The sequence below is a fragment of the Hesperophylax consimilis genome, chromosome 2 (genome assembly GCF_061612785.1).
Source record: "Hesperophylax consimilis isolate HC1 chromosome 2, BYU_Hcon_1.0, whole genome shotgun sequence".
NCBI classification, from domain to species: domain Eukaryota; kingdom Metazoa; phylum Arthropoda; class Insecta; order Trichoptera; family Limnephilidae; genus Hesperophylax; species Hesperophylax consimilis.
This window is the reverse complement of record NC_142837.1, coordinates 17,416,003-17,560,181: the sequence shown is the minus strand read 5'-3', so window position 1 is coordinate 17,560,181 and position 144,179 is coordinate 17,416,003. Positions and strand designations below refer to the sequence as shown.

General features: G+C 36.3%; 3 protein-coding genes across 3 annotated transcripts in view; 2 read left to right on the top strand and 1 right to left on the bottom strand.

The window, feature by feature from the left end:
- Positions 1–11,204, top strand: part of LOC149425757 (collagen and calcium-binding EGF domain-containing protein 1-like) — a 12,387-nt gene extending 1,183 nt beyond the window's left edge. The window contains exons 2-8 of the mRNA XM_089644744.1: positions 1,102–1,227; positions 3,954–4,102; positions 5,400–5,533; positions 5,904–6,117; positions 7,528–7,637; positions 8,438–8,607; positions 9,912–11,204. Of these exons, the coding sequence (XP_089500870.1) occupies positions 1,102–1,227; positions 3,954–4,102; positions 5,400–5,533; positions 5,904–6,117; positions 7,528–7,637; positions 8,438–8,607; positions 9,912–10,317 (1,309 nt within the window). The 3' untranslated portion in view covers positions 10,318–11,204. The remainder of the gene's footprint in view (positions 1–1,101; positions 1,228–3,953; positions 4,103–5,399; positions 5,534–5,903; positions 6,118–7,527; positions 7,638–8,437; positions 8,608–9,911) is intronic.
- A 3,272-nt stretch (positions 11,205–14,476) lies between these two features.
- Positions 14,477–23,283, bottom strand: epsilonCOP (coatomer subunit epsilon). The gene is made up of 6 exons (XM_089644734.1): positions 23,113–23,283; positions 22,735–22,929; positions 22,350–22,441; positions 19,230–19,395; positions 15,565–15,786; positions 14,477–14,985 (listed from the first exon to the last, which is right to left on the bottom strand). Exons 1-6 carry the CDS (start codon positions 23,212–23,214, stop codon positions 14,839–14,841), a joined length of 924 nt encoding a protein of 307 aa, XP_089500860.1. The 5' UTR covers positions 23,215–23,283; the 3' UTR covers positions 14,477–14,838.
- Positions 23,284–38,928: 15,645 nt separating this feature from the next.
- Positions 38,929–133,444, top strand: LOC149425755 (RNA-binding protein MEX3A). Its single transcript, XM_089641611.1, has 2 exons — positions 38,929–39,587; positions 125,567–133,444. The coding sequence occupies exons 1-2, from the start codon at positions 39,335–39,337 to the stop codon at positions 126,466–126,468; spliced, it is 1,155 nt and encodes a 384-aa protein (XP_089497737.1). The 5' UTR covers positions 38,929–39,334; the 3' UTR covers positions 126,469–133,444.
- The last annotated feature ends 10,735 nt before the right edge of the window (positions 133,445–144,179 follow it).

Sequence of the window (144,179 nt, the reverse complement as noted above, 5' to 3'; positions counted from 1 at the left end):
TCCTTTGGCCACTTGCAAAGTTAAGTTTGTCAAGCTTAGCTGATATATAAATATTTACTTAGAGGGGCGTCACCAGCTTCCAAGATAGGGGGGAAGCTTAAATTTAAAGAAAACAGTATCAGTAGGTATTCGATACTTGTAAAATATATAAATATATATACCTGTAGTATGTATCCTAACCGTCTGGAGCCATTGAGACTATTGGGGTAAGTTGTAAGGCTGAAGATCGAACCTCCAGATTACTAGTCAAAAGCCTTACCCCTCACCCAAAGAGGCCGTCTAGATTATTACACTTCCTGCCATGAGACAGCAATCACAAAAACTCTAAAACACGTGGAAGAGACATTAAAAATGTTAATATTATTGCATTTTTGGTTTAAAAGATTAGTTTTTTTTCACACATTCGCTTGTCAAGATAGGAATAATGAAAAAAGTGTGAGATCCTCTCAGTACAGCACTAGTCAGAAATTGCTAATTATAATGGAAAGTTAGTTATAGCGCTAGTTATAAAGAAGCGAATCTAGCTTGTCCACAATGGAATGCTGATACCTACCCTGGTGTACGGAATGAGGCATGGAAGTGGCAGAGGAAGGAATGAAAGTAGACTTGACTGCCGTAGAAATGAAATCCCTGAGGGTATTTTGCAGAGATCCACTTGATCGTGCCGTGTCTTCCTCAGACTTCCCGTACTTCTTCTACCATCAACTTCCGCGTCATATTTATATTTTCCTTATAGTCCTATCTTAGTTTAACCGCATTACATGCCCAAACCATTTAAAAGTAATCGTTGGTAATCTTAACCATTTCGGGTACACCGGTATTACATTCTTTCTGGATCTCCAAATTTTTAACACGGTCATACAAAGATTTACCACACATACGCCTTAGAGAGCTCATTTCTACTACATTCAGCCAAATACCCAATAATATTAATAATACCTCCAACTTTTGACATTTTCCATACATTCTGATGGCAGGATGCTACACTAATGCCTCCTAGCGGTGTGAGTTGTGCGCCTTTCATACATTTTAATTGATTTTATGTGAAATATATTCTTTATTTTACAGTATAAATATATGGGTATTGTCTATTTTTTATAGTTCCGAGATCCTGAAATGCCCAACAGATAACTTGATTACCTCAAGACACAAATGTAAGGTGGCTGCCGACTGGGTGGACTGCACCAGGAAATTTTGCTGCCCGAACTATGTCTACATCTCTGGAAGGTAATTACATCTTATGCTGCGTATACATGTATAAAGTGAAGAGTGTACCAAGCCACAAATTGTGGAAAAGGAACCAAACAACCGTAAATGGAGCGAAACGCCCCTTGCGGTTACTTTCGCATAATTCATGGCTCGGCTGGTGCTTCAGTTCACATTAAAGAATTAGAGCAAAAAATATTTAAAATTTAAAACAATACATTCATGTAGAGCAAAAAACATCGATATAATATACTTATATATTTCAATATTTTTACTCTCAGAATTAATAAATCGTTCTTTAGGAATGATTTTAAATGTGTTATGTTCATATCATCGACTCTAAGCACGGGCCATTTCGCAGTGCCACAAAACGTGCTTATCTGATTGGTTGTTGTCACCACATGCACATTTGGAAGACAGACATGGGAAGACAGGGGCAGGCTGTGCAGTCTTCCCCTGAATTCTCCATGACCAAAGCCCCTTACATTCTGGCTTAAATCAACACCCAGGTTGTCAGCTGGCCTTCCTCTTACTAATTCTTTCTTGGTCAGCACCTCCCTTATTTCCAACTCAACGGGCAAAATGCCGGCAAGAACAGGTAAAGCGTCCGAAGCCCGAGTTCTTTATGCGCCAGAGAGTGCCAGCAAGGGAGATCGCTGGCTCAGCTTGAGTGCAGAGTAAATCAACATGTTATCAAGACGATGTTCCCACACAGAGGCTGCGTACAAGACTTGCGCTACGTATAGCCCCCTATACAGTAGACGAAGTGCCGGAGAACGCAATCCCCACTCAGGAGTTGAGAGTCTTCTCAATTTCAGAAACAGAGCCTGTGCCTTGCTGGACACCCTCCTAACATGCGCCAGAAAAGATGATGAGCGATCCAACATAACATTGTTTAAGTCTCCCATTATAATGGTATGATTTCTTCCTCTATCAAGATAACGTTTCATTAGTAGAGTAGTGATCTTTTGGGGAGTGAAGTTCTGCTGGTTTCTCTTTCCCCACTCTCTCAGACCATCTTCAGCTTTGCATTCCACTTCCCTTCTTCTATTCTCCGAGACCAGAAGAAATTTATCATCAGAGTAATCGACCGAGATACATGCCTTAAGCAAGGGCAACCTGGAGGAATCGTCGGAGAGTATATTCCAAAATTCTGGGCCAAGGACCGAGCTTTGTGGGCAACCCATATCTACTTTCCGATTTATGGTGATGTCACTAAATGAGAGTATAATGCTCCTGTAGTTTTGATAGTCTGAGACAATCTTGAAAAGCTTTGCAGGATAGTTCCGGTTTTTTACTTTTAACAACATCATCAGCCACCACGCATGACCGAAGGCATCAGTCCAAAAAGACTCCTTTAACACAATTCTTTGGACAGACCCTCACCCATTCAAGCCCAAACTGGATGTCGCCCTCTGTGGATTTTTCCCGGGACAAAGTCAAATTGACGGTTGGTGGGCGTAGACAGGGTTTGGTGTTTTCCCCAGGACTGGAAACAGTTCTTGGCTTGTCGTTACCCTCGGGTATAATCCGGAGCACTCCTCTCTTTCATTCTGTGGGGAAAACCCCTCTTCGCAAGCACACGTCCATGACTTGGAAAAGTTCCTGCAATTCTGCTTTACTTATTGGTCTAATATAAATGTCCTGGCAGAGGTTTCTAGGTGAAGCCGTGAAAGATTTCTAATCTGTTTGTGGTGATCGCTTTCCACAATAACTGAATCTAGAGGAACTCACTTCACCAGAAGTGTTTCTAGAGTGGAGTTCACGTCAGCACTGTCAACATTCCTTCCATTGTTTTCAATGGCGATGCTAGATAAAAACCAGAGCCTTTTCCCGTTTTCTCAACAGCGCAGTGGATTTCCCACGGGTTGGCATTACCCACTTCTTTGACCCAATTATGCCACATGTTCATGGAGTTCCCATCCCTCTTTCCAAAAAGTGAGACCTGGTACATTGTTCGGAGGTGGTCCTCCTTTCAAAGGTTCGTTTTACCTGCAATCGGCATTGGAGTCTCCCTTGGGGATTCATAGATGAAGACTCTGGGCAGGTTTCCTTGGGCATGTACTATTTTAAACTCGCTGGCCTCAATTTTTGCTGCGCCTTTTTTAATGTTCTCTATTCCGTTCGTGCTAGAAGTCTGTAGTAATATGCGTGCACCTTTTATTTTTTTGTTCTAACAGTCTTGGATGGATCCAGGACCTTCATGAGGCTCTTTTGAGTTTCCTCTGAAGTTTTACCTTCTGGCGCGGACGGGTAAAAAAGAACCGTTGGTTGCAGCAGTAAAACCGTTTACCACAAGAGTCTGGGAAGCAAGGGTCTCTGAGACACCAATTGTATATGTCTTCCTAGCAGAAAGTGGAACCAGTTAGTTGACTATGGGGAGTGGTTTTCTACCATGGTATCTGTTTTTATCAGATAAACCCCTTTTTTGTCATTTTCGATTTGTCGCCAAAAAAACACATTCGTTTTTATTCGTGAATTGTCACACCAGATTACGTTAGTGAAAGACATTGGTGGTTTATATGTCATAATGATGTTGTAGCCAGTTGAAACCATTTCGAAACGTGTGGTTTTAGATTGTTTTTGTTATCAATAATAATTTTAAATGAAAATATTCAAATTACATATTTTTATTACGATAATCATAATCAGAAAAATAAACTTTAAAATTCCACACATTTTTAACGGTATTCATAGTTTCTGAAAATACCATATTTGTTTTAAAAATAATATTTTATTATTTATAGATGTGTCCAAAAGGAGACCGACCCCTGCAGCATCGGACTCTGCGAACAGAAATGTGCCGTGTATTTGCAGAGGGTCATCTGCACTTGCTACCAGGGATACCGCTTCAATTCTTATAATCAGAAAAATGCCATCAAACCTGAATGCGAAGGTAAATGGTTTTTTTGAAAGTTGTTACTTACATATATATTTACTTGGTTATAAGAGTTCAACCCTGTAGATTAGCGATATGTCGCCTGTTTTATGTTTTTTCGTTTTATTGTGATTTTTTGTAGTTAACAGGTAAACTACAAATAAAATCGAGTTAAAATGAAATAATCTATAAGATTACTTTTAAATGACCCTCCAAGATGGAAATTGAGAAAATTGGTTGCTACAGAATCAGAAAATATTACACATTTAAAATATGTAGGTAGGTACTAACTTACAGAATAAAAACAATCGTCTGTTAAAATATTCGTCGCTTGTCTGGATTTGAAATGATTATTTTTACACCCTACACACAAGTAATTAAGTTATTTTGTTTAAAAATGCATACAAGAAGTTGAATTGCAAACAACAAATCATTTGAATTAGTAGGGAGGGGTGCTCGTCATAGATTGAGCAAATTATTTATTATTTTGGGATATTTTCTTTCTGGTATTAAATGGAATTTTGGTGAGAACTTTGTATTTCTCTAGCTTGTTCTTGTCTTTCAGTATTTCATTCATTCACTGTATTTTCTGTGTTTTTTTCAGAGCCTTATATTTTTCATTTAATTTTCGAGACAGTTCAACATTTCTTATTCACATCTTCGACTGTCTTTTACTTATTTTTTCTAAGGTTCTACCTGTGTCTGTCTTTTATAGCTGCAATCTTCATTTTCCTTTGGGAACTTATGATATGTTGTTCATTATCGACTGCTCAAGGACTGGGTTAAGAGCATCGACATGCGACAGAAACTAAATTTTCCTTTCTTTAATAGCTACTTTTTCCTATAAAACTATCTTGTACTATGACCCATGTACATCCGCAACAATTCGATTAAACAACTTAATATGTACTTACTTATCTTATACATTTTAATAATTATGACTAAACAACTAACCACTTACTTACCTAATTCATTTCAATAAAGTGGTATATTATGTAAGTTGAATATACCTAATGTTTATTTTTTATTGTTTTTTTTACGTAAGAATCTTTAACCTCACTAGGACAAGCCTGTGTTGAGGTTAATAATTTTACAAAATAATAAAAATAAAAATAGCAAAAAGATTATATATTAAGAGAACAATATTGTTACATTAATGTTTCTACTAATTGAATACCTACATGGTACCTATTAATCTAATTCCAGCCAATTCATTACAGTATAATTTAGTAAACATGTAGGGTGACCATGATATACATGAACGAGTTTATTATTATGGTGCGTATATCGTCTTCTCGTATTTGTAATGTTACAGATATAAACGAATGTTTGGACAAAAATGGTGATTGCGAGCAGAAGTGTACCAATACTCCTGGCAGCCATGTGTGCACCTGTGACGCTGGGTATACTCTCAACAAGGACGGCAGAACATGCGATCCAGAACAGAAGGTACTATATATTTATATCACAACCAATGACAGACTACAGAAACCAATAATTATTACACGCAAATCGAATCACTAAATCACAAGGTCAAAAACATATCCAACAAGCAACCAGAACATAAAACTATCATGTTGTTTGATAGAAAGGATTCTTATAATTATGAATGCTTCTCAGGAAGCACCTAGAATGGCCTTTTAAATGTCAAAAAAACGAAACGGCGCTGAATAGCCATTTGATGAGAACGTTACATTTGAATTTCAGCAAAACAACTGGACTTAAGATTCTCGTTTGAAGTCGATGACCATGAAAAATAAGATAAAATGTAGCTCCTAATCTCTGATGAATCTTCCATTTGTTTGTGTTATATTTTTAGTTGAATCTGATGGGCCCATCGCTAGCTGCCGTGCGGGACAAGTGCTACGCGGGCTGCGACACGGTGGGCCGACTGCAAGACCGCATGAGGAACCTGCACGAACACGTATCGGGCCTGGTGACGGCCGTGCGCCTGTCCTCCTTCGCCAGCGGACCCCCGGGGCCTGCTGGACCTCAAGGGCCACCGGGACCTCCAGGACCTAAAGGAATTCCTGGTAAGTTCATTTAATTTTATCCTTTACAACTCTGGGCATTTCAACTTGATCAATTTTTATTTATTAAACTTACGATATATATATAACTTATAGATCCAATTCACGTGGTCTAATAAAATATAGGTACATGTTTACACTTTGCTTATTTCTAATACTTATTACATACTTAATTTTAACATTTTTCTTTAAATATGCTTAATTTAGGTACATTTTTAATTTCACCGGGAACTAATTGATTTCTATAATCAATAATATTTGAATGGTTTATATTTTTGTGCAGCGCCGTTTTTATGAATAATAATCTCAAGGGCGAAGTGTTACGACTGTTAGGTGTTAGATATTCTCAACGACTTGGCGCCTTGTCTATTTGGTGCCCGAAACGGACTGCTCCCATTGCGCCGGCCCTGCTGGGAACTAAACTGTACATTTGGATGCCTTTATGCAGTAAACATTTCTGTGATTTTGATTTGTTCAATCTTATTAGTCTAATGTTTTCTTTCTGTCTTGTATGGTGTTTGTGGAAGTCTTTATTGTAATGTAGTTTGTCTCTAAAGTAAGTTAGTAATAAATTGTTAAAAACTTTGTAGATAAAAATTAATTATTTAATTTTTTAATTATCGAAAATTCTTTGCTTGACACTCATTAAATCTTTTCTGTTTATATTTAACACACTTCAAAAATTTTCTAGTCTCTCCCATCATGTGGCATGTTTTGACACAATGTACGAGTGAAGTTTCACTAAATCTAAACACGTGCATTGTGTCAATCACTTCACATATGTGACATCCGCGTAATGGGATAGCTGCCGATGGATCACATATGCAACAGTCGAGTAGATAACGTTAATAATGTAACATGCGGAAAAGAGAAAGATAACAAATCGACAATGGTGGCGGTTTGATCTTCTTCCATGTACTTATGTATGTGCATATAGAGATAGTAGATAGAAGAATGAGTAGGGCATTCGAGGAAGACATGGCTCGATCAAATTATCCGGCCACATCACCAGTAGAATGAAAGACGATTCCGCTTGAGGTATAAATATGAATAAAGCAGAAAGAGGATAGAAGAGTAGGGTGTTTCACCCCCTTCGCCCGCCCCTGCGTTGAAATATCTGCCTCAATGCCTAGTCTGATTTATTACGTATTGCTGATGTTTTATTTATTAAGTTTTTTAGTCAAGTCTAACAACTTGATAATGGCTTTGAACTTCGAATTGCTGCCACAATAATAAAAACTAAAATACTTGCAGAACTTAATACTAACAATAGCATTAATAGATTTGATTTATAGTGTGTAAATGTAAAAAAAAATACAACCGCTACCTGAGATATACGGTAACCACTTATTTAATATAAATAGATTGTACTACAATAAACAATTAAATGTTAAAACATTGTACTGTCTGCAGGAACCGAAAAACAAAGAGCAGAGAATGACGGTGAAGACTTCTCATACAATTTACTGGATTCGTATGTCAACACACCAAACGGCAATTGCCGATGTCAGAGGGGTCCAATTGTGAGTATTATTAGACCTAGTTCTGCCAAAAACAGCCCTATCCCTATAATAAATTTCACCAGCCTGTCATTAAACAATATAATTATTCATCAGGAGTCTGGTGATATCTCCTGGTCTTGACGTCATGGCATTTCAAGTATCTCAGCCTTCTTCCTATCAAGGCAGAAAATTGCAGCGTAGATGATTAATTAATTTTTTTTTTCCTCTTTAAATTTCCAACAAATACCATTGATTCTTTCCAATACCTACATGCCAAGGGTTGTAATCCGTCCCAATATATCATGACTGTCACCATTATCAAGGCCCTCTGTCCCTTTTTCCCGACAAAATGTAATGGCCCGATTTTTTATAAATATACTAGCTGTACCCCGGCACGCGCTGCTACGGCTCAGTCTGTCTGTGCAGATAGAGATACAATAGCGCATTTGCTATTACATCCAACAGATGGCGCTGTTTTTACCTGTCACAGGTGACATCTATATAGTATAGGTGTATAAAAACACACGCACATTGGAATGCAACGTTGCCGTTGTGAAGAACTTTCAGAGTTTTATTCAAGAACCATATCTTTTCTTGCATTTTTATTATTTCAGATTTTGTTTTGCAATAATATAATATTATGTTATGTTCCTTCTAATTAAATAATAGTCTATAAACTAGCAAATATATAATGTACCGTCTATTTAAATAATCATACCTGGATGAATTTGCACTAGAAAAGGAGAACGGGTATTCGTAAGAAGTCAAGTCATTGGGTAGTTATAGAATACAAATGGGTCAAATGTTATTTATTTCTCCAGGGAGCTCCCGGCGCCCCGGGAAGGGAGGGTCCCAAGGGCTCCACAGGGTCGAAGGGCTCCCGGGGCCCTCGAGGGTTGAGGGGCTCCTTTGACTTCCTGCTGGTCTTGCTGGCTGACCTGAGGCACGACATCATCAACCTAGAAAACAAAGTTTACCCTAAGGGAGATGGGTAAGGAAAATATGTTTTTAAAATCTCACATCCTTCCTTAACCTACGAAGAATTCCAATAATTTAATAATTTGATCAACCCATCGACATACCCAATACTGAGATTGGACGGTTGCATCTCATTCGCATCAACATATTGATGCCCCATTGAGGCCGCTAAAACTCCTCCCGCTTGGGTAGATTATAATTTTTGTGACTTCTATATAAAAGAAGAAAGTGTTTCGTTTGGGATTTAATCTCCCATTTTACCTCATTCCTTTAACAGTTACCCGGTCCCATTTATAAAGTTCACCAGGGTTGTCTTTGGATATGTGGCTATATCTTCTGGTTCCACAATGTATGTGGTAGGGTCCACAGGTTCTTCCAGGCCAAAGGCCCCAAATGAAATAGGACTTCATCTCTCCTCTCCACTCCTCCTTGGTTCCCTATAGGCCCCAGGATGGAAGAGGGTTTCGTCTCTCCTCTCCACTCTTCCTTGGTTCCCTGTAGGCTCCGCGACGGAGTAGTCTACTCCTCCTTGATTCCCTGAAGGCCCCATAGCGGAAGAGTCCACTCCCCCTCAGTTTCTTGAAAGCCCCACGAAGGGAAGAGGGTCTCGTCGCTTCTCTCCACTCCTCCTTGGTTCCCCGAAGGTCCCACGAGGGTAGAGGGAGTTTTCGAATGGTCCAATTTTCCCAGGTCATTCAGCCTGAGCACGGTAGCTCACACCTTAGATTGGGATGGTTATTGCAGGTTGTGTTTCCACTCCCTGAGCGATGGGTTCGCCACACCCCCTACGCTACATGTCAAATAAAAAAATGGGATACAAATGGCGGGAATCCAATATAGTTACATTTTTAGAGAATAATAGAAATTATGAACTTCTCTGGAATCTAAAATCTGGGCGTTTCAAGGACAGAAACAAAAATGTGTCGTCAGAAGTAAGAACAAATCTTGGCAGTTTTCGAATGCGATTATTGCGATTTGACTGCTTGTAGAAGGATCCAAGCTCATGCAAAACTCTGGCAGGATAAAAATGCAGTATCCAACCCTATTTAAATAAAGTAAAATAGAGTAAGTGTGAAGTGTGAGGGTTACCAATGAAATAGATCATAGAATAGATCAGATGGGATTCCCGCTATAGATGAATTGGAGTTTGTTCATCATATTTACATTTCTTACAGCTGTTGGTGCTTTCCACTTCCAACATTTGCATGTCTCCTGTATTCTGTTACTATGTAGTCCCACTAGCTCCCTCTATGAGTATCCATTTTGAATAGTTGGTTCGTTCATTTTAACTACCAATAATTTAATTTCATGTTCCAGACCACCAAAACTTAACATTCAACATGCTTGGCGAAGACAGCAAATGAAGGAAAAAGCTCGAAAGAGCTCAGCGAAAGAAGGGCATGCCCTGGAAGCGTTCTCTGCTCCGGTTGTAGAACAATCCGGCGTCAAGGTAACTTCAGACGGAGAATCGGGCGAACTTGAGCGGGATTCAACCAAAATCAAGGTCAAAGGAGACCTCGGAGACGAGGGTTACTTCCGGGAATTGGAGCGATTGATCAGCAAGCAGAGGGCTAAGCAAACCATGAGGAAAATCAAAGAGAATATGAAACCAAATGGATCCATTTCTTTAGATATCTTGGAAGACGATCTGGATGATGATGATTACGAAGATGACGAAGATGATGAAGATAGTAACGAAGATCTGGACGCCACACTTAAATAATTTAACTTTAGTCAACACTTGAAGCTGCCACCGATTATTGTTTATGATATTAAAACAGTCATAATGTTTCATTCTTATTGTTATTATGAAGTATGTTAAAAATGAAAGCACATATGTATTATATTTTGTTAAATAACTGTTAGACTGTTATTTACAGACTTGGTGGGAACACAATAATAGAACGCGTGTTCCAATATAATGATTTATTAACAATTAAGTGCGGATTGTCTACGTCTTATCTCTGAGCTGTCGGTTTGGTAAAGAGGGCGAGCAGATGCATCCGTCATCTTTTATACCCCTATCAGTCATCTCGCTCTTACGCATTCAACAAGCAGGCGTACCACCAAAAACCTTTCTTACATATTTAAAATTATCAGCAGATGAAAATGAATTTGTTTGTCCTGCAAAATAACGTAAGTGACAGTATTAAATTTATAACTCAAGTCAATGCATATTTTGAGATCGTAACCTGATCTACGCGTCTGTCGCGTATATCTATCGACGGCTATCTCCTTTGTGGATGTCGCATATGTGTGATCCACGAAGTTTCACTAAAACACGATTTTCGAATTTGAGATCATTTCAGAATCTATGTCGCTAAGTTGCAAAATTTGTTTTATACGTAATTTGATTCCTATCACGTACAGGATCTTATTTTTTTAGCCATTAATACAACAAGATGAATTTGAGTGACTTTAATACTGTGATTAATTACTTAATATTTATACTACTTTTCGTTGAGAAACAAAAAGCTTTCTTTGTATTGCTGACAGCACAGGTATGTATTATAAATATGTAGTTAAAAAATGTAAGATTTTAAATATTACTCATTGGGTTAAGTTCACACAACAGATTTGAACAAGATAATTAAATAAAATTGTAATTAACTTTCTGTGTTTCAATTTAAATAACACCAACTGTTTATGCGTAGCTATCTGTCTTACAGCGACATCCCTGACTTTCCATCCACTTATGCATTTATCTGACATTGTCTCCCGCGCCAACAAAATGCTTGGATTTGTTCTTCGTAATGCGAGATCATTTACTAATGGAATTGCAATACGGAGAACATATGAAGCACTTGTCCGCAGCATCCTGGAATACAGCTCCGTTATTTGGGCCCCTTTTGAACAAAACCATATCTTAGAAATAGAAAAAGTACAAAAAAGGTTTATGCGTTACCTGTATATGAGGGAATATTCATACTATCCATTCCTGTATCCATCCTTTTTTTTAACAGGAATGCTCGATTTCAATACATTAGAAGCCCGCAGAAAAATATTTTTAGGCAAACACTTTTTTAAGTTAATCTCTGGTACAATACACAATCCGCCTGTGTTGAAAGAGGTTAACTTTTATGTCCCTAACAATTATACTCGAGGGAGATCCCATGCACTCCTCTATGCTCCGAAAGCGAGGACTTCTGCCTATCAGAACGCGCCAATAAACAGAGCGACTCAACTGCTTAACGATTCTGCATTAGCCATTGACATTTTCAATGTCACCTACAGACGATTCAGTGACTATCTTTTAACATATGTCACAAAATAGTAAAACTGCCTCTGTAAACTTTTTAATTTATAATCTTCTCCATGATATATTGGTGTATAACCGTTTTATGGAGAACATGAAAAAATAAATAAATTTACACTCTTTTCTCCAAACCATTTAAGCATCCCTTTCTTACTTTTATTCACTAAGCAAGGCCCTCATTATTTTTTATCATTCATAAATCAGTAATAGGATTTGAGTACCTATTTTCTACTACTTTTAGTATTTATATTTATTTATTTTATAAATTTTAAAAGAAATTTTTTTGGTTTTTCTCAACTATCATAAGGCTCATGCCCGTATTATGGAAATCGTATATGATTTATGTAAGAATAACAAAATAATATTTAAAACAAAAATTAAAAAATATAATATATACTCTTATAGAAACCAAATTACAAATAAAAATAAAACCAATTAATTTAATAAAAGATATTTTAAAGAAAATAGAAATAAAAATATTAAAAGTAAAATTAATACAAAATTATTTTTTTATATATATTTTTATTTTTTATTATAAACAGGTTAATCTTGGTACGTACTTATCTAGAAATGTACCTATTTTCGATCACATTGACACAATTCAATTTAATGATAGAGTTGACACTTTTTTTTTCAACAGTGTTAGCAGAGATGTGCAAAATGGGTACCCAAAACCATTTGAAATGGAAAATGGAAATGGGTCAAAACTTTTCCATTTGAAAATGCAAAATGCAAAATGGTTTTTAGAAAAGCATTTCAAATGCAAAATGCAAAATACCTATTTTCAAAATGCAAAATGGTTTCTCAGGTCAAACAATTAAAATAAATATAGAATTTTTAAACAATTTTGTCATTTAATAATGGACATCAATGTAGAACAAACATATTACATGATGGTAAATCAATGTAGAACAAACATATTACATGATGGTAAATCCAAAAACACCACGACTACAGATTATGAAACCACAAAAAATTTGCGCGGGACTAATGTTACCAACGTAAAAACATAGAAACTGCTATCTAACATTTAATATTACAGCGTCATGGCCCCATGTTTAGTATTTGAATCAGTATTTTTTGTAATGGTATCACTCAATTGCCAGGGCTCCTACCAGGGAGCAACTTGACAAATGTAAATTATCTCTCATAGCGAGGTTGAGGACCGACTGATATTTGGGGCTTATGAAAAAAAGATGAGTGGAGATAGTAGGAAGAATGTTGCAAAAAAGCATTTAAAATGCAAAATGCAAAATGGTATTTAGAAAAGCATTTAAAATGCAAAATGGAAAATACCCAGTTTGCATTTCCATTTGAAATGGATTTATTTGAAATAAAGCACATCTCTGAGTGTTAGGAACTCATGTATTCTTTAAAAAAAGCTCATCCCCTTTCAAATAGCCAATGCTAGAAATGGATTGTAAAAACGGATATAGAATTAATTGACTTCATAACGGTGATCAATGCATTGTATGTTTAAGGAGCGATGAACCAGAATTGTCGTTGAGCGGATGTGGTTCTAGTTTTAGGAACCACGCATCCCAGGTTCAATGAAAAGCGGGTGTGTGCTTGATGTTGTGGAGACACCAGCAGGTTATTTTTCCGTATGTAGCACAAGCTGTCTTTGTAAATATCTAGCGAATATCTAAGACCCTAATTTTAGCAAATAGTTCGTTTGAGGGGTGGATAGGTTGGCATTTAAATGTAATTCTCAAAATTAGTTTTTGTACTGTAATCACTGGATTGATAATAGATTCAGCACAGCCACCCCATCCCACAATACCATATGTTGCTACGGATTGCAAAAGGGCAAAATAGACGCTTCTTAAAGTCTCCAAGTCTAAGTTGGACCTAAGAGAACAGAATATATGGCAAAGCTTACGGAGTATTTTTACAGTGTCATTTATATGAGCCTCCCAGCGTAGTTGGTCGTCTAAGATTATTCCCAAACATCTAACTTCCTTCGATGATTTTAGGGTTGGACATGTGCAATGGATATTAGGTGAGGTTTCATTCGTGTTTAGATTGAGTGAACACGAATGGATGATTGGTTTAGGACAGTTATTGGAAACATTATGTTTGCGTATAGAAAATTTCATGTATTGAGTTTTGTCGATATTAAGTGTGAGGAGGTTTGTGTCTAGCCAATACTTTACTTTTATTAGTTTTTTGACTTAGACAGTTATTGGAAACATTATGTTTGCGTATAGAAAATTTCATGTATTGAGTTTTGTCGATATTAAGTGTGAGGAGGTTTGTGTCTAGCCAATACTTTACTTTTATTAGTTTTTTTGAGTTACCGATTGCCATGATTCATCTTCAAATATTAATACTGTAATATCTGTATGTATATTTATCACACATTGTCTATTTTCTACTGCTTTTAATGTATGTATATTTATCCTTCCTTTTTATAATAATAATTTTACTACTCAACAACGTATGGCTTGACACACGACTTTGAAGGTGGCTAAAGAACAAACTAACAAAAAACAAACTATGTATATCCTTTTTAAAAACCATAGATTCTTTGGATACCTACATTACCACCAACTGCAAAATTAAGTGTGTCGAACTGTGTACCACAAAAAGCCGTTAGACCAGAGATTGGAATAACCTGTTTACACGGCATTTGCATATATGTGATCCATCGCCGGTTTCGCATAATATAATTATGATCCATGAAGTTTCACTAAACATAATACGTCAGAAAGTGCCGCGTGGTGGTACAGATTGCATTGAAAAGGTCAGCTTTGAGAAGGTTAAATACAAGATAGTTATATAATATTTTATTTACTTTCAATAATCATACATTTTGTTTCCAATCAACTTAAAATAGAGAAAATTTAATTAACCTTTATAAATGGTAACTAGATAAAACAGAACAGTTGCAAAACAGAAAATGATAAAATAATGGGTTAGTTTAGGTTAAGTCACTGCACTTGTTCTGTTTTGTCATAGAACCGTATTAAATATAAAGCAATGTGGCTAAGAGGAGAAGCTGCTTAGAACGGAAGGTTTGTACTGCGCAGTAAGTCTCCGGAACTCCTCTTCCTTGCTCTGGTAAGCTGAGACGAAGGGATGCTTCTGCTGCTGGTCGGCCACCAGCATTTGTGACAGGTAACGGTTTGTGACCTGAAAATAAACATATAGTTCATTAGTTGTTTTAAGTGACAGTTGCAAATATGTGATCTATTGGTTGTCACGTGAAGTTTCACTAAAACGCACGCATTGTGTCAAAAAGTGTAGCGTGAAGGGATAGATTATGTTGTAAAGGTTATTAAGGCAAGAAGCTGAGTGTATTGTGCAGTTCCCGCAGATACTTTAATTGTTCTCAACAACTGACCCTGTACAAATCACAAGTGCGCCCCACAGTTGAATTTAGCAGCCACCTCTGGTCGGAGCCCCGAAATACTTGAAAAAGCCCTTGACACTGTGCAGAAACGGGCAGATCCGTTTGATAAATTATATCTTGATAAACGGAGAGCAATCTTTAAAGCACAGGCGTTAAGTGGGAATGCTGTCCTTGTTGCTCCAGTATTTGAATGGAAGATGCTCAGTTCCTCTGCAGCCTGCAGTCCCTGTAGCCCTGATGATAGCCAACCTCGCATACGAGAGAGCACCAGAAAAAGAAGAGTAACTGTCTGGAGCGGGTGGCACTGCGGCACTCGTAATATTCGGAAATGATGCTCGTGAACATAATCTAATTCTCACCTCTGGTTTCCCGAGATGCAGGGACACCACAGCCGTGGCTAGCATCAGATCAGGTGCATTGGGATCCTTGGTAATGGCCTCCAGGGCTGCCCCCTCCGCCTCCACCCAACCGCCGCGCCCTGCATGCGTCGCCACCAAAGCCGCGCCCAGGGCTGGCCCTGCACCAAACTTGTCAGATAGCTCCTCGCAGATGTAGTAGGCATCTTGCAGCTTGGCACCGCCCTGAAATATAATATCAAAAGTTACAAATTTGAAATGCGGCAACCCTAGATAATAGAAACAAAGGGAGATATAGCATAGAATGTAATATAACGCGGTCTCCGTATACATGGTGCCAACAGGATGTGCTCATCAGATAGCGCATCCCAGCATGTTAAACTTTCCGTGCGCGGTGACGGGGCCGAATACCCCATTACCGCAAACACAGTGACGGCCCTAGATCTCCCACGATAAACAGTGGCCGGCCGCCTGCAAGTGAAACCACGGCTATTAATCGGCCAAGACAATGTTCATTTGATCGTGTCGCGGGAGGTCCAGCAAGAAGATGGCGGCCGCATGACGTCACTAACCGCGCTCGGCAGGATCAAACATGGGGGCACCACGCTTAATATGATCACCAAAACGGCTGAAATGGGCAAAATCGGCGAACTCATCAAAAGGCCCTTTTTAATTGACACGCTTGGCGTGACCACCGTGAGCCGGGTGTCCGCAGATATACAGCGCGCCGAGGCCCTCATGGAAAGCACAATCCACCCCCTGAATACGGGCCGGTGGGAGACCAGCCTACTATGGAGGGAGAATAACTCATGGTTGCCCGACAACCGGCAGTGCGCAGTAAACTGGCTAACCGCGCTTGAAAGAAAACTGGAAAGGGATTCCGAACTGGCGGTGGCGTACTCGGAAAAAATTGCACAATTAATATAGCGAGGGTACGCCGTCAAGCTATCCGACACCGAGGCCGGCGCACAGGCAAAGAGAAAGTGGTACCTGCCTCACTTCACAGTTGGCAACCCAAATAACCCCGGTAAACTGCGGGTGGTATTTGACGCCGCTAGCCGTTGCCGGAGTACATCCTTAAACGACCGGCTAGTAACCGGGCCCGACCTCCTGTGTACAATTATCCGTGTATAGATTGAATAACCATGGTGACATTACACTGCCTTGTTTAACACCTTTTGTGATATCAAACCACCCCGTAAAACCACCGTTAATGTAAAAATATTCATGTAAAAATACCTCATCATTGAGAATGTTACTTATGTTGTAAAAGGCCTGACATCTTTTTGTACACATCAAAACTAGGAGTGCAAGGAGTTACTTATAATAGATATCAAGTAGCCTTCAAAACAATTGGTCTCTTGAAAGATGACTCTCATTTGGACAACACATTATTTTCTCTTAGCCAAAGTCAGAGCTGCTGGTAAAATTGCATTAGCCATCGCATCGTCCGGCTTTGCAGCTACACTTTTGGAAGGAGGAAAAACCGCACACGCAATAAGTAAACTCCTGCTAAAAATTGCTACTGATGATACCAACAGTGTTTGTAGTATTTCCAAACAAAGCAATACTGTGAAAATTGATGTGTGACTGCTCATTAATCGTCTGGGATGAAGCTACCACGTCGAACAAGACTTCGGCGGAAGCAACAGATAGAACAATGCGCAATTTGGCAGTAAAAACTCACCTATGGATGGATGTACAATTTTGTTGTAACGAGAGGTACACATGCCGACGAAATTAATGCTTCATTAAAATAATCTTACCTTTAGAACTTAACACCGACATGAGAGTTTCGTTGTCTACATATCAAAACAGGCTTTTGCAGATTTGTCACTCAAAATTGGTAATAGACAGCTACCACAGGACAATGGAAGAATTAATCTCGACAATGAAAACCTTTGCATTTTCATAAATGACCTTCAAGAATTGGTCCATAATTTTTATCCCGAAATTATTAATAACGCCTATTGTAAGACTATACCTTGGTTCAAGGAGTGAGCAATTCTGTCACCTACTAAAGAACAAGTAGGCAAAGTAAATAACTTGATTCTCTCGACGTTTGATACACCGATGCAGGCATACTACACAGTAGATCTGCTCAATCTTGAAGAGGCTGTTCATTTTCCTCAATTTCTTGCAGCTCTCTGGACTCCTCCCTACATAAATTGGTGTTGAAAGTAGGGTGTCCAATTATTTTATTACGGAACCTTAATCCACTCAAATTGCACAATGGTACACATTTGCAGATAAAATCTATAAAAACGTTCATAATAGAGTGAATAATACTGACCGGATGTGGAATTGGAGAAGTTGTTTTAATTCCCTAGATTCTCTTAACACACTTCAGGCGGGTATGTTTTGCGCCGGCGGATTGCTGGCGACGAGCGAAAATAAAGGTCCCGTGCAAATCATTTTAATTTGTTTTAAATCTATATCTTCGAAAATAATGAAAATTTCTAAATATTAACTCAGCATATACTCAGCTATAAAACGACTAACCGAAAAATTACTTATTTCGTTAATCTTCAAACGCATTGTACGCATTGTAAACGCATCAATAATAAAAGGTCCCTTTGTTGAAATACCAATGTACACAAAACACTTGAATATAAATATAAAAAGTAGAATTGTATTGCGATTTGATAATTATGTACATATAGTTGGGACCTTTAGAAAGAGATTGGCATATAATATTCATACAAAAACATTGGATAATTTATTCTTTTCTGCCATTGAAATGAAGCCGGCGCAAGGGTAAAAATACCCTTCCCATCCTTGAGCAACAATCGACCGAACGGGTAGAAATACCTTTCCCGTCCGAAGTGTGTTAATACCATTATATTGATATACCATGTACATTATACAAACTGTTATAATTATTTTTTTTTTAGGTGAATACCACACAAGAGTCCCAACTGCTCCCAAAAGTCTGGAGCCAATAAGTCTATGGCATCCCCAACTCGGGTGTTTTGTGAGGCTGAAAGTAGTGGAGAGGGGAAGGAGATGGAGAAGAGGAAGGTAGGGAAGTAACTAGCTATTCAGATGTGGTCACCAAACTTTGAACCAAAATTCTGAAGGGTGGTCCTACACCAGGGCGCAAGATGCAACCACGCCTATGTAAACTGTGTGACAGTGGTATCGTAATCTATTTGATACAGTGCTATTTACAAGAGCACTCCGCCTGCCCAGGGGAACTATATCGTCACCCGGTTAGGCAGCGTTGTGCGGAGGTTTAAGGTAGGATTATTAATGTCGAACTGGAGGGAGGAAAAACAGATCCTGATAGCTCATTCCACATTCGAGCCGACTTACACAAAAACGAATAGAAGAAACAACCCTTCCCAATGAAGCCAACATGAATGGTAACGGGTGTTCCGCTTGTGTCCGTTTAGTTTCATATATGTGCACCAGTAAATAGAGAATCAGCTAGCTCCTTCGAGCAGTTTCTCCCTTTTCTCCGGTGGCTCCCAAATTCTTCTGACGAACTTAAGATTTGTACACCTGGTCCTATTGAAGAATCTGCTAGCCGTATACAAACCAGATTTACTAGGGCATCTACGGAGCCCCGAAACATGAGTCAGTCTGAGATTCTGAGTCAATTTAAATGAATGGGGAGGGTGCTCCCATTTACAAACTGGCATGACATCATCACAAATTGTAATCACCTGAACGAGATGCAGCCAAGCCTGAGCCAACTGTGTGAGGGTGGCATCATCATCCTTATCCTGCATCAACTTGAGCTGGCGGCGGGCCAGATCGGGTCGGTTGAGGGCCAGTAGGATCTGCAGACCGTAGGCCAGGGCTTCCAGAGAGTCTGCCCCATTTAGTACCCTGGAATTATAGTGTTTCACTTAGGACAGGTTGTTTCATTTAACATTGTCATCAAATGACCATTCAGCGCCATTTTGTTTTTTGACAGTTGAAAGATACGCTGTTAAATGACGATTCTAAATCTTATTATTATTTTATGATAAACTAATGTTTATAAGACAAGGTTATATGCAATATAAAAAAAAATATATATATTTGACAAGTCAAAAATATTTCACCAACAAATGAAGATATAATATGTCTCGACGCCATCTAGTGAGAAATTTAGCACTGACAAAGCCTTTCCTACAAAAATTAAGTTGGTTGTTTACAGGTGAAAAAAATATAATAAGCAGTAATTGTTGATTGAGGTACTAGTACATATTGAATTATTTGGCAGGTTGGAAATAAGCCGACATAGCTCAGTGGTTTCAGAGCACCTGACCGGACATCAGAAGGCACGGGTTCAATTCCCGTTGGCGGCATTTATTTTTACTCGGGAGATATGAATAATTATTTGATTCTAAGGACGGGTTGTTTCGGAGAATTTGAACAATTCATCAAATTTCAACGTTCATTTTCAAGCTCTGTGAAAGATTTTTTCAAGTTCTGTTTTTATTTCAGTTTTGTCAAGCAACTAGCCTACAATGATATAGTAACAGAACTTGTATTGGATTTTCACAGAACCCGAAAATGAACGTTGAAATTTGATGAATTGTTCAAATTCTCCGAAACAACCCGTCCTAAGTCTATTCCAGCTTTTGAGCAAATTGTGATCAGCTGAAGAAGACAACTATCATGTTGTTAAGCTTGATATCTTATCACAATTTGATAGAAAGCTGAAATCCACCTAGAATCACTTTTTAACAATGACCTTTCAAATGTTAAAAAAAATTGGTGCTTAATGGCCATTTGTAAATTAGTCACACGTGAATTTCTGCGAAACAACTGGGCCAAATATTTTTTGTACAACTTTTTTCAATCGACTACCAGAAGAAATTAGAAGCATTTGTGACAAAATTCAAACATTAAACACTGTGAAAAAATATTTTGCAATGTATTTACTCGTACTACAGCACGTAGTACCTACAATATTATTGAATATAAATAATACTGATAAATAACTACAATAATGCACTGTGCACTCCTCTTCCAGCCACAAGCTAACGCTTCCATGGAAGAGTAGTAAGTATCCAAATCTCTAAATATGTAAAAACCTAATGTAAATCATTAAATAAAAAAAATAAAAATTTATTACAGGAAAGCGATACCGATTAAAAACATGGTTAAATTTCAATACAAATTAACGAAATAATACTTCTTTTCAACTTAATTACTATAAAAAAAATAACTATTTACATCAGGGGAGATGGAAAAATTTACATTTAAATTCATATTAAAGTTTCAGTACAATTCTCAGCGGAATGTCGTTAGAGTTGATGCCATGTTAAACCTTGTTAGCATAATATCGACGCCGGAAATAGAAAGGCAAAAAGGCGTAAGCGGCAATTTAGTAAAAAATCAGTTAATCATACAGTATTGATTAGAACTTTTGTCTGATCAAAACTGTATGTTTAACTAATTTTTGACTAAATTATTTCTTACGCCTTTTTGTCTTTCAGGCGTCGATATGATATTTGTCAAAATTGGTATTCCGGATACAACAATATGGCGTGAATTTAACATCGGAAATATAGCGCAGGTTTATTAATTTTAACTAAATTGGAACATCAATGCATTTTTGTGTCGTTTTGTAGAATTATGAAAATATTGATTTGTTACAACATCAACGATGTCTAAACCCTTATTTTAAAAGACACTTAAACATGCCTTAAATAAATAAAAACAGTATTTTAGTTTATAAAAAGCTTCCCGCATAATATGCTGTCAGCGTATGAGTGAACGTCGAAGGGAAAGGTTATTCATTTTTGCTGAAAAATATGTTTCATAATGTCATAGTAACGGTTAGTTGTTACGTTTTTATGTATCATTGCATAGCCAAGTTGATTTTCAAGTTCACCAGGATTGCCATTGGATATGTGGCTATGTCTTCTGGTTCTACAATGTGTCTTCCCAGGTATCTTCCCAACAGGGCGGGACATTGGCACCAAATGTGAATTGGAGTATCTTCATCCTCTTCACATTTCCTGCATCTGTCGGTGTTTTCCACTCCCAAGAACTGCATGTGTCTCCTGAGAAGGCAGTGTCCGATTAGTAGTCCTACCAGTTCCCTCAGTGAGTTTCTGTCCATACTGAGTAGTTGTCTGGTTCACCTTGAGTCTGTTCCGTTTATGAGTACTTTGGATTGCCTCATTCCGGGTGCCCTTTCCCATTCCTCCCAGTGCCGGGATTTGACCCACGTATCAATATGTATTTTGGTGTGGCAAGCTACCACTCCTACGGCTGGCTTGGATCCCGCAAGTGGTGCTTTCGCCCCTTTCCTTGCTAGTTCATCAGCCCACTCATTGCCCTCAATTCATTTATGTCCTGGTACCCAAATCAGGGTTATTTTATTGATGGTAGCAAGTTCTTCAAGAATGGTTTTGCATTCCATCACCAGTCTGGAGTTGTATCGGTTACTTTCCAGTGCCATTAGGGCTGCCTGGCTATCAGAACATATGCCTATGTTCTTATTCCTGTACCCGATACATATGTTCTCCTGTGCACAAGCTAAGATGGCCTCCATCTCAGCTTGAAATACAGTGCGTTCTTTCCATAACTAGAAGGAACAATCTATAGTATATATTTCTTGGCTCGTACGGGTTTTGCCCCCCCCCGTGGTTAGTTACCTCACTCCTCTCACCCCGAAGTATGATGTGGGTCTTTCCATTACTAGAGGGAACAATCTATAGTATATATTTCTTAGCTATTTACCTAGCTATTGAGATCTGGATACTAAACATGGCTAAATTCAATAACGATTCTGAATGGTGTGTAAAAGCGTGTATATTAACTTCATATTTATATTAATTTACCTCAAAGCGCCTTCTAAGTTATTTTCATGGTAATAGATGGTGGTCGCTACTAACAGGAACAACTCATTTGAGAGATCAACTCCTTTGGATACCTGGAAAGATGGTAAAAACAAAAATATATCTTTAACTGTTGTTCCTTGAGATAACTGTCATTTCATTGAGATAATTGCACGAATCAAAACATAAAAAAGTTTGTCAGCTTTTTCTAATTTGGATGAAACTACCAAAACTACAGCTAAAGTTTCACAACATTTCATCAGCAAAATTTCAAGTATCATTTTTAATAAGTTATTACTAACTAAAATTGATGAGGGTGACAGCTGGAAATATTTTTAAAAAAATCTGTCAAGGTTGGAATAACGTAAAGTAATCAATAAAAACTAACCTTCTCTTCAATGGTGGCAACAATAGGCTGCCCGGCTGAAGGATTGGCCAAATATTGGGCCAGGAGTTTCAAAGGTTGCAGTTTGGGGTTGGAAGAAGCTGTGATCTCATTCTGCACAAGTCTGTAATTCTTCTGGGCGATAAAGGCACGGTACAACAGGGCGTCCCTTTCAAATGCAACTTCGGGATCATTTATCTGTAATATTGAGTTAAATCATTAAAGAAATATTGAATTAACACCAGTATCGTATAAATTATATAAATGAAAAACAATAACATAGTATATTTTGGGTAAGCCGAATGCTAACCTACACGGATTCATGTTGGTGTGTATTTTGCTGTACGTATTGGGAGATATTTAAAATAAATATGACAGTACCTTCAGTTTTTGGGCATCGTTGATGCACTGCTGGTAATTTCCGATGAAAAATGCATTCCTGACATCAAATAATACATCGACATCCTGCTGCTGACGTGCCATTTTGATGATTTTCTGACGTTCGTTCTTGGTTCTTGACGTTCCTGTCTTGTTGCTGGAAATGTCAGATGAGCTGATATTTTGATTCCAAAATATACGTACAGCGCAATCAGATTTGACTCTACCTTATTTTTTGAATATTAAGTAATAATGTAGAAAATAGTTTTTAATATTTTTTATGTTGATACGATTTTTTTATAATGAAGATTATAAAAATGAAATAGATTTACATATTAATTTATTGAAATTAAAATTTATAAAATCATATCACACTTTTTTTAAAGTACTTGACCAGACACCATAGGCAGTATGCATAAACGAATTTGTTAAAGTGACATCTATGGGCCAACTATGACAGCCTTTTGGCAAATATCATAAATAAACCAATCACGCAAATACCTTCCAACGTGGTTTATTTATGCTACAACGCCCCAACCAATACCTCCAACTTTTGAAGTTTCCCATTCATTCTGATGGAAACATTTATTTATGGATGGAAACATCCTTCGCGCCAAACATCCTTCGTGAAATTATATTCTTAATTTTAAGTTAATAAATTATAGAAGTTGATTTTTTCAATTAGATATCCCACGTACGACATTACCTCATTTTTGCTCAGACATTGAAAAATATTAAAGTGGCTCTTTGATGGTTTAGAAAGGTAATAAAAAACGTATATAATTGTGAGAAATTTTACTAAAAGATATCAATGAATTAATATGAATGTATAAAAAATTTAATAAATGTATAAATATATTCGATAATTCAACACATACGATATTCTATTTTTTCTCAAGACCCGCATTATTAAATTCCTTCCTAGAGCCCCTACCGTAGCCCGCCTCACAGGGCTGCCCAACCGGATTACGACATAGCTCCCCTGCCTTTGCACTACACAGACAGGGGCGCTCTTGTGAGGTGTCGCATAAAAAATACAATAAATGTGTTTTGAACATCAACTTTGACGATGATTATAACATCGACTTGAAGACAAAATGCTACATGGAGCTATCACGGCTTTGCTGAATTAACCATAATTTTTGTATTATTATATTTTCATGTTGTAATCCACGCGTTTTACGTAATCAAGAATATTTTATTTGCTAGTATCTAGAAATCATTTCACCAACCCTGTCAACGTTTTTGGCATAGGTATTAAAAAACGACTTGGGAGTGTTTTTGCTATTTGTTCGTAAACTGAACGACGGAACCCACTTTTTTATTTATTATCAATATTGGTCAAAATACAAATTTAAAAGCGCAAAACACCGCCATAAAATACTAAATAAATTCAATTTGCCGCCATTGAAAGGAATGTAAAAGTCAATATGGGTACACTAGCGCCTCTAGCGAACAGAGTTGCTATTGCCACTATTTCACTGGAGTTGGATGTAATATTAATAATAAACGGTATTTGGTTTTAGATATAAACACTGTCAATAGATTTGAGTATATACAACCTAAAAATATTGCTTCATTGTTTTGAAGCCATCAAAAGACAGCGAGGGAAATAAATTATTAAAAACTTTTTAGTGATCAAACTTTTATATTGCAAACATATTTGTCGTTTACAGCTGTTAACTTTTGGCATTTGGGCATTTTCGACGTTTTTGACATTTTGTTAATATTATTTTATAGCATTTATATAGACTAACAGTTAAAAACCTCCAGTTAACAGTTAAAACTCTGCGGGTTTTTTTCTGTTAGGCCTTGCGGGCGGCACTTGGTTAGACTTCGCCCAGTTTATGTGATACTAACAACAGTTACATTTAATAGTTACATATTAGGTCATTCACAGAGAGAGGGTGAGTATATATGGTCAATAGATTATTACAATATAGCGCCCCACAAAAGCGGCGCTATACAAATTGTCCAATAAATAAATAAATATAATGTTCACATTTTATTGCGTACATATGCATTGATATACAACGGAAATAGATAAAATAATGTAATCTTATTAAACTTTATTTCAAACACAAATAACTTTGTTTACATCACTTTATTATATACAACCACCACATGTTTCATGAACGAAGTTCACCTCATCAGGAGTAAGTATACTCCGAGGTCAAAAATATAGATTAAAATTGGAGAGAAGAAGTGGAAGGAGGGGGAGGGGTTAGAGTGGGCGGGGTTTATCAGAATTAGGAATTACAATATCGTTAGACGGGAAAGACCAGTTGAGTAGGAAAATATTTAAAAGAGAGTTTATTAAAAAAAATTCTTGTTAATTATATCTGCTTTTATATTAACATGTTTTCTAATTTCTAAAAATATTAATTATTTATTTGCGATGCTTTATATCCTGTGTGAAGTATTTTAAGACCTGAAAACACAAATAGCATTTATATGCTATTATAAATTTATATGGTTATCCATAAAACAATATATTCATCAAACAAATAGCATTTACTAACGGTTATTCTAATAAATTGATAGTTGAAATACTAAATAAAAAAATTAAACATGATTTCTTCAAATGGTATATTTACCCTTCTAAAGATATAAATAAACAATGGCGTAGAATTGTATTTGTAGATAACGATATTTCCAAAATTATAAATAAAAAACATTCCTGGTACTATTCAACCGGCGTTTTACACTACTAACAAAATGAAGAAATATATTCTTAGTAATAAAGATAACGATAATCAAACAAAAAAAATCTGAAGTTTATAAACTCAATTGGGTTGATTGTAATTTCTTTTACAAAGGTAGAACCAATAGAAACTTTGAAGTCAGAACTAAAGAACATCTCGGAGCTCTAAATGGAAATAGTGAATCTGAGTTTGATCATCTTTTGAATAATGATCACTAGGATAATACTTCACACAGGATATAAAGCATCGCAAATAAATAATTTTGAAATTTTAGAAATAAGAAAACATGTCAATATAGAATCAGATATAATTAATAAGCAAAAAAATTATAAACCCTCTTTTAAATATTCTCCCACTCAACTGGTCTTTCCCGTCTAACGATATTGTAATTCCTAATTCTGATAAACTCCTCCCACTCTTACCCCTCCCTCCTACTTCCACTTCTTCTTTCCAATTGTAATCTATATTTAATTTTTGACTTCAATGTATACTTACTCCTGATGAGGTGAACTTCGTTCATGGCCAAGTAATTTTGCGTATTGTTAGCTGCATATTTAAATATTCGCGCCATTCATTTGGTTCGTTCTTATACCGCCAGAGGGGCAGAGTGGTCGAATTTTGCCTGCAGACCCCCATTCGGGATTTACCCGAAACACACGATTTGAATTCGACCAATCAGAGGGCTTAGATTGTCCAGACGCAAGCGTAATAATACCTATATATAAAATATAAAATCAGATAGCAGATTCCTCATTCTATTACCGAGTTAGTGAGAGCAATATTTCAACAAAATATTGATTAATACCTACAATATTTAAATTCCTCTTACTATTACGAGTTTGGGCGTGATAATTTTCGATTTCTTGACAATGAAAATAGCCTAAACGTAAAAATAAAAAAATTAAAAAAAATAGCCTAAACGCTTTTGTATCACTTAAAGCTCACACATCAGCTTTTATTAGCTAAAGAAAACCAAAATCTTAAAAAATAAACCCATAACTACAAAAAAATTTAAATCAAAGTCATCAAATATTTTTGTATTCTAATTCTTGAACACATTTAGCAACTCTATGTTTATTTTCCCTTTGGTATTTGAAAAAGAAATTTGTTCTTCGATTTTTTCGAGAGAGTAATAAATTTATTAGAATATTTAAAAAAATGTATTATTTAATATTCGAATAAGTAAATAAATTAAATTCAGAACAACAGTAAATTACAATATACCTACTCGTACTTTTTTTTAAATTTACCTTATTGAATTGTCCCTAGCCGTTCATTTTATAGCCACTTCTGGTACAATCAGATATACCAATTGACGGAAATTATCCAAATATTTGCCTGATCGAGGCTAAAATTTTCTATACAAAACTGTGTTTCAGCATGATTACGAAATTCAAATGGAATATTACATTTGCCTGATAGTGTATATGGCTATATAAAGCATCAGGCAAATGTAAGATAAACGGACCGCGTGTGAATGGTCTAGAACCAAAAGATACTCAGTGGCAACATTTGTTTTCATTCAAATTTGTATGGAAGGCATTTCTAGTTTTCTTCTTTATTCTATTTATTTAACTGACTAAATAACGTAAATTAATATTTTTTTATGTTCGAAACATAAAACTTTCCAATATTCTATAATACACAAGTATGAAATAATCAATACGATAAAAACGCAATGTAGGTACAATATTGTGGTGAAAACCCTCAACTGCCCGGTGCCCTTTGACGAAAATATTTACCAATTAAAGTGCATTATATCGCAGTTGAAAGAGAGCAAGACGCTTTGCTTTGTACCTTATTAAATTAAATAAAAATTGGCAGGTTTTATATAAAATACATAATTGTATGTATGCTTCAAAAATACCTCTTCTTGTGACTGACCTGTTGACGCGACCGTTTTGCATTTCGTTTCTCCGTATATTTGTTTGTGCGTTCCGTTTCCGTTTCATGATGGTATCCGATTTAACGTTTAATTTAAAGAAAGTTTTTTTTTCAAATGTGAAATCGTTAATCGTCTTTCAATATTACCTATTTAGTCTACTTTCAATGGTTTCTGCCTGAAGAAGGTTTGAAAAAAAATTGTTATAATAGAAATTTATAAACGTTATTTTTGGACGCTATGTCTATTGTTGACAGAACAGTTTACTTGGTGAATGAGCACCATTCCTAATCTCAATATTGCTTTAAATGGCTTTAGCCTTGTTTAGAAATAATAATAATTTTAATAGCTAGGTACTTGGCAACCTTGCTCTTTCCGATCTCCTTTCTTTCTCCACTCTCTTCAGCTTCACATCACACAGTAATTGGGTATGCAGGATCATGGACTGACTCCGAACAGATGCGCAACTCTTTTGATGTATTCACATGAAAAAATAAATTATATTGCATTATAATATTGTAAAGTTAAATGCAATAACATCTGTCGCTAGAATTTCCCCATTTGTAAAAATAAAACTTACGTAATTAAGTTAATTCTGTCACCTGTCTTTTCTCATTATTCATAATTTGTTCAAATGTTACCCAACTCTAATATCCTGTAGTAATAATAATTGTAACACAACAACTAGTTGATTAATCGGTTAAGCCTTTTTAGAATGTGATTAATTTAAAATTATTTTCCTTGTATGTTCCAGCTTGCAGATATTAATTTGGCATTTCGAAACTTTATTGACCTTTTCCTTTTCGGAAGGACGCCCATTTTTTCCGAAAAAATATCGTTCCGAGTATTTCATAAATGCCGATACACCTTTGTTCGTAAAATGTGAACCTTTAATATTATGGTCATTTACCTGCTGATACATTTAGGTGATTATTTACCTTTCGGTTGTAACGTGGAAATAGCTCAGGTCTACCTAAATTGGAGGTAAGAGAACGCCTTTTATGCACACCATAAAAAGTTTCAAATTAAGATTAATTTTAACCTTTTTAAATGTATTAGTACCTACCTGTACCTAATAGGCTGAAGGCTAAATTTGGGTAAAGTTGTTTCAAAAGAGAGTGGTGTGTATCTACGTAACTAGATTCTCTTAGTATCGCCCTGGTGAGAAACCACAATTCAGAATCGAAGCTGTGCTTGAAATGCCTTTAGCTATATTTTGTGAATATCAAAGTAGCCAAAACTGAAAAACTATTATTTTTTTTAATAAATGTATAAGAAAACACTCAAAGATTTTCGTCTAAATATTGTGGGGATACTGACACTAGATAGCATTTACTGATCGGTCAGTGGCTGAGTTGGCATCGCGTTTGGGTCCCACCCAGGCGTAGGGTGTTCAATTCCTCGGCTGGCTAAGTCCTCCATTACAACACAAGCAACATTTTCCGCCTACTTATGATAGTAGTAGGAGATTTTCAAATATTGTCAGGTTATTCGTAACCCGTGAATGTTTTTTTTCTTGTAAAAATAAAAATAAAAAAACAAAATTGGTTTTGCGAATGTAATAATTCACATTTCACTCCCTTCATCCACACCACATGGAATTCTACCCCAATTGCGGATACAGCAGAAAAAAATTCGCCTACGGCGCGTTTCCATGTCTATGAGAGTTATGACTAATATTCCAATTCCTTCGCTCTCGTCACTTGCTCCAGTTGGGGATGCCATAGTTCCACAGGCTCTGAGGTTATTAAGAAACCGGGACTAATGTTCGTTATTCGCCATTCTTTTTTTACATATTTTTGGATTGTCCCATTTGAAAAAAAAAGTTTAATTTTTTAATCATAATTAGTTGACATCATATCTTGAATCAAAACTGGCACGAATTCCTTCAATAAAATTATTTTAAATTTTGTGGTTGCCGGTCGTGTCCATCGAGTTTCACGCAGGCACGCAGAGCAGGCTCCATTAAAATACCTATAGAACAGACTCAGCATGTCTACATTGCGTTTGTGCATTGCTTCCAAATTCCTTGAGTTTTGTACAGGGTTAACAGCTGGTCACTATTGACGATTCTGTCAGCCCTGTACTCTCAGTATCGCCTTGGTGTAAGACCTCCATTCAGAATTCAAACATTACTTGAAACGGCTTTTGCCGTCTTTGGTGACCAGATCTGAATAGCCAGATACTTCCCCACCTTTCTCTTCCCCATCTCCTTCTCTACCCAGTACCTTCAGTCTTACAACATACCTGTGAATATAAGAACATAATTGTTCTTACTACCTCTAATTTATGTAGGGGAGGATGTTGGACAAATAAGTGGGACTCTGTCAGACAAATAGGTGACAGACATATAAAAGCCGATGCAATAGGTAGATCTCCTTCTCACGTCTCAGCTGTGTAAACTTGTATTCAGTTCATAATAAACTGAATAATCCAACTCGGGTATCATTTGAAAGACTACCAGATCATACCACACACCATGTTAATATCCATATAACAATACCCCGATTGGGGATGCCATAGTCTCACTGGTTCCAGGCGGTTAGGAGCAGCTTGCACTCTTGTGCGGTATTCACATTTTAAAAAATAACCGTCCCAGGACGCCTGGCAGATGCGAAAAGGAAGTAAGTGAAAATAAAAAAGTATTTATATTTTTGATAGTAAAAAAGTTAAATTAAAAATTCATCATCATAAATCCATAGACAATTTTAGTGAGAACAGAAGCAAATATACCGCACAGAGTTTTGGAGGCCGGGAGGAACGACTCAACGAGTCACGAAGCTGAACGAATGGAGCGTCGTCCCGACTTGCCACGCAAGAATCGGTTTTACTCCCCGAGGCGCGTCAAAAGATCGTATAGTCTACTGGCTCCGGATTTTCTAAACGAGCGGATGCTAGGTACATATAATTATTTGATTAAAGCAGGTCTCAACTTGCCCTCTCCAATCGGAGGTTGACTCTCGTCAGGGCAATCTTCACCTTGCAGACTGTAGCCCGGAACAGCTCTACGGAACTGCACTCGTACCAATCACGTAGATTTACTGCATGTGTATAAAGTATCGAAACTCCAAATCTTAATACATTTTTCTGTCGATTTCCAAGTTTAAATTTAAGATTGCTGGACACCTTACAAATATGTACACATAACTAACCACACATCCATTTACTTTTTTTCTCTAAATAGTATAAAATAAAGTCGCTATCAGCGTCTATCTTTTTGTGAGCTTAGTTCTTCTAAACTGCACCGGATTTTGATAGGGTTTTCACTATCATTAAGAGAATTTCTTCTGGAAGGTTTACATATATAATACGTGCATATTATATTTTTAGAAAGTAAAGAAAAGTCCATGTTTTATAATAAAGTTGTAAAAATATATTTACGGGCACTACATTGCTAACGCTGTCTAAACCTTATGAGATATATCAAAATGATGTTCTACGGAATTGTTTATCTTAAAAAGGCCTACAGAAAAGTCAAGTACGTAATGGTACATGTCCATCTCCTAAGGATAACCCCCAAGTACGTAATGGTACATGTCCATCTCCTAAGGATAACCCCCAAGTACGTAATGGTACATGTCCATCTCCTAAGGATAACCCCCAGCAACGCCGGGACACGTCAACTAGGTAGTCAATAATAATTGTAAATTCACTTTGCGGAATCATTTTGATTTAAAGAAAATAATATATAGGTATACCTACACCACTATATAATCAAAATAATCGGCATGTTTCGAAACTAATGGTTTATTTAGTGTTGTTAGGGAAACTTATAACTTTTCTTAATATTATCATTGGGCTATGGCGATTAAAAGCTATAATCTCCGACTTCAAACTGATTTTACATGACTTTAAAACACTGTTATTATTAATCTATGACTTATCTGTATATGTCATTTAACTTCACTTCTCAGCGTTACCGTTATATATTTTACTACGAAAAATACATTGCAATTCATCAGATTTTTGTACGATGTAAAATGATGCACACTCAATTGAGAAAATAAAGTACTAAAAGGTCAATAGTGCGGTGCTTCTACATACTAATTTTTTAAAAATTTATTAAGTAAATAGAAACAATTTTGTACAAATTTAAGGAAGTTCCACAAAGCTGTCATATGACAGCTTGTCTGTAGGTTCTACCAATTAAACATTCTACAAAAAACAAGTTATACATATAGGTAGATACATAAAAAAAAAAATCAAGGATACATGAAATTTTCACACATTAATAATACATTGATGTTAATAAGTTTTTCATAAAGTGCACAAAATTTCTTCGCGTTGTTTGTATTCGGACCTACGCAATATGGCCAATGCGTCGTGTTTTAGTTTTGACAACATTCTCGCTGTAAACACTACAGGGTTGTTAGAAATGTACTGATAATTAGCTAATAAGATTGTTTTTTGTGTAAAAGGAATCTCCAATTAGAGAATATTGTGCAGTGGCGATCCGTAGATTTTAAGTAAGCTAGAATGGAAATATTGGAAAATACGTTATTAATATTTAATTTTTTCAACTACAGCATCAATAACGTCGTATCTTGCGACTAGCTCACTGAAAAGTCACGGACCGCCACTGACATTGTGAGGCTGAATAGATGCTAGGGGTGAAGGAGATGGAGAGGAGGAGGTTCATGAAATACCCGGATATTCAGATCTGGTCAATGTTTCAATTCTGAATGGTTCAATTTTTGTTATTAGGTACGTATTCTATTTATTTTCCCCAGTGTTTCATCATTCGAACACAAAGCCTGTTTGTATATTAATTAATTAATTCATGTGTACTTTAAAATTACGCTTTCGATTAAAATACTAAAAACCGTAATATTGAGTTATAAACATTCAATTTGAAAGGGGAACAAAACAATTTTCGGGAGGCAGCTTGACAGTCTCCCTTTCTGTTATTTGTCAATAAATCAATCTGACACGATACAGGCAACTCGCATTGTAATATCACTATTCAGTACTTGAAAATAAAATCTGCCTACGAGTTACTAATGCTTTTTAACAATAAAAAACTGGGGTCCGTAAAAACTTAATTGCCAATACCAAATCGTTTTTTTGTATAAGTGGCATACAGAGCTCCGGGCCAAAAAGGCCCCTTTCTCTTTCAACATGAGTTATAAATGGTTGTAGGAGGAAAAATCCCAAATCGTGCAAAAAAATTCATTTATATCCTGCGTAAATAACTCCAACAATGTAGGTGCTGCTCTGCAAACCTATGACTTACTTTAGCGAGCTTTTCTTTTCTGCGCATTGTCTGGTTTCAATGTGCGCTCTTCGGAGGTCAATGTAAGCCTGATGACGTAGTTTATTCAAATCATTCTCCTTATTTGCCTCCATTTCGTTGAAATGTTCTTGAAACCCAGATTTCAAGTTAGGGCCAGTCTATCATTTTGGATGTACATCTATATAAATATCTGCTTATTTACAAAGGTTTTTGTGTGGCTGAATTAATGATATCATTTCACGAAATGTAACACGCATATCAAACCAAAAACTTAATTTATTAGAATGAAAACAGGTTTTCAAGTTGTCGTCACGTGTAAACCGGTCAGGTTATTATATATTATATAGCCAAGTTATTATCCCAGATCAAAAATCTTACAAACATTTCAATTATAAAGTTTTTCTCAGATTATCATTAATTTTATTATAAAATCGAAATATGTGGACTGTGGACCCTCGTAAGGGCCATTTTAAAAAGCATAAATTGCGTTCCAGTGGTGATACAAACTTATCTGATTGTCACTACATTTATCTATTAAAATAACTCATCTGTTTTTCTAAAAAATGATTCAATGCCTATTAAACGTTATCACCGACAATTTAAGAAGTGCTCTTCAAAGCAACCAGCGTAGGAAAAAACCAGTAAGCAATAACATCTGCTGCGAATAGTCAGATAAAACACAAACTAGTATTGGTTTTGAACCACTTTGTTTAACGTTTGCAAAAGACCTGTATCATAAAAAAATGGCGTACACCCTTTTTCTTTGCGTGCAGCGTCAACAGCTGATGTAGCAAAACAAAAAAATATATATATCAGACCTTCCACAATACGCTATTCACGATACATTATCCATTTTGAAAGCCAGGGGACAGATGTACTACACAAAAGTAAGCTTTTGTGTTGCATTATATTCATGCCTATATTACGTAAGACGTATTTTTATGTCGCAAAAATTATCTCTGAACCGTGGGACATTTTAAAGACAGAAAATTTGTCAATGTATTTCAAACAAATAACTTTTTTGTGATGGTAGATTGAATAAAGTGATTCGATCGATTTTCTTGACAGGAAATATTTAGTTTTTAAGAAAAAATGTAAATCGATATTATGATGCTTAAACAAAATGTAAAATTGAATGCTTTTATGTACATACAAAGTAATCAATTAACTACGATTCTCAGGATTGTAATTTTTTTTTAAATTATTCCTGTTATCTAATTTTCAAAATACCAGTTTAAATATGATTTTTTTTGTAAAACCTGTAATTAAAAACTCGGTCATGTTCTGCAAATAAATTGACTAAATATTGGGATTTATACAATTTTCGCTTAGATAAGTTTACAATATAAAGTTCCTCCGGACTTTAAAAAGTTTGATGGTCAGACCAAGGATTATTATAGTAAGCCTATGCATTTGTATATTAACAAACGCAAAATGCATATTTTCGAAGTTTTATTTTTATTATTGGGTATGACGATTTCAGACCACTAAAAATAAAGAATACGAAATTTATTTCTGATGCTGTTCTCAAATTTAGGGATTTTAATTAAATTTAGCTTATTAATGCTTTACTATTGCGGAAAGTTTGGCATTTATAACCTACATAAATATATAATGCGATGTCGGTTGTACAAATGTTTAAAAAAACTTGTTCCTTTTATGTATTGTCTAATGTTTTGTATTAAACAAAAAGGATGGGTTGTTTCACAGAATTTGAACGATTCATCAGTTAATTTTCAAGTTCTATGAAAGTCCCACTCAAGTTCTGTTATTATTCGAGTATTGTGAAACAATTGGCACGTGATGAACTGTTAACATAATTTGAAAAGAACTTTCACTAAGCTCGAATTTTGACTGTTGTACAAATTCTGTGAACAACCCATCCTTGAATAAAGAATTTATTATTATTATTATTATTATTACTAACCCCAATAAGACAAACGTAAATTGAAAGTTATAATTGAAATATTTGATGCGCTTCTACAATATTGACTTTTTGCTTTGGAATTTTCATTGGCAGTAACGAAATTGACACTGAGAGTTCATCAAAAACATGTAAGACTAGCTCTACAAACTGCAGGGCACCTCAAGGTAGTAATAATTTCAATGGACTGCAAATGTAACTATACATAAAAAAAACAAAATTGCTAAATGAATTCAATATCTGAATATTTATTTTTATTACGCAAATTTACAACTTAGGCAAATTAACTCGTTTTAGTTTGTTTTGAAAGAGAAGTTCAATAATATACACATATTCTAACAAAAATTAGCCGTGAACCTATAATATGGAAGCCAGCAAACACATTTAATAATGTTTGGGGTTCTATTTTATCTGTCTACCACTTTTAACACGCAGTGCGATGGTTAGTAAATGCGTAAATTGTCATCAATTTGAGATACCCCAATATTAATCACGATAATTAATAAGAATGATAAGTGATTATCTATGCACCCTATTGTTAGTTTCCACCGTGACATGTGACCATTAGACGGGAATCACGTGTCCTGTGAATGTTCAGTAGGATGGCCTTGAGATATCGGAGGAATATTCTTTGGAAAAATCGTTTTCACAGAGGTCTCAAAAGTTGAGTACAGATTGGCTCCTGTTACTTTGCGGTCAGTGGTGTTGCACTGGTGAAAGACCACTAATATACATCGATACATTGCCTTAGCAGTGTTTGGAGAGCAGATCTCAAGAGTCGGGCACTTCCAACCATCCTCTACCTATCTCGTTCCCTTCCCCACTCTCTTTAGTCTCACCACATAACCCCAATTGGGGATGATTTGCATTAAAAAATAGGTTGCCAATTACAAGTCAACCACGGAATGCATAATTTATTCTTATTATTTTCAAAAAAATATTCTAATTACACATATTAAAGTTAATATAAAAATTATTGTATTAATTGCATACCTTCAGTCTCTATAAAGCATTAGTCTCCATAACGGTGGGAACCTGTTGCATTTGTCAACTCTGCTACTAACTGGTGGCAGCTCGTCCTGATACTGAAATTATTCACAGATTTTCAAAGCTTTGGAAAAGATGCTTCGCGCTTTAATTCCCGTATTCTATATTTCATAAAAAACTAAATGCTTGAAGAAACCCAAATAATTTTAACAGTTGAATGTTTTTGGTTTCTCTTTCGAATAACTTTTTTAATGGGTATATTACTAAATATTTTAAAATTAGATTTAATACTACTTGTGACCCTATACCGGCTTGAATATGGTACAAACGAAATGATGATTTTGCGAAAATATTGCGAATTAATATTTTTCAGTAGACAACTTTCACGTATCAACTGAGCAACACGTAATATTTTCCACACCTCTGCTTAAAATCTCTAATAGTGAGGTATTACTACTTAGGATGGTAATTTTTTGGGTTTGTCGGTATTTGAATGTGAGTGAGATCCGGACTCTAAAGTATCTACCTAAAAAAAATCTAAAAATGTTTTGACGGCCCACCCTAGACTTCCTCGTGCACGTCTTGCTACAATATTGTTATTATGAATTTTGCTAATTTCGGCGATGGCAAACCTTCGGATACGCGAATAATAATTAATACTTGGATAATTTTATGTCGTCATAATGTGGGAAATATCTCCACACGGATGAATATAGATACAAATCAACTTCAAACCATAGTTAAATAACCAAGTACAGAGCCATCCAATATGTTTGCCCCATACCTACATATTATTTTGATTATCCGGACTCTGAACGTGTCTAGAGCTACTGTAGATATACTCCATGCGCCTACACGGGTTTACCGAAACTTTGATTTTCAGCAAATAGTTGGATAAAGATAAAAAGTAACACGCTTATCTGATAAAGGGCATCTTTGTTCTGATTTTTTAAAATGAAATGAAAAAACATCAAAAGGAAATATTTAAAAAAATCGCTCACAAATCAAATAGGTTAAATACATGTATTATACTTCTATATATTTTGATGAATAATTTTGTGAACAGAAATCAAAATTATTCTGGTAAAGGTTTTTATTTTTAAATTTAAAGCAATCATTTGAAAGAAGAAAGTTCGTATTTTATGTATTCTGGCCTAAATACTTAAGTACTAAATACGCGTTGTTTCTTAAACATGGCTATTTTTAAAATGATTTCAGTAGGTTATGAGATGAGCTAAATGCTACTGGGAGCAAACAACTTATTTAGACCCGTCTAAAACACGTGCTTATGAACTTCCACAATCATTATATCAAACACCATTATACTCACCAAGGAAAATTCTTTTTCAATAACCTACCAATAGAAATCAGAAGCATTAAGAACAAAATTCAATTGTTGAACTCCATCAAAAAGTATTTTAGAGAATGTCACACTAAAAATCTTACTTGTTTTTCTTCTTACTGAATACATATATGTTTACATATTTTAGTTAACGGGTCTGATTGCCATGTGTCTATATTACCTACACATACATATATATTGAAATACATGATTATAGTAAATAGTAATTATAATTATATGAAATGTATTAACTGTATTAACTGCATTGTATTAACTGTACACGTGACTTTATTTGTACATAATATGTGAAATGTTAACTCTTCTTCCATCCACAAGCTAAGGCTTTTAATGGAAGACCAGTAAAATTATAATATAAAAAATGTAACTAACTAAAAAAATAATAAAAAAAAAAATAAAAAAAAAATTGTTTGATTGATTGATTTTACTAAAACCATTTTTTAAACTCACGTAAAATTAATGTTCTAATTCATCAAATTAATTCCATTAAATCCATTCATATAAGGCGATTTTACCGTTGTTGTTCAGTCTCTCGACTCTCGATAGTCATAATCTCGTAAATTGAAAATAATTATGAACACGACAAGTTCAGTGCGACTCTGGCATCCCCAATTGGGGTATCTTGTAAGTCTGAAGGTAGTGGGTATGGGAAAGAGAAATGCGAGGAAATAGCTGGATGTTCAGATCTGGTCACCAAACACGGCCAAAACCATTTAAAGCAACGTTTTAATTCTGAACTTACCGTAATTATACCCTCTCTGGAACTTACCGTAATTATAGTATATATTATTTTTAAATTGAGTAATTTATGAAATAACAGAAATTAATCAAATAAACTTTGGTTCTCCAGCTTGTCGAGAACTTCTCTTGTCGAGAGTATTTTCCTCTCTGGAACTTACCGTAATTATAGTATATATTATTTAAAAATTGAGAAATCAAATAAACTTTGGTTCTCCAGCTTGTCGAGAACTTCTCCCTTCGACCACAGAGGACGTCATTTTGCTGATCTGCTGTTTCGAGTTGTATTAAATACATACCTAAATTATAAAATAAACCTTTGATGTATCATACTCATACTAAGAATATTAGTTATAGTATCAAAGTTTGATGTGTTATACTCATAGTAAGTACATTATTTTTATAATTGAATGTTAAATTAGGAATATTTGGTATAAATTACCCATTTCTCCTGCTTATTTATGTACTAAATGTAGCAAAGTTTATATTATTATTTAAATGTTTTTTTTTCTCAACAGCTGTTTCTTCTTATTTTTCTGATGGTCTTTCCTATCGGATGCTGGTCATCATTAGGGCTATCTTCACTCTGCAGACTGCACCCCTGAACTATTTTCGTAGACACCGTTATCAAGTGATTCTAAAACACATGATTTATTTTGTATAAATATGTCACCTGTATTTTTAGAACTTTATTATTTTTTCAACATAATTTAATAATTATGTGATGTCTGTATGTAAGTAAAGATTGAAATAACTTTGTGTGCATTTAGCGGTGGTGTAAGTTTTACCTGCAGTCAGCAATAGTTCTCGTCCGCTGCGGAGCGCGCGCGGTGGTGCGGCGGTGCGGCGTGCGGCGGTAGCGGGTCGGGGAGCGTGGGGGATGCTCGCCTTGTCTGGAGGGTGTCGGGGATGGGGGGCGAGGTGGAGGGGGGACGCGGCGGGTAGCGAGAGCCCCGTGCCCCGACTCAACTCGGGCAGTCGTTCGCGGACAACCGAAAGCGCCGTACATACGCGCGGTAGACGCAGTATACGCTAATAAAAATTCGAATTAATTTAAAATATACACGAAAATTAAAAAAAACCTTGCACCGGTCGCTATTATAAATAAACAGTTACAATACAAAAACGTTTTTATATATATTTTTATACGCGCAGAATAATCGGTATATTACTGTATTAAATAAATGTTTTTCTACGATTGTAGTATAATTATCGCCGCACGTTTAGTTAAAAATTAATTAAAATAAAATAATAATAATTGAAGTTGACTGTCGCGATAGTACACGTATTTTTTTAACAATATATAAATTATTGTTACAATCTGACTCTGTGGACCTATCGAAGAAATACTTGTGGAAGTACTAAGTAAGAACTAATTCAGTGCAAGATAATCGAGATGGTGTACACGGACACGATGCAGTCCAGCCTGTTCTCTGAGGGGGGCACCCTGGTGGAGGAGAGGGCCCTGCAGCTGGCCCTAGAGCTGTCCCTGCTGGGACTGGGGGAGCCCGTGGGAGCCCCGCAGAGCCCCCCGCTCCCCTTCTGCCAGCAGTCGGCCCTGGACGATCGTGCCAAGAAGTCCCAGAACATGACAGAGTGCGTGCCGGTTCCTTCTTCAGAGCATGTAGCTGAGATCGTTGGCAGACAAGGTAAGGGTTTTCTCCTATCTCATCATCTTCCAAGCCATCCCATTTCTAAATGCGGATCTTGGCATAACGTTATTCCTTTACTTTCATTCTATGGGGGCTCTCTATTTATTTTTCCCCTCTTTCATTTCACACAATTCCAAGTCCCGAAAATTCATGATCGTGCCATATCTAAATCATTTTCTAATCATGCTTATTTATTACTATTTTATAGTATTTTTCATTCCTTAAATTTTATAAATTATTTGTATGATGGTAAAGTAAAGGTCCCATTTCTTCGGATTCACTACTCACATCTTCCAATCCTTAAAATTGTTATCCTCTCCTTTTTTTAACTTGTTACCAAAACCTTATAAATTTAATCGTTGATCTTTGAATAATAGCCGGTATATCACATTACTTTAATATACCTCTAAATTGCTATATAATGACAGTAAGGTGCTCAAAATGTCTTCTGGCCAATTTCTCAGCCCTCACATCTCTCTCTCAATCCTAATAAATTATATAATTTCAGCGCCGTTCTCACAAAAAAATGCGTTGTAAAAGTTGTACAATTATTATTATTAATTTTCCTTCCATTTATAAATTGCTATAAAACCATGTTTTTTTAAATTGTGGATCTTTGTGTACCTAGTACATTTTATTTATCACTTATTTTCTATTCCTCAAATTATTTATAATATTTAGTACCTACCTTTTTTACAATTCATAAATTTATAATCGAACCATGCTTCTCGTAATCTCGTAACCTTCCAGAATTCGATCGTTTCGTAAGTTTTCTTGCAACGCAATTTCTGAATATCTCGCTATTTATTGACTTTAGTAAAAAAACTGTCTGTATAACCGTCGTTTCATTATGCACCTGGTCCTTTATCATAACTTATCATTCCAAATATTACGTAAATACAAATCCATTACGTAGATATAAACCGGGACACCGTTTGTATCAATGAAAAATCCCTCGTTAGCTTTTAGAATCCAAAGTAAAAAATTGAAGTAATAACAGTTTTCATTATTATTGAAACTGAAAAATTATCGATGAATTATTCTGAATTTAGCCCTCGTTTAATAAAATTACCTATTCATTTTTTTTATATTCTTTATCCTTTCTTCTAAGAGTATTCCTTAACAATGCATCTTCCCGTTATACCCCGCCATTAGCTACCCTCACTTCCCATTATCCATTGCACTTTTAAAAGTAAAAAAATGTCATCACCGGATCAGAAACTCAGAAGGAATTTGTATTTATCTGAATTTCCTATTCAACTGTAAAAATACGAGATACCAATAAAGTACTACAATATAGTAGAATAAAAACAAGGGTGCCAGGTAAGTACCTACCTGCTTTTAAATTGGTACTTAAACGAATAATTGCTTGCCGGTAAATTTTGTAGTCATAAAAACTACAATATTCAAAAGTAAGATCCTAACCTAATTTATCTTGAAAATGTTTCTAGTTTATTTATGAACTTATGATATTACTCGAATGTAGTGAAAACTTCTGACAACAATCAGATAGGTATTAGCAGTACAAGAATGTATGGTTAACTCTGAAATAACCATGTTTCGGTAACACCTCAGTGTTACCTTTCTCACCGGCGATATAAATTTAGTAAAAGCTAGGTTCTCCAGAGCCATGCTGCGCCGTATCTGTCAACACCCTCATCGTGTTATCTCCCACAATGGAGCAATTGTATTTCGTATCCTATTCTGGCTATCTCCGTGCAACGGTCAGTGTCATAATTTTATTCTACTACGTTTTGTATTGTACGCCGGCCGGGCGAACATAACCTTACTTTTTGACAGGCCGGCGTCCTTGAACAATAAATTGCGACCAACCTAAATTATTATTGTAAATTGACTAACTTCTAAGCCGTGTCCTTGATCCGGCCGGTTTAATAATGAAATCGTCAATGATTAGCATTTTTTACGCATGCCCATGTACGCAGCAATTATTATTATTATTTATTATACTGAATTTATTTTTTCTCAGTGTGCCACTTTGTAATTTTAGGCGATGTTGCCAATATAAAAATAATCTTATTAATATTTGCAGTTGATTTGTATATTACCTATGGAAATGTTATACCAATCTTTTAATAATCAGTAGGAAGCAATCTTTACAAGTTACAACTTCGCAACATTATTCATACTGACCTTATTTTTATTACAATTATTCTTACGTACCTCTCTACGCAGTGTAGTCTTAAAAAAATAAAAATATTCTATGATCCTATCCAAATTGCATGAATCACGAATTGGAATACATATTCATCTATTATAAAAACAAATATTCACGACGTTCCTTACCTTTGTATGTATTATAATTGTTAATAATAAATTAAATATTAAACCTTTTTTTAATATTTGTATATATACATATGTTATTTAGACATCTTTGTTGCTAATTGATTCTATTTTAATATTTAAAACATCATTTTTAACACAATTATTTTTTGTTTATAATAACTTATTTTATTAATTAATCACCGCTTATTGTCATGGGGGATGCTTATTGTAATATTTTGTTGACTATAAGTACTTATTTGTTTATTCTTGTGGGTATGTATTCATTTTTTTACTTTGAATCCTGATGAAGAAACTATTGGCTTCAAACACGTTGATAAATTTTATTAAAATTGGTGTAAAAAAAATGTTATTTTATATAATATAAATTAAAGCAATAATAATCATTTGTCATTTCATTCATTACGTCATTAGTTATGGCCACCTAAATATGAATTTAAATGCAGCTTTTTGCAATATTATTATACTGTACATTATTAGTATTTGGAGGGTAGGTATCAAACCAATTTAAATTTATTCGATACCCCACCCCTAGTTCGTAATGTTGGTACGGGACGGGGTTGTATTAGCAGTAGTCCCAGAAGTTATGTACTTGCCCCGGTTATCTCCAGTTTCCACGGTGTCGGCTTTCGGCGTAGGGATGTTTCGCGGAGGGCGGTTGGTTGGCTGAAAGAGCGGGGCAGCTTCGTTCGGCTTCACGGGGTGGCGACCACGTGTTCGTATTGATTTTCTCCCGCCCGTACGCCCACTTCTATCTAAGTGTCGGCATACAAATTCACATTACTGCCATGCCGATCCACCACTTATTGCTACCTCAAATTTGGGTACTTATTTGCGTTAAAGATAAATTTTATATAGTGATTTAGGTAGGTACCTACGTAATTTAAAAAAAAAAGAATTCTTTAGTTAACCGGGTAGATACCTACCTCATTAGTTGCATAGTGTATTAGTATTATTAAATTTATCCATTTTATGTAGGTACGGTACTGCTACTAAAAACTCTCTTTCTATCACGTTCGTGGGAAAGTGAGAGAGTTTATTTATAAAAATTTCCCAACCAAGACCTGATTTTATACCGAAAAAGTTTGACGCTTACTACTGTTTCTGCGCATGTGCAGGAAGAGAGGATATAACGCCACAAGCACGCAGAGGGCCTCTGTGGTGGAGAGGTAAGGCTCTCGACTAGCAATCCGAAGGTCGCGGGTTCAAATCACGGCGTGCGCAAGTGAATTTTTTTTGTGTTATTTCACAACATATTAATTTAACACAATATATAGTATATTTGCGATAGTTCTAGAATGGAAGATTCTCTCAGTATCGCTCTGGTGTAAAATCACCATTCAGAATTGAAACGTTGCTTAAAATGGCTTTAGCCGTATTCGGTGACCAAATACTCCTCTTCCTCTCATCGTTACCTTCAGCCTAAAAACATACCTCAATTGTGGATGCCATAGTATTACTGGCTCCAGACGGTTGGGAGCAGTTGGGACTCCTGTGCGTTATTCACGTAAAAAAGAGGAAAATGAGTCATATTACTGTCCTGATATTACTACGCACTTTTCGTTTCTTCCACGCCGAAGCCAATGCGATGATCTTATCGCTTTGTAAATTAAAAATGTGTAGTTATTTAGTATGACAAACATACGCAATTAAATAGATATTAATATTGTATCGGTGGGTATGGGTGTATCGTTCACACGTGCGACTGGAGACGACATCCGCTGGAGTAGGTACTTGAGTAAATTCATGCAGACACCATGTGTGTGCTTGCCTTTAGTATTTGAATATTTTTCCTCCATGACGACCTTCGAACGGAGCTTCGTTATTTATAACTTATTTTACAATTCTTCAATCGCCGTTCTGTGCAGCGCCATTGTTTACCGAGGAACAATTCCGGCACTCGTTTCTTTTTCATCTTTCCAGTATTGTAATACTGCTTCGGAATAATTAAACAAAACGTCTCCGATCCTCAATGCTCAGGTCAGTGATGGTTGTCAATTCCGAAGGACGAAACAGTACTGTAATTTAGAAACGCTCTAATCCTTGTATCATATAAAAATAATACGTAAATCATATTTTACATAGGTTCACACTAGCACCCACAAGTAAGTAAAACGAAATTAATGACATAATACGGCACAAGGAATAACCAAGCACCCACATGGAAGCTTTACAAGAAGTTCCAAACCTAACATGAAGGTACATACTCGTACATAGATCCATACGAAAAAAGAAAATAAATTAGTACTTATTGGAAAGTACCTACCATTTATGTATTGTATAGTATAGAGTATAAATATAATAGAACCTACCCATCGTCAGGATTTAGATAGGTACCTACTTCACAATGCGTTTAAAGTCTCTGGCAACTTTCGGATGCTTTGTGGGATATTCGCTTTGTTCCAAAATGCAGGTATATATATTTTTTTTGCCTCTTTTTCACCTCCGGTAAGCACTCAAACACAAACTATTCTTTCTTCCCATCAAGGTATACTTTCACAGACGAGCAGTGTAGCGAATGCTCTGAATTTGGGGCTAAATAGAAAAATTCCGAATTCGTACTGGTTCTTTTTAATGAATGGTGCATTGGTTTTTTCTTTATTTTATTTTTCAACTCCCTATGTCCTTACTACTAAAATTCAATCAATATCCAAATATATTCTTACCAAACCGCTCGTCTAATGTAAGCGGGTAGGATCCTTGATATCAATATCGTTAAATATATTTGGCAACCCTTTCTAACTGTAATTTTTTTCTTGATATTCGTTATAATACGCTGACACCATTAGGGGAATGCTTATTCTTATTATCCCCACATAATACGCTTAAAAATGCTAATTACTATTGTGAATTAATGGAAATAATACATGAATGAGTTCTGCTTTAAAAAAGCCCCTTATAAGCCTTTTCGAAAGACTTTTTTTTTTTATATTCAATAATGTTTTTATTTATACAGAAGATTACCGGCAGGGTCTTATTTTTGTAGCCAAGAAAGACTAGTGCTTGACGCTATGGGTTTTTTCTATGGCAAACTTCGACCGATGTACATTATATTATTTTTTCATACCTGCCTTCGTAAGTAATGTTAATAAGATTTCTAGCGCGCTTTTGACAAGGCCTCGCAGTAGAAATAATGGACAATCATAACTTTGTGCCATTGTAATTAAAATATAACATAGTATGTTCATTCGGTCGGTCTGTAGAGCTGAGCTTTGTGTTTCTTTGGGCCAATCTAAACTCGGAAACAAACGTTTGTTGGGTCGGCGGCCGTCCCTGACAGCGGGCAGCGAAGCGCGGACCCCACGTGTACTAGTCACCACATTTGCCTCTGCGTCGCTGGAGTCAGTTATATTACTAATTATGGCTATTCACAAAAAAACTTTGCTGCCATAGGTAGTAATATAAGTAGGTACCACTCTGGGTAATTTTTTCATAATATTTAATTACGTATTGCCATTCTATAATATTATTTACTATATTTCTAATTCTTCATATTATAGTAATGGAACAATTTTGAATTCGGTGATAACGATTCATTAGTTCCGCATTTGAAATTAAATTTGTATTAAAATTTTATCATTTGGAAGCGAGTAATTAGTAGTATTAGATTTAAATACTATAGATTATTGAGTATTTAGTATCTCATTTTGTTAAGTGAGTTATATGAACTCTATTAGATATCTCACGACGCAGAATTGATATAATGTGGTGGCGATGACCTATCTTTTGTCTTCGTAAGAGTAAATTCAACGCGTGCTAGGCAAAAAAACTTGTCTAATCAACCGCCGATCAAACGTGTTTTTTTGACGAGTACTTATTATCTTCGATGTATCCGCTCCAATAATTATTTTTGTTTTTCAATTGTTGATGTTTTTTTTAAATATTAAAAACCGAGTATCATAAATACACAAAGAGGGGATCATCATATAAGATATGTTCAAGACGTTGCAAAAAAAACAATGGATCTTGTAAAAAAAACTCGCGACTTTGAAATAGATAATTTAAGTATGTGAATAAAGAATTTGTAATATAATTTAAAATGAGTAATTCATTGAATATAATGTTGCATGCATTTATCAATGTCAAATAATACATTTAAAAGTTATTAACGCTGGAATAAATTAAGCGCCAAAATTTTAACCGCGATCGAACCATTTACATTGACCACAGATAAAAATAGGTTAAATCATGCGCCGGCATTCCGGCTAGGTAGGAACTGTAGGAAGGTGAGTTGACCCACGGACCTGTCTGCGTCTATGACTGTGTGTATGACGTTGTCTAGTGCAACAAGTTGGCTAGGTCATGGTAACAACATTCATCGGAGGTAAAACAACGTGGAAGCGAACAGGCTTTTTATGACCGAGCTGATTGCAGTGTGTTCACGAAACGCGGTGCATCTGAAACCCCGTTCAACTCGTGTTGATTGGATACCAACCAATCTATCAATTTGTTTATTTTTTTATTGGTAGTTAGTTTAGGTCTAGATGGATAGGTATTTAGAAAAATCTGCATTTATTGCAATAAAACTACTTTTGATGGATTTTAACCATCCACAAAACTTATCTTTAACGCATCCGCTGTACTTTTAAAAAGTTGAAACAAATTCTCCGGTTATACCAGTCCACTGTATCTGTTAACGCAAGTAGGGTATTTCTCATAATAAACACATATTAATAATGAAGAAATAATAATAATTCACCATTTTGAAAGCTAAGTTGCAAACTATCTTTCTGTCATTCATGGTTGAGATAAAAGATACAACGGAGCTTTCAGCGGTATGCCTACATCAAACAATGCTCACTTCATTCGCGCCTAATAAAAAATGGCGACCGCACAAGATTATAAATAATGAGTACCGGATTGATTGGGTTTCACCGATGAACTAATTGTGTCAATCCCCCAGTCTGTTAGCTGCATCATGTATTGTGATGTATTGCCAACTCTATTTGCGGGGCACCTGTGGTGGCATGTGTCCAGGTGGCAAGCCGGAGCGCCATACTTGAGCAAGCAGTTATTAGCCTGCCCGAGCATAGGCAAGAAAACCAGTCGCATTCTGGACTCCGGCTTGTGTTACTGCCGCGGAAAGCGAAAGTCATTTTGTTTATTCATATTCGATGCGCTTCCGATCGAAATCGAAAGCTCATCGGTGGAACGAGATTGGTTTCTTTGTTTTTGGTCGGTTTCTTGAAATGCTTTTCTTTCTTTGATCGTCTTGTAATAATAAATTATACAAAAGACGCTATATCTATTTTACAAACAAAGAAAAACACAATGTTTAGAAGTTGCTGTTTGACTACCACCGCAGTTAAATAGTAAGATAATTAGAATCCAAAATAATGTTTTTATCACATACATATATATTTTGTCCCGAAACCAGTGAGACTATGGCACCCCCGCTTTGGGTATATTGTAAGACTGAAGGTAGTGGGGAGAGGGAGATGAGAAGAGGACGATTGCAAAGTACCTACCTGGATTTTCCGGTCTTGTTACTTACCAATGCTAAATCTATCGCATTTCAAGCGATTTTCGGATTCTGGGCGGTGTTTTGCCAATTTTAGTCTTCATACAAGAATAGGTAGTTTTAAAGGTGTTGACATCAAATACTTGTAACAGAAATTTGGATGATTTTGTGTTTTGAGGTTCATAAATAGATCGTCAGTTTCAAAAGCAAAAGACGTCTACGTTCTAAGTACCCATTTGATTATAAATGAATAACCTTCAGCAGGTAGAACTTTAATGTTGAGTTCCACTCAACATTTTCCATTCATGCGTTCACCGTCAAACTGAATTGTGAGCTAAAATCTCTACCAACAATAAAGACTTTACTGGATAATGTATTCAATTTCCTGCTCCATTCGACGTTTTCACGCAAATGAATGAACAATTACAATCGGCTCGTAGACTTCCCATTCTCGATGTGTCGTTCATCCTCTCGAAATATTTATCATTCACAACGAGCCGTGCGACATTCTACATTCTCGAGCCAGGTTTACAAGACGCGTGGAAGTAAATAATTGTATTAAAATATTATTTTTGAGGAGCAAGTTGCAATTTGTTCCACGTGTTTTGCAATGACAACTCTTCCTCGTTGTTCTAGAATAAGGTTGGGGTGTTTTAAGAGTCATCAAACGGCCAATCAGCCCCATTTTGTTATTTTGGTCCCCGTCAAACGCCGAATGCATGTCCGTTTGAGCTTTTGAACTATTTTGTGATCTGCAGAAAAGCACAACTTTCGTGTTGTTTAACAAGGACCTTTCAAATGTCAAAAATTCTAAATGGCGCTGATTCATTTGATGACATGGTTGCCTTTGAATTACTATGAAACTCACCAACCTGACAATATTTCGTCGAAGTGTCACATCGGATTTACTAATCACGTCATATTGTTAAGTTTAACTCGATACTGTTGGTTCTAGGTTCGGCATTCCTAACTATTGTACCGCCAGGAAGCAAAACTATGAGGTCTGCAATAAGGCAGACTGACATTCAAGCCACTGCGCCGGTTATGTCGGATGACTGAGCTTTGAAAGTAAAACTCTGTGCGGCTGAATCTTTGAATTAAACGACATTTGCTCGCAGTCCAAAGTAAAATTGAGTCAAATTGTTGTGGTCTGTAGGTGCCTAGTTCATATTCAAAATAATAGCATAGCAACAATACGTCATTTTTGCTCGCGGTCAATTAGGAGTCAGAGTTGTCAAACTGACAAGCTCGCAGTCACCGAGAAGTCACACTTGTTTGAAGGGGTTAAGTTTACATTCAAAATCTAGGATAGCAATCATTTTTGCTTTCCGTGAGGATTCTGGAAGGATTAAGCGTTTATTTAAAATCTACATTAGCAAGCGTGATTAAATTTTCCCGTAGCCAATCAGGAGTCAAATTGCTGTCTAGAGAGGTTAAGCGTTCATTAAAATTCGCGAGAATTGTAAAATAAATAACATTAGAATTGAATGGATACAGTTTTAGCTGTCGTCTCACGCTTGAATTGCCTCTATAATTATTTGTGATCGACACCGTCCGCCCTCGACGACATCGCTCAGCATGCGCGCCACATCGCTTATACTCGGTGTACCTACTGTAGTCTGTGTATGTGAACGAGACTTCCCATCGTTATGTCTGACTGACTTACCCTGCGAGGTAGCCTGCGTCTGCGTGCCCTTGTACTCGTATTCTGTCTGCAAACGCAAACATACGTCAAGGAACAAGCAAACCTTACTCAATGCTTACTCCATCGTAATAAGCCGAAACCTAATAGAGAGTAATCATCAATGGCTGTGCGCGGCCATTCTCAATGGGGTTCACTTAAAGTTAGAGAAGATAAAAAAAATAGTTAAAATATTACTATATTATATATTACATAGGAAAAGTGATAAACATCCAAACATATGTTCTACTGAACGACAAAATGATAAAAACAATTTTGTGCACACAATTTATTTTTTTATTGTGTTTCGCTTTCGTCCGAAGCGCACACAAATGTTACATTATTCGAATCTGACATCTAGCAAATATTATAAAAGCTCGTACTTCCCGTGCACAATGTATGGTAAATGATGGTAGAAGGTGCACTGCGATAAAGTACGAATATTTTTACCCTCGAGGTAGAGAGGTACGCACTTCCCTCTCACTCTACGAGACTATTGTTCGTATGAAATATTTCATAGGAATTGTTTGTCCATATGTGCTTTCTGGATTCCGCTCCTATGAACCGATTTTTAGTACGGAGTTTAAGAGGCGCCTTGTTAAAAATGTAGTAATATTATATTCATGTTTGTCTTTTTCGCTTTTGCTACTGTTTGGGAGTTCACTATGCATACGCTCCTTAGGGTAAACCGCCACTGGTAATAATTTACGGTAACTACCAAACCACCTGATAATTGTGTCGGAACGCCCATTTGATAGGGATGAATTAAAGTGCTTTTATGAACAGATGGTTAACTTATATTTACATATATCCGACGTACATATTACGACGAATCAATGTTCAAGTATTTTCACGAGACGGAAAGGCTGCACGGAAAAAATGATCCTGTCAAAAAAGTGACAGCATGCGAACTTCCTGATAAAATATTAGTCATTCAGAATATATCGAGAACACGTGTTCTTTTCCTAATAGATGAACAATATAAGTATGGATACAGTTTAACCGGTCGGTGGCTGAGTTGAGATCGCGTTTGGGTCCCACCCAGGCGTAGTGTGTTCAATTCTTCGGCTGGCTAAGTCCTCCATCACAACACAAGCAACACCGCTTACTGTGGTGGTAGTAGGAGATTTTCAAATATTGTCAGGTTATTTATAAACCGGGAATGTTTGTCATTCTTTAAAAAAAATGTCAGTGTCAATATTCAATATCAGTATTTGTATGATCACGTGTTCCGCCGTCCTCAGTTTTATGTCCCCGACAATTACACAAGAGCCCGCAGGCACAGACATACAGAGCGGATGAATGGAGAAAGGAGCGTCAGCAGAATATCAGGGATGACCAAGTTAATCACACACGGGTATGAGTGGATTATGTATAAAGTTAACGAAGCTCGGATTGTGTGCCGAGACTTAGTATGGCGCTTACCAGGGAATTGGTCCTTCGACGAGATCAAAGGCGTAAACATAGCAAACTTGACCACAGGTATATCGTTAGTTGTTTCACCTTCGCGAATAAATAAACGTCTTTATCTATAATCACCCAAGAAACTTTGCCTTTTTCCTGTTGTCAGGTCTGATCTGACAGACCCCACAAGTAAATGTTCAACTTAAGTTTTTCTATACAAAAAAGTGACCCGACTCCTTTTTGAATATGGTGATTTAGATTATCGTGTACGATTTCTTTATCCATTTTATTATTTTTTCGGGTCATTTTTTACGCGATATTTATTATGATTTTAATCGGTATTCTTTTATTTATTCACAAATAAAGTCGGCAAAATGACTAACAGCACAAACATAAATATCTATGACTTATATTCTCTATTGTATTTGTTTATTTGCACTTTTCGAACATTATCATCTGACAGAAAAATTACTAACGTGAAATATTGTTAATTTGTTAAGAATCTCTTCAAATTATTCGCAATCCTGTTATGAATTGATAGGTTTTCTAAAGAACTTTTAGTATAATACGAATGTATTATCACGATGTCGGAACATGTGTACATCAAAATTCAAATATTTCCGCATTTCGTCATTGTATATTATCAAGGCGCATGAACGCCTGTTGCGATGTATTAGGAATTTACTAAAAGTGTATCAGGAAATTGCCTGCAATCCCGTTTTTAACCGGATTACCTATAATATGAAGAATTTTTAATAAGTTAGCAATACTCTTTTTTCTCCGTGTGGTTGAAAGCAAAACCACATTACTGGTACGTTCTGTAAATTCTACCTTGATACGCGCCTATCATACTTATCTACAGTATTCTCAGAATCGCCCAGGTTTAAAGACCACCATTCAAAATCAAATGGGAATAGCCGTGTTTAGTAGCCAGTTTTTATTATCCAGTTACTTCCCAACCTTATTCTTTCCCATCTCCTTTCGTTCCCCACTCCCCCGGCCTAAAAACATTCCCCAATTACATAAAACATCATTCGTAATAATGACCAATCTCAGAGCGGTTGCGAGTAGGAAACAAAGAAAGTCGTTAAACAAAAATGATTACTGTTGGTTTCGCTCACCGTTACGCAAATTCATTTTCTTTCAAAAGAGATTCCGCATTGACGAATTTGACCCCTCGAAAAGTGTGTTAAGTGATTCTGCCCCGCGTTGTGTGTTTTTTTTTGCGAAATACAGTTGTATAGCCCCGTCTTCCGTAACCCTAAAAAAGACATTGAAATTGCAGTCACGTGGACTTGGTCAATATTGAATAATAAAAAATAGCGTGTCATTGGTTCGCCGGACACTTGTGGCCAGTCAATGGGCACTTCTCTCCGAGACCCAAATTTCGAGTCAACAGATAAGTCCAACCTTGGCTTTAAGACAATACTCCGGAGACCAGACAGGACTTTTTCACATAATATTTTCGACATCTTTCTACTAATTCCATCACTGACATTGTCGTTGGATTTCATGACCAAACAACACAGTGTCAAAACAGAACATTGAAGGAAAAAACACACACACTTATTATTTAAACGCGTTCTGTACAATTCGGTTACCCTATCGACTAAATTACATTCGTAATAATATAACTACCGCGGCCATAAATAATAGAGCCACGCGAGATGGGCCATAAACCCTTATTAATATGACAAGACAAAAGCGTCGCCAACATCGTTCACCCATACTACTACACATTGCCCCGCCCTTGTTTCTACCTACACACCAAATGCGAAACTTTCATTAGGTAATGAATAAATAATCCGTGCCGTTTGACTGTAGCTCAGCACGCTTCCATGCCATATCTCTATCATTTTTATATCTATTATTATTATCTATATGTATTCTATCTCTCTTTCTGTGTCCACCGACTTCAGCAAAGATTATTATTAACTTTAACATTATTTAGCATTATTAAAAATGGTTTTAAGTTTTTTTTTTTCATTTAATCTAATTAACATTTTATGTGGTGTTTTTATATAATACTAGCTGTACCCCGTCACGCGTTGTGTGGCTCAGTTTGTCTGGGCAGATAGAGAAACAATGGCGCGTTTTGCTTTTAAGTCCAATATATATGGTACTGTTTTAAAAAAATCATGCTTTTACCTGTCACAGGTGACATCTATGTAAGAACACGCGCGTATTCGAATGCAACATTGTGTCAAAATTTGAAAGCAATCTGTGAAGAACTTTCGGAGATTTAAGATTTTAAACAAACGAACATTTTTATTTATATAGATAATGTAACAACAGAAATAGTAAAATACATATATATATATATACATAATAATAATAAGTAAATATACATATACATAGTAAATATAAACCAGGTCCTCAACAAATAAAACACTGAACATTCCGATAACACACACCACACACAGACAAAGACACTTTCAATACTACGCAACCAAACTTTTTAACAGTATGCCCATTACTTTGAAACAATTAATGACTACAAACTTTCTAAAAAAAACATATCGTAGCCTGGATATAAAATCAAGATATTCACTTTATTCAAAAGATTATAATTCCAAACCAAACATAACCAAAATATAATAAGTAAAATTAAATATTATACACCTTCTTCAAGAATTATCCAAAAATACATACCCTCACATATAAATGTGTGTTTTCATGTTTCAATATATGTCTGTGAAAACAAAAAAATAACTTTCCACTACAACACATAAATACCTGTCACACTTAGTCACAAATACGCTAACACCTCAGCACAGGTTCTCCTAGTGAGGTGTTCACGTAACATACAATATCACCCACACACAGTTTTACCTATATCAACCTATGTTCTTTATTTTGTTATACCTTTTTCTGTACTTTTTTCTCTGTACTACAATATAAACCACTGTAATCATTTGTAAAATGTGTATTCAGGAATAGACATAAATAAATAAATATCTTACTGTCCTAATAATAGTAAAAAATTACACGATTTTCTTCATTGCCAAATTATATCATAATAAAACAGGTGATTTCTACTTCAAATATGAAATAAAAATAAAAATTTATAGCAAAAGCTTCAAGCCTCTGCCTTCTCTTCTAGATGGCGCCTTATAGCAAATAACCCATTTCAGAAGATACGTGATAATTATGCAGTCCCTTGTACGCACTTTACATTCAGGATTAGTACTACGAGTACGCATTCACACATTATATTATCTGATTGATTTAATTCATATACACATTTCTAAATTATTATTTAAATTGTCAACCGCTTGATACTCAAAGTGTAGGCATTAGCATAAGGTGTATTCAAAATCAGCACTCAAATGATTAAATTACCCAACGGTTAACCGAGGATACCTGAATGATATTATTTATAGGTCAATTAAAATAATTGAAATCGATTTACTGTAAATTTATCGTAGACACGAACTAAGGTCTGATGAGCTTTTTTAATAATGGCCTATTTCCCATACTGTATTAATTATGTGATTTATAATTAACACACATGTATTGCGCCGATTGCCAGTTTGATTATTGATTTTTGTACAATAATCGTAAAGTTTAGATAATTTTCAATATTGTAAATAAATAAATTCGTTAATTGTGCGTATAATCGTAAATTCACACATTTCAATATACGTATTCGCTTGTCCCAACATATTGATTAAGTTTATTTGTTTTGTCTTAATTGACTTTAGTTTAGTTTGACAAGTCCAAAACTGCCGGACACAAGGCGATTAAAGGCTATCAACATTTAAAACACCTTTGGTAATACTATACATCGGCGCCCATGTCTTATGAACGGATTCAATAACTTGCTGATAATATGCTGTGATGTTGAAGTACTAATTAATAGTTGACTCGGGGAGTTGGTGAAATTAAAGTGGAAAAGTTTACGAATTGCTCAATTTGTTTTGAAAACAGTATGATATCGGGGATCGCATACACTTTACATGGTTATATTGTATAAAGTAACACTAATCTGGAATGTTTATTGATATAGTCTAGACATGATTTCTCCTTTTCGCTTCATGTTTTATTTGATTAAAAACACTTTAATTTTTGTGAAATGTCACCTCAAGGGCGCTTACTAATAAGTTTTTCTTGTAAACATAATCTAAAGTAATTAATTAAGTGTACCATAACAGTCCAGAATTATAAACGTTTGCCATTTATTTAGACAGATAATACGTAGTAATCCGCACTATTCAAAAAAATCAATAAAATCTGTAAAAACAACGTTTATTTTACTATAATACAGTATGTTACTATTTTAGAGTATATTTTAAAATATTTTTTTGTTTTTCTGTTTGAGTATTGAACAAAGATATTAGAAGAACGAGATGTGCTATGAGCAGTTCATACTGTGTGGAATTGTTTTGCCCAGTGTCGCCGGTTTTGTTCCCCAATACTACTGCACACCTTCGCTTACGCTAAGGTATCCGCACTAATACATAGAACAGATTTCTGTGCGTACACGTCCCGATAGTATTCAAAGTACCCTAATTAGGTAGTACTCCGCCTACGGTCCGGCGGCCAACATAGCATATCTCGTTCTTCTAATATCTTTGGTATTGAACCTTCTCACCCAAGAAATGGAGTCGACAACTTTACCAACCTCGCTAAACCTCGCCAAACGCCGATCGGGCAGTACCGACATTAATTCGTATATTAACTGCTGTGATGTTATCCGATTTTAGAGAACTGCAAAAACTTGATAGAATGCATTGTCATCGACAGCGAGTCTATCTGCCGAATTTCGGCTCGATCGGATGTCTGGAAGTGGGTTATTTCCGCTTCCAAGATTTGCATTCATGCATAACCGAAAATAATGTAGAATAGATGTGTTTAAAAGTAGCTTATAGGTACGTGTTTATGTAGGTTTAGGTAGGTATGGCGTTTGTATCTCAATTTACCCTACCAAAATTATCGTGTCATAACCTAATTCCGAACTTCTTTCCGAGTATCTCCATCTCTAAATTAGTTTGTATTAAATATCAATATTACCTGCATACAGTAGGATCTATGTAATACATCTGTCACAGGTCATACCATTAGTATCATCATACCATCTGCTTTTTCGCACAATAAGTCGTAAATGACGCAACAGTAGGTTTGATCTATTTGCTCATTATCTGTAAAGGTATATGTAAAGGTGATTTGTCGTTGGTAGTTTGATTGGCTTAGGTTAGGTCGTGGCTGATTCTGTATTGAGTATTATCTCTTTCAACTGCCTTTTCGCACAAGTCGTAAATGACGCAACAGTAGGTTTGATCTATTTGCTCATTATCTGTAAAGGTATATGTAAAGGTGATTTGTCGTTGGTAGTTTGATTGGCTTAGGTTAGGTCGTGGCTGATTCTGTATTGAGTATTATCTCTTTCAACTGCCTTTTCGCACAAGTCGTAAATGACGCAACAGTAGGTTTGATCTATTTGCTCATTATCTGTAAAGGTATATGTAAAGGTGATTTGTCGTTGGTAGTTTGATTGGCTTAGGTTAGGTCGTGGCTGATTCTGTATTGAGTATTATCTCTTTCAACTGCCTTTTCGCACAAGTCGTAAATGACGCAACAGTAGGTTTGATCTATTTGCTCATTATCTGTAAAGGTATATGTAAAGGTGATTTGTCGTTGGTAGTTTGATTGGCTTAGGTTAGGTCGTGGCTTATTCTGTATTGAGTATTATCTCTTTCAACTGCCTTTTCGCATAAGACGTAGACGAAGTCATAAATTAAACCGCAGTTATAATTGCTCCATTTCGCTCATTACCTCTGACCAGGTGAAGGTAATGTGTCTTTGGTAGTTGGGTAAGGTTAGGTTAGTGTCGATCGCATCTTACCCTTACTTTGTTGCCAGACCTGCATAAAGAAGTATTGATACATCTGTCATAGTTGATTCTGTACTTGTGAGTTTTATTTCTTCTATCAGCTGCGTTTTCGCTCATTACCTCTGACCAGAGACCAGGTAGAGAGAGGTAAGGTAATGTGTCTGTTGTTCGGCTGGTTGATTGGTAGGTTTGTCGGTGCGATGGGGGCCCGGGCCACCTGTCCCCGCCCAGCAGCTGCCGGGCAGGTGGTGGAGCGGGCCAGCGCAGCGGTCTGGGCGCCCGACATGTGCCCAGGCCCCAAATACCGAAACTCACCCAATACCACTATATTTAGAGCGAATTTATCAATGCCGACGCTAAAAAATTAAACTGGTTACCTGAGTTTCTCAAAACTATATTCGAATCGTTGCACCTTTTCAACAATATTTTCTATAACATAAAAATTCAACCGCTTTTAAAAAATCTTTAATTTCTACAATTTTTGTTTTTTCTTCTTTTTATTTATTTTTTGGTCTTCTTTTTTTATTCTTATTCTTTTTTTTATTTATTTTTTGGTCTTCTTTTTTTATTCTTATTCTTTTTTTTATTCTTATTCTTCTTTTTATTCTTATTCTTCTTTTTATTCTTATTCTTCTTTTTATTCTTATTCTTCTTTTTATTCTTATTCTTCTTTTTTCTTCTAATTCTTCTTATTCTTCTTCGCCGTCTTCTTCTTTTTTCTTCTTCATATTCTTCTTCTTTCTTCTTCATCTTCTTCTTCTTCTTTTTCTTCATCATCCTCATCCTCATCTTTCATCTTCTTTTTCTTTCTTCTAATTTTAAAAATTTGATTTAATTTACTATTTTTCTAGTGCCCACTCATTTTGGAGGTTTGTTACCATCAAAGTGGTGTGACTTATAATATTGGCTTCAAAATAATTATACCGTTGTCAGTGTCCATATTCTATAATTAAACTAAAGGCTTTCTATTCAAATAAAAATGAGGTAAACAATAATTTATTGAAAACACTGAAACATACACCTCTACCTCATTTATATTATAAAATTATCTTTACGAAATTGCACGACTTCTTTATAGACAAAGTGGGACAAAATATTTTGTAAATAAGTATTTGTCTACGCTTTTTATTGGTCCTGTCGACTCCTTACTGCCCTTCAAATTCTCCATTTCTCCTGAGACCATCTCCATCTCACTTTGGGAATCGCAGGTCTGTATAGTATCACTAGTAGTATTAATGGGGTGGAATAGTTCGTAACTTGCGAATCAACTATAAAAAACAACGTTAATCCGAACCTAGAAACTGCTTCGTTTGTACAACGGTTAACAACGGCTGTGTGTAGTAGCCATTAAAATGGTGCGTTCGACTTAACCTAAGTCAATGTAATTATCTTTAATTTAACCTCAGAACAAAACACCACAATACCATATACCATAGCGTAGCAATTAAACCGCGCATACATCGTCATTTTTGTCAACGGACTGCGTTGTGTGCACAAAAAGGAACGTGCTCGAATTTGATTACATAATGTGGTTAAAGTTCTTTTTGGAAGCTTTAAATAACTGCCGAAAGTTTTTTTAAATGCGAGTCATGATCATTGTGTTAAATGTATGGGATTGCTTTCGTCACAAAGAACGGGAAGATTGAGAAAGGAAGTGGAATAGGTGCGCGCAATATACCGCACTCGAGGATTCCTTTGTTAACCCGCAGCTGTCGCCTCTGCACGCACCTTTGCATCCCAGCCCGTATTGCATTATTTTCCAGCTAAAAAATAATGCACTTTTTGTTTGATGCATTTTTGGTGCATCGCCTTTTTCTACCTCTCTCCCTCGCTTATTTGAGCCGCCCGATTTTCGCTCTCTCGTATCTAGAGTCTGTTGTTTTGTGTATTTTTTGTTCTGCTTGTGGGATAATGCAGCGATCATTATGTGTGTATGTTGTTGTAGCCGGTGGCGGTAGGACCCTGCTGCAGTTCTGCCGCAGCCTCCGGGATCATGTTCTATCAAAATGCTCCCAGTATGAAGTCATTCACCTGATAAAACCGTCTGCAGAATTTAATATTGTACCTCGCGTGATGGGCACGACGCTTGAAACCAATTATGTGCAGCTTATGCATTTCAAATTTGTGAATAAAACACGCTTCAGCATTTCAAATTTTATGCATAAATATTTACCAATTATTTACTAAAAAATAACCACACGCAAGCTTTAGTTTATTTACAGCGACTTTGTTAACTATTCTAGTGGAGTAATGTTGTTTGTGAAAGCAAATGTCTCGCACTTTCAATGGTGATCCAGCTGTTATCCTTAAATTGCCCGCTAACCCTAATTGAACCCGACTAAACTCCGAGGATTAAGGGACTCGTCAATCGACAGTTGCTGTATACATTATGACTACGACCACGACTAACTGACTGACGATCGATCTTTGGTCATTCTCAAACTGGTATTCGAGATAAATACCAACTTATCATTTTTAAGTCGTTATAATGAGGATTGTGACGGGATTCGAAAATTATTATTCATGGTATCCTTTGTTAGTTGTTTCTTTTCATGAATAAGTAGGCGACGACTGCGACCAGATAACTTGAAATGAATTGAACTAGTTTTTGTTTAACGACAACCCAAGTTCTTCAATGCCTTCTATATCGTACAACATACAAGCAGCTGACTACGGTAAGAAGAAGAAGAAGTCATTATTTTGCTAGTGAGTTGCTTGAACGATTTCCCTTTACGAGCTGATGGGAAAATAATAAATATTCTTGCCAACTTTATTATCACAGTAGTGCGCGAAAGCCCTTGGAAGCGGAGATTGAATACCGCCTTTAGATTTCTTTTTAATGGAATACAAATTAATGGGATTTTGATGCGACAACAAAATCAATGGCATAGATATAGTGATGGAACCCAATTTATTAATTTAACTTATACTGGCACGTTCCAGAGTGGAAGATACTCTCAGTATCGCCCTGGTGAAAGATATAGTGATGGAACCCAATTTATTCATTTAACTTATACTTGCACGTTCCAGAGTGGAAGATACTCTCAGTATCGCCCTGGTGAAAGATATAGTGATGGAACCCAATTTATTAATTTAACTTATACTTGCACGTTCCAGAGTGGAATATACTCTCAGTATCGCCCTGGTGAAAGATATAGTGATGGAACCCAATTTATTAATTTAACTTATACTTGCACGTTCCAGAGTGGAATATACTCTCAGTATCGCCCTGGTGAAAGATATAGTGATGGAACCCAATTTATTAATTTAACTTATACTTGCACGTTCCAGAGTGGAAGATACTCTCAGTATCGCCCTGGTGAAAGACCACCATTCAGAATTGAAACGTTGCTTGACCATATCTGAATAGCTAAGTACTCCCCCTCTTCCTCTAATTCATCTCCTTCCCCTCACCACCACATTTAGCCTCACAACATACCCCAATTGGGGATGCCATAGTCTCACTGGCTCCTGACGGTTAAGAGCAATTGGGACTCTTGCACCTATTGACTAGGTATCCACCCAGTACATGTTACAGAGTCATACTACAAATAGTGTAGTTTGAATATATTATTCATTTAGGAATTCCTACCTGTGTACATAGAGACAGAGCACAGAACCCAGACCTTGCGTCAAACGAATGTCGGTCTATTTGCTAGCTGCTGCCTACCTGGGCCGAAGGAAACAAAACTGGCCCATTGTTACAATACAACTTCCACCTTCTTCCCTACTCGCTTCACCTACCTAACTACCTCCACCACCACCCATCTACCCATCTACTAATCTACCTGCCCAGACGGGGACCTACCACACAGAATGCCTTTGCCAAACTCGAGAACTAAGAACGCATCCACGCACCCGTTTACTAGTCAATTACTCCAATCACATCACCGTTTATTTATCGTAACAATATTACATTCTTGAAGTCAGTATCAAACTTACATAAACTGAAGATATTATGTTAATGAATAAAAAAAATTTAAAGTATTAAAAATGTTTTTTTTTGAATAATGGAAATGACGAAGTGAACTGAATTCAATGGCGTTGACCAAAAAAAACCTCAAACAAACAGAAGAAGCTATGTAAATTTCATGAAGCCAGAGCATACTGTTCGCGAATTATTTAATGTGTATCTACATATTATTAATATTTTATGAAAAATAAGATCAACTTCGTTTTCTAATTTGTTCTTTCAAAGCTCCATAGTTCGTGATGGAAGTCACTAAATGAGCTGAAAACAATCACTTACATTTGAAATTTCAGACAGAAGATACAGTGCAAATTTCATAACGCCAGAGTTCTCCAAAAACAGTTTTTTGCGTTAGATTATTATGCCTGCTGACGACATTATTTACAACATTAAGTTAACAAAGCTTTTCAAAGGTCTTGCTTCTTGCAAAGCCTAGGTCTGCTTGTAACACCTTCGCACAGAAACCTTTGTAATGATTGCCCCGATACCTGAGTTCCTAGTTCTGGGAAGCTTTCTGTCACTCGGCGCTTTGGCTGCAAACAATAAATACTTATTTCTCCTTTCCATTATCTTACCTTCAATTTCAATTGCCATATTCCTTTACAGCGAAGTAAACTCCTAAATTATGGAAATATTCCAGGAAAAAACATAAAGACTTACCTCAGTGAAAACCTTAAACATCTCGTAATTTATACAAGATGATAGTGTGTTTATTTGTCCGTCGTCGTCCGTCCGTCCGTCCGTCCGTCGTCCGTCCGTCGTCCGTCGTCCGTCGTCCGTCGTCCGTCCTTCTTTTACGTCGCAACGGAGCAACCGATCGACGTGATTTTTTGCATATGAATAGTTGGGTTACTGGAAAGTGACATATGCTACCTTTCATCCCGGAAAAACTTTTAATTCCCTTGGGAAAATTCTTTGTACAGTAATTTCTCACTAATTACCCGAGGTAAAATTCAGCCTATAAAAGAAGAGTATCCCGGTGTGGGTTTGTTTTTAGACAAATCTACAGTTTTATTTCGAAATTCATGATATTTTGCACACTTGACCTTAAAAACAGGAGGATGAAAAGAAAGAAAGGAAAAGTTTAATGAGTCCATTTTTTTAGACCTTTAAAAAGGTTTTGTGTTGTCGGATTTCCTACTTGTCGGTTTCCAGTTCAATTTATTGTGTAATACTACGAACTCTAAGATAATACGAACGAATGAAAAACAACACCTATTCGGATTACAGCCCGAGTATGTTATATAGAAAAATTAAATTAAACAAATGTTTGCTTATGAAAATAAAATTAAATGAAACAAATATTTGCTTATGAAAATAAAATTAAATGAAACAAATGTTTGCTTATGAAAATAAAATTAAATGAAACAAATGTTTGCTTATGAAAATAAAATTAAAGGTAACAAATGTTTGCTTATGAAAATAAAATAAAAGAAACAAATGTTTGCTTATGAAAATATAATTAAATGAAACAAATGTTTGCTTATGAAAATAAGAGAAACAAATGTTTGCTTATGAAAATAAAATTAAATGAAACAAATATTTGCTTATGAAAATTAAATTTGATGACTTCTAAATCACAAATTTACTTAGATTTGGCACAAAATTTTTGATTTGACGCTATAAAAATCATCCAAATATTATATCTACGATGGTATTTCGAAAAACAACCCCTCACTTCCAGACCCCAAGATCTAGACGTTTGTGTACCTTGGTTCAACATTAGAAATGTGTGTCCAAACGGATTATTTTTGCAGGACATTTTCAAAGGTAAATAAATGTAAGTCTAATATGTGTGCGCGGAGTAAAATTAAAAAAAAATAATAAAATAACAGTTTTTTAGATACAGATATATTTGGAAGAAGTCTCCATCTTCTATCTTCGTTTCACCGTTCCTGTAGGTACTTCAATTTACTTAACTTTATTTTTGAAATATTTAATTTTTTTGTAATGCCTGCACAAACTGTAAAGCGCCCCTGAGGTGATATCTCACAAAAGCGGCGCTATACAAATTGTCCAATAAATAAAAAAAGAAGTAAATGATGTTGTTATCGTATTTCTTTGATCTCAAATTTCTCACTTTTCATCTGGGTAAGTTACATGATTTTTACGGGTAACAACAACTAGCAACCAATAAAATATCATGCATTATTTAGGTACAAGCTGTGACAGTTGGTTTCGACCCTTTTTATGAGTTATCACCCATCAAAAAATGCCCTACTTTAGCCGGATCGAACAGCTGTCGTTCCTTTGTCATCTATATTCCTTTATTCCCCGCTTTTGTAGTGTTGGTGATCTCCCCAAATGAGAGAAACGTCACATTAAAAGCGTGTGAAAAGTCCTATCTGAAATTCATGCGATAACCCGGTAAATAAAGGCGCCTGAGGATATCCTGTTATTTTTATGGGGTCCTACCCGCTGTATAACAAATACCTGCATCATTTAAGATACATCGTTTAAAAAAACATCAGGTATAAAACTGAGAATAAAATGATTTCGGACCATTTACAAAAGTGGGTCTCTCAGATTCTAAAATACCGTATTAAAAATAACGACACGGTAAAATTCAAATTAAACCACAATATTGTATTAAAATCTCACAAAAATTCAAATGGTCAATCAGCGCCATTTTAGTTTTTTTTACATTTGAAAGGTCTTCGAAACGCTGATTCGTCCGTTTTAAGTCCGTTTTAGTTTTTGAACAATTTGTGATCATCGAAAAAGCACATCTGCCATATCGTTATCCTTGTCAGCTAATCACAGTTTTGATAGAAAACTGAAATGCACCTAGAATCGATATTTAACAGATACCTTTAAAATGAAAAAAAAAACAAAATGGCACTGTTTTGCCATTTGAAAACAATGTCACATTTGAAATTCTGTGAAAACCCCCGAGTTGTTAAAAAAATAGAACAATTCATCAAATTTGAAAGTTGATTTTCAAGTTCTGTGAAGGTTTTATTCAAGTTCTGTTATTATATCATTACGGACCAGTTATTTGACAAAACTGAAATAATAACAGAACTTGAATTAAACCTTCACAAAACTTGAAAATCAACTTTGAAATTTGATGAATTGTTCAAATTCGTTACGCCAAGGAGGAATATTGCTGCGTAATATTTGTTCATAATTTTTTAATTTTTTTTTCTTTCACCAGGTTTACTTGGAATGGCAAAACAGACGATTTTTTTACTATTTGAATCCCAATGCTACGATTTGACCTTGTTACCAAATCCGTCATTCAAATCGCAGACCAGATGTTGTATCTGAGAAATTTAGGCCTGAATGGATTATTCTATCAATGTGATAGTAATAAAAAAGTACTCCGAAATATTAAACACTATTGCTGACTTGCAAGTCAAATTAAGTCATGTAAATTTGACACGTGCACCTTAAGATAATTCAATCGATCTAATAAAAAAATGAAGCTCTTCTTATTATTAAAAAAAAAAAAACTATTATTGTGCAAAGTGGATTTTGTTTTTATTTTCATTCTTTGATTTTGACTGTAGTACGTTCTCACAAGTCTGAATATTTCCATATCTTTTAATGTGTGAATAGTACCTGCTGTCCGTTCCCTGATCTGGTCTCTGCAGGTTTGAAGTCGAGCTCTTTCTTCAACTTCTTTCGTTTTCCAAACCAGGGGGAATTTCGCACAGGAGTTTGTAGTTTAATGAATAAAAAAATTAAGCTCTTCTTATTATTAAAAAAAAACTATTATTGTGCAAAGTGGATTTTGTTTTTATATTCATTCTTTGATTTTGACTGTAGTACGTTCTCACAAGTCTGAATATTTCCATATCTTTTAATGTGTGAATAGTATCTGCTGTCCGTTCCCTGATCTGGTCTCTGCAGGTTTGAAGTCGAGCTCCTTTTTCAACTTCTTTCGTTTTCCAATCCAGGGGGAATTTCGCACAGGAGTTTGTAGTTTAATAAATATACTCAAATAATATTAATTTATTTAAAAATTGCTTAAAGCAGTTCAGATGAACTAGCAAAAAGTAAGATGATGTTAACTGTCTGACTTTTAGATATGGAATGTGAATTTTTAGCAATGAATTGATAACTAATGTTTTTGGGTGAAAACATGAGTTGACACTTTCTCTTTTTAAGCATAGACAATAGAAACAAAGACAATTTTTATGTAGATATTTTAAGGTAAAATGAGACCGGCGTAAAATGTAAGGTGAAAGGGTCTACAGACGGACATTTATCAAAAATGAGTTTAAACATAAAATGACAAGTAAGAAATGAATTGAGTGAAGAAATCAAATTACAGGTAAGAAATCTTGTTTAATTTTATAAATAGGACGACAACACTAAACCCATCAATTTTTACCGCCTGATTTAAGCCTCGTTTAATCAAAGTCAGAAAAGCGCTTTTTAAACTACAATTTTAGCCGCTTTCTAGTGTCGTTTTACACAGAAAAAATACCATGTTTGGTTGAAGCTTCAAAAAACCCTTTCAAATTCTACGATGAATAGGGGTGCCTCAAAGTCTGAATATACATCAGGGTTGTTGGTTTCCACTTACCACCCAGTCGGCGATCAGTACTCGTATTAAAATGGCAGCAAGACAAAGGATAATATATAAGGTGCATGCAGGTTGTCTGCTCATTAGGCAAAGGATGAAAGTTGATAGTAGTTAGTACATGTAGTAAAGTTGTCGCACGGATTGGGTTTTCGTTGGTATCGGGTGTCCCGGGATGGAAACGAAGACCCAACGCGTGCAGTGCACGGTTTTACAACGCTTCGGTTCGGTTCGGTGTTCAGTCATCCCGGGATGCGGGTCCTGGTGCACCCGGTCATCTGATACGTTCATGCGGGTATAGGGCGGTCGCATGCATCGTCGACTGTTCATGTTTCATTATTTTGTTTTTCGTCAGATTGCCTGTTTTTCACCCTTTATTATTATTTTCATAAATTCGCGGATGTAGTAACATGTGTGACGTTTAGATGCTTTGAATGGGGAGAAGAGTGCCAAATATTTTTGCCCATTCTTAATTGTTTACGAGCTAGGTTTTTTGGATTACTCTATTTTTTGATGTGGAGCGAATGAACTGAGAAAGGCGTGCAAGGAGAATACATGGGGCACCCCAGGAAGACATGGTGATATCAAACGTTTTATATTAAATGAATAAATAAATAAAATAACTTATCTGTATGAAAATAATTAACTATTGAACTAGCAAATGTTTGATGTTTGGTTTAAACCTCCTGAAAATGTTATTTTTTGTTTTTATTTCACTCTTTTTTTCTTCTTTAAAACATCATTGTAGAACATAATTTGCCACTAAAAGAAATTCAATTTTGTGTTTAATTCTAAAATCATAGAAATGTGATAAAAATTAATACCCACACAAAAAGGCTTTGCCTTTGTGGGATATTTTTGTATTGTATACTCGTATTGTATAACTGTTCCAATGACATGATTGAGTGGGTTATGCCAATATATCAGGAGTGTGAGTCAATACGGTTGTGTGTGTGGCATTTCATCCTCTCTGCCATTAAACGTGTCTATCTCCATAAAGATACTAGTTACAGGTTGCTGTTGACAACAAGAAAACATCTTTGCTATTATAATGGTTTTTAAACCAGATGTAACATGTAACTTCTGAAGAAATATTAGTTTTTCTTCAACACTTATGGATCAGGCCGATAATAACAATAATAATTGGTGGAGTTGATTCGCCACACGATGTTGTGTATCCAGTTCTTTACTAATTAATGTTGCTCAGTTTAATCGGCACCTTCCGGCGTGACAGGTGAACCGTACTTCTTTACCTACAATACCTCTCCTCAGTACTTGCTTAACACCGAGGTTCTTAAGGTAATGTTGAAAAATTAACATGAACTCACCTTTAATGATCTATTCACACCTGATCGGAGAATCCTCAAATATGTCCCCTAGTGTCATGACGTCGCCCACAAATGTAATTCTTTATTTTTTTCCCACGGAGTTTGTTTCGATGGTGTATATGGTTTGCATAAATTATCAGTTCGTTGTCTTACAAGCAATATTTAGTAAAGTCCTAATGGACGTTCACTACTGCGAACAAGCTCATTCAACTCTGAATAAAATATAATCACCGCGGTGTGAGTTTTCTATAGATGTTGAATCTTCAAGGTTAAATATAAATTATCAGTATGTTGTCTAAAATAGAATGGGTATCGGATTAAAATATGTTTACATGTACAACATGACATGTTTAACTTTACAGGCGAACAAGAGCGGAACTGAAGACTAAATGTTTCCAATTAGTTTTCTCCTTTCTAGTTTGTTTTATAGCGTGGTACAAAGTGTACCAACAAATCTGAATTTTGAAATTTTAGCATTCATCGAATTTGTAAACTTATAAAAGATCCCAATATTTGCAGCATAAGGATGAACAGTCTCCAGTTTAAATTGTATTTACCCATAAAATAATGACCCATGAGTACATTTTACTATTTTTGATTCTAGTACTCTATTTATGTTTTGTATTGAAACAGGTAATAATATATTGTTTTATTTGAATATTCACGTATCAATAATTATTGATTGTTACAAATGAATGCCAACGTACACGAATATATTTGCACTGGTATTCTTGTTAAGCTCCCTTGAAGGGATATTTCACAAGAATGGCGCTGCAAAAATTAGCTAAGTATATATAATTATCACTGGTGATGTCACCGACTGCAAAGTTAACCATATCAATCTAAGTGATCGATTCGGGAATCACTTAATCAAGGTACCAGGATAACAGAAGTTGATAGGAGGTAAATATCATAAAATACACGGCGTTTCGGGATCGTTAGCGACAAAGGGTGAGCGAGTCACAAGCAGCTGGCAGGAAGCGGTACCTACCTGTTCGGTACTACTCGCTACTCGCCACCCGCCACTCGCCACTCGCCACTCGCCACTCGCCACTCGCCACTCGCCACTCGCCACTCGCCACTCGCCACTCGCCACTACTTCATTCATGGATACATGCGGCTCCGTGTACGAAATGGCCGTTGATGTTCCGTGTTTTTCCCAACCGCCAGTAATTTCATTTTCACAGATGTTTTCCTGGACAATGCTTTTATTAATTCGCGCCGACGATTCCAACATTGAATATTCTGGCAGAGCGGCAAGCACCTTGGCTCCAAACCTTACAGGTTGCGGGTTTGCTAAAATAATTCCACTAATTGGATCTCGTTCCAGAAAGTAAAATAGCATCAGAATCGCCTTTGTGAAAAATCTCCATTCGAAATCAAAACGTTGCTTGAATTATATTTAGTTAACCCAACCTTCATCTCTCTCTTCCAACCTCTTCCCCACTTCCTTAAGTCTCGGAACATTCCTGAAAAAAGTTAATTAAAAACGTCCCACGGACTCGAGCAGTTGCACAACATTCCCATTTCCGATACTTCATAATCGAAATATTGCTTGGAATAGACTTCACGAAATTCCTCAAAAGGGGATAGCTTAGTTCCAATGGCTTCAAAAATTGACTGACTGAAGATCACGTATGCCCAACTTCAAGAGTAGAATGAACTTTATTTGACTTACCTTTTTGGTAAAAATATACGAAATTTGCTTTAGGTCGGTGGCAACGCTGCCTCGTGGCAATGGCAACTCGGCCACATTATGTGGCAGATGTTCTGGTTCTGGGAGTCACTCTTGCCGCAGACCACTTTTTGTTAGCGACCCGAACCCATCTCCTCCGAATTTCTGCCGCCCGCGGCCGCGAGCCCGCCAAACGAACCGAACTCCCAAATTCTAAAATCTTACCCAATGAGCCCTAATTTGATACAGATCAATCCAGCCAGCCATCTAAAAAACATCCATAATGATACGTCTGCAACACTTTTTAAATAATATTTCCATCAATAATAATCAATTACCTATAATTAGATATTTTTAGGTTAGGTTATATAGTTTGCACAAATGTACAAATCTCAAGCACGTACAAACATTGATTTTGGGAGCCACCTCTTTGCTGGAGCCCCAAAATACGCGTTGAACCATAGATATATGAATATTAGTAGACCTGCCCTAAGTGATTAAAAGCGTATTATCCCCACTCCCCATACCGATACCGGTTCCATTGGAGCCGGCTGTGCTCGCGTATGGCCTCAAGTGAAATTTGAAAACGTGACGTCATCATTCTTGTGCGAACTATGGTCGAGGCATCATCGGTTCATTTTACGAAATAACACGGCAAAATGTTGACTTGTACTATGAAAACTTGTAAAAATAGATGTGAAAAAGAGAATAAACCCAATTGTCGTATTACATTCTATATACAGGGTGTATCGGCACGTACCCGACAAACTTTAACCAGCTATTCCTTAGCATATTTGGAGTAAAAAATCTTATGTGCACTTTGCTGTCCGGTAACGTTTTTTTTTAATAAAAAATTTATTATTCATATTTTCACCACATGTCACCACTGTTTTATCCTTTGACAAAGTTTGAAAACCCATCTGGCAAATATTTTATTCGAATACCGTTGAATAATGCACGTGTGTACCTATATTGGCGCACGTTTACAGTCACAACGAAATAGCACGGCACCATTCGTCTCATTTTTAACTATTATTATTTAGTGTGTGCGAAAGAGCGAAGACGCTTTTTGACATACTTGCTTATAACAGCTGTTCAACACGAAACGCATGCCAATGACAGTGATGTAGTGTGGAAATTTTAAAATTTTTTGTTTTTAATTGAAAAAAAAATGCTACCGGACAGCAAAGTGCCCATAACATTTTTTACTCCAAATGTGCTAAGGAATAGCTGGTTAAAGTTTGTCGGGTACGTGCCGATACACCCTGTATAAGCATTATTTTACTTTATTTTAAGCATATTCACATCGTATAATATGAATCAGTTGTTACTATCACATCGAGAAACGTCTGGACGCGAAACACAAAGCTGGTTGGTTGCTGGGAAGTAAATTATGAACATTTATAAAAGTGTCTTAACTAAATACTTAAACGAAATATTCGACTCTGAAAATAGAACCGAATTTTTTTGCCGAATTTGGACTTCGCAAATTTGTTCATAACGTGGCGAGTAATTTGCGCTCCCATGTAAAAATGTCTATTCATTCAAAAGCAGATTTTACTTTTAAGAAGTAAATGGTGATATTATAATGCGAGATGCCTATTTACTGTCAGATTTATTTATTGACGAATCACAGTCAGCTTCACTCCCTTCGTTCTTCAACAGTTGATTTTACCCCTCGCCATTATCTTCTCGTCTATTAATTCCTATGTCTGTGGGTTGAACGTACTTGAATCTATGTGCAAAGGAGGGGTGGCCCGTCTGATAGATATTTTTTTTTATTTCAACGCCGGCAATTGCCGGGCGTTGCCATCTCTGCACAGACGCTATGTAGGTGGGCTGAGTCTGTTCTACAGGTATTTCAGCGTAGTCTGCTCGAATGAGCTAGTAACATTGGTCCCCAGTGACATATGCGAAACTCGACGGACGTGCGCAACACCGCAGCAACAACGAAGCCAATATCCTTTCACAGTTGATATTGGCTTCGTGAGAAATTGTTGTTTTTGTAGAATTCGGCTCGCCTCTTCAAGACTCGCGTTAATAAATTCCTTCCCACCGTAACCCGCCTCACAACGCCGCCCAACCGAGTGGCTATATAGTTCCTCGGTCTTTACACTGTACAGACACAGGCGCTTTTGCGATATGATCTTGTGATGAAAAAGGTTGCGCACACACTTGAGATGAACAATCACAAAATTGTTATTATTATTATTGTCCTCCGTCTTCGTTGTAGGCTTTTCGATATTTTCCCTTTATAACTAAGTATGTTTAGATCGATCTGCCAATAGTATTATAATATATCGCCGTAGGAAAAAAAACTAAAGCACTCTTCAGGTGATTTTCAAAAAACGGCGCTATCTAAATAACCAAAATACTATTATTATTATGTAATGTCAAAATTTTAGGATTATAGATCCTTCGTGAACTTCCTCCTTTACGGCCAACCGAGACTCTGAAGTTCCCCTCCTTAAAGATCACATCTTAAGTCTCGCGGAATCATTTTATGCGGGCCTCCCCACCCATGAAAACGCATCCATCAACTGCCTCGCACAGTACGATGAAAATATAATAACTACCTTTAAAAAACCTAAACAAATCCTCCGTAAACCTTAAATCCCCCCATATTGCAGCCATGTTTCCTTGCAAAAATATTTTTCAAAAACCACCAAAATTAAACTAAAATTATCCTACAACCAATATTTAAAATCATGATGAAAGAGAAAGGGGCCTTTTTGGCCCGGAGCTCTGTATGCCAATATTTCATAAGTCATAAGTCCTTAACGGCCCTCCACACTATCTACCAGATTCACGCGTTATTAACATCCATGATTCCATAAAAGCTATGCAAGTCTGCTCTGCTACGCTAACATTGATAAAAAGCTATGCAAGTCTGCTCTGCTACGCTAACATTGATAAAAAGCTAGGCAAGTCTGCTCTGCTACGCTAACATTGATAAAAAGCTATGCAAGTCTGCTACGCTAACATTGATAAAAGCCACGCAAGTCTGCTACGCTAACATTCATATATATTTTTGTATCAGTTTTGAATGTTCTAATTTCGAATTTATATTCGTTGAATACTTGGTAATGTTTTCTTCTTTATTCTATGCTTGTAATAATAATAATAATAAATTCTTTATTCCAGGATGTGGGGAGGTTAGTGCAATCCCACACATCCCATAGAGGATATAAGTACAAATAATATTTACATAAAGTAAAATAAATAAAAAGAGTTTAAAAAAAATTAAAAATTAAATAGAAAATGAAATTAAGTTAAAGCAGAGAAGCACGGAAATCCATCGGATCTAAGATTGTGGGAGCAAGTATCTTTCTCCAATGGTCTTCAATGCTCGATCCTGAAGTCAGACGGGATTCTATGATAATAGTGTTTCTGGAATGGTTTATCCTTTCCCTCAGTCCTGCAATCCTGGTTCTTAACAGAGCTGTAAATCCTGGAACTCGCCCTTCTGTTAACATCGAGGAGGCACTGCAGTGCCTTGGGAGTCCGAACATCAATCGGTAGGCGTTATTAATGAACATTTTAATATTACTATCTGAATTCCCCGGCGTAGCACGGGATTTATGCAGAGTTTTTCGAAATTTAATTACAGACAGCAATTTTCCTCTCATTTTGAACGTCAAGCGTGCAAAATTTCATCAAGAAGTATCAGAATTCTGCTTTAACGGTGGGAAAAGGGTATGGGTGGTTTTTATAAATCTCGACTGTGGAAAATTCGTCAATTTAGGAATAAAACTAGATTTTTATTAAAAACAAAGCCACGCCGCCACAGACACTTCACTTTTCTTTTTATATCAGAAAAGTGTGTGTATATATATATTACATTACATATACATACGCACATTCTAGTTTTTCAAAATACGACTTCGAAATTGACGTTCCTCTTGTTTTGAAGGTCAGGTGTGCAAAATTTCATCACCCTCGGAATAAAATTGTAGATTTGTATTACAAATCAAATCCAGGCTGCAAACAGACACTCTGCTTTATATCGTACTTAATTTACAACGTGCTGTTAGTTTGTTTCTACCAAGAGCAAAGTTTGTTATGCATTTATTTTCCCGAGTCAGTATAATTAAAGCGGTTAAATACAATAACAAAATGACTTATGAATGTCGCGGTAGATATTGCATACCTCACTTGTGTTGTCAGGTCGCGGGTTCGGTTCCCGGCAATAAGCTATACTATACATGTACGAGGGTTACAGCTGTTGGGAGTAGGTAGTAGGGAGTAGGGACGTTGCTGCGTGGTCGCCTAGAAAATAATATAAACAAAAACACACATGGTGCTCATTTACATACACTCTGTTACACGAAGACAACCCAATTACTGGGAATCATTTAGGAATCTTCCAGACTCTGGCGTGCCTTGGATTTATTATGTTCTTTTATCTTTTGCTTTGATTTCAGAGACCTTGGAACATTTTGCCTTTACCGAAATAATGTCACTTTTCTTTGCCGTCATGCTTTAATTATTTTTTCGTTTCTTGTGATGTTTTTCATTAATGATGTTTATATTTTTTGTTTCAGGTATGTACCGACACACAATGAATGAAGATCAACAAATCTACCTTCATCGGTATGTATGAGTGAATGTAGAGTCTCGAAAAAGTAACAAATTGATCAGTAAATCATTACAACAATTGTTCGTTGTAAATATCATAGTTATGCTTGTTACAGGCTGATCATGTACCAGGGGAGCATAATAATGAAGGAGGTGTTGTTCAATTTGAAAACTTTGATATTATTGCCTTTCCTGCCGCCACACGTCGAGTGCAGAAACAAAGATTGCCCGCATTTTATAGTACGATAATTTTTAAAGTCTCATGGCCACTCGGGCAGACGACCATGCAAATATTTTCTTCGAATTGCGGCAGCAATATCAATAAGAACTCGCGATTCCCATCCTTTGTTCGTTATACTTTATACGGCGAAGGCTTTTATGCTGTTTTGTGGTATGATCTTCTTGGAAAGAGAAGATCAATTCTTTGCAACCGATTTTTAAATTTCCAGTCACATTTTCCCCGGGAGGCGTGTATCCTTTTCCGTTTTGTAAATAAAGTCTGAATAGATGGATTTGGGACCGGATGTTGCCATCAACATGTTAAGCGCAGGATTTCACGATAATCCGCGGATTCTTCTTGTTAGTTTAAAGGTGGGTACCCCAATCTCAGGTACATCAGCTAATTCGTGTAGGTATAACGTGTTTTACACCGATGAGACGGGTTTTACTGAAAAAAAATAATTGTAGTCAAAATACTGTGTAATCTGAACGTCAACCAAAAGTATAATAACTCACTAATTGCTTAGCTAGTTGTAATAATATTACATTTTAATTCAAAGCTAACGTTCACACCAGGAAATAAAATTTACGTAATAGTGTTTTTTTGCCTCACAAGCGATGAATCGTTGATTTATCGAATTGTTACATTTTAGTTAAATGTGTATTGGGATGGTTTTGTCTATTCGATGAGGTCGTAACGTGAAAAGCAAAAAGCGATTGAACTGTGCCGTGTTTACGAGTATCTGCGGGAGAACACATTCATTACACGATTACCTCCTCACATTTTTGGGAAATTTATTTTCATTACTGACGGTTTCGGTGCTTAATATATTAGCATATTAATCCGTGGTAGTTTGATGTGAGATTTACCTCCCGATGTTTCATTTGATTGGCCGAGTGTAATTATTTAAATTTCTTTTTATTTGTGTCCCTCGATGAAATTGAATCCCCATAGATATAACGGATTGGTTACCATTTGAACTCTCAATATTCCAATTTACGTGTCTCGATAATTTCAATATTTTCATTTTGAACTGTTATTAAAGGTTTAATAATTGACGATGTTGTGTTGTTGATTATTGGTGGCAGTAGTGCTGCTTCTGTCGTGTTTGCGGATCTTGCGCCGAATTATCATCATCGCATTCCACCTGATGTTTGTCCGCAGCAATCTCCATGTACCCCAGCCTCCTTTTAAGGAGACGTCACTGAAACAGGTTTCCGAAGAACCGACCATGTGAAATGCAAGCGCACTGAATTGCGATCGTTTGGAGTGAAATAAATGCTCCGGAGACGTTTTCATTTGTTTTTCAACGCGCTGTTTCCCAATTCAAGAAGATGTACATTTCCATCCGTTAGTTATAGTGCTTCCCTAGATTCAGAGTCATGCTTCGTCTTTTTGCAATAATATCATAATGATTGTTTCAATCAAATTGATATAAAGTTCATCTAAAACGTTAACACCATTTATTATTCTATTTGCCACGATTAGTGAGTGAATCCGTTACGGTGCGATGGTTAAAAGTGAAGCCTCTGCGTCGCGTCGTGTGCGCAAGCCTCCCCATTCTCCGTCGCATAGTTGTAGAGTTGTTGAGTTGTTGAGTTGTTGAGTTGTTGAGTTGTTGAGTTGCCTGGTTGCCTCACAGCTTTATGCAATTTGAAGCTCAATGTTATATTTAGCCTCGCTATCCGCCCAACGAGTCTTTCTGCTTTCTGGCCTACTTGGACCCATATTATTGATGAAACTCTCTTACCTCGCATTTCAAGGTTCGAGTTACCCCGTTCCTCCCAGCCGACCTCATGACGTTGTTGGGAAACTATAAAACTACAATTTCGTTTATTTTATTTTCTTGTTCCATTTGGATTTGTCTGATTTTATGGTCAATCTGCAAAGCTCTCGTCACGTCGCCTAGTTGTTGTAAAATACTAATGTTAATCGTTTGATTGCCTCCTTGTTTCGTGTCCGTCTTGGGATTAAACGCGTTAAATAATAATCTCTTTTTAATTTAGATGTTAAGCTCGGCTTTAATTGATTATTCTAGTAGTATAATAAAATCGTTAGCTATTCAGGCTCTTTATATTCTTAGTTTTGTATAAAAATGCCGTATGAATTGGTGGTTTTGCTTTCGGTTATCACATAGTCGTACATAAATAAATACACATTTCCCGAGCTGCCACGTATTACAACTTAGAATAACACTGGACTTTCAGATCACGGAACCCCGGCTAGTGCGTGCCATAACTATCAGGGGATTATCTGATGCGTTCAGTTGATTGATTACTCGGCGAAATTCATAGGTGTCCGCAACAATAAAGTGAAAAAATTTTGTCTTGTGCCCTAGACTCCTAGACATGCGGGCACTTTTCCTGCGGCCGCCTCTATTACTGGTACTGGGACTAGTACACGTACACGTACTCTTACTCGTAGCAGTAGTTGGCTGGAAAGTGATCTAGATAGATTGAAGGGTCGATCGATCAAAAGTAGGCAAGGAGTAAAAAGCAATGTCTCTATTATATTCCCCCTTTTAAAAAATCTCAATCCGTTATTAATAAACGTTTTCACCGTGAGCAGTTTCACCGTATTGATTGATGGTCGCGAGTTAGGCCTAAATGTAAATAATTTCCTAAAATGAATTGATATTACTCGTTAACATATAACGGCGCGATTATTGCGAATGTATAATTTGCATCCTTGGATTTGCCTTTTGGAGTGGCGCATTATTTATTGTAACTGCGATGAAATGGGAAACTGAGGTGACATTTTATCTGCCGTCTTTAAGGCTTGTCTACATTTTAATGTTTAAATAATTCCGAGATTCGATTGTAATATCAATAAGGATATTATGGTTCTTTACTTTTCGAAGTTTATCTGAGAAATTATTTACCCCTGTGTTTATTTGACATCTGTGAGAATTTCACGAACTTTGCTATTAAATAGAGAAGAGTTATTGAATGTCGGAAAGTTCCGTCAATGTCCTTATCGGATGGGTTGATGTTATGTCGTCATGTGGAACGAATGTCTGATGAGAGATTGGCGAATAAGAATTACGAATCGTACGTGGAATAAAGGTAGTAGTTCTGAAATTAAATATACTTGTCACGAATGAAGCCGAATATCGAAACACGTGATCATGTCGACCCACTCTCAATTAAGAAAGTTCGGTATTGTATGTCTACCTTTGTTCTGTCCTTCTACCCCTAGAACTAGACTGTCCTCACTAAATTAAATAATAATTACACACAAGTTTTTGAATAAAATATCACAGAACACACGGTAGTCATTTTGCCGGAGATTGACAAAAAAGTATAATTATTTCAAGTGTCGATTTCTTCAAGGTTTGCGGTTGGAGAGTGGACTCAGATATCCTCGTTAATATCCCAAACATCTTGCGACATCCACTTCTGTTAAATTTTAAACCTTTCACGTTAAATTTGTGATCTTTTGTATTATTTTACAACTAATTTAAAGTGTTTAAATAATATTGAGTATCCTGAAATTTGATTTGCTTCTAATGAAGTCTGCAGTAAAATTTAAATACATCGTGTTAACAGAAGCAATAGCGTCAGAATATTTGAATGGCGGTTTTAGTAAGAAGAAGCACTATCGAAATATTGCAATTAAGGCGAGAGCTTTTGTAACCGCGGAGTTTCTTAACGAATAAACAAAGGGGTCATAGGTTATAATTTATTATTCATTCTTCTTGATCCATTAATTCGTTTTCATCCCCTTATTAGGAATGGATCAATTGCTTCGACAGGACGCTTTCCTGTTTTGTGCTCCCTTGATATTTAAGGCCCAGTTTCTTCTGGTACAACTTTTGGTTTATTTGTTTTCCCTACCTATACCTACGTCTTTTGCCAGCACCCTAACACAATTATAAAAGTTTCTTCTTGCTAAGTTACTTTCAAGTAATAAAGCTAAAGGGTAACCACTGCCTCTTGTTCACCTGACCGCCATGCCGGCATTGCTTGCCATGATTACACAATGATTAAATATTTATGAACGAAAATGCGCGTTTTTATCTCATTCAATTTCAAATAAAATTACCCCTATATTATAGGCACCCAAAGAAATTATTTGCCTTCTATTCATTGATTAATAACTCTGCGAAAAGCTTTTTGTAAAAGTACCGCATTGGTAATCATTATTAACAAAAAGATTTCGTGTTTACGATGAGATCCGATGACCCAGATATTGTTAAACGCGAGTTGAGGACAACGCGGTGGTCATGGTGGCAATTTGATGCTGTAAACTGTACAGTACATTTACTGTCTTCTGTAAATGACTGATTGCTGGCTGATATATGTATAATGTTACGTATTTCATATAATGTTTCCTGTAAATCGGGACCCGAATTACAGGAAAGGAACGAAGCAACTGCAAGCGGCGTTTAGCGCCGTTTGCGGTTGCTTCGTTCCTTTCCTATAAGGTGAGGTTCAGCTCGGCAGTTCGGCTCTCGTATGTATACGTAGCATAACATGCACGCTACACGTTGTCCAAAACTTTCAGTAAACTCTTTCCACTGTGCACTTTCAGTGTGCATTGATTCGACACAGAAATTTCTGAAATATGTCCTTTCAACCTGTTTATCTACGATATTTATGGACTTTTAAATATCTTTTACTTTTGTAAATCATGTAAATCTACTTGGAATTATTGCCATAATTTACCGTCTCAACCAAACATTATCAAAACTGCAAAAGAAATAACATTTAAAGAAAGTTCTGGCATTCTTTTTGCGTGCCTAGCAATAAAATTAAAAACCGCGACTGCTGGGATTCGAACAAAGGGTCTCGCGAAATAAAGCTCGTGAAACGAAGCACCATGGCTAATAAAAATGCAATAATATGTGGGCTTATTTATAACTTGGCCATGAGCGGATTTGAGTGATGCATTGTATATTGTATTGCACTCAAGCTCCTAAGGGCATTCTTGAACAAATGTTGACACCCGTGCTCGTATATCTCGTATTTTTAATGATAAAGAAATACCGTTCTCCCAAAAGAGTGACTTATAAAATTGGCATATTTAGATTAAAGATGTTTGCTTTTAGTGCAGTTCTTAGAATAGTTTAGTTGCTGAACTTTACGCGTTAACATTAGGATTATAGGGCTGGCCGAATAGAATCAACCCCCTTTCAACAAGTAAATTATCAAACACTAGAAAACGATGTTTCAGCGTGTTATAAATAATAACATTAAAGTATTCACAAGGAAGATCCGATCTCGAGGATTAAAATTATATTGTTATTTCGAGTGGTCTATATCAAACATGTGTTAAAAACTCTCTTACTTTTGAACAAGTTTACCTATCAAAACTTTGTATGTTTACTTCTTACCACCGTGTTGTTCCTTCTCGTTAGCGGGGAGCTCCTACGACTTAACAATATTATGTTGTACCCCTGGGCCTTCAAAACTCTCGAGCGATTAACCCTATTAATCCTTTTTGTTGTTCATTTTGTTGACCCTCGGAACAAAGGTTCCAGACCAATGCCCGCCAAGGCATATCTTATTACCTCAGCTTGTTGAATGAGCCCCTTCTCCGTTTACCTGCCATCTCGGGCCACTGGCTTTGTTCCGACCGGATATGGATGTGGTCGCTGGAAAAATAATTAAATCGATCGAGTGGTAAAATTGAAGTTTGATTAACTGACCCCGGGATGCTAGCTACCAACTACCACTTCCTGCGACCCAGGAAACTTCCTGCCATGGAAAACTCTTTTTTTTTAACTTTGTTTCGATGAGGACCAAGTTTTTTCTATGTCTTTTGAGGGTCGTATTTGCTTTCTTTTTTTCTCAATCCAGGTGCAGACCTTGTTGTTTTTCTCTTGTTGATGTTTGTATATTGTTGCGGGTACCATTATGTGACAAAAGCGTGGGAAGTGTTTTTGTGTAGTTATTTCGTTTCAGGATTTCCGGATTCTTCCTTGCATGGTTGCCAACAAAAGGAATAATAATAAATTTAACACGAAATGAAATTCTTATTTTCCTACTGAAAGGCTCATTTTATTTAGTCAATGATACCAGGAGTTCATGGGCTAGAAGGTTGATTGTTTTTCGCTAACCGTAGAAATGCACTGACTGATATCATTATATTTATGACTACCGCGCACGTAGCTTTTGGTAACAAATTATTATGACGATTTGATACCGCTGTAAATATTTTCCGTTTTTCCTGTCGCATTTCGCCGAAACATTAATTAAAATGTAATTTGTTTCTTCTTGGTCATTGTTAATACATAGAATGCGCGGCGTACGAAATGAGTAATTTAAATTATTGAGTTCAGGAAATATGAGGATTCATGCGGCACAAGATGTGTCAGACAGGTTTGTCGGGCCAATAATATTCCGAATTTATTTTGTGTCGTACCCCGCATGTTATGCGCAATGTATGAACTGAGTCGCACCAGGAAAACAGGAATGAATGAGAATGCGATCCCAAACTTATACGTTATTTCACAAATCAGTGTAGGCAAATTTTGTTGCAGAAAATTTTAATGCCGAGTGATTTTTTAATTTTTATAATGATTATGTTACTTCATTCTTGGCGTCTATGTTATCAGGAGAATATGAAACGCGAACGGTGTGGGAAGTTGTTTCGGTACGCGAACAATCGGACCTGCTGCGCTGTTCTTTTTAGTTATCGGTTCGCATTAGAATTCGGGCTCAGTTTCAATTTGTGCAAATCTTGAAATGTCCATGTTGAAGACCCTGAATGTTAATTCTCGAACAATGATAGTTGTCCCCGGCAAATGCAATATTAACTCACGCCGGATGTTAGAGGCGCGTAGAATTGAATACAGATGTACACATTTGTGGGAATGATGATGACATTTTTATCAAAATTCTTCTCATCCACCTGTCAATAAGGAATGACCCGTGTAAGGATTACCTCAAAAGGTCAAATGGAAAGTCAAAATTTTAATGAAAGATGTCCATGCCTCGCCTTCGAAGCCGACCGATAGATAGTCCGACCACCACGGAGGCGATATACCGCAGCCGCTCGTGCGACGGTAATATTTTTTTTATTGGTTCCTATGATGATGAATTCGGTTAGGCCTGAGTACCAGGAGCCCAGAAGGCAGAAGAGGCGGTCGTTGTCGCGGTTCGCTGTTCGCGGCTCGCGGCCAGTCGGCAGTCAGCACTGACCTGCCGCACACAACCGTGACTCGGTCACCGGCTGAGTCACAGACACACTGCCCCCCACCACCTCCCACTTTTAATACACGCACACATAGTCGCTCGCTGTACCTACACGACGGCGGTCCGCCCCCCCGACACCAATACCCCCTTACCATGTTACGTTTGATACGTTTCGTTACTATGTACTATTTTTAACTCATGCTTCCCTGATACCGGGTATCGGCAAATGTTCACGAGTCGCGCCGATACAAACAAACACTTCAGCTTCCTCGAGTGATCTTTTTTCTAAGCAAATAATATTAGATACGAAACAATTAATAAAGCAACTTATGATAAATACCGGAGGAACTAGCCCCCCACACCTGTCGAGTAAAACTCAGAGACACAAAAACTATTTCTATATCACCCCGAAAAGGTCTTATACCTGTGGAGTGATACCATAATATTCCCACTGAACACCAGCGAGTCTCCAATTAGTGCATATATCAATCTCATTTCGATACACTTCTATATTCAACCCTGCAAACTGTCGACGAGCTCTGTATTCTATTCTACTACGGCTCTTCTATAAAGAGTGCTATATTACAGCATTGACTGCTCACAAGAGATGGGACTGTTTTATTGCGAATTATGCCTGCGTGTAGCCGTAGTACTTCGCTTTACCTGAGATGACTGGCCGCTTGGCATTGACCGGATCTCGCGATGCTATAAACAGCGCAGCACGACAGATTTAAATCCCGAAGGAATCAATTTTAACGCTCACCAACTCACAGAGTTCAACAAGAATAACATATGAACAGATAGATCCCTTTACTACCAAGACGAGAATTTCAACCAAAAGATTGAAATGCACAATATACAGGATTTCTCAGTACTGACACTATCTCCCTAAGAACTCCTGGTAGACGACATTGTTTATGCTGTCTTTCATCTCAGATGTTGACTGAATGAATTGTGTTTTGTATTTGATGTTTACAAAGTCTTCTGGGAAATATTATACGCGTGGTGTTAGCTTCCTCGTGATAATAAACACTTTAGGTAGGCAACAAATTGCGCTATACGCATCATGGCTTGGCCTATTTCAGCATTTCGCTCGCCATACACTACCAATGGGAATGTATGGTGAGCGATATGTTGAAATAGGCCAAACCACGAAAATATAGCGTGGTCTTTCACAGGTTTTACAGCAACATCATTCCCTGAACATCCACGGTGGCATTCATTGGTTTTATCTGCTCGAATTGACATGGGAGAACTAGAAATATGATTCTCAGTTACTCTCTTGCGTATGTGATTTAATTCGTATTTATCTGCACTTGAACTTTATGACGGATTAATGCCTCCGAGACGGAATGCTTGAATTCTATAAAGTGTGAGGTCACCTTTAAAGAATGCATCATACTCGGTCGCACCAGAATCTCGCTCGGAGAATTTTGACCCGCGAATTAATTTTAATTTATGTAGCTGTTTATTTAGTAGAAAAATGCAAATGTCAAGCATCAAGAATTGATGAATGAATGTCCGTGCCAAGTTACACATGGTGTGGGTTTTCTTTGCATAATAATACATTGATAGGCAGATCTACCAAAATGCCTATCAACATTAATTAAAGCTTACTATGCTTTCCGTGAGGTACGAATTGCTCTACTCGGCTAAGCCCTCTGACTGAAATAGTAAAATGAACATGTGCATTGTGCATCCTTGGAATGGTAAAAAGACATAATTTTCTCATCGACACTTGTTTTCTGTGGTTGCCTTGTGACTGACTGGTTGTCGGCTGCTACTGGTTGTCGATCTTGACGTATGTTGTGTTCTCGTCATACAGCGGTTAATAGGCCACTATTATTTATTCTAAGCACGACAGATGTTTTTGCTTTCGTAAGCGCCGAGGTCGGGAGGATATGAGTATAAAAAGATGAAAATTTATCTAACGAACCATAGTTCTACTCTTCAAATGTTTATTTCCTCTCGCTTCTAGCGACTATCTCAAGAATTGGGATCAACATACGACATCTGTGAGAAATGTTGTAATATATATAATAAGGATTAATTTATCTGTTATCTTTACACAAATCACTCCCATTATATCGAATTCATTAGGAGCATTATTGGCAGACAGAATGTAAAATTCCTTTGTCTTTCTCTTTGGATCCGAGGCGACGCGATAGATTGGTACAACCACGGAGCATATATGTGTTTTGTGTTGTGCAGAGAATTGGTTCAGATAAAGGATAAAAGGTGATCCCAGATTTTTTTAGCTAAATGGAATTCGAGCCGACCATCAAATTATAGCTTTACCTTTGCGAAGATGTCGGGCCTTCAATTGGACGGGACAGGGAACTTGTTCAGAAACTAATGACGCTTTGTAAAGTGCGTGCAAGCACAGAACGGTCTCATCGTTTCTTCCAAAGCGCCTACAGAATTAAAAATATAAAGAAGATTTAAAGCAATATCTACCTAGTGTGTGGAAAATTAAAAAAAATCATTTTTGCAATGCTGCGCAAACATTGCAGATCTTATGCATCTTTTTATAAATGAATTTATCTTAGAAGTTAGCACCTTTTCACTGCTAGTGACATCTTTAATATACTAACTAACCATCACGCCGTTTCCCCGCAGGGGTAGGCAGAGAGGACGGACCGCCAAACAACTCGGTCTTGGCACACACTTCTTACCTCATTCACATTCATACAACGTCTCATACATACTCTTCTATTATTCTGACTCTTGACATGGCCCGACTCGAGTATCTGATTCACTTGATCGTGCCATGTCTTCCTCGGGCGTCCCCGGCTTCTGCTACCATTCGCATTTGCATCATATATCCTCCTTACACTCCTATCTTCGCTCATTCGCTCTACATGCCCAAACCATCTAAGCGTCCTTTTCTTAATCTTACTCATTAAATATGTCAATATCAATTATCACGTAATTCATAATGCCTCGTTTGTATAATTTATCTTCTTTAATTTCTACATATTTTCTAGCTTTGTATTGTCTTCTAATTTAATATTGATAATTCACAAAAATAGCACTAGAAGTCGAGTGGCTTATTACCACTATTACCTGCCTCACCATTTCTTATTATCACTTTTCCTCATATAACTTTAATCTTTCACGTCGATTTCTTAGAGGAAAACAGGCTTCTTTCTTTTCTTTCCTTGACTTTCGCTTTCACCATGATCATCATTTTCCTTATAAGTTTCACCGAGAGGACATGGACGATGATGACGGTGAGTGTGTGTTGAGTGTGTGCAGTGTGTGTGCAGTGTGTGCAGTGTGTGTGCAGTGTGTGCAGTGTGTGCAGTGTGTGTGCAGTGTCTGCGGGGTCTGCGTGTTGTTCCCTAGACAGGGACGGGATGTTGAACCTGGTCTCAAGGTCCCGGACAAATGAGAGCGGAACAAGCGGGAGGGGGACGGAGAGAGTACAGAGTAGCCAATGAGAAAGCTACTGTGAATTTGGTAGGATATATTGCAGTTTTGTTGTTGTTTTCTGCAAAGGTCGGTGCACGTCAAATCGTAGTTATGAATACCAGTTTTGCAATCAACATTCTGGGGCTTTATAATATGCAACATCCCTTTCTTGCATGCAGATTTTATGTTTAGGTTCAAAGACAAATCTGATAATATTTTGACAAATGCAAAGAAAAGCATTAATTTCTCAACTAAACATACTATTTTATTTTTTTGGGGCATGGGTAAGTCAGTAATGTGGAATATTAAAAATGCATGTTACCACCGGGTGATAAATGCTATGTGCCCCAATTTTGTTTAAAATATAACATAAATGTGATTTTTCGTAAGTTTTTGTAAGTATGTAATTAGTAGGATTGTAATTGTGATATCATAAATAAACCGCACAAGCATAATATTTTGATTAACACTGTTAACGTTCTCCGTTGTATTTAATTGCAAATTATTAATACGCCATTTACGCTAATTAATAATTATCTTCAATTCGTCTCATTTAAACGCCGTATTATTTTGGGCCATGCTGTACAATTAGGGCAAATGGAATGTTCTTTATGCCACGGGAGAGGGAGATGACTGATCGCGATGCACTTTTGATATGGATCATCCTGCTGGTGAGAAAAGGACAACGATATAAGAGTTACCAGGTTAAAATTAATTTCGTACCCATTAAGTACGTTTTTAAAAAAAATATTTAATAATTTAACTTTTTTTTTTGTTACTTGTAAATTTAAAGTTGCCATATTTTATTTTGAATTTAATTTCTTTAAGCACTTATTTGACCTGGCAGCACTGTTCTCGCCGAAATCCATGTTTTTCAGAGGATTATTCTGCCGTAAATGCGAGAGGGACGCACTCGCGAGTTAGAGAGAGACAAACACAATGCATGCCAGAAAATTGCAGGATTTGTCATTTTTCAAAAGTTCTCTCGTTACTCCAGATCTTACAGATAATACAATATCATGTATTTACCAAAGTACGAGTTCTTACAGATAATGCAATATTATGTTTACCATAGGCATAGGCCAAAAAACAAATTCGACAAAAGAATACACGAATTTCGTCAGAATTTAGATGTAGGTACCAAATGATTATTTTAAAACTTATTCCGAACAAAAAAATTTAATATCGAAAAAAAATTTTTACCTACAATTTTGTTTGTTTAAATAGATGTGAATTCCTATTAAATATCAAAGCAAATGAAATGACAGGTCAAAAAACAATTAATCACGATTTATGCGTAACTAATCCTTCAAGTGGCATCATTACATCAGTATCTTGTTACATCAATTTGTTTTATTTAAATGTTACTTTCACTAGTGTATTGAATACTTACCACCAGCTTTGCCATGTTTTATTTCACAAAATTGGGATTTTACCATGCGAAATAAGGAAATTTGGGATACAGGAGCAAAAAGCAGGACAACCTACAAAAAAATCTGGAATTTAGTTTAAATTTTTTGTTTAAAATTGATAGATACGACTAGTAACGCTGATTACCACATTATACCACTGGAAGTTTGGTATATTTTAGTAGAGTGATTTTGATTTATTTTATCCAATTTTTCTAAAATTATTCAAAAGTCGTAAATGGGAAATCGCGAATTCTGCGAGTCAAAAATGGCATATTATGGCGTGCGATCACTCTAGATGTTTTGCAAACTTGGCATAATATGCCAAAAATCACATGATTGTTTAAATTTTTAAACTTTATTATTTCCAAGGTTGATTCTAACTGAAACTCCTGTTTGGTAAATTGTGAGATTCGCGACTATGTTATGGCATTTGAGTTTTCTACTACTTTTCTATTAACGCAAAAATATTTTAACACATTTTTTAAATTTTTTTTATTTTTTTTTTTAAAGAAAGACAAACATTCCCGGGTTACGAATAACCTGACAATATTTGAAAATCTCCTACTACCACCACAGTAAGCTGAAAATGTTGCTTGTGTTGTGATGTAGGACTTAGCCGGCCGAGGAATTGAACACACCACGCCTGAGTGGGACCCAAGCGCGATGTCAACTCAGCCACCGACGGGTCGACCGGTTTAATACTTATTGTTTCTTTACATTGTATTTTTTTACGTTAGAATTTTTAACCTCACTAGGACAAGCCTTTGTTCAGGTTCATTCATAACATAATTAATATGGAAAAGGCAGTACCTACCCACCCAATATATTATTTTTGAATTGATTCCTAATTGTTTATAATGGTAATAGTTTACCTGCATTTCTACGAATTTCAAAATTATCGTAATTTTTATGGTAAGCGATTTATTTTTTCAAAAAAAAAGAAATAGTCGTCACGGAACGCCTGGCAGATGCGCTACATCGAAATTGATTTTTAATGCAGGAAGTGAAAATGAAAGTGAACAAGTCTTTATATTTTTGATGATAAAACAATTCTTTTATACACAAAGAAAAATATTATAAATTAAAATTCTTAATTTATCATCATTTAAAATTGGTCCACTGCCAATTATTTTAGTGAGAATAGAAGCAAAAGGAATCGGTTTTACCCCCCTAGACACGACAAAGGATAAGATTTAACATCAACAATGCAGCGATTTTTCCTTGAAAAAGCATTTAAAAAAAACTTTACTCTCTCAAAACAATAACTTTTCAGCATTACGTGGTCGATAGTTAAAATTTATTTAGTTTATTTATTATTTATTAACGCCCTATCGGGCTTTTACATAGTATGTTGACAGTATATGTAAGTGTAACTTACTTGTACATGGATAAAATAGCTAAATATAATTTACTCATAAGGTAATTAGAAAATAATATGGTGAAGTAAATCAAAGTGTGAAAGCAAGACCTTTTTTTAAAGCTAATAAATAATACACGTTAATAACTAGCAAATAGGTCTAAAATTAGTTGCTTTTTGAAACTCACAAAGTTATTAACACCAAATATATCAATAAGTTTACAGTATTTGTTTGCAAGGTAATGAATTCTTGGAATTGACGAATACATAGAGTAGTTAGTATTGAGGTTATTGTTACATTTAAAAGTGTCTTTGCTTCGAGTTTGCCAACAGGTACATTCATATAAATTAATTCCAATAATTCAGGGCTGTCAATGAGAGATTTGCTAATTTTGAATACAAATAATATATCAGTAAGAACTCTTCTATCCGATAGTTTGAGAAGTCTGGTTTCGGTAGTTATTATAATTTATAAATTCGATGGAAATATAATATAAATATAAATATTGATTATTTAATTTTTATAATATATTTATATCAAACTTATCAGTTGAATAAAGTATTGATCTGATATTGTAATTTTAATCTGTGGGGTTCTGATCTTTCTGCGTATTATTTCGGAGAATATAATGTGTCCAACTCCCCGTTGATTCCAGTGGTTTGCACATGATAATGTTCCTACTACGTAGCTAATTCTATTTCCTATTGAGCACGTTGGTTTTTTACGTGGTCTGCTCTATTTTTTAATGCTCCATTTAACGTCACCAATCCCTGTGTGGTGGCCTCACAGCTCTCTGCAAAACTTCTGTCTTGTAATGTTCCGTCTTTCTCAATCCCAAACAATATCTTATTAAATAACGAAGATTGTAGATTCCCACTACAAGATTTATCAGCATGTAAGTCTAGTTGGTAATTCGCAGTTTGTGAAGCCGAATGAACTATATACCACTTGGTCGTTATTGTTTAAATTAAGTCCTTAAAATGAATTCATATCGGCAAGTCAAACAACGGGAATTACTAGCAGAGATGATGCATGCTTTAATATTTAACTACAGTTATATACTAGCTACTAGGAAAGTTAGTGGGATCATGGACCAGTAACTAACTGGGGAAGTGGGATGCTGTCTGATCCTGATGTTATGTTTTCATTCACACAGGATAATCGGTGTGTGTTAACATGGTGCTAGTGTCCCCGATCAGTGAATTTGAAAAGGAGTTTCCCATTATAACCGTCCAGCAAACAAGTTCAGAGTTCTTATCGCGGTAGCATTTTTTTTTCTTTTCTTTGTGTTTTTTTAAGGTCTTTGGTGGTCGGCTATCATCAGGACAATCTTCACCTCAAAAAAATCCCAAAAATTTTACTGGTTGACTCGTTCTTGAATTCCACAGTTTGTCCTTTTGAATTATACGATTTCTGGCATCTGTGTTTCCTCCCTCCTACAATATGGGTCACTTCAAGACCCAGGTTCACTCTTTCCACTCCTCAAAAACACCACAAGCTCCACACAGAGCATCAGCACAGATGAAATAGACTCGGCTCGGAGGGAAATAAATAAATGCATTAGTTAATGACGTACTGTTCACACGATTATCAATGGGTCATTTTCACAAACAAAGTCGAATCGGTTCCAACTCGCTACAACGTCATCATGCCATAGAAACTGCCACTTGTAAGATGGCTGTCACCAACGTTGCTCGGTGTGACGTCAACGCTGCCGAATTCACGAATGATAACGAACATGTCGTTTTGGCGGCAAAAATGGAACACTTTAAATTGTTATAGAAAATGTATTCTTCAACATAAAAATACCTTCATTATCGTAATTTTTTTCTGAGAATTAAAAAAAAAAAACTGTGAAAATACCCCATTAATTGTGCATTTATCATAATAAATGATAAGTATTATATTTACTGACATAAATTGAATACTTCGTGACTTATTCATTTTACTACAAGTCCGTACACAAATTACGTGCACTTCCGAATTGAACGAAGAGCATGTTAGTTGACACATTTTCTTCGAACGCACTTGAACTTTGCGTTCGCAACACCAACATTGCAAGTTGCAACAATGCAGCAATGTTATCATTGTTTACTAGAAGTTCCCTAGACAATTGGCTGAAGCCTAATTGCCCAGGTGAGACTGTGGCACTTGTAGAGTTCAGCAAAGTGGTCGGTTAGCAGTACGGCACTAATGAGCAGATCGATGTTCAGCGGTTAAGGTAATGCTCGGAGTGTCGGAACCAGGGTCAATGCCTAGGTGAGACCAACGCGTCCAACTTCATCTTGCAACCAACACCAACACGGCCGCTCCGGTTCCGAGAATCAGCGAGATACGTCATCATATTATTATCTGATCACTTTCGGCTGACATCACTGTATTATCCTCCTAAGGGAGCCATTGCTTGCTTCTTTGTCCATTCGTCCGTTGGCCCGTGAATTCTTGCTAAACGTTTAAAAGCCAACAATACGCGGGGATCAATTACTCGAATCGCAACAACTGCAGTCTGATGTTTGCTGGGAACGCAATCAACTATTTCAAAGGAAAGTATTGAAATTACTAAATACAATCTATTATATTTTCTTTTCCAACCAATTATTATTATTACGTTATTCCGTACAAGTGAATTTTGGTGATTGCTACGAAGCAACCGCAAGTGGTGTTTCCCGTCATTTGCGGTTGCTTTGTACCTTTCCCTTAAGTCGTGGTTCAGCTCGGCTCGCGTGTTTATACGCACCCTTATGTCAATATGAAGTAACAAAAATATTATGATATGTTAGTCGTTGTTATGCATTGTCCACTTTCATGTGATATAATGAATTTTAACTCCACCAATTTCCCTAAAAAGCCATCAAAACAGAGCTGAGATATGTAAATTTTTTATACTTTTTGGGTTTTAGCTTCTCATTCTCAATTTAGCGATCAACTTAAAAATATCTTCTTCTCGATTAAAATATCGCTTTTTAAAATTTTATTAGTGACATCTGCATTGTGACGCTGTTTCTCGACAAAGGAAGTAATTAATAAAACCAATTTCTTAATATTATTTAATGGTTGTCATTTCGATTGAAGTCCATTGAAGCAATGAATAATGCAGTCAACATTACAACAAACCAACCACAACTTTAATAACAATTAATCCGGAACAATTGACCCCGGACGAAAAGTGTTGCATACATTGTTATGACATATCCGCTGCAGACTTGTATCATTTCGATTGAGAATTTCACAGGAATTGGCCGATGATTATATTCTGAAAACTACATTTCTGACCTGTGCAGCATTCAAAATACTGAAATTAATTAATATGGACACTCAAATTTTAATTAGAGTCACTTGACCACCGAGGTTTCTTGGTTAGAGTGAGCATTCGAGTCGTATCCGGTTTAATTATTCAAAAATATTCCAAATATAACTATATTTTCCCGTGTTTTAAATTTGATCTTTTGTGTTTTGTTCCAACATTCAAAAATACATTGAAAACTAATTTTGTGTTCTGTTCCAACATTCTAAAATCAATTAAAGACTAATATTGTGTTTTGTTCCAACATTCCAAAATCAATTAAAAACCAATTTTTTGTTCTGTCCAACATTGCAAAATAAATTAAAAACTAATTTTGTGTTCTGTTCCAAAATTCCAAAATCATTTAAAAACTAATTTTATGTTCTGCTCCAACATTCCAAAATCAATTAAAAACTTTTTTTTTCTGTTCCAACATTCCAAAATCATTTTTCAGTTGGATTTTTGCCACCTTTAGGGCCATTTGTTTCACAGAATTTGCAAAATTCATCAAATTTTAAAGTTAAGATTTAAGATATTTAAAGGTTTCATTTAAGTAACCGCTACCGTTAAGTTCTGTTATTATTGGCCAGTTGTTTCACAAAACTGAAATGATAATAGATCTTGAATATAACTTTCTCAGAACTAGAATTTTCATTTAACATTTGAAATTTTCTGATATTACCCATCCTTAGTCCACGGGTTAGACATTTTTCAAACGGAGTAATTAAAATATCAAAATCGTGTTAGCAATAAGTAGTTATTACATGTCTTATATATGTATTTATTATCTATTTGGTATTTACATGGCCCAGGGCGGAATCTGAATCAGGAAATTGACAAGAGTCAATGAACTAGCGCAATCGGCATAAACAACTTATGGTGGTTATTATGAATTATATTGGGAAATTTACTAGTAACCGCGATGGCCTGCATTATCTATATATATGCTTGGTCAGTTGTTGCTGACCAAACAATGTTACAATAATATGTGTTACACTTATTATAAACTTAATAATAGAAATATCCAAAATCAATGTCGTGAGATTGTATTCCCATGTTTTCATGGCCGTTCAGTTTCTTTCTGTCGACTGTTGCTACCGAGTTGTTATTTTGATTCTATAAACTTACTCAGCTTTTGGCTGCTCTAAACACCTCGTAAACGATAATCACGCTAGTGCATTGTGTTAATCCCGGATAAATGCGAAAAGTAAAACTTAAAGCTCAACACAGCCACAAAATCTGTACGATCTGAAGAAAACCTTGAGGTGTATAATGGTGGCAAAAGGCAATGTGTATTATAATTAATGACTTTGTGCCATTTCTGCGTCAAGTTGTTTTACAAAACTAGTATTAATAATGTACTATTTTGTTATCCTTTCAGGATTCCCTACACATTTCTCCATTACTATAATATTATTATACAAAACAGACTAGACGAATAATTAAAATGGAAGAACACAGTCTATCCTGGGTTGTTATAAGTAAGGTTAAAAAGACGCCAAGTTGTTTTACGAGACGATTTCACTCTTTCTATACCAGATCATCATTCAAGTTAGACATTAGTCCCCCAAACTAGTAGTCTCTTAAATCGGTATATCAATGAATAAACTACATTAAGAAAATAACAGTATCTAAGTTATCTCCCCCTCACACTAAACACTAATTAACATTGGCGCAGCCGGTAGGATCGGGCTCTATTGATTTTATCGACTGATAGGACCCTAATCTCATTCCCATCCTCAAAGCAGGTGTTGCCAAAATACTGTCCTACGTACTGTATTCAGTGCAACCTACTTTACTGTAGTACCTACCCCTTATAAGGGTTGTGTAATCGCATCGTTTCGCATAAAAAAATGAAATAAAATTTGCGCTTTCTCAACATTTCTGAGTCAAAAACATAAATTATGTACGTTTGTGTCCTATTTATCTTTGTGTCCTATTTATCTTTGTGTCTTATTTTTTTTAATGAACTAGTTCGTAAATAAATATAGGAATGGCATTCTTTAGTTTGCTAACCTCTACTTCCATTTGTTGTCCTTCAGGTGAGTGATTTATATATGTCTTTCGGTCTATTTATTGGCAGTGAAAATTTCAGTATCAGTGTCACATGTATATTGAATAGTCCCAATAAAACCGATGAGATGTTTTCAAAATATGACACATATCCAACGTCATCGCACCACTTAAACGCTTTCGTTCCGCAATTGAGCGGTGACCGGTTTTCCGTCCAGACTCTGCGCCTTTCGGTGTTCAGTTCAGTTCTGTTCGGTTCCCACAAAGCGGCCATGCACAACAAATGCAGCCGACTTCAGATGTGCTTTTATTAGGTTCACGGTCAAACGGCATGCAGTGCACACTGCACAGTGCGCACTGAACACAGTGCTGGGCGGCTGCTAATGCAACAACTCGCTGTGGGTTGTTCGATTAAAGACTGCATCAGACGCAGTCTTGAGAATTAATGCAGTTTTGATTATTACGAAATTCGGCTTGAAGTAGCCAGATCACCCAAGGTTTATTTTTTCATGTTCTTATTGGATAATTGAAAAATACGCGAATTTTTTATTGCCCTTGATGTTAATAGACGTTGTGAGTTGAATATATGTAATGTTTTTGTAAATTCGAGACATATCACTCGAGCGATTTTTGGCATATCATGCCAAGTTTGCAAAAACGTTTTGAGCTATTGCTTACCAAATGTGTCAAATTTATACAACAATGAATTAGGTAGATTCATTGGCTTTAACCCGCAGTAAGCAGTTTTATATGTTTTTTAGTATGACTTTAAAAATGCTTTAATTTGTGCGTAACACTGTAGCTCAAAAATTAATCAAAAAGCAATTCACAAATTCAGAATTTTTTATGGCAAAACTGCACAAGGGTACCGAATGTTCCCTGTGAAACTATGGTATGATTCAATGGGGAGAGTAAGGAGAAGAGGAATTTGGGGTAAGTACCTGGCTATTCAGATCTAGTCACCAAACATGGCTAAAGCCATTTCAAGCAACGTTTCAATTCTGAATGGTGGTATTTTACTAGGGCGATACTGATAATATCTTCCACTCTGTAACATGCCGCAAATATGCTATCCATTATTTTATTTTTAATTAATTAATTGTTAAAACAACACAAATTTCTTTATTTACTTGCGGACGCCCAGATTTGAACTCGCATACTAACAATTAATAAACCAACAAATTATTTTGTATACTAACCTAACTGAACCGCAGACAGAATGAACTTATTATCTGTTCTAAGGCACAAACATGCCGAAATCATAAACCATAGAAAAAATTGGTCCAGGATAATCTTTTTAATCTCACTTATAGGAATACAAATTAATAATGTACCAATTATTACAAATACACCGCCACGTGTTGTCGGGTCAATCTCACGGTCTTTGTAAATATTGGTTCTCTAAAAAGATAACCAATCAAAACCAGAAATAACTGACCATTTTATACTGATCCACGACTGTGACGACATTTAACCTAACTTTTACAATATTGTCCTTTTGTTCTAATACCTAATTTATCCGTACAATAATATTTAGAAATCTACAATGCAGAATTAAGATCTTTTCTAAACTTTTTAATTAATTTATTCCTCTTTTCGGTACTGATGTCAGTTTCTATAAAAGATTCCAGGCATTTCCCGCCCATTAAGTTCGTAACAAAAAATCTGTTTCGTAAATTTTAACCGCCATTTATTATTGTTCTAAAATTCAAAACGTTTGAAAAAAAGCGCCATTTTTTGCGTGGTTTTTTTTCCATTTATTTGTAGATTGTAAGTCGTAGTACATCATTCACGATTCTCGTAGTAAAAAAATATGTACCGGCCAATGGGTTAGTGAGGTGTACGCGATTTTTTAACGTCTTGTGAGAGGTTTGATGCAGTTATGGTTTGTTTTGGCTTGCAGCTTCCTTCGCGCCGAGGCAGACGGACCTCAGTTGAACGTACCTCCGGGAGGCCGTCAATGATTCGAAAACGAAAGTGGTCTCGCAGTGCCGAGTGAATGTGAACCTTGTGCGCTGGGCGTAAGTGCCAAATTGGCGTGTCAACCACGAGGCGGGAAATTGCGAGCGGATAAACAAAGGATCAGTATTGACTTAAAATACTTGAATCGGAACTAAAATTACAACTTTCTGGGTGCGATGTACTCTCGATATTAGTATTGTGGACTGTTGCCACGATGTCCGTGGAACGCTTTATTGACAAATTCGTACGATTTATTGGAACAAAAATCGACTCATAAAAAGGTTTATTTTTTACCATGCTTCAGTTTTCATCCTAGTTAAATTAGATTGAATCTTCCTCCCAAGGGACTGGCTCTTAAACTGGTGAGAACTTTTAAAATGTCTTTTGTTCGACTGAGGATTGAACCTTCCTCCCCAGAGACTGGAGTCAACACCGCTAACACCAAATCCTGATTAGATAGTACCGACATTTGTTTCGTGCATTAACTGCTGTAAATTTTTAAATGTAATATCATCCAATTTCAGAGAAATGCCTGCGTGCATTAGTGCCATCAAACGTTGATAGAATGCATTGTCATCAACAACGATGCTATCTGCCATGTTTCAGATCGATCGGATGTCGGGAAGTGGGTTAATTTCCACTTCCAAGTTTCCATTTCATTCATTCATTTATTCATTCAATCAAGAAAACAAAATTCAAACCGATGTTTTTAAAAAGTACATAAATATATCCATTCAACTCCATACTTGAGATTGAGATGATGATTGATTAGAACATTATATATATATTGCATTTAGGATTAATAGCAAAGAATATTCAGCGTTTTAGATTAATTACAACGCACATATTGCTTTCCTGAATGATTATAACGAGTTTAACGCTATTGCTATTAGGATTGATTGTAACGAGTGTATCGCTATTGCTATTAAGATTGATTGTAACGAGTGTATCGCTATTAGGATTGATTATAACGAGTGTATCGCTATTGCTATTAGGATTGATTATAACGAGTGTATCGCTATTAGGATTGATTGTAACGAGTGTATCGCTATTGCTATTAGGATTGATTATAACGAGTGTATCGCTATTGCTATCAGGATTGATTATAACGAGTGTATCGCTATTGCTATCAGGATTGATTATAACGAGTGTATCGCTATTGCTATCAGGATTGATTATAACGAGTGTATCGCTATTAGGATTGATTATAACGAGTGTATCGCTATTGCTATTAAGATTGATTGTAACGAGTGTATCGCTATTGCTATTAGGATTGATTATAACGAGTGTATCGCTATTGCTATTAGGATTGATTATAACGAGTGTATCGCTATTAGGATTGATTGTAACGAGTGTATCGCTATTGCTATCAGGATTGATTATAACGAGTGTATCGCTATTGCTATCAGGATTGATTATAACGAGTGTATCGCTATTGCTATCAGGATTGATTATAACGAGTGTATCGCTATTAGGATTGATTATAACGAGTGTATCGCTATTGCTATTAGGATTGATTATAACGAGTGTATCGCTATTGCTATTAGGATTGATTGTAACGAGTGTATCGCTATTGCTATTAGGATTGATTATATCGAGTGTATCGCTATTAGGATTGATTATAACGAGTGTATCGCTATTGCTATTAGGATTGATTATAACGAGTGTATCGCTATTGCTATTAGGATTGATTGTAACGAGTGTATCGCTATTGCTATTAGGATTGATTATAACGAGTGTATCGCTATTGCTATTAGGATTGATTAGAACACATTTATTATACCAAAATATTGCAGTTCTGATAGATAAGAACGGATACACTGCATACAGGATTGATTAGAACACTTCTATTCCGTTTCGGATTGATTAGAGATAATAATTGAGAATATTGTTTTAATGATTGATTGCAACTAGAATATTGCTATTTTGATTGAAAAGAAACATCATTTTGCGATGTTGATATACATCCTCACACGATAACAAGCATTTTACCTAAAATTAGTGCGAGAAACAACTACGTGAAATGGAGCATGGAGTCTGGTGTTGTATTTATTTGGTACGTGGTAATTAATCATACTCACCAGGTAAGGTCTTGTTGTTGATTGATTAGTTCAAGTATATAGCAATTTTGATTGATTTGAGCGCGTATATTGCGTCTCGGGTTGATCTGAAGTTGTAGAAGTTTGTGTATCGCATCCCGTGGAAGCCGTGGAGCCTTCGAGAAAGGGGGTAGACCCTCCCCCCTAACCCCCCCCGCCCGGTGTCGAGTCCGGACGGACCGCAAAAAAACCCGCCTGGCGGCATTCTTCCTCGTGACACGGCCGGCCGGCCACACAATGGAGCCGGGAGCGGGACTGGAAGGACCAAGTCCAAGGAATTGGGAAATGCAGCAGTAATGTCACTTTTTATATTAGGACATGCATCTTCCTTTTTTGAATCACAGATGAATCATGAATAAAATTTCCCATGTGATCTTTGATAACAATCCACTTGAGACATTGGGGATCACTTTTCAATCAAATCTTTAATTTGTTAACCACTTAATGAAATTCTCTATATTGAGATTTATAATTAGGTTAACTAAAAATTTCAACAGTATTAAGTGAAGTAAACTGTTATATTTTTCCTTTGTTGGAAATCAATTTGAGTACACTTCTTCCGACTGGAGGCACATTGCAATATTCATCTACAAGCTATTTCAAAGAACACAAAATAAATTCTTTAGAATTTCTTCCATTGATAACCTTTTGGATTTCACTATGTAGTACTAGAAATTGGGATTTATTTCAGTGCAGAAATACAGGGTGTATCGGCACGTACCCGACAAACTTTAACCAGCTATTCCTTAGCACATTTGGAGTAAAAAATGTTACGGGCACTTTACTGTCCGGTAACATTTTTTTTTAATAAAAAATTTACTATTCATATTTTCACCACATGTCACCAATGTTTTATCTTTTGTCAAAGTTTGAAAACCCGTCTGACAATATTTTGTTCGAGTTTCGTTGAATAATGTACGTACGTACCTATGTTGGCGCGCTTTTACAATCACAACGAAATGGCACGGCACCATTCGTCTCATTTTTAACTATTATTATTTAGTGTGTACGAAAGAGCGAGGACACTTTTTGACACACTTGGAGTGGAGTGTGGATTTTTGTTTTTTTTTTAATTGAAAAAAAATGTTACCGGACAGCAAAGTGCCCATAACATTTTTTACTCCAAATGTGCTAAGGAATAGCTGGTTAAAGTTTGTCGGGTACGTGCCGATACACCCTGTATATAACTATTATATGTATTCCTCGTTGCCCAGAATACTTATGGAGGGAAATAATCACACCGATTCAAGCGGGCATCTTCAATGTATCACTAAACAAACACAAAATATTGTTTGTAAATGAGACAGTTTAGTTATGTATATAATTTTACCATTGATATGTAAAAGCCCCTGATAGGGGCATTAATAAATAAATAAATAAATATTTCTGACGTTGACAGCTCTGTCATAACCAGTCTTTCTGCTAATGCGGGTTTACGAGAAAGACGAAGATGAGAAATTTTTCAAAACTCCGTAGCTCGTGATTGAATTGGTATTGCGAGCTAAACATAATAGCATTGACCTACAATATCCATGCAGAAAAAGTTGTGAAATTTTCGAGAGTTTTCTCTGCTTCGATTATGTTAATTTAAATAATTCAATAAATGTATAACGAATAACAATGGAATCACATTCGCTGCTCATTTATCATTTCATCATCATATTGGAATTTAGCTTCCCGTGAATAGCTTCCTCTCATTTTTTGCTGTTTTAAAAAAAAACCTACATTTAGAAATCCATAATAAGGTACCTGAGTTTGACCTTTTATATAATATTATGTAGGTAATTTATTGTTTTGATCGAGAATATTTAGTGACTAGAGCTGTATTTTTGCTTTATCATGTATTTCTAACTAACCATCTGCCGTTTCCTTGCAGGGGATGAACCGCCAAATTGGCTTTGGCACACTTTTTGTTTCATTCACATTCATACGTCGTCTCGTACATACCCTTCTATTATTACATATATTCCTCTTTCATCTTCGTTCATCCGATCTTTATTCTCGACCATTTAAGCGTCACATTCTTAATGATAGAACGTCCAAACCCTTGTCCTGCCGGAAGGAGCTTCCGGAAGGACAATTCGACGAGTGTGCGTCCTGCCAGCAGTACGCAATTTTTTGCGGTTTTTGTATGAATATAAGAGGCTGTCCTTCTAGCAGTACTCGACTTTTATGCATGTTAAAAATAGGCAGAGGTGACAAACTTTCTGTATTTTATTTAATAAAATTAGATATGGGCGCTTATTAACATAACAGGGTAGAAAATAAACAAGAAAATGAAAAAAAAAACGAAAGTGAAAATTGTATTTATTTTGAGAAAATTAAAAAAAGGTATAATAAAATAAGACATGGGCGCTTATTAATATAACAGGGTAGAAAATAAACAAGAAAATGAAGAAAAAAAAACGTAAGTGAAAATTGTATTTACTTTGAGAAAATTAAAAAAAGGATTATGCTGGAATTCCATTCGCGATATGGTAGGTGAAGCAGTTTCTTCCTGTCTGTGGAGAGCATAAAACACATCGCGGACCACATGTCTTGCAAAAAAAGCTCGCCTTCTGCTGTTTTTTGTTGACTCTGGAGCAAACTATACATTTGCGTTGAACTCTCTTTCTGTCATCTGATTTTGACAGGGCCTCAAGAATGTGTTCTCCGCTGTGAGCGATGTTCTCGTGTGGTGGCGGCTCATTCTCTTGTAGGTTATCATCGTCATTAATAGTTAGAGCTAATACCAGGTTGGTAGTAAACCACCTGTGAGACACCTGATCATGTTCGGAGCGAAAGAAATTATTAAAAACCAAATACGCATTCGTTTCTATAATGCCCAGAACTGAGGCATATATTCTATGTTCCCATTTTTGTGTGCCCCAAGCTTTCTCCAATGCCAATCCATCCTGCCTAATGTGATTGTGAATATCGATAGCCGCAGCCCCGTCAAAATATTGCTGGACTAATTTAGGCCGATCGACTTCTCGGTAAAATAAATTTCCTTCATCGTCCCACCTTCTTTTGCGTGATGGCAGGCCAGGCAGTGTCGTTTCGCAAGTGGCTACAAATGTATGAATCTTTTTGTCTCTCCAGGCACAGGCAGTGAGCTGCACAGAGTCTTTTTCTGCTGTACTCACAACAGATGCCCCCTTATGCGTAGGACACTGAGCTGCCATCTCAGACACAGGATAGAAACTATGTGCTGTCTTTACCAGTCCAATAAAATACAATCCAACTTTGAATAACTCCACAGCTGTTTTGACTGAAGCAAACCAAGAGTCACCAACTATAACTCTGCCAGAACCATACCATGGCTCTGTCAATCTCAAAGTAGTTGCAGTTCCTGCGCCAAATTCTCTTTGCCATTTCTTCGTACTCATTGCTTCTTTGCCCTCATTAATTTCCATTCTGATCATAATGTTTGTGTCACTATCACACGCTGTTTTTACTTCACAACCGACTCCTTTTGGTTTTCTTTTAATCTTCATAACTGCTGGCATTCCGTTTTTGAAGTACGCACCCCTTCCATACCAGGCGAACATGGATTCATCTACAGTTATTTTTGACCCAGGATGGATGGTATCTTTTAGTTTATCATTCACCATCGTTACTAATGTTCTAGTGTTACGCCATTTATCAGAAAAATCAAGGTCTGAGGATTGTGTGAAGCGCAATGCCATGAGAATGATCTCAAATCTTTGGCGGCTCATACCAAATCTTTGTCCAAAATTTGCAGGGGGATATATTCCATCAGAGGTGGTATTCCAATAGGATCGTCGATCTGGAAGTTCTTGAAGAGTCATAGCATATAATATGCCAAAAACAGTTAATAATTCCTTCTCGTTCAACAGTTTTTGTCTTGCTGGAAACGAATAGTTGGTGCAATGGACTATGTAACTAAGCTTCTCTCTCGGAAATATCATGAAAAATGCATCCTTGATACTTCGTGCGGGCCCCAATGGTACTAGCAAGGTAGCTTTGAAATAGCCTTGTTGTCGTTGATCGACACGTATTGCTTCATGAAAAGTCCAGGTAACACCCTTTGCAACTGTTGTATTTCGAGCAGAATTTACGTTGCTTGTACTTGAATTCGGATGTACTGAAATACTTGTCTCGTCATCTTCGCTCGAAGAAGAAGAACCCGATTCAGACGATGCTGAAAAAAAATCCATTATTAGTGATCAACAGACGCAAAGGGGTGTAGGTACTCAATATATTTAAACTTAAAATTATTTTCCAAATAAATATAAGCAATAATTATTAGCCAGAAACACCCATACAAATTGAAAAAATCTTCCGAGAAGAAATAATAACCGCCGACGCGTCGCGACGGTACTCACACCCTCCTGATTTCCGGTCAGGTGATCGATCCATTGAGCTACGCCGGCCTATCTCCTGTCCCGTCAAATTATTCAATATGTATTAGAAATATTTCGTTCAACAACTATTGCTTATTTTATTATTTCACCTAAGAACAACATACTTTATTATAGTAGGGAAGGCAATTTTACTTGCTAAATTCCCCACTAGATAGCGTCGCGACAAATTATGTCTACATTTTATTGGTGAATACTTAGAATTGTCAAATATTATTATTTTTCGTCGTCGGCAGTTATTATATCTTCTCGGAAGATTTTTTCAATTTGTATGGGTGTTTCTGGCTAATAATTATTGCTTATAATAATTTGTAATCCTTTGTGATATGCATAAAAACCTTGTCTTATAAACATTAATAAAGTTTATCAGTTAAAAAATAATAAAAATATTTTTAATACACACACACCCAGGCACAGACACACAGGCAAGCACGCGCCCACACACACAGACACGCAAATACATACGCATACATACCCATACAAGTCAAACTTAGCAAAGTTAATTTATGTTGTGCCTGTCAAAAAAAAATTGTCAATCACGTAAATAATGGAAACGAACAAGCAACCTCCAAGTACTATTTTTTCTATGGGAATATACTAGGCTTACTATAAACGTAAGCCTATGAATAAAATAAGAAAGTTTGTACTTACAATGTTCTTCATTTGTATTTGCTTCCACTAAATTGTCATTTTCGGTTTCAGCAATTAGAACTCCAACGGGCACGGTTGATATTTTTTTGTCAATTTCCCAATATACCCTTGCATAATTGTTTTCTAACTTTTTTACAGTGCCCCAACAATAACTAATGTCGTAATTATCACCAAAATGTTTGCGACTCCATGTGTTTAGGCCATCATTTTCGTCGAAATACGTGGCTTTGACGCGAACGCGGACCCCACGTCTTATACTCGCCGCCATTTTGGCCAGACTGATCGCAGAAATACGATTCAAAAACTCGCTGAATCAGAAAGAGACGCACTATGCAATGCAGTTAACGGCATCCTGCTAGCAGGCCTACAAAGCCGCATATAAACAAAAAACTTACGTCCTACCGGTAGTACGTAAAGTCCTGCTGGCAGGACGCTGGACGTTCTATCATTAATCTCACTTATTACACCTTATAAACATTATTATACGTATAAACCTTGTATTCTTGCATATTTTTCTGTTTTAAGATGTACACTGTAAACGATTTTAAAATGTAAATTCAGTTTCTCTATCATTATTTTCAACGAACTATTTACTAGTTTCTACAAGAAGACGGCGGAATACATGTTTACGTAGCGTTTAACATTGTAAAATAAATGCGTTAGCTTTATCGTGCAAATAATAACTAGTATTCAGTTTATTTTCTTTGTATTTCACTGTCAAAAGCGTTGGAATTTTCAGTTATGAACATGATCCTTTCACTATTGTCAAATACATTGCCATTGTAAATAAATATCATCATTTTTTTTACTTTACAAAAATACAATAATAGCGAATAATAATACAGTACATAAGAAATCTGAGCAATTCTTTTCAAGGTATAGCCCCATAAAAGCTCTCTATTTAAACAAAGAAATAATAACTTCATCGAAAATCTATAGAAGTTCTTTTTTTGAACTCGACAACAATGTAACATCATCTAAAATCTAGAAAAGTTATTTGTTCGATAACAATGTAAGATTATCTAAAATCTTGAAAAGTTCTTTATTTAAATATGAAAACGACGTAACTTCAGCCAAAATTCAGAAAAGTTCTTTATTTGAACTTGAAAATAATAACTTTACAGTTCCTATTTACTTTAAAATAACTTCAAAGTTCCTACTTACTTTAACTGTCTCGAATTTTACCTAGCTTTACCGAATTTCATCATCGAAAGTATTCACTACCTTGAGGCATATTTATAATAATTTCATATTTGCCGACAAACTTTTCTCTGTCAGGTACCCAAAAGATGTTTTATACAAATGCTAAAGAATTTATTTCTATTCTGGGGGTGATTCTAGCTCTTTTGCAAGTGCAGTGAGCGCGATATGAAAATGGGAGGGAGTGGGTGGAATTCTCAGGGTAGGTTGCCGATAGGGGCCCAGATGGGGACTCAAATAGCAAGTAGATATTGCAGGTGACTGCAATGCAGCAGGGCGAACAGTCTGGCAAAATGGTGTAAATTTCATAACCTATAACATCCTCGTGCTACCATCGGATTGTTTTAGTATAAAATTAATTTGAATTCGACGAATTGGTCCTCTCTGTAAAGTGTTACGTAATAGGCACCTTAACACGTGCTGATATTTTTAGGTTATGATAATAATATTTACTATGTGAGGAAAAGGGATTAAATATTTGATCCTAGTTACGCCGTCAGAATTAATATTTCACTACGAAACGCACGTTATGGATCGCGCTTTAATTAAATTGGCATCCTATTATTATTTTTTATTTGTGTTTAACAATTCAGTAGTTATGATGAGCGAGAATTTTGACACGTGTAATAATAAAATTTAAAAAAAAACCCTAGTAGAGAAGAACGTTAAAAACAAGTTCAATTATGTTATTAAATAGTAGTTTCTACCCGGTTTCGCCTTCAAAGTTTCGATCGCTCATTTTTTACTGTTAAATATTTAATTCAAAGATCTTTATCTCGTAACGGTAATGACTTGCAAACTGAAAATAGATGACATCCAAATTCCAAACAGTTGTGGAAATTTCATGACGCCAAAAATGTCAGATTTAATGCAGGCGGTTTTTTTGTTCACGATAAAAGTAAATTCTTTGATTCAAAGTATTTAGACTGCAAAATCTGTGGCTTTCTGATATTTTAATAGTGTTATGATTGCGTGTCCAAAATCATTTTCGAGTGTTTTGGTCTGATACGATAAATGCCGTCCTGTGAGACATTTTACGACCTCGGAGATCCGTATAACTCTGTCCCCACAAATTGGCAACGTTATCTCAATGTTACGGCATAAGTCTAGTCCTGTTTACAAAGGGTTGGGGGTTCCAATCCGGATTAAGGACACGCGCTGTGGCTGGTTTGTTGAAGGTTCCTCTCAAAGGCCCGAGTCCATAAATTATTCTAGCATCCTTGACCCCGAGAACTCGTTTGTACGAAAGGATTTATCTAAGGCTGAAAACTAAAAACCGTTAAGTATGATTTACGATTTGATGTTTGTAAATGGGTTTCTAATCCTGTTTTCTGCGATGAATCTGATGAATATGGCTTATTCCGAAATGATTACGAATCCATTTACAAAAGTAACATTAAGTTTACCATACTTTTCGTAGTCATTGTGTCTTAAATACCACCATCAATGGATTCATTTCTTCCATTCAACTTTTCAAATGTCAGCTTACCATTTTTAGGATAAATTATCACCTATTAAAACCCCACTCGCCCTAGATTCAACATATTTTTTTCTTATTGAACAATAATACCTGAAAATATAGAACAAATAATTTGGCGTATTAATGGTTGGAGAAGTCCGGTGAAAATGACGTTGGCAGCATATTGAAGTCGAATAGATAATGATTAATTATACCCGTTTATTTTTCCAGTTAAAAATATACTATAACCTGAAAAAAAAGGTAAACTAATTTTTTTTCCCGCCATAATCACACGTGCTTATTGTGATTATGGCGGGAAACAAAACAATTTCTGTGATTAAATGGCTGCTCCTTTCACCTCTCCAATAAAGGCTCTGTTTTCACCGGTTCGCGAGGTTCAATTTCCACCGGTTCATGATATTTTACCGGTTCAATTCCCACCGTTTCGTAGTAGATGGCCTACCAGGGACGCATGCTATCAGGGAGATAAGGGAAGAGGTTTCATCACGAGAATATCCTGAAAATCTGTCGTCTGGCACGCTTTATACTTTAAGACTCGAACCTTTTTGCCCGAAAGGCTTTTAATTCAGAGCGTCGCGCGGCGCACTCCACGGGTAGGATTAACGTACAAATTAGACGGTTAAATATTAAATTAACAGGGGCACGGATCTGCTTACGTTTCAAAAATTATCAAATTAGGATGGTTACATCTGTATTATGAAGGCAATCGTGTATAGATAGATAGATGTAGTCTTTGTAATAAGTTTCTGACACAAAAGTATTCTTTGGTAGGAATAATTATACAATCGCTGCACTCTTGTGTTCTTGTACATGTTCACGTTTGTCGGCTTCCGTGGTCTAGGGGTAAGGTTCTCGATTAGCAATCCGGAGTTCGCGGGTTCAAATCACGGCGTGCGCAAGAAAATTTTATTTTAACAATTATACACGTGAGCATACATTTCTGTATAACACATACCTATCTGAAAGTCATTTACTCCCTAAATCTGTCTACAGTGTGTCGTCTACGTATTTTTTAAAATCTCTTATTATTGTATTTTGCCGAAATGCTGTATCTCAAATTAAAACAAATAATGTAATAACAATATGGTAACATGTGACGGGTGCATTATTTTAATTATTGTATTTTGTTACTATACAGTCTGCCTAGGTTTATTCTTCTTAAAATGACGCATTGCGTCCTTTGTCAGGTCGAGTCAAAACACCGTACAGAACCTCCTAGTGAGAGCTTGGAGCTTTCACCGGACTAAAATCATCTCCAGTCCGCCACGTAATAACACGGTCATCAGATTACGTACGCGGTCATAAGCGGACGGGATTAATGCCTCCCTCCCCCTTTGTGTGGTCGGCTTAATTTGTCTGTTTGGGAAATTGAGGTTTGCGAAGGGAAAGTTCATTTTTCATTTCCGATGTTTTTGCCCCAGTTTTCCCGCATAATTTTTAAGGGAGGGATTATTTATTTAACGGTTGAATATTTCAATGATGATTTAGGGTAAAATTATCATTAATCCACAATAACAAAAGAAAGAAAAAAAGAAATTAACACACAATATTAAATCATGTTTGTAACATTTTTTTATTAACTCACAATAACGAAAGATTAATTTAAATCATGTTTGTAACATTTTTGATTGATTACTAATTTGTTTTTTTGTTCTTTGTTACAGGTAAGAATTCGCTACAAAAAAGAAAACTTTTCTCACATCCTGCGATCGGTAAGAAAAAAAAAACCGAAAAGTTGAAGTAGTGTGGTTTGTTGTAATAGCTATATTCAAATATAATTTTTGCAAAGCTAAAGTTAAAGTGGTGGTTAAAATCCATATTTTCAATGGCACAAAATTTTAACCGGTTTTGGTTTCGTTTTTACTGGTGTAAAAACGAAACCAAAACCGGTTGACATTTTGCTTTAAATTTAAGTAAAATTTCCATGGATTTTAACCACCTTTTGGGAATCGAAACTTTGCTTAAACGGTTTATGTATCAGCCTTGTTTAGTGACCAGAGCTGAACAGCTGAATTCCCCACTTCTTTGAGCATCGAAACATACCCCTAACATAACTGGGAATGCCGTAATCTCACTGACTACAGGCAGTTAGGATTATAACAACTTATACTACGGGAGAAGAAACCCAGCCTAATTTTTAACTCTGTTGCGTTTTAAATCCCAAACATTTCGATTGTGATATTTATTACCCTGTGGGTCTCGCAAATACAAAAAATAAATTAAAATAAAACGCGTCTCGGATTTTGGCGATGGCAACCCAGTGCGACCAGTGGGACCAGAGTAAGCGGCTCTGCAGTTAGCAGTGCAGTGCAGTGCGTTGCACCGGCCGAATGCAGTGCCAGGAGTGCACTGTGCCTCAGCCTGTGCAGTGCCGGTATTGCCGCCCCCTGAGTGGTACAGTCGGTACAAGCGACTGCGACTGGCTGATGGTCTATTATTGTCGACAGTTCATTCACTCGGCGTTCGTCTCGCCCACTGTAGATCATTCTTCATGTTATTATTATAACGCTCAGTGTTGAGGCTCTATGGCGAACGGGATAGGATGAATTTACTTTTTTTAACTGAAAAATCTAAAATAATAGAATGTTAGCGGAAGTATTTGTCTTTCTTTATCCAGTTATTCCTGACATTATTTGGAGTAAAAAATGTGAATGAATTTTTGTCTCTAAAACTTCCACATGTCGTTACTAGTCACTCAGCCGAGTTACCGTTCAACTCCTTACACCGACCCTAACTGTCAAAAACAGTTTTTGTATGTTATTAATCAAAAACAACAAAAAACTGTCAAAAACAGTTTTTGTATGTTATTAATCAAAAACAACAATAAACTGTCAAAAACAGTTTTGTATGTTATTAATCAAAAACAACAAAAAACTGTCAAAAACAGTTTTTGTATGATATTAATCAAAAACAACAAAAAACTGTCAAAAACAGTTTTTGTATGTTATTAATCAAAAACAACAAAAAACTGTCAAAAACAGTTTTTGTATGTTATTAATCAAAAACAACAAAAAAACCGTAAAAAACAGTTTTTGTATGATATTAATTAAAAACAACAAAAAACAATTTAAACAAAATATCACCGGACACCAAAATTACGTTTACATTTTTTACTCCAAATCATTTCAGGAATCACTGGTTAAAGTAAGTCGAGTTCGTTCCTTAACGCCCTGTATAATATACCTCAATGGTTAAAGCTTTTGTAAACATTTTTTTAAACAGTGTAACTTTATATTCCAGTTTAAAGCGTAAAAAGTATCTAGCGCCCTTGAGGTGTTTTTGCACAAAAACGGCGCTATACAAGTCATCCAAGTATTATTATTATTATTATGGGATCAATTTTCGCCAAAATTTAATTTTGAAACCGGATTTTATTTTCATTTTTATGTGAAACCGCTCAAGAGTTCTAACTGCCCCCAACAGGCTGTAGGCAATGAGACTGGCATCCCCAATTGGGAGTAGGTATGTTGCGAGGCTAAAGGTAGTGGGGAAGAGAAAGGTGGGAATGTATCTGGTCACCAAACACGGCCAAAGCCATTTCAAGCAACGTTTCAAAACTGAATGGTGGTCTTACACTAGGGTGACACTGAGAGTATCTTCCACTCTGGAACGTACCGCAAATATACTGTAGATTATTTTAAAATATAATAATTTGTGAAATAACACAAAGTAATCAAAACAATGTGGATTTGAACACGCGACCTTTAGATTGCTAGTGGATTGTCATAAAATTAGAAAAAACAGATTACTTTTACAACGTGTGATTTCATTTGTTTTGCTTTGCATAACTACTCTACTACGTAAAATAGTTGTTTAATCGTTTAACCGACCACCACTAGACTGTTGGCAGATAAATAAAATGTAGGAATAAAGTGTTTATTGACAGTTTGTCAGGTCACCGCACGCAATTCGTTTATTGTTCCAAGTGTCAACAGTCAAGTATAATTCTGATCATGTCATAACTGGACCCAGACGAGTTTGTTTATTCAATCAGAATACAGAACCCAGTCAGTCGGAGACCAACGCACACTTCTGCCCAGCCAGGCTTGCATAAATCAGCAAATGTTTTCATTTTGCCGAAATGTTTTCTCGAAACTTTAGATTTTCACGGTTGGTTTTGCTGCTCGTGAACTTTGAATGAATGTAAAGTCGTAAAATGGATACTTTCGAGTTCCTTCAACTTGAAATTCTGTCAAATGTGAAATATATATCAGTTCTACATTGAAGTATTTTCGCACACGAGTCCCTTGAACTTTTCTAAATCTGTTATATAAATATGTTTTTCTTAAACAGCAATAACTCTCGAACGGCGTGCTTTGGCGTCATGAAATTAGCAAAGATTTTTGTGTCTTAAATCTTCATGTCAGTGCACTTACTTTCAGCTCGATACGTTATTTCCACAATGCGCTATTGAGCCTTGAAATTTCCAGTCAAGTGACATTAGTTGAGAAACAATTGTATTGCAATAAGAAAAAATAGTGATCAATTGTGAAAAACCGGATAGTTCGTAGGTACCTACCCAAAGATCTTTGAACTTCATAACATGATTTATTGAGAACCTTTTATACAAGGAAAATTAGTATAATAATACCCGTATGTGTACTGATCTTCCTTGAATGCGAAATGATTGTTTTGAGTGTCGGGGAAGAGGAGCGGCTTTCTCCAGTCTGCGGATTGAGTCATGGGATGCTGCTCAATCTCTGAATCCTGTCTCTCTTCCTGTCTGATGATTCACTATGCCTCATTCTCATCCTAGCACATCATTTGGAGGAAGTAGGATCGTCTTAACCATATCAAACAAAATTTGACCAAACCAATTTTGAAAAGTTTAATTTATTTATATCCACTCCACATACAGGGTTTTCCAATAAGAGGTGTTATTTTGAATAGCCCGCTATTTCGGTAGACAAGTAGAAACTACGCCATTAATAAAAATGGAACGATACACACTTCAACAACGCATTGAAATTATTAAAATTCACTTGAGTGAATCAAATGCAAATCATCTTGAGTGATGAGGCCCATTTACACCTCGGTAGCTTCGTCAACAAGCCAAATTGTCGCATCTGGGGCTCGGAAAACCCAAGAGTTATTGTTGAAAAACCCCTCTATCCTCAACGTGTGACTGTTTGGGGCGGTTTATGGTCCGGCGGAGTCATTGGACCTTACTTTTTCGAAAATGAGGCTGTAGCAACAGTTACGGTGAATGGATTGCGCTATGGAGAGATGATTAATGATTTTTTATGGCTGGAATTGGATGGTATTGATCTGGACAGCGTTTAATTTCAACAAGACTGCGCTACGTGCCACACAAGCAACGAAACCATTGATCTTTTACGATTGAATATCAAAATAACACCTCTTATTGGAAAACCCTGTAGAAGGTTCCTCAGCGTCTGTCTATGTTTTCTCGTGTGTATAAGCTTTTTAAGCTAACTTAACTTTATATTGGAATACGTAGGCACAACTTAACTTTATATTGGAATACGTAGGCATAACTTAACCCTACCGATATTAAAGATTTAACAATTTAGACCAATCAAAACTGAAAAGTTTTGAAGTTTGTTTTCCTCTTAATTTCCTTTAATCTTTGGGCTTTCTAACGAAACGAAGGAATTAACCTACAAGTCTCTAAGAAACTAATATTCTTGGAGGGAATTAATTCTAAATCCGTCCGTTTCAATGGGATCTGAAAGTTGTAAGTTGTACAGGAACTAGAATACTTTCTGTGAATATGTTTTGACGTGTTTGTACGCTACGGCGTCGTACAACATACAGACACGGAAAGCCACAATTTATCGATCTACGAGTAGTTAGGTAACGAGCTTCATACCACCGCGGAACACCCCTTCATTCAGTCCATCAAACGGAAAATGAATTATCGCGTGTTGAACCATTTCATTTCAGTTTCATCGTGTCACTTCGCTACATTGGCCCCGGGAGTGAGTATGAGCCCCATAGCACTGCACGGAGGGAAGCAAACAGACACTAAATAACAAGTGTCGATGCCAGCTTAATACATGCGTACAGCAGGTGACTAATTAACTGGTCCCTCTTTCCTCGGAGATATAAGTTACGTGGTTTTTATCGTGTTGGTCGCGACGCGTTTGCATTATTTGGGTGGTTGGGTTTGGGAAGGGTGCGGGGGGAATGCAGTCGTGCCCGGTGACGTCACCGCGCCGCATAGTAGCCAGGTCTCCAAACCCTCGACATTTAGAGAGGCTATTTGTACGGGCGCCGGATATAGAATAGACATTCCCGCACTGCCGACTAAGCGCTAGCATTTCCATCCTTCCAACCAACCAACATGGCCGACGGCGAGCAGCTGATTTTTGACAAATCTTTGGAAAATACATCAAAGGAGAAATATCAATGACGCAGATTGCCGGCGCTTTTCCATGCAAATTTGATTGAAAAATCAGTTCCTAATTATTACGTATTTTCCTAAATCATGTTGAAAATCGGTTCTTAGCATACAACATAACCTTTTTACTATGTAAATTGCTTAACTTTTCCTTTGCACAAAAGAATTTCTCTGGTCAGTGTGTTATCCCTCTTTACCCTAATGTAAATATATTATTCTACTTCTGCATTGATAAATGCAATGATGCCCAGTGTTTGGAGGTATGAAATTAGTCGAAATGGAACCTGGGAGTTTGCGTAAGACAAGATGGTAGAATCTAGAAAGATTCTGCTTATCTTTTCCCGCGGTTTTGTATTAGCGATACCAGTTCTTATCAAGCACTTAATTCATTGTTTAAGTCTGTAGATGAAACGCGACGCTTTATACTCACTAAAAATATTATATTTAATTGTTATCATTCAGATTAGCTGCAAGGGAGTTGTTTTAACTCTCATTGTTTGGACCTACGGAACGAGACCGAAGATTATCCTGTCTAGACGGTTCCAGGTGATTAAAAAATAAATTGTTATCTTTGAATTGTATATTTAAATATTGCGACTCAAATACGTACATTCTTGAATATAACACGTTTTACACCGAATTTTCGTGATAATCTAAGAAAAAATCATAATAATTTTTGTAAACAAAGCAGTTCTAGTTACATAAAAAAATTGTTACAGAAATTGTCCAGTGTAATGTTGACCTTACTTTTGCATGTCGTAACGCTAAGTTCATTCATGTCTAGTAACATCAGTTATGTATTTGGAAACATGTTCCAATAATTATCTTTTAAAAGATAAACAAATAAAATAACGTAAATAATAAATTAATGTATTTTATAGAACAGTTAATCGAGCGTGGAGAAATAATTATAATTTTAAAGGTATGTTTATACGAACGTTTTGAAAACCGCACGAAAAAAAAAAAAAAAATAAAGTTATTTTTTTATTTGGGCACCAATGAAAAAAAAATATTCCACGAAAGTTTCGCGGTATGTACGTAGAACAGGATGCATAAATATGTGAGTTTAATTGTTTGAAAAATAAAGAGCAGAAGATCTAAACGGTCCGGATTGGCTGGTTCTGACGTCATCTGAATCCGATCGACACGTCTTCGTGGAGAGATTAACGACCATGTGTCGTCATCTGATGCAATATCACTTCGCGTTTCAAATTGGGCTCGTTTTTACATGTAAAAAGAACATATTTTAAATAATACGTGTTGTGCTGTGATAACGTAAGTAATAAAAAAAGTTTGATGAAATTCCTCGTAAAAATAAATAAAATTGTTGATACATATAAATTTGTATTACCTGCCTATCCAAACTAGCTTGCCGAACCCTATTACAGAATACATAGTCTGAAGTAACGGGATTCTCATCTACGAGAATGTCTAACGACCTAGAGGGGTGAACCCAATCGGTTAGAAAAGAGTTCAAAATATGTAAGAATAGCAAGTAGGTCAACCGGCAAAAATCAACACAAAACCAGCTGTTTTTGGGTCCTATTTCTCTAAAGGGGAACTGTCTTGGAATACGCTTCTGACGAAGGCCCTGAGGGGAAAAAGGCTTCCTGTGTGGAGTTAATGTAAAAAGAAAATACATTATAATATATTATATATATATATATAAGCTTATGCCATATACATATATGTTCCTGCCGTTTTCAGCGTTCAGCGGTCTTACATCTAGTCTTGACATTTGACCCGATTTAATTACATACCTACTTTTATTTGATTCCCTTGATCCTGTCATGTCTACCAGGAACATACCCAACACTAAGTCTGATACTTATAACCTACTGATAACAATCTCCCTTGTGGAACAACTCACAATAATACGTTTTTGAAGAAACCTACAAAAAAATGACAGATGTTTTTCCAAATAAATATGGTTACCTGATAAGCCAAATCTACGTTTTACCTATGATAAGTAATCTCCGATGTTATTTTAAGAGTTTTTCCTGAAAATTGACATATTGTCTGCCTAGCTATTTAAATATTTATTTCACCTGTTCGACGTTGAAATGTTGAAGGAGTTGACAGATAGTAGCCCCGGAGCTCTGGCGAAGAGAGATAGAAGCTTCTCTGTATAAAAAGAAGTTGTTGCATCCACTGCCAGGGAATGCAATCTTCAACCATCGCCGTCTCAAACCTTATTTCTTATTTATTTATTGTTTTTCTCATTTTATTGTCTTAGTCCATTGTCTCTGGATTCTGGCCGTTTAAGACGGACATTCCCGTTCCAATAACATCCGAAAATCAACCATCAACCAAATAAATCTAAATAAAAAACCCAAAAGCTTACTTCTACTTTTAACCCTCCGATGGGCAATGTACTTTTACTCATTTGGATCGGCAATGTGGCCTGGCCAAGCCGTGTAAGGGGTGTGGGCTATCAAACTAGTACGAAGGCAGGTGTGCAAATAGTCAATATGTTGTATATAATGGGACAAACACCCTGTTTGCTCGAAGAGTACCAATAGCGATACTTGTCAACTAAATCCAACACAATTCGTGCACCTTATTCGCTTTACGGTCAGCATCTGGAAGTTTTCCGGTGTAAATTTGACCTCTGAGCGGATAGTTGGTATCCGAATAGCAGACCCACCTTGACCTTGATTTTTAATTAATAACCTTTTGTTTTAATTATTTCCATCAACTCATCGGCAATAGCACCATTCGACGCAGCTCGCCGAATTGCATAGAATATCTATACCGCTTGTCAAAAAGTCGACCAAAAAAATGTGAAATTTTTGCACATCAAAATGGCCTGGTCAGGCCACATTGCCCATCGGAGGGTTAGTACAACGAATAAAGTTAAATTAATTTTCATATCAGATGTAAATGATTTCTAGAACAATTAAGAAATGTGAAGCATTTTACACACCATTTTTCGAACTCTGTCATACGTATAAATGTGTCGAGTTTCTTTAGATTCTAAGTTAATGAAATCGTAGTGTCGGCACCGTGCATATGTATATTAAATAACAAAATTAAACAAAGTTAAAATAGCATATTTTGTTAATTGTTACACGCTATTGAATAAACAAATTGCAGACAAAATGGCGGTTTTTAACTGTCATTGGCTCCAACGGATATTATTGTCCGGTAACATGCGTAGTTTCGTAGTACAACAGCTGTCCGGCGGCTACCCTGTGCATTAATTATATTGATATGTTAGTGGCACCGACCACTCGGAAGTGCCATGTATTTTACGGCAAAAGATGTCATTCTCTTGGACGACCTATTTGACTATCAAATACAAGTTTAGGCAACTATTAGAATTTGGGTCCTGAGCTCTCTCTTTTCAACAATGAAAATATCCCTTACATAGCGTGTTCGATTCCTCGGCTGGCTAAGTCCTCCATCACAACACAAGCAACATTTCCGGCTTTCTGTGATGGTAGTAGGAGATTTTCAAACATTGTTGGGTTATTCGTAACCCGGGAATGTTTGTCTTAAAAAAAAAAAAAATATATATATATATATATATATCCTCTTCATTAGTGAAATACAACAGTATTAGGTTTTTGTAACGAACAATAATATTATAACGTTTTTGATTTATACCTTGCATGTTTTCTTATGTGTATTTTAGTTTTAGCTATAAGAAATAGTGCACCTTGGTATAAAAGATAACTCTTATTTTTAAGTACAATATAACGTTTTTTATAGGTACCTTCATTGATGTATTATATTTAGATGATATATAAATCGAAAAAATAGGTTCCGCTTTTTTATCTCCAACTCTCCCAACGCTCTAACTAAAACTTCGGTTTAAGCCCACCGCTTATCGCGTTTTACTAGTGGAACAAGTTTCAACGAGATATTAGCGCCTCTGTTGGTACATATACATACTCTGATAAGTATTTCATATTTCACTCCCCCCGAGAAGTGACGAGCAAGCTTAGGCGTGTAAGGGCCCCAATAAAACCGCTGTAATGGTGAATTATGTGTTTAGTATTGACGAAATGAGCGAGTTTCCGAGTAGGTACCGGAAAGCGCCAGTATGACAGCTATACGCCATTTTTTTTTTCTTTTCGCGCGTTTCTTCCAGTTGGTCTCCCGGTGCTGCCGCCTGGCGGGCCGCCAAGCGGGCCGCGTTGTTTTTGTTTACAAGCTATAAAAAAGGGACATTAGCACCTCGATGCAACGCAATGCAGCGCTTGCATCAAGAACCGAGAGAAAATAACATAAACTAGATAGAACATAGAATAAAATAGAATAGATTAAATTGCACCCTTTGCCAAACTACCGATCTAGTCAAAATACTCGGAGCAAATGAATGAGTTTTGTGTGGAAGTACATATTATGTTCACGAGAGATGGAATGGCTGATAAGGCCATTGCAAGATATCTGATGTCGATACCTTGGAAGGCTTGGAACTAGCAGAGGGAGGATGGAAGTATACTGCTTTAGAAATTATATCCACGCTTGGTAAAACCATTTATGTTCGCAGTACAAACGTATGGAGAATGAAGACTGACCTAGAAGGCGGTCATATCAGGGATTAGAATAACAGAAAAGTATGTATGAATGTTTAACGAAGCAGGGAGTGGGTCGTGTGGCGGTCAATCCTCTGTATCTACCCCTGCGGAGAACGGCGTGATGGTTAGTTACTTTTCTAGCTGCTTCGGTTGTCGCATAAAACTTTAACCGACCGGCTACTTTATTTCCGTCCAAAGAAACTTCGCCAGTCGAACGCGTCGTTCTTTTTTTAAGTTGATCTTAATTTGGAACGCGGCGTGTATTGACATTAGCGCCGTTACACAAGAAGTAGTGGTGTACCCTCATTACATTACCGACACATTCCGATATTCGAATAATTTAAACGATAGCTCTCACATCACTATAAAAGAAACAATATGGCGTCTTATTTTTTTAAAATATATTTCAAACCTATTTGAGCCATTGCTATAAATGATGTAGAGAGCTGAAAATAATTGCGTTGACCTAAAAATTCCAACTAGAAAAAGGTCATAACAATAATAAGAAAACACACAAAGAATATTATAGTTACAAACAATTACTTCAAAATATTTAAAAAAAAAACTTACATAATAGAGTTAATGAGATAATAAGAAGACCGCCAGTCAAAATGATGAAAGAACATTATAGAACGTTTGCGTCACAGGCAAATTTTTTTGTGGTATGCCTAATAGCCGTAAAGTAAAATATAGGTATCTACTACTCGGGCTTACGCATCAAAATTAAACAGCGAGTTCTGGCGTCATGGAATTTGCGCTAGTCGTTGGGTCTAGAGTTTCTAGTTCAATGCTTAACACAATTATTTGTATCGTAACATAAATGTGTGCTTGAGCATCAAATGTCTGAGACGGCGATATCTGTCGTCTTGAAATTTGCAGAGATTATTAAATATCGAATTTATAGGTCAACGCTAGTATATTTGGTTTGCAAAATAATTTATATAATGAGCTATGGAGCTTTGTAATGTCGATTTAACACTAAAATAAAATATGACGCCATTTTGTTTTTAACAAGAAATAAGGTAATAATAAATTTGTACAGCGCCCTTGAGGTGATTTTGCACAAAAAACGGCGCTATACAGTATACATGTCATCCAAATATTATTATTATTAAGGTTTAAAATCAATTTTAATACGATAATAAAGGAGAAAAAAAACATAGGTTTTTAGTGTAGGTTAAATGTAACATTTTTTTACAGGAATTAAATTTGGGAGTTTTTTGTATTACAAAAAATTCATGATAGGGCTGCATCTACTGACGGAGTTTAATCCAAGATGGGCACAAATTAGTGTTTATCGTCAGTGGAAACAAAGTCACTTCCGCGGTTAAAAATAATGAATTACACAGAAGAACTAGATTCCTAGAAGCGCCGTGACCGCCGGGGCGTTCCACGAGAAAGATTACTCCAGTTTGGGCTCATTGTACTCTGGACATTGGACAACGCATCGTTCTATGGAAAAAAAACTTTAAAAAATGACTGATCACTGAACCATGAATCAAAAAAATGATTGGGTATGAGTATTGTGGAATTACTGACGTCTTGAGATATTAACGCCAAGAGTCAAGTAACAGATGATACGATGCATTATTCTGTGACATGAATAGTATACTTATATCGTTGATATTCAATAAATAAATAAGTATAAAAGTGAATTAAGGATGTGACAATATAGAGCTGTTTGGCGGCTTATCCTCTCTGCCCACCCCACTACGGACCCGGCGCGATGAAAAATCAATAGGCTGCTCCCTTATAATAAGTGTAATAATTTTGAATTCAGAATCATGAAGAAAACATACGACACGAATGGGGGAATGAAAGGGAAAATTTGATGGAATTTTCGTGAAACAAGTCATTCACGAACCCTAAACCACGTCAACGTGTTCCCAGCTCTGTGTGAACATTACAACAGTCGGTTGGGGTGTGACAACCGAGGGTAGGTTTACACGCATCAAATTACCCACAACGTCGTCATTTCTGAAAAAATATAAGTCACAATTATATATATGATTCACTATGAGCTTTAAAACCTAACCGACTTTGCACGAAAAATGACAAGACGCTATTAATTTGTCATGCTTCGTCTTCGTAGGACGTTCTGACTTAAGCCTGTGAGACCACGCTATAAGAGCGCTATATTCTCGTGGCTTGGCCTATTTCAACATATCCCTTGTTATACATTTCCGTTTGGGTTGTATGGCGAGCGATGTGCTGAAATATTCCTAGCCATGATACTTATAGCGTCATTTGTCAGCTCCATTATCATTCCATTCATTTGCGTGGTATAAATTCTCCCGACATTTTTTCTCTGTCTATTCGCTTTACATACAAAAAAATATTTCGAAAATCCATTTCTTAACCTTGTTCATTACGCTTACTCATACGTAATTCGTAATACTAATAATGATAGTCTTACAAATGTTTATTCGTGTTTTTACTGTTCACTCGATAATACTATTTAATCATTGAGGACAAGATTAGCGATTCCTATAAGAACTACCAATATCGTCTTCATTTTTATTGGCAGCATTTATGTATGCGAGATTCAACCCGAACCAAATGCAATCTAGACCGACTTTAGATAAATATATCTTATTTTAATTTTAATGTGCGACATCTATTGACTTTTTATGCAAGTCTAGGATGAATATTTTATTTTTTGGAATAACTTAATGAGTAAAACCTCAAATAATAATGTAATATGTCTTCAGTAATTAAAAATTACAATTTGAGGTTTTACTCTTCAAAATAAAAGGTAAAACTATATTGAATATATTTTTTTAATATTATGAATTATTAACAATTCGTTACTTTTCAACTATATTAAAAAGTAAAATATTAATACTTCTATCAAGCATTTTCTTTCAAAAAAAACCTACAACAAACACACCTGAAAATCTTCTTAGAAAGTGCCTTAATAACTTCAGTTTCTCAGCATTTTTTATTGTTGTTTTGACATCTCCCCTGCTTTGTTATTTCTGCAACCAGAACCTTTTTTATTGTAATTATCATTTTTAATATATCACTGCCAGTCCCTCTCCCTCCCTTGCCCCTATTAGTGGAAGGCCCTTCTGGCACATTCATCATGCATAATCCATCTTCCCTCTGCGGCGTCAGAAGCACGTCTTGGTGTTGAAATTTTGCCTAGTCAGTCTTTCGTGGGGGTGATATTACCCAAGGGCCGCGCCATCGGAGTACAGTACGCAAGATGACCTCCCCAGTAAAGAAAAGCCAATGAAAATAAATTAACCAAAACCTTACCGTGCAAATGCCTGGACACTGACAGCGCCTCAAGCGGTTGATTATAAAGTATAATGCATGTTGTTCGAATTCATTCATTTGATGATTATAAAAAAAATTGAGTTTGTTTTTTGTTTGACACTAATGTACATGAATTAATATTGATTATTAAAATAAATTCCTGAGTTTCCTTTTACTTTAAAAAATGTACTCTCGCAGTGACTTCTACGACGGGTAGTGGATTTCGTATATATGTATTTACCTATGATTAAAAACTTGTTTTTAGGAATTGAAAAATTGCTCACTTTTTATAGGCGTATACAGGGTGTATCAGCACGTACCCGACAAACTTTAACCAGCTATTCCTTAGCACATTTGGAGTAAAAAATGTTATTGGCACTTTGCTGTCCGGTAACATTTTTTTTCAATTAAAAACAAAAAATTATGAAAAAATCCACACTCCGTCACTGTCATTGGCATTGTTTCTCGTGTTCAACAGCTGTTATTAGCAAAGCAAGTGTGACAAAAAGCGTCTTCGCTCTTTCATACACACTAAATAATAATAGTTAAAAATGAGACGAGTGGTGCCATGCCATTTCGTTGTGATTGTAAAAGCGCGCCAATATAGGTACGTACGTATATTATTCAACGAAACTCGAATAAAATATTTCCAGATGGGTTTTCAAACTGTGACAAAGGATAAAACAGTAGTGACATGTGGTGAAAATATGAATGATGCATTTTTTAATAAAAAAAATGTTACCGGACAGCAAAGTGCCAATAACATTTTTTACTCCAAATGTGCTAAGGAATAGCTGGTTAAAGTTTGTCGGGTACGTGCCGATACATCCTGTATAAATAATCTTCAATCACGCTAGAATTATGTTCAAACAAGATCGGCGGCTATCTTGGCATTTAGTATGTAGGCTTTCATTTGGAAATATTTTAAAGGACCTCTTCTAAAATCCAGTTTTCGCGATACGTATTTTGGTAATTTTCTGGTTTATTCTAGGACAATCTAGCATGTTCTATATCATTTCAAAATTGGCAAGAAATGTAAAACGCCAATGCCCATCGACCCCAATAAGACAAGACGTGATGTGATATTTGAGAAAATGCATTTCTTTTTGAGACGCCATCAACTAAACTATTCCATCAACTTTTAGTGTCTGAGACCCGAAAAGTCAAGCACAAAAGTTTCAAAGTTTATTGCACAGTAAAAACATGATATTTTATACAAATTCCTTCATAAATTTACGTATCATCTTTTTATCCTTAAATGAGTGTCTTGAGATTTTCATCCGTCGTTCGATTTGTCAGATTTGTACTCCCATATATGATAAACGATTGTTTACTTATGAACTCAGACAAAAATAAAGTCGCATTTCTGTTACTTTTCCACAATCAAAATCCGATTTTGTAAGCATCACTCATTGTAATGCAGATTTACGATTCCCATAGAGCGTTACATCGTCATATTTGAAGTAGACTTGATAAATGAGGTGGGGCGGATTAGCGAGGGTGTGTGGCACTGCCTATGTGCTTAGTGCCTACAGTCCTACAGTCCTACAGCGGGTTCACTGCACCCTGGCGCATGGGTCGATACCACCCCCTTGCTGGAGTCAGCCCCCTGCACCGGGAACCTACCCTATACCCCGAGACGCGCATCTCTGGGAAGCTGAGAAAATTAGCGGAAATTCGCTGGTAATAAATCAAGTCGAGACGACATCTCTTTTGTATCTCTGACAAGTATTGTTTTATAATTCCTTGGCGTATCAATCATAATGAGCGTTAACGTTGTTAAAACAAAAAACTTGTTATTCGTTTGTTTAATGTATGTTTGGTGGTGGTATTAAAATGTATTTATTAATAAATTAAGGGGCGAAGAAGTAAACGAACGTGTCAAATGTCATCAATCTAACCTCATTTTTTATGTATAAAGACTAAAATATACATTTAAATTGTTCGTAAGATTTTTAAATCATTTCGACAACTCAATTTCGATGGCGATTATTTGTGTCTAATGGTTAAACTTGTGGAGATTACCGTTCTTTGCTTTTTAAAGCCCTCAATAATGAATCTTTATAACTTCAAAAGCTCGCTTATCTGAAACAGCATTATAATAAAGACTTGGAAAAACAACGTTAGCTCCGAAAACATTTATTCCGACCGATAAATCTGCTGCATTCCGAGGGGCCTTATTCAAATTCTTTCTTCAAACGAATGATATTATTTTTTCCTTTCAAATTCCTCAAGCGAAACGGTTAGTAAATCTCCGGGGAAAATTCTCCCATTCGATTTGAAAAACTTTCATAACCTGTCACACTTTAAGACTCGGCAAACCGACCCGCCGAGCGCTGTCAAATTTATTTGTGTTACTTTTCATTTTCTGAAGCATTTACAGGTAAAAACACTCGAGGCTGCCAGGGTAGAGCTACACGCTGCGTAATTCACGTGAACCCATGTTCGCCGAGCCGGGTTTACAGTTTCGTTCAGTTCGCGTTCGGCTCGGCTCGGAAAACTTCGGCGGCCTTCGGGCTTCCCACGTGCTGTAGTAGTAGGCTACGCTGGCGGGGGTGTGGGCTGCTAACCCTCTCCACGGCTCTCCCGACGTTCGTTGTCCCATTAACCGTGCCGAGGATATTGCCGCCAGTAGACGGGGCTCTATATACCACACTGGCTATGTTGTATTATGTACTCACTACTCGTGTAAGGGTTGGTACGCCTCTGCCCGCGGTAGCTTGTACCGCTTCGAGGCCACCGCACACTGTCGCACAGCGCACGTAGCGTTTATTCCTTATCACTCCACGAAGAAGCCGCCTTAAGATACATTCGAAAGGTTATTTATTTTGACGAAGAATGTTTCTAATACCATTTGACAACTTGTTAATAAGATAAATCAACAATCTTCAAGGCTCTGTAAGCTCTCGGTGTAATTGTTGGGAAGAAGCGATGATCGTGTGTTCTACTTCTGACCCAATAAAGTATCGGAAAATGAAAACAAATTCGTCTTACTTTCTTTCTCAGATCCTCGGCCATTGGGGAGGTTTGGGCGGTTTGACGGTCCTGACGATAGATTCCGACACTTCCCTGATGATTTTTTTTTATTTATTTTTTTATTTTTTTTATAGTGAATACCTCACAAGAGTCCCAACTGCTCCCGTCTGGAGCCAGTGAGACTATGGCATCCCCAATTGGGGGATGTTGTGAGGCTGAAGGTAAGTGGGGAAGGGAAAGAGGAAGGTGGGGAAGTACCTGGCTATTCAGATCTAGTCACTAAACACGGCTAAAGCCATTTGGAGCAACGTTTCAATTCTGAATGGTGGTCTTACACCAGGGCGATACTGGTAGTATCTTCTACTCTGGAACGTGCCGCAAATATACTATATATTATTTTAATTAATTAATTATGAAATAACACAAATTAATCAAATAAAATTTATTTGCGCACGCCGGGTTCGAACCCGCGACCTTCGGAATGGCAGTCCAATGCGTTACCACTGGACTATGCCGGCCGTCAATGATTAATCTGATGTAATGATAAATTACATTTTTCCGCCCCCCTGACTCGTAAAAGTTATGGGAACAATTTTATTATTCCTTTCAAAATAGATGGAAATTCAAATTATAAATTAATCTTTGAAGTTTTCAGGTTTAATAATACATTATTATTACATAATTCCAACTAGTTTTCCATTACATCAATTATATTTATAATTCGATTAATTTGAAACCAAATTATTTGTAATTCCGGGTAAACACGGGATTGCAGGCCTTAAAAATGAATTAACAGGTTACCTAATAAACTTTAGTAAATTATTTATTTTTCGGAATAACTTTATTGAGTAAAACCTCAAATTGTAATATTTAATTATTGAAGACAATATTAGCGATTTCTAAACGAAAATCTGAAACAGAAAAATCAGAAAAGGATACGGTCACATCTAGGACTAGAGCTCAGTTGGTAGAGCCGTGTCCCGGAAAGTCAAGGGTCCTAGATGTGACCGTATCCTTTTCTGATTTTTCTGTTTCAGATTTTCGTTTAGAAATCGCTAATATTGTCTTCAATAATTAAATTTAGTAAATTACGAATACATTACCATGATGTCGGAACACGTATTCACGAAAATTCATAAAAAATTAAGTAATTTACTAAAACTTTTTCAGGAAACCTGTTAATTCGTAAGGCCTGCAATCCCGTTTTCAACCAAATTACGAATAATTTGAGTAGTAAAACCATGTTTAATACGTTCGTCGGAACCTTTAGGAACAATTATTAGTTTAAAAAATAATCCATCATTTTAAAATTAAACTCCCTTTTTGTGCATGTTAAAAAACATGTAATATTAAGCACATTTAAAAGCTGAAACTTCCGTAACAATTCTTTTCGCATTTATTTAAACACAATGGCATTTAAACGTCGAGGCTTATTATATTTTCGTTCGATTCAATCCGATATTCCGGCAGCGCTAAATAAAAAACCTTATGTAGATTAGGAAATATTCAATTAGCCTAAATACTCGTATATCGACTCAACAACTGTTGTGTGCCGTTGCGTGTGTCGACAAGCAGTCTACCGGCCTATTCGGTCGCGGTCGGGGCAGGCGGTCTGACGGTCTAACAGTCTGACAGTCTGACGAAGGGTGAACAGTCAACCCCTGTACTGAAATGTATTCAACTTCTCTACACTTAACCCCTTGTCGTTTGTAGGTTTTGTCATGCTAATTCCGCTAACGGTTTTTAACGATTTCTTGAAGAACAACACATGTATTCCTCAAGGGGATGAATTCCCATCTTTGCTCTCGGCTTTCTTTCCCTCGGTATTTACTTTATTCTCATACACAGCATTGTACATATACCGTCTAATAAATTCCAAATCTACAACATTCTTTATTCTATATTACTTTTTGCTTCACTCGTCAAAGTCTATTCGTATTTTATATTCGTTTTAGACATTTAGATACTACCTAGCTTCGTTAATCGTTTAGATTCGTGTGTAATATACTTAATAATAAAAAAATTAAATAAAAAACTTTACCAAATGTCAAAAGCAATCGATAGGTGGTAGGCAGTAGGCAGTAGGCATGTGTGCCCAACTTTGCCGAACCCGAAAGACCGAGTAACGAATACTTGGCGAAAGTATTATATGCGATTTGGTTCCCTACGTTCTGCCCAACCAATATAATAGACAATAATATCAAGAACAAACGGCGTGAAAATAAAACCTAATGACTAGGAAATTAGTGCGTATAATTTTGATGGAATTACGAAAAAGAAGATTTATGGAAAATAATTGTACGCATTTTCATGTTATTTTGCGTTCTCGTTACGAATGGATTGGTTCCAACATTTTCGTTCTCCAAAAAATGATTGCGCCGAATCCGATAGCATGTTGGATTGAAAAGTCTGTAGCAGTCGGGCTGGTTGAGTTCGATTCTTATAGCGGGTTCCACTAATTCACCCCTCTACAGACAGTCTGTAATAGATTAGTGAAAAGGCCTAGAGCTTGCACATAGTTTCCCGGTATTAATGAATCTCTAATCTAATTAAAAATTCCGAAGGTGCACCTTATTAGGAATATAAAAGTTCCCAATAGCAAGTTAAGTAGATAGTACCTATATTATCTACTTGTGCTGTGTGAGTGAACACTGGTCACTGGTCAATCCCAGTGAAGTGTGTGGTGTTTATTAGTCGGTGGTTTGGTGTCGCTATATATACTTGTATGGACGCCGACGTCCGCGCTCCGCGACGCCGTAGCGCCGTAGCGCCGTAGCCGGGCGGTGTTGCCGGATTTTTGCCGCATTGGGACGCAGACCGCCGCCCACACCTCTCTCCCTCACACCCTCCGGCGTTGCTATGGCTACCCCTCGCCACCCCTGACGACTGTGTGCCATTTTCCTGCTTTCCTAAGCTCGATGCCTCGTTCGGAAGCCGTCAAACACCACGCAAAGCTCTTTGCAACTTGTAAAAAAGGCCAGTCTCATATTTTCACTTGTATAACAGAAACTCTTGAAGATAAGAACTTTTTGTGATGGGGTCTCGCTTGATACCCATTTTTCGATGATATTGGGGATAGGGTCGTATTTTGAGTTAGACTATCTGTATTGGTCTCGTGTGACAAGACTCTAGTGTAGAAATGTCAATTTGGCGCATGGGGAACACTAGCTTGTAGAAATATTGGCTTAACAGAAGTGGCTCACAAGAAGTGTTACGAGAACTTTTAAGAAACCAATCTCTAAAAAGCGCTTAAAACAAGACTGCTGAAACACAAAACTGTCGCAATATCATTTCACCCACTTATAAAATGAGCCACTTATATAAATATACCATTTAAGATCATCGAGACTTTGAAATTATCGTTTTTGTATTCGCCTAATTCTGAAACCATAGTTTTCTAATATTTTGCTTCTTCGATTTCGTTTCAAACATTTTCTTATATTCGTTGTCTAAACTAGAATAACAATAATTACACATTTTCTAAAGTAAAAGTTGCTGCGTATCTCCTTTTACATCTTTAATTAAGGGAGGCGAAACGGAAACTTATCTACTCGTGCGTTTTCGGTAATAGTTTTTATTTACCTATTATCTAGCTGTTCTAGGGTTTGAATCGCTTTACCTTATTTTATGATCTACTATCATAATAAGATTTTATACGAGTGGCATTTACAGCAGTTTGTTCCAAATTAATACCACACATTTCAATTAACGAATAAAAATACATCTTTATCATGAAAAAAATCAACGGTAGTATTTTTATAAAAATATTCTCTAAAGGTGTTCCTGATAAATAATTTCTTACTGATTCTTATCTTAGAACAAACCACACTGTGAATTCTTTAGTAAGGGGATTGTATCGATTGTCCTTGATTCACGAGATTGTTTCGTTTTCTTTATTTTATCTTAAACTTGGTATCGAGATTAACTAAGGTACAACTAACATGCATTATTTAGGTACGCCGTCTTCATAAACATTAATGAACTTATTAGGTACCTTATGAAAAAGAAAATAATACACACATTTATCTAACATAGACACTTAGGCAACAGCTTAGTATAAATACTCATAGTTAGTTCACAAAACATGAATACTTATTTACAGATAATTCATTCACACGCTAATCTGAAACTCCACAACGATGCACTGTTTTTGTACTAAAAAAATAAGCAATAATGAAAGGTTTTATTTTCGGATCAATGACCATACGCTACTTGATTATGAGAGACTTTTGTTTCATAAACTGATGGCTCCGTTGTAACTGTTTTTGTTGAAGTTAAAAATGAGTTATCAGCGGTATGCCTCGACATACGGTAAGTCGATCTAGGAAAAGGCAGAGTAGAATATCGACCATTTTTGAAAAACGTCCAGGGTAATGACGTTGTTTACGTTCAACATTTAAATGTACTTCACACATATAAGTGGGAGTTAATAGGTGCAGTTTTACATTGGTATTTTGATATCAAAATTATAAGATCGTGCTTATAAATTATTAATTTATTTATTTTTCGTTCATTATAAATTATAAGTAATCATATGTTGATAGGATTTTCATTATCATTTAGAGAATTTCTTCCGGAAGGTTTATATATATATATATAATCCATGCATATTATATTTATATAGAGTATAGAAATGACGATTGTACACACGGAATCATGATTTTTACGGGCACAATGCCCGGCCATAAAAATCATTAATTCCTTAATTAATAGAATTCGATTTAGACCATTAAAATTTGGGTTGAAACTGATTAATTTAATTTTTTTCTTAAAAAAAAAAAAAATCGGAAAAAAATCTTTTCAACAAGAAAATTATTTTTCAAGGGAGCATCACAAAAGCATTCTTCGATGAAAGAATTTTGAACACTGGCTCGCTTTTTGAATTATTCTTCGTCCCGGCGCGTGTACGGCGATGTGTACGGCGATGTGTACGGCGATGTGTACGGCGATGTGTACGGCGATGTGTCTTAAAATCAAACGACACCGTCCCGGCGGGTTAGCCAGCCACTACCACTGATGCTGAGCCGCCCTAGTGTGAAATCCCCATTCAGAAATGATCATAATTTTTTATCAATACCGACTAATAATGTCATTTTTTTAATTCATAAAATTATAATAGAAATATGCTTTATATTCACGGCCACTTATAGATTTCATAGTCAACTAATTGCGCTTTAATTTATTCGGAGGGGCTACGCGAGCCTCGAATAATGTAAGCAAAATGTACGCAGTATTCGACCCCGCACCCGCCCTCCCGGGCCGTTCTCAGGCGTTCTGCGCCGCATTTACCGTAGCGACCAACTTCTCTACATACGTGGTCTATCGGTTACCTATTTACCCTCTGGTAGGCGTCTGCTTTTCACTCGGTACGGTTATTCAGTTAACGGCAAACTTATGCTTTTAAATAGAAAAGATTTTTACTTTGAATGTCTACGAAACTATTTTAATTAGCTCCCAATTAATGTTTTGTTTTTATTTCTTTTTGTCCGCAGGTTGCAAAATCAAGGCTTTACGCGCAAAGACCAACACATACATCAAGACCCCCGTGCGCGGCGAGGAGCCAGTGTTCGTGGTGACCGGCAGAAAGGAGGACGTCGCCCGCGCCAAGAGAGAGATCCTGTCCGCCGCGGAGCACTTTAGTCAGATCCGGGCCTCCCGCAGGTCCTCTGCCGGGGCCCCGCCCGGGCCTCCCGCCGCGGCGCCCGGACACGTCACCTCACAGGTACGCGTGCCCTACCGCGTCGTCGGGCTCGTGGTCGGCCCCAAGGGTGCCACCATCAAGCGCATTCAACACCAGACCCATACCTACATCGTCACTCCCAGCAGGGACAAGGAGCCGGTCTTCGAAGTCACTGGCCTGCCCGAGAGTGTCGAGGCCGCTCGCAAGGAGATCGAGGCGCACATCGCCGTCAGGACGGGAGCCAGTGGGTCTGGCAGCACCACGGGCACGGAGGAACCGTCCCTCCTCCAAGGACTCTGCAGGAACAACGGACTGGGAGCCTTCCTCGGCCGTCTGGAGACAGCTCCCGCCGCGCAGTCCTGCTCGTCGGGAGCCTTCTCCTCTTCAGGGTCCGTGTCCTCCGGGTCGGGGTCCTGCGCCCCGGGGCTAGCCAGCATCTGGTCGCCGGCCGAGCGCGAGCGCGACGAGGGCTTGGGGGAGTCCCCGAGCTTCGAGAGCCCCGCGGGCGTGTGGGCCTTCCCGGGCACGCGGCCCTCTCCGTCGGGCTCCCCGCGCGGCTGCGCCATGTGCGCTGAGCGCGCCGTCACGGCCGCGCTGGTCCCCTGCGGCCACAACCTCTTCTGCCTGGAGTGCGCGCGCCGCCTCGCCGCCTCGTCCCGCCCCTGCCCCGCTTGCTGCACTCCCGCAGCCTCTGCTATCCGCATCCTCTCCTAAGCAACCACTCACTCCCACCTCCCCTCACCAACCCACCCTTCTCCCGACGAACCGATCGCTCTCCTTTTGGTATTTTCAATATTATATTACGACTACTTATTTTGAAAGTATTTTTTATCATTTGTTTTTTGTTTCGTTTCCTTTTTTATATAATTCGCCGTGATTCTCTAAGGCTGATCGATATGGCAATTCTCTTGAATTATTTAAATAAAAAGAAAAAACCAATAATATAATATAATGAAAATATAAACAATAATATATTGATGATATTGTAAAAAAATATTAATATTAAAAAAAAAGTTTATGGGCCGCTTAAGGACGGCTAAGATATATGATGCGGAGGTCGGACGCCATTTTGAGTATATAATTATATATTTAATGATTAAACAATAGAAGAAACAAAAGATAATAATTGATACATATCCCTAATTGTTAGTTGTGTATGGAGCGAGCGATGCGAGGGGGGTTCGCCTCGTCAGTATAGCTGGGTCTCAGTCTAGCTCCGGCTCAGCTGGGTCTCAGTCCAGCTCCGGCTCGGCTGGGTCAGTAGCTGGGTCTCAGTCTAGTTCCGGCTCAGCTGGGTCTCAGTCCAGCTCCGGCTCGGCTGGGTCAGTAGCTGGGTCTCAGTCTAGTTCCGGCTCAGCTGGGTCTCAGTCCAGCTCCGGCTCGGCTGGGTCTCAGTCCAGTTCTAGCTCAGTCCTGGACAAAGGCAACCCCGTCAGGTTGTGTGGGGCGTCCGACCACCCGAACAGTTGTTGCATTCTCTCTATTCTATATTATTAATATTTTAATTGATTGTAGTTTGTATTTTTCATCAGTTATCATTATTATTAGTCATTTAGAGGTTTGTTCGCAGATTTTGTCATTTTATTATATTATAATGTTTAAGTTATTATTGCATAAATATAATTTTATTTTTTTACGTAATTTTTTCACGAAAATGTTGTAACTCAATTAATTTAGTACAAGGTGGGTGGACTCACCCAGACCATTTTATGTATTGTTTAATGAATAATAATTGTTTCTCTTAGCTTAGTTAGATTTATATTATAATAGTGATTTATATTCGATTAAATGGAAAATATTTTAAAAGTGTACCCTTAGCCAAATGACGGGCGAATATAACGATGATTAATTATTATTTTGTAATGTTTTATATGAAAGTTTTGATTGACTTTGAATGGAGATATTCCTACGAGTTGACGAGTGAGTTGAGTGAGTGAGTGAGTGAAATAGAAGAGTGCACAGTACACGTGTCTGCGAAATCTCGCTCAACTAAATTACCATTAACTACCACCTACATTATTCTGTTGCCCGCGTCCGTTGACTCAAGTTTGAGAACCGCCGACTTAGAACTATTTGCTACCAAATATTGTCAAAATAAACGTTTTTGTAATAATTTATCTTTTTCCTTTGTTTTTTTTTTTTATTTTTATATTGATTTCCTATATATTTTATATAAAGATTTCGAGCGTAATAATAATAATTCACATATTTATTGTAAGAATTAGGTGTTGTTGAGATCTCATTTGTTTTGTTCACATTGAGTCCTTTTATGACATGTTTATATTTAGCACAAAAGACGACTTCATTTTGAATATACTGAAAGTAATTTAAGATTATTTACACGTAAATATTACACGATAGGTTTACATACGGAAAAGATGCATATGCGTTTTATATTTTGTCGAGAAATTAAAAATTTAACGTTTAAAAAATATATTCTTACTTAAAATACTCAACTATGTGTATCGTCATACGGCCTGCTCATAGTAGTAGGGCGGCTCGTTTTATTACACCCTAAAGTATATAATATTCTTAGACCTATTGAAACGTGCTTAGTAAGTAATAACTATTCGTAATATATAACAATTGGACGTTTGTATTTTTGTAATTTAATAAACAATACGGATATTAAGTAGACTAGTATTACTTATGTAGCGTAGTCGTAGACACTAATAGCTCCTGGCGACATTCGACAGTGCGCGTCGCGTGTCAGTGACGTGTCAGTGTCAGAGGCCGGGTATACCTACTTCCACAGGCCGCTACAGCATCATGCCAATGCCGCAACCACCCAACCACCCAACCACCCAACCCACCACCCACTCACTCTTTAAACGACTGATATTGTTAATACCTTCATTTTATGGACTAACTTACTTCCTTTGGGTTGTGTTCATTTACCGTCAGTATTCTTGTCCATTGCCATTTCTTCCTTAGCGGAATAATCTCCCACCACCGGCTTCTCGCAGATGGAATGTTTGTTTGAAGCGTCTTGTTGGATATCCTAGGATATCTGGTCTCCGGGTAATATTCTGTCGCCAAACGACCCGTGTTCAACACTTTATGTTGTGTTTGTGTAATGATCGTCTTACCGGGATGTGAAGCGTCCAGCTGGCGCGGCGTCTTCAGTGCCGCTGAAGAACTGCGTACGTGTTGAAGATAGGAGTAGGAACAATGAATCGGATAGTCTAATTATTGTAGGACCATCAGAGAATGATGCTAAACCAAGGAAGGATTAAGGAAATGCTTGTTAGTGAATTGTAGACAAGTCGATATCACCCGGTAAGGAGACGCACGCGCGGCCTAACCCAGTATCGCTCGTAATAGGCAGAGACATATTTTCAAGAAAATATAATGTTGTAATCGTTTTTGGATTTTATTACTGCGGAATACTACCGATAAAATATTTGGATAACATAGTGAAAATATATTATATGTAGATCGTAAGCATATTGGATGATTAGTTTTGTAGATTCCAGTATACTCTAGGAAAGGTGTCCGGGGAGGGGAGGGTGCGGTAGGTGGAGGCAGGAGGCAGGAGGCGGGGGCTGAACTAAGCAATAATATTTTTTACGGGAACTGTCCTTTAATGGAGTTACTTGCCCGACCCTCCTCTTCTCCACCCGAAGGTTCTTTATTCATACTTTACCATTTACCTAAGTAGCGTATTGAGAAAAAATATATTGATAGTCGCGTAAATAAAATATACAATTTTTGAGCGAAAGTTATTACGGATCAGAAATTATTAATAAAAGTCAAAATTGTCGAGAAATCGATGTTTATTTATCTTTGTATAACATTATTGAAATGTTCTTACGTACGAGTAGATGTGATGTTGATAGTGAGGGACTTTTGGGACTGAAATCTGTTTAACTCGCTGTTGGATGACCATGTTGTACCACGAGGCGGCAGACGGCATTCCATCGGGTATTGCTGACAATATCAAGTCACTCGAGGATCTGCGGAGCACCACACCTTGTCACTCGCTGTCTAGCCGTGTAACAGTCCAACCGTAGGTCAGAGCAGCACCAAGCAAACTGCTACACAAAAAACAACACCGTGCGCACTTTCCAACTATACGCCGTAAGGACGAATCTTCCATTTGCTTTGGTAACATTCCCGCTTCGGGTATGGATTAATTGTATTAAAATGAATGTCTAAATGTTTAATAAAATTGGCGAAATTCGTCGGCATTGTCTTTGTCATCATATCAAAGCTTTACTGTGATTAGAAAGACTGAATATAAAGAAAGTATAGTTGGAAAGCGCTTACGACCGGAATGAAATTACTACCGGACCAACGTGGCAGCCCTGTGGAACTCTCCCGTTGCATTCTCGTTTGGCTTTGGTTTCTCGATTAGATTTTCTTATTATTTGTTTATCAAGGCGAATTTTTGCAATTGTTTGAAAATCATTAGTTTCTCATATCTTTAACTTTCAACACTGTACCTTTGTTATTTGACATTAATTGTGCCATTTAAATTACGATGCATTTTAATATTAATTTAATATTAATTGTTTCGTTTTAAAAAGATTTATTTTATAGGCATTGCATTTCTCCGGGATTAAGCCCATTTCTTTCGTAAATAATATTGCTCCTGTATTTAAGGTTTCTTTCTAAAAAATCTGTGTAAAATATCTGTATTTTTGATACGTTAACGGATAAGCCGCTTGTGTATGAAGCTTTTTCAAAGTTATTACATTGTTACACAAGAATTTTGTACTTCGTAACGAACAATTAATATTCGCAGTAACAGGGTTATTTTCGTATTGAAAAGGCACTAAAAGCAATGCAGACAAACCCGTTAGTGATCACGTTCAATTTGAAACATTTATATTAATTATTGTAATACGTAGTAGGCGGTCGCCACAGCCAACAGCTGGAAGGCCAGTATTTTGTTACTTTTATGTTTAAATTTGTCTTTTTGTATTATAATATTTAAGTCAGCATTTAAACTCTTAGGAATGCCATGTTAAGCAGAATGTATAATTAGGTTATAGACTCAAATAATGATCCTGTGAACATGCTCAAAATTAACCTAGTCTTCAAGTAAGAGGTTCGGTTCGGTTCTATAGAGAAATTCAGTAAGCAATGGTGAACGCCCCCAGTGGGTCTTGTGAATGAACTTAGTGTCCATAGGAACTTAAAATTAGGTGACGCATTCGGTGGGTCTAGGCTAGTAACTAGAACTGCCGCGGAGGCGCAAGCAATGGCAGTCACTCCCAGTGGACTTTGAAACAAACTTAATATTAGGTGAGGCATTCGGCGGGACTCGGCCAGTAACTAGAACTGCCGCGGAGGCGCAAGCAATGGCAGTCACTCTCAGTGGACTTTGAAACAAACTTAATATTAGGTGAGGCATTCGGCGGGACTCGGCCAGTAACTAGAACTGCCGCGGAGGCGCAAGCAATGGCAGTCACTCCCAGTGGACTTTGAAACAAACTTAATATTAGGTGACGCATTCGGCGGGACTCGGCCAGTAACATAACTACTGCAGCAGGGAACTGCGTCGGGACGGGGTGGCCTCTCCATTCTCCAACCAATCTCAGCAAGTTGCCCAACATATACCCAACTATAATGAATAGATCACACGCCGCTGTTATACGAGTAGATCCCTTCATTGCGGCAGCGATCTCAAAACATAAACAGACCGGTTTATTTTACTATTCATATTATTATATAAAAGTTGTTGTCATTTTCAAATTCTATAATTCTACAGATCTCGTGCAGTTAGAGCTTTCTCGGGTTGATTACTTCCCTGGTAAATCGAGGTACTGATCGTCGTATTGTATGCTAACGGAACCACCCTCCAACATAGAAGGACCGTGGTGAACTGATGGAATTCAATAATTAATCTACTGTTTGGGATCATTTATGGTAATACATCGATTTTTATATTGCTATCATAGAAAATATGGGACTCTCGATTCTAAAAAAACATTAATTGCGCATTTTTTATACAAAAAGGAGTAAGATTAAAAATATTTAATGTGTAAAGTTAAAAGTTTAAAATTAAACCCTGGTGCCAAAATTACAATGAAAGTTACTAATTTTCGAACGTCGATCAGTTTTGCGAGCCATCTCCGAGCGGTGGAATCGTTCTGTCATAATATTAGGATTATCAGGAGATGGCTGGATAGCTGAAGAAGCTAAAGAAGCTAAAGAACAGGTAGATGTGAAGTGGCTATGGCTCGAGGGAGTGTGTTGGCTAGATGTGATGTGGTCGATGGTTGTTGCCTTCTGAGTTTGTCTACTGTAGCCCGAAGTGTGTCCCACTTCTCGCTCCCGCCTGCGCAGGCAGGTATCCGGTGTCGAGTTTCCGATATTAAAGTAAAAGTATTTATACTTTGACCGCGGTATTCAATGGAGTAAAGAAAGGAGTGAGTAGCGATCCCCTAATTCAATAAGCGAGCTAAATTATCCACATATATTTTCATAATGCGAATGTTTTTAATGGGCGTCAAGATAATCTTTATCACTCGGAGAGTAATTGATATAAAAATTATAACCATAAAGTAGTAATGTTTCTTAAGGTTTAAAACTAAAAGTATTTTATCGTCATCCAATAATGTAATTGAGAAATAAACCGAATACCTCTATTTATTTTCGAGTTATCACTGAGAAGTAAATCATTTATTCTTAACCGGTTATTTGAATTAAAACCATACGCGACATGTACTTAATATTTGATAGCTCAATCTGGAAGTCTCGTGTTCGGGACGAAGCGAGGCGAGGCGAGGCGAGGCGAGGCGCGGGGTTGATACACGTGATTGATCTTTGACAGTAAAGCAAATTGTAAAGTTGATTATTTTTTTGAGGAACTTTAGGTATAGGCAGAGAAATGATGAGAAGTCGCACCCTACCGCCCCCCGCCCCCCGCCCGCAAATGTTTTAGTACTGCACTGCATACCTCTGCGGCACCGATAATTACGTAATAGTGGATTCATTGGTTGGAGTGTCAACTGAACTGAAATCAATATCAAATTTATTCCTATTGTGTTACGATTGATTTTTAATATTTAATTTTTCAAATTACATAATCTAATTTTATATTGACACCTAAAATGTTTAAGAATAATTATATCGATTTTTTTCAAAATCATGTATACATTCCAACACAATTAAAAATTGCTTGGAATTTTATTTGAACTGTAAAAAAAATAGTTGAGAAATATAGAAATGAAATTGAACGTTTCTTTCAGTTCAGAGAACGAGCGTAGAAAGAACGGTAGTATAATAAAAGGGCATCATGCTTAGTGAAATGAAGTTAAAGAGAAACGAAGGAAAGGCCCGTGGGCTATAGGAAATCCATAATTAGTGAATGTTTGAGAAGCAAAGAGAGTGCCGGTGGTACTAGGTACTAGGTACTAGACACTAGGCAATAGGTGTAGCACAGGCTCTATGGAAGGTTGGCCACTTGGGAAGTTATATGCTTTGAAACTCACTGTATTTCACCTTTCATTAAAATGTATACGTAATCTTAAGGGTTTTTTTTACTATATGTTTGTTCTCATCATTATATTCTGTTTGATTATCAAGTGAGTTTTATTCTGTACCAAGAGATATTCCAAGGATTTTTAAATCGAAATTACCTGTAGTGACCCAATGTTGCATGATCGTTACAAATTAATATTTATATATTATATATGATTTAAGAATTGGTTTATCGAAATAAAATTATATAACAAATTTATTAAGTATATTTTATTGTTGTTTATTTGTCTTCTGCAGTATAATGTATGTAATCTGGTGTCAGTTTCGAAGTGTGACTATGTGGAAGTCGTTGGCGACCTGTGGTGCCACGAACTTGTAGCAAATTGAATCTACTGATATGCAATTACTTGTAAGCCTATAAGCACTTGTTTGGCTCTATACTCAACAAACGTTTGTTTCTGTACATATTCCAATGCTGAAGGAATCCCCTTGAGCTGGTCACGTGTTATGATACATCTCCCACCTCCCACCGTGTCCGCATTCGCACTTTACGCAAGCATGTTATTATTATTAATATAATGGTTTGCTATTACTCTAATGTTAGCATATTGTAAAATCGTTAATAATTCAAAGTTAAATATTTGGTACGAAATATTTTACGCATCTCATTACATAATATAATCAGTATTCGATGATTTAAATCGTATTTACTAAATCATATTTTTGTACCTTTAAGAATCTGTCGTTATAGATGTGTACTTGTACCTACCCGTATATTTTTATTCGTAAAATATTCCTAATAGCTTCCATAGAACCGCGTTTTTACGATATTTTATTATTAATATAGGAACGGCATTAAGAGTGCTATCGTTTTATACGTAGGCGTAGATCTCTTTCACTATAGTAAGGACTAAGAAGCGACGTCGCTAGTTAAGCTATTTTATTACATGAGGTGTAGTGTTAATGTCTAAGTGTAAGTTAGCGTTGCTCGTGCGGATCGGGTATCCGTGGGAGATCGGGGGTATAGACGGTGCGGTTGCGGTGCGGTGCGGTAAGATCAGCACTGCAAGCTGTACCAGACCTGACCTGCAGTACACGTACACTGTACCTGTTATATACACTGTGTATCCAGCATTTTGCTTTCAGAGAGAGGGCTCGTTGGTAGCCTCGCGTACCAAACGTTGTTATTAAATTAGACTGTTAATATGGGATTGATATATAAAGAAGGCTGTATAGGATGTGCATAGTGAAATGTACACTAGTATTTATTGATAGATACATAAATGACATAATATACATAAATTAGTCATAATTTTACATGCGATGTGTATTTTGTGAGCTAATCTGAAGGCAACGAATAGCAATGGTGTTTTCTTTCGAAAAATGTATTTATTAGTTGGTTGGGCATACCTCTGACCTTTCTCTCGAGGCATTCCTTCATCTCTCTCTCTCTTTCTCTAAATTAAATGAATACTTCCGACTTGTTCATCACCCTGTAGGTTAAGGCATGGAATGTTTACGTTTCTTACCAAAGGCCAGCAACATACGTGTCACCATAACCTAAATGTTTATCCGACTAATTAATTACTCTAATGTATCTTATATGTTTATTGGTGAATGTTGTAACACCTATTACCTGGGCCAATTTGATGATCGGGTAATCGGGAAAAGCACTTTTTATAACCAAAACGTTCCGACGACGATCTATGAAATTGGTTCAAATATATCGTGTCTGTGTTCTATGTTCTATGTCTGTTATCTCAAATGTATCAGAGAGCGTACACACACCATTACCAGTCACCAGTTACAGCGGCATTGTCAAATGAAAGACTTGAATCTTTAATCTAAATGATCTGATGAAGTAAAGATGTCGTGTGCGCTGTCAGTATTAAAAACAAATTCAAAACATTTCTAATCTTGTCGACAAAGAAACGCGTGTGTATCCGATAGAGCGGATTAATCTTGTACTTTTCAACTTACCTCTCGGATCTGCTCAATCTCCGTCGTCAGAAACTGAGATTAAGTTGTATTACTTTTGATTGAGGAATAAAATGAGTAAGAATACTAGTTATGGCAGCTTGGGCCGAATCTCTTTCGACGATTCTCACTGAGTAAATCGACTATAAGGACGGGACAGATTCTGTGAAAGTTCTACTCAAGTTCTGTTTTTATTTTAATTCTGAGAAATAACTGGCTCACAATGAAATAACAACATAACTTGAAATTCTGCGAAACAAACCGTCCTTAGTCTTTTTTAACTTTTTGCATTTATTGATTCGTCGATTGAAAATTCGGTGAACTTTTCCCGATTGTGACGGTTTTCATAAAAGATAGCTAATAACATTTGTTTTGTCATATTTACAATGTCGACTTAATATATATTTATACTACTAAAATATTAACTACAGCATGACGAATGGAGTATTAACCATTATCGATGCATTATTATTATTATATTATTACTGAAAAATACATTATATTTAATAGGAATCATTATTCTGCATAAATTAGCTAAAATATAACAATAATAAAAGTACGTATTTGTATCGAATGTGGCATGGTTATTTATTTATTCCTTTATCTCTTCTAATCCTCCTAACCTAACCTAACTTAACCACATACGCCTCACTATTCCTCTTTTTCATACACTCTAATCTAATCACTAGTTACCCTACCCCGACGGAACTTCCAGACTTCTTTTCGATACAAAAGATCAGCACAGATGTATTGGGAATTACCTACAAAGAGTCAAGAAAAGTTTATTTTCATAAAATAAATAAATTTGACACTCGACACTTTGGATTCAACAATTTATCACTACGTAACTTCAGTTCACACCCCTTCTTCGATCAGTGGTTTAGTTTCTTCTAAATAGCATTAAAAAGACAAAATAAGCTAGAAATTCCATTGAGCCATATTGTACAAAGAATAACAACATTAGTTTCTAGGCTAAAACTACTACCGGAGCGGAATCTACTATTTGTTATTATGACTAGACAGGAACCGGGGCGGCGTTCCTGCTGGCTCTGATTTGATTCTGAGCACTGAACCACAATACATATTTTTTTAATAAAACATTCATACACTTGAGAGAAAGTATTCATACATATAGGTATGCCTACCTAATAAAATGTGTTAAAGGTACACGTAAATGATACAGTATTATGTAGGGTCATTGGTTCTTTTATTGATTTCTAATTATTTTTATTTTATTTCTATATTTCTAATTAATAAATTTAGAAATCAATAAAAAAATCAATGACCCTAATATAACATTAATAAAGTAAGGAAAATTATTTATTAAAACCTAAACAATATAACACATTTAAATAAATTAATAACTGCCACATCATTATTAAACAATTAAGTTAATATTAATGTGGGGAAAACAGACTTCAAAATACCCTCACTGAATATGAAATCTTTTTTCACAATTATTTTATCAGTAAATCGGTTTAACCGGTAATAAATAATTTTAAATTGGGAGGGGGTAAAATAGAATCATATAAATAAGTCGTCTAAACGTGGCTAAACCACAGTTTGAAAATGTCCCTGAAAGCCGAAACAGCTGTAACAGTAACAAAAACCAAAAAATACTTGCAGAACTTAATAATTATATTATTAAATTTGATTTGAATTAAATTTTTAAAAAATCCAGAAGATATTATGCTTTACTTTATTTCCGATTCCCTGACAATTGTTTGCCTGTGTATTACATATGCATTTTTTGTATGGACTCTTTTATAAAAATTCGCGATTTTCGACTTCTTTTTGGATGGCTTTTCACAAATGATTTTTTTTTATTATTCATGAATACCATACGAACAGTTGAATGTGCATGTGAAATATTGATCCCAAGTGATTATTCACTTAAAACTATCCCAGGCAAACAAAAGTTTACAGTTTTTTTTTTTTTAAACGCTCCTTAATTTCAGACATTTAGTTACCCTTGGTAGCAACAGAAAGGAATAAGTCAGAGCGAGGATGGAAGATATTTTTTTTAAAAACGCCGGTCTAAGACTGCTGGAAGACATGTACTATTGTGGAGGCGAACTGCGAACTACATTCTTGGAGATAAGGAACTACAGGGAGACAGCAGAGGCGTTTCTGCAGGCTTCACAGGACCATCCAAGAGTTGTAGCTGTGAGGAGGATGTTTGAAGTAGACAATGCCTAGCTTTAAATATCTTTAACTGCTAAGGTATGAGTAAGTATTGGTCCGGAATCGATTTTATCTAATAGCTGTCCGACGTGGCTAAAAAAATAACTATAATAATAGATAACAATTTAGGAAAGTATAAACAAGTTTGATAATGGCTTCAGAAGGCGAATCAGCTGTCACGCGTAGTAATAATTACGCAACAGAACTCCTTTATAAATAAACTGTATTTTATAAATTGAATTAAATGTAATTATAAATAAATATTACTGAACACATTAAAGAAAAAATTAAAATGGAGTTCTACAAATTAGAATCGATAACAATAAATCATTTTTCCAACCGATGGCGACGGTAAGTACCTGGATACTCCGTGGTTCAGGGTAGTAGTAGGTATCGCAAAACATTACACAATGAATGACGTGATTATTCACGATGCTAAAAACATCCCAATGAAGTAACTCACCAAGAGCACCTTCTGTTAGAGTTAGAGCATCCTCAGACGAGAGACTTTAGTTGCGACGACATGAGAGTTGGAAACTATTCCAAAATTAACCACATTACAAATATGTCTGCGCAACCTGCACAACTGCACACAACCGCATTAGGCAGGTATGTAGCAATAAATATAAACAAACAAACAATGCTCGTTTAATAGGTAAGTACCTGCGGCTAATCGACGAAAATAAGCCATTGAACATTGAAACAATACTGATAGAGAGAGGTAAATAGCTGACGTATGGTCACAAGATGTCGGTCATTTACCGAGCGTCCGAGCGCTGCCGAAATATCGCAAATGGATAACGTGTCGGGTATTTACTACGAATAGCCAAACGGTGCATGGCGCTAGTAAAAAACCCCAAGGGAGCTGTGACCTAATATTATCAGCGCCTTGGCAAGTCTGCGCCCGGAGCGGATTGCTCCAATTACGTTTGCACAGGGCTGGCCCTGGTTACTTCACATCCATGTCCGAGTAGATCTGGGCTAAATTATTAAAGAATCTTCCCCGGCACGGAAAAAATGAACATTTTAATGAACTTTTGATTCGTTTTGCAGTTTTATGACTCGAGTAATCTCAGACAGCCAGAGATTGCATGTTATTTAATAACTTGGCACTTGGTCGCCGCTACAAAATAAATGGAAAATAATTTAAATCTTTTGAATTTTCGTGCACTCAATTTAAAAAAAATAAAAGCACAAACATTTTGTAATATTCTTCAAGCTTTTAAGGCGATGCCATACGTAGTAATGCAAAATCATGTGTTTTTAGTTTGAAAATTTGGTCGCCTAGAAATGTTTTAGATGCTTTAATTAAATACTGCGAATAGAATACATCTTGGCCTTTGAAATAATCGAGTATTTTTTAGACCAGTTTTTTTATAAGCCCAGATAAAATAATGTATAAGGCCTATGAAAACTGCTTTAAAGTTCAAAATCTCCTACTTACGAACCCATTTTCGGTTATGATTTTATTGTATAATGTGGGAAATTACGTTATTTATAAAATGATCGAAAAAAAAAATTAATGCCTGTACATCCACAAAATAAAATAAAAGGCACTTTTTGGCCATGTTTTTTACTTGCATAAATCAAAACTGGCGGATGGTGTTAAGCGGGAATTTAAACCTTATCGCCATCTACGTAAGGGTTGTTATTGATAGCGGCTCAATTTAAAATATTATCGTCTTAACAATCAATATCAAAACCCCGAACTGTAGCGCCCATGGCGTTCAGGACGTTAAGACCTCGCATTCCGAATTCCTACCAAAACATAAACATATTTCCCTTGAAGAGCGTTAAGTTTTGTATAAGTATATATTATTTTTGAAGATAAAATCTTTTTAGATGACTAGTTTAAAAAGTAATTGTTTAAAATTCCCTCAATGGAAAAAAACATTGCAAAATATGCTCCGAAATTATAAAAACACTGATTCTTTTATTCAACATGTTATAGATATAAAAAAGATTGTTTTTAAAATACTACTGAACTCAGATGCTAGAGATATTTGCTATACGTATCTTTAATCTCTAAATAGTATAAAATAAAGTCGCCATCCGCGTCTGTCTGTTTGTGCGCTTAGTTCTTCTAAACTACGCAATAGATTTTTATAGGTTTTTCACTATCATTTGGAGAATTTCTTCCGGAAGGTTTACGTATATGACACAAGCATATTGTATTTATAAAAAGTAGAGAAAATTCGATTTTTTATAATCAAGTCGTAAAAATATATTTTCTGGCACTGCATTACTAACGCTGGATAAACCTTATGAGATACATCAATAAAATGTACTACGGAATTGTATATCTTTAAAAGGCCTACAGAAAAGTCCGTGAATGTATATATTGTATATGTCCGTGATATATATCGAATATATCTTCCGATATATTCGATATATATCCTTATCTCTAGGATAACCCCCAGCAAGGCCGGGTACAAGTTAGCTAATTTTAAATAAGTCGTGTTTTATTAAATATTTTCACAACGGTCAATCACTCTTATCCTTTTTTCATTATAATCGTTTTTAATAGTAGCGCGCTCCCTCTATCATTCGTATTTACATTTTTCAAACCACCTTCAGTAATTTTCTTCTTCTTTTCGAACTCCCAGGACGTACCCGACAAACTTTAACCATAGCGAATGAATTTTTTTTAAATATATGCAATTTCAATGCACACGAAAATGTCATACATTTAAAAAAAAAAATATTAAAGTTTGTTGGTTTCGTTCTGATATGAATTGGACAAAAATATATTTTTTAAATATCGTGAAAGCACAACGGTATCCTCCTATGTTATTTTAAATTTTGTTTTTGTTATTTTGTTTAATTTATTCCACCAATCAACTCTCTGTGCTTTATTTATTAGTGAATTGTTTATTCGTCGAAAACAACATATTTAATTCATTACCCAGTCCAAATGCTACGAAGATACGAGTTCCGTTGATATTTTCATTAAATATAAATCAGAAATTTATACGTGATTTTGCATAAAAATAGCGCTGTACAAATCATTCAAATATTATTATTATTACAATAATATGGACACACTCGTATTATGGTAGTCTGTAGTTATAGTGTGCAATTTTCAGGACACTGATGTAAGAATTGTTTTATGTAAAAGCCCATATATTTTACAAATATTACTTACAGTAACGTCCACCAGAAGAAGTCTTGTTTTAAAGCGAGTCACAACCATAATAGGTATTATTTTACGCCAGGTTTACTTCTCGCTTTCGATCCCTACAATACACTAAGGTTCATCATTTAAAAAAATCATAAATCAGCTAAATTTTTAATCTTATTTTTTTAGTGTTAAAATTAGGAGCTGCAAAATATCTACGTTGACCTTAAAATTACAGGCAGAAAAAGAAGTGTATTTTTCAAAACCTCACTGTTTTTTAGACTTTGTGGCATCAGGAAACAGATATTCAAATGTGTTCACGAAAGGAACGAACACTCGTGAATAAATATTTTGAAGTTCTATAGCTTACGGTGGAAATAAATTTTCGACTAGAAATCAATTGCGTTGACCCACAAATTACACACAGTAATAGCTAAGTATACAAATTTCATATTGCCAAACCTCACCTTTGGAAAGGTTTTTCTGGTTTACGTTAAAAAAACATTCTGCTTCATAGTTATGGAGATAATTTCAGGTTGTATTCGAAACAGTTTTGTGCAGAGCATACCCAATACCTACCACGTAGAATGTGCTTAACCCAAATTCTCGCTAAGTTGAGGGAGTGTTGGTGAAAGTGAGGGAGGCATCATTGTGCCGCGCGTCGGTACAGCCTTCTGAACCATTAATCAAGCGAGTGCCTACCGACCCCCACCCTCACTCCCTCCCCAAGGGTGCCTCGTTAAACCAACGAAACCTCAGATCGGTAGGCTTTGTACCACGTAGATGGAACGTATGAGGTACTTAAGCTTCGTTTTTTATGAACAAGTAGTTGACTTATCGTAGCGAATTCCTACTTTAATATGACCGTTTTAAATTTCTTGTGTCCGTAAATTTGTTTGTACGTCTCGGTTCCGTCTTATGATGGGGCCATTTAATAGCTCAGTAAAGATTATTATAACCGTTATGTTTAACCGTTATGTTTTTTTAAATTATCTTATTCTCATTTTTTTTCAACATTATGGTACCTACCTACTGCCCGAAGAAAGTTAAAAAAAAACTTTTTAATTTTAATTAAAATTTATTACAAACCACAAGTAATAAGTTACAAGTCTAAGTGATAGGATTATATTATTAAGTTTTTCAGCGCCCTTGAGGTGATTTTCTCACCAATAATAATCCAATAATTATTAGGCAAAGTGAAAATGAAGAAGAAAAAATCGGGAAAAGCTGAGGAAGACATGGTAAGATCAATTGAATCGAGTACTGGCCATGGCGTGATGGTCAGTTAAAGAGTTACTTCAATCGAGTACTGGCCATGGCGTGATGGTCAGTTAAAGAGTTACTTCAATCGAGTACTGGCCATGGCGTGATGGTCAGTTAAAGAGTTAATTCAATCGAGTACTGGCCATGGCGTGATGGTCAGTTAAAGAGTTACTTCAATCGAGTACTGGCCATGGCGTGATGGTCAGTTAAAGAGTTACTTCAATCGAGTACTGGCCATGGCGTGATGGTCAGTTAAAGAGTTACTTCAATCGAGTACTGGCCATGGCGTGATGGTCAGTTAAAGAGTTACTTCTATCGAGTACTGGCCATGGCGTGATGGTCAGTTAAAGAATTACTTCAATCGAGTACTGGCCATGGCGTGATGGTCAGTTAAAGAGTTACTTCAAGCGAGTACTGGCCATGGCGTGATGGTCAGTTAAAGAGTTACTTCAATCGAGTACTGGCCATGGCGTGATGGTCAGTTAAAGAGTTACTTCTATCGAGTACTGGCCATGGCGTGATGGTCAGTTAAAGAGTTACTTCAATCGAGTACTGGCCACGGCGTGATGGTCAGTTAAAGAGTTACTTCAGTTTATTCCATAACGAAAGGCCATGTTTAATAATCTTCTTTGTCGTGCAAGTAATATTTAGTTCAATTTAGGTAAAATACTGCGAACAGACCTGTCAGCTTTAAACTCTTGATAGGCCAAGATGCCAAACGAAGCGTCTGTAACCAAGTGCGTCTTCCGACGACCGTCTTATGGATTTTTAAAATATAGAAATCCCAATTATTCAGTCAATTATTAATAGTTACTTATGTATTTGCGCAGGAATACGTAAAATACTACAGTGATATGTCAAGTATTTGCTAATATAAGGAGGATATTAATTTTGGGTACTACCTACTCCCCCACTTGGCTGCGGTATAGTTAATAGAGCACATAAATTCTTTGTCCTTAAAATAAACGACTTTTTATCGAAATTGTTAAGAAGAAGCTACAAGCCAAAAGTGTGTATATTCTTCGTATACCTAATATTGTAGATAATAGGCATTAAAATCGATGGACTTGAAATCGATTTCAAGAACAAAACTGTTTTTTATTTATTTTGTAAATAATTTTATAAGACCGCAAAAAATTAAATCAAGTAAAACTGTCACAGATAATAATAGCTATTATACTGTTTCCTTTACACGTTCATATATTTATTTTGAAAAAAAAAATTTTTAGTAGTTTACATTTATACATTTTAATTTAATTCTAATTTTAAAAAAAATGATGTACCTACTACATAGTATGAATATTGGAGGAAACGTTCACCGAAACAGGGCATTATACGGGCAGATGTTTCAGGTTTCAGTAAAACCGTAGGAATTCTCTCAATTCGGTATACGACGATCATCAAAAAGGAGTCGGCAGAGAGGTTGGGATGCCATACAACTCTAACTACTTCTGTTTTCTTATAAAATATTATTGGAATCTAGCATTATCTTCAGCTATCATTAACCTCCTGGAAAACGATGTTTTTTTGACAAAAAAAAGAAGTTATACTACAAATTTTTTGATTTTATTTATTATGTAGATTTATCAGTTTCCCGTTTGTACTTCGTGTTTCGGGACACCGTTTATTTTAAAAACAAAAACAGAAAGTCAGTTTTTAATCTTGAAAAAAAAATCAAAGCAATATCCCAAAGGGTTCTATTTTGACGACAAAACCAATCATGTCATCTCTTTGACAATCTGGGTGATCTAAAAACAAAACCCAATTGGGATTTCCTTTGCTCAAAGTCCGGATTTTTATGATAGTAAATAATATATTACGAATGTATTATAATCTGAGATCTGTTATTTAGATCCCGAGCTGATGGGATGGTTAAATTATGATTGAAATCAGAAATCAATAAAGTCGTTCGTAATCCAAAGTTTGATACGATTCTGCTTGAATTTATTTTATTGTGCCCATCTACAGTTATAATACCCCCACCATACCTTATTGTCCGAGGGTGCGGGAAAGGGATGCGACGCCGCGACGCGCGACCGCGACGTTGCGTACCACGTGGAACAAGTGAGCTGGTGTAAATTTCTATCCGGCAGTGACATGTGAAGAAAATGTTTTTTTTTTATTTGTTTTTAAATGTGATAAAATTTCCCAGGAAAACGGAGAGCAGTTGGTACTCTTTTGCTTTATTCATATAAATAAATATTCGGTTGTGGTTGAAAATGAAAAGGTCAATGATCTTTTCATTTTCTTAATTTGAATTGAAAATATTAAATATAGAAAGTGCGGTAGTAGATTCCAAAATTATTTTATTTTGTTTATTGATAACTATCTGACATGTACCCAGCGTTGCTGGGGGTTATCCTTAGAAGTACATTATTCTGATCTATCTCATAAGGTTTAGCCATCGATAGCAAAATAAGCGCCCAAAAAAAAAATTATGACTTGATTACAA

Coding starts and splice junctions, on each gene's coding strand:
- epsilonCOP (XM_089644734.1), bottom strand. CDS start 23,214: ATGGCACGTCAGCAGCAGGATGTCGATGTATTATTTGATGTCAGGAAT. Junction 19,396..22,349: donor AACTTAGAAGGCGCTTTGAG/GTAAATTAATAT, acceptor CTATAATTCCAG/GGTACTAAATGGGGCAGACT. Junction 15,787..19,229: donor CTTGGCTGCATCTCGTTCAG/GTGATTACAATT, acceptor ATTATATTTCAG/GGCGGTGCCAAGCTGCAAGA.
- LOC149425755 (XM_089641611.1), top strand. CDS start 39,335: ATGGTGTACACGGACACGATGCAGTCCAGCCTGTTCTCTGAGGGGGGC. Junction 39,588..125,566: donor TGAGATCGTTGGCAGACAAG/GTAAGGGTTTTC, acceptor TTTTGTCCGCAG/GTTGCAAAATCAAGGCTTTA.